Source organism: Heterodontus francisci, chromosome 10, assembly GCF_036365525.1.
Source record: "Heterodontus francisci isolate sHetFra1 chromosome 10, sHetFra1.hap1, whole genome shotgun sequence".
NCBI classification, from domain to species: Eukaryota; Metazoa; Chordata; class Chondrichthyes; order Heterodontiformes; family Heterodontidae; genus Heterodontus; species Heterodontus francisci.
In genome coordinates, this window is record NC_090380.1 from 108,681,606 (window position 1) to 108,825,784 (window position 144,179).

Genomic DNA, 144,179 nt, shown 5'->3' on the forward strand with positions numbered 1-144,179 from the left:
TGACTTTATGATTGAAGGTAGGTCATTGATGAAGCAGCTGAAGATGGTTGGGCCTAGGACACTACCCTGAGGAACTCCTGCAGTGATGTCCTGGAGCTCAGATGATTGACCTCCAACAACCACAACCATCTTCCTTTGCACTAGTTTTGACTCCAACCAGTGGAGAGTTTTCCCCAATTCTCATTGACTTCAGTTTTGCTAGGGCTCCTTGATGCCATACTTGGTCAAATGCTGCCTTGATGTCCAGGGCAGTCACTCTCACCTCACCTCTTGAGTTCAGCTCTTTTGTCCATGTTTGAACCAAGGCTGCAATGAGATCAGGAGCTGAGTGGCCTTGGCAGAACCCAAACTAAGCTTCACTGAGCAGGTTATTGCTAAGCAAGTGCCACTTGATGGCACTGTTGATGACACCTTCCATTACCTTACTGATGATTGAGAGTAGGCTGATGGGGCAGTAATTGGCCAGGTTGAACGTCCTGCTTTGTGGGTACAGGACATACCTGGGCAATTTTCCACATTGCAGGGTAGATGCCAGTGTTGTAGCTGTACTGGAACAGCTTTGCTAGGGGCGCGGCAAGTTCTAGAGCACAGGTCTTCAGTACTATTGCCGGAATATTGTCAAGGCCCATAGTCTTTGCAATATCCAATGCCTTCAGTCATTTCTTGATATCACGCAGAGTGAATCGAATTGGCTGAAGTCTGGCATCTGTGATGCTGGGGACTTCAGGAGGAGGCCGAGATGGATCATCAACTTGGCACTTAATTCTGCAGATTGTTGCAAATGCTTCAGCCTTATCTTTCGCACTGATGTGCTGGGCTCCCCCATCACTGAGGATGGGGATATTTGTGGAGCCACCTCCTCCAGTTAGTTGTTTAATTGTCCACTACCATTCACGGCTGGATGTGACAGGTTCAAATCTAACTAATAAGACCACGATATCCTACAAATATTAGATTTAAAATTCATCGACTTGAAAAAGATAAACAAATGACCTGTTCCAGAGAGTTAACTCCCAATAAAATGGGTCAAGTGCTCAAGTGCCGTGGGGCACTAATCTGCTTGCCACATTTTGATAAGACTCAGTACAATAGTTAGTGGTTAATATTGTACAGATCACTAGTACTATAAGTACATGTAAGTCTTCAGGAACAGTAAAAAGCCATTAGGCCTAACATACCTCTCCCACCTTGATAGGCCACCTGGCTTGTCCATCATCTCAACATTTCCTTCAATTAGAAGAGTTAGTAACCAGAGGACTTAGTTTTAAGATAATTGGCAAAAAGACCAGAGGTGAGTTGAGGTGATTTTTTTTTAAATGCAGCATCTGGAATGCACTGCCTGAAAGGGTGGTGAAGCAGACTCCATAGTAACTTTAGGAAGGGCATTGGATCAATAGTTAAAGGGTAGATGGATGAAGACCCAGTTAGCCTGATATATCTTAGATCATAAGAACTAGGAGCAGGAGTAGGCCGTCCGGCCCCTCGAGCCTGCTCCGCCATTCAATAAGATCATGGCTGATCTTTTCGTGGACTCAGATCCACTTACCCGTGCTCCCACCGTATCCCTCAATTCCTTTATTGTTCAAAAAGCTACCTTAGCTTTAAAGATGTTTACTGAAGAAGCGTCAACTACTTCAGTGGGCAAGGAATTCCATAAACAACCCTCTGGGTGAAGAAGTTCCTTCTTAATTCAGTCCTAAATCTGTTCCCTCTAATCTTGAGGCTATGCCCTCTTGTTCTAGCTTCACCTGCCAGTGGAAACATCCTCTCTACTTGTATCTTATCTATTCCCTTCATGATTTTATATGTTTCTATAAGATCCCCCCTCATTCTTCTGAACTCCAATGAATATAATCCCAATCTACTCAGTCTCTCCTCATAAGCCAACTCCCTCAACTCCGGAATCAACCTCGTGAACCTCCTCTGCACCCTCTCCAGTGCCAGTAGATCCTTTCTCAAGTAAGGAGACCAAAACTGCACACACTACTCCAGGTGCGGCCTCACCAGTACCTTATAGAGCTGCAACATAACCTCTCTGCTTTTAAACTCAATCCCTTTAGCAATGAAGGACAAAATTCCATTTGCCTTCCTAATTACTTGCTGTACCTGCAGACCAACCTTCTGCGATTCATGCACAAGGACACCTAGGTCCCTCTGCATAGCAGCATGCTGCAACTTTTTACCATTCAAGTAATAATCCTTTTTACTGTTACTCCTACCGAAATGAATGACTTCACATTTATTAACATTGTATTCCATCTGCCAGACCTTTGCCCACTCACTCAATGTATCTATGCTCCTCTGCAAAGTTTCACAGTCATCTGCACACTTTGCTCTGCCACTCATCTTAGTGTCATCTGCAAACTTGGACACCCTACACGTGGTCCCCAACTCCAAATCATCTATATAAATTGTAAATAATTGCGGTCCCAACACCGATCCCTGAGGCACAACACTAGTGACTGATTGCCAACTAGAATAGCACTCATTTATCCCCACTCTCTGCTTCCTGTTAGTCAACCAATCCTCTATCCCCCATGCTAATACTTTACCCCTGACGCCATGCATCCTTATCTTATGCAGCAGCCTCTTGTGCGGCACCTTGTCGAAGGCCTTTTGGAAATCTAGGTACACCACATCCACTGGGTCCCCATTGTCCACCTTGCTCATAATGTCATCATAGAATTCCAAAAGATTTGTCAAGCATGACCTGCCCTTCATGAACCCATGCTGCGTCTGCCCAATGGGACAATTTCTTTCGAGATGCCCTGCTATTTCTTCCTTGATAATAGACTCAAGCATCTTCCCCACTACAGAGGTTAAGCTGACCGGTCTATAATTCCCCATCTTTTGTCTACCTCCCTTTTTAAACAGTGGCGTCACATCTGCTGTTTTCCAATCAACTGGGACTACCCCAGAGTCCAGCGAATTTTGGAAAATTACCGCCAGTGCACCTGCTATTTCTCCCGCCATCTCTTTTAGTACCCTGGGATGCATTCCATCAGGGCCAGGAGACTTATCAATCCTTAGCTCCATTAGCTTGCCCAACACTACCTCTTCCGTAATAATGACTGTTCCCAGGTCCTCACCTACGTTCGTCTCTTTGTCAATTACTGGCATGTTATTAATGTCCTCCACTGAGAAGACCGATACAAAATACCTATTCAATGCCTCGGCCATTTCATCATATCCCATAACTAAATTCCCCTTCTCATCCTCTAAAGGATGAACGTTTACTTTAGCCACTCTTTTTCGTTTTATATATTTATAGAAACTTTTGCTATCTGTCTTTATATTCTATGCTAGTTTTTTCTCATGTTCCATCTTACTTTTCTTTATAGCTCTTTTTGTAGCTTTCTGTTGACCTTTAAAGTTTTCCCAATCTTCTAGTTTCATGCTGCTTTTGGCCACTTTGTATGCCTTCTTTTTCAATTTGATAGCCTCCCTTATTTCCTTAGACACCCATGGCAGATTACCCCTTTTCTTCCAGTCCTTCCTTTTCACTGGAATATACTTTTGCTGAACACTTTGAAAAATTGCTTTGAAAGTCCTCCACTGCTCGTCAACTGTCCCACCGTAAAATCTTTGTTTCCAGTCTACTTTAGCCAAGTCCTCCCTCATTCTATTGTAGTCCCCCTTGTTCAAGCACAGGACCCTAGTATTGGATTTTATCTTCACACTCTCCATCTGTATTCTAAATTCAACCATACTGTGATCACTCCTTCCAAGAGGATCCCTAACCATGAGGTCATTAATTATTCCTGTCTCATTACACAGTACTAGATCTAGGATAGCTTGCTCCCTCGTCGGTTCCATTGCATACTGTTCAAGAAAACTATCACGGATACACTCAACGAATTCCTCCTCAAGGCTACCCTGACTGAGCTGGTTCGACCAATCTACATGTAGATTAAAATCCCCTATGATAATTGCCGTACCATTTTTACAGGCATTAGTTATTTCTTTGTTTATTGCCCGCCCCAATGTGATGTTATTATTTGGTGGCCGATAGACTACGCCTATCAATGACTTTTTCTTCTTAGAGTTTCTAATTTCCACCCAAATAGATTCAACCTCATTCTCCATAGAACCTATATCATCTCTCAGCACCGCCCTGATGTCGTCCTTGAATATCAGAGCTACACCACCTCCCTTGTTGGGAAATTGCTCGAGTATATTATTAAGGATAGAGTGACTATACACAATTTTTAAAAAAAAAACTGATTAGAGATCAGAAATTTGTAAAGGGTAGGTTTATGCCTGATGAATCTGATTGAATTTCTTGAATAAGTGACGAATGAATTTGGCAGGGAAATGTCTATGGATGATATTTATATGAACTTCCAGAAGGCATTTGATAAAATCCCTCAAAACAGACAGTTAGCTAATGTTGAATTGAAGGCAAATTATTAACCTGTTTAGGAAATTGGCTGAGTGGAAGGAGACAGGGAGTATGGCTAACGGGCAGGTAATCAAATTGACAGGATATGACTTGTGCTGTCTCACTTGGATCAGTGTTGGGGCCTCAACTATTCACCGTATTTATTAACGACTTAGATGATGGGACAGAAAGCCACATATCCAGATTTGACAATGGTGCATGATAGGCAGTAAGCAATGTGCATGGAGATGTATAATTATAGAGATATTGATATTAAGTGAATGCACAAAACTAGCAAATTGAATTCAATGCAGGTAGATGTGATGGCATCCACTTTGGACTTAAAATTGATGGAACAAGGTACTTCTAAATGGTGACAAGCTAGAAACAGTGCAGGTCCCAAGAGACTTGGGAGACTTACAGCTGCAGCATGACTTGCCAATTTTTATACTCTATGCCCTGACCGATGAAGGCAAGCATGCCGTATGCCTTCTTGACTACCGTATCCACCTGCGTTGCCACTTTCAGTGACCTGTGGACCTGTACGCCCAGATCTCTCTGCCTGTCAATACTCCTAAGGGTTCTGCCATTTACAGTATACTTCCCACCCGCATTAGATCTTCCAAAATGCATTACCTCACATTTGTCCGGATTAAACTCCATCTGCCATTTCTTCGCCCAAGTCTCCAACCAATCTATATCCTGCTGTATCCTCTGACAATCCACATCACTATCCACAACTCCACCAACCTTTGTGTCTTTCGCAAACTTACTAATCACACCAGCCACGTTTTTCTCCAAATCATTTATATATACTACAAAGAGCAAAGGTCCCAGCACTGATCCCTGCGGAACACCACTGGTCACAGCCCTCCATTCAGAAAAGCACCCTTCCACTGCTACCCTCTGTCTTCTATGACAGAGCCAGTTCTGTATCCATCTTGCCAGCTCACCTCTGATCCATTGTGACTGCACCTTTTGTACCAGTCTGCCATGAGGGACCTTGTCAAAGGCTTTACTGAAGCCCAGATAGATAACATCCACTGCCCTTCCTTCACCAATCATCTTTGTCACTTCCTCAAAAAACTCAATCAAATTAGAGAGACACGACCTCCCCTTCACAAAACCATGCTGCTTCTCGCTAATAAGTTTGTTTGTTTCCAAATGGGAGTAAATCCTGTCCCGAAGAATCCTCTCTAATAATTTCCCTACCACTGATGTAAGGCTCACCAGCCTATAATTTCCTGGATTATCCTTGCTACCCTTCTTAAACAAAGGAACAACATTGGCTATTCTCCAGTCCTCTGGGACCTCACCTGTAGCCAATGAGGATGCAAAGATTTCTGTCAAGGCCCCAGCAATTTCTTCCCTTGCCTCCCTCAGTATTCTGGGGTAAATCCCATCAGGCCCTGGGGACTTACCTACCTTAATGCTTTGCAAGACACCCAACATATCCTCCTTTTTGATAATGAGATGACTGAGACTATCTAGGCTCCCTAGGCTCATCATCCACCAAGTCCTCTCTTTGGTGAATTTTGATGCAAAGTACTCATTTAGTACCTCGCCCATTTCCTCTGGTTCCACATATAGATTCCCTTCTCTGTCCTTGAGCGGGCAAACCCTTTCCCTAGTTACCCTTTGGCTCTTTATATATGTATAAAAAGCCTTGGGATTATCCTTAATCCTGTTTGCCAATGACTTTCCATGACTCTTTTAGCCCTCCTGACTCCTTGCTTAAGTTCCTTTCTACTGTCTTTATATTCCTCAAGGGATTCGTCTGTTCCTAGCCTTCCAGCCCTTACGAATGCTTCCTTTTTCTTTTTGACTGGGCTCACAATATCCCACGTTATCCAAGGTTCCCGAAACTTGCCAAACTTATCCTTCTTCCTCACAGGAACATGCTGGTCCTGGATTCTAATCAACTGACATTTGAAAGACTCCCACATGTCAGATGTTGATTTACCCTCAAACAGCCGCCCCAATCTAAATTCTTCAGTTCCTGCCTAATATTGTTATAATTAGCCTTCCCCCAATTTAGCACCTTCACCCGAGGACTACTCTTATCCTTATCCACAAGTACCTTAAAACTTACGGAATTATGGTCACTGTTCCCGAAATGCTCCCCTTCTGAAACTTCGACCACCTGGCTGGGCTCATTCCCCAATACCAGGTCCAGTATGGCCCCATCCCTAGTTGGACTATCTACATATTGTTTCAAAAATCCCTCCTGGATGCTCCTTACAAATTCTGGCCCATCTAAGCCCCCAGCAATAAGTGAGTCCCAGCCAATATCAGGGAAGTTAAAATCACCCACCACTACAACCCCGTTACCTTTACATCTTTCCAAAATCTGTCTACATATCTGCTCCTCTACCTGCTGCTGGCTGTTGGGAGGCCTGTAGTAAACCCCCAACATTGTGACTGCACCCTTCCTATTCCTGAGCTCCACCCATACTGCCTCGATGCACGACCCCTCCAAGGTGTCCTCCCGCAGTACAGCTGTGATATTCTCCTTAACAAGTAATCCAACACCCCCACTCCTTTTACATCCTCCTCTATCCCGCCTGAAGCTTCTAAATCCTGGAACATTTAGCTGTCAATCCTGTCCTTCCCTCAACCAAGTCTCTGTAATAGCAACAACATCATAGTTCCAAGTACTAATCCAAGCTCTACGTTCATCTGCCTTACCTGTTATACTTCTCGCATTGAAACAAATGCACTTCAGACCATCAGTCCCACTGTGCTCCGCAACATTTCTTTGCCTACTCTTCCTCTTAGTCTTACTGGCCTTATTTACTTGTTCCCCCTCAGTTATTTCACTTGCTGTCCTATTGCTCTGGTTCCCACCCCCCTGCCACACTAGTTTAAACCCTCCCGAGTGACGCTAGCAAACCTCGCAGTCAGGATATTTGTGCCCCTCCAGTTTAGATGCAACCCGTCCTTCTTGTACAGGTCCCATTTGTCCCTGAAGAGATCCTAATGGTCCAGATATCTGAAACCCTCCCTTCGACACCAGCTGTTCAGCCACGTGTTTAGCTGCACTATCTTCCTATTTCTAGCCTCACTGACACGTGGCACAGGGAGTAATCCCGAGATTACAACCCTAGAGGTCCTGTCTTTTAACTTTCTACCTAACTCCCTAAACTCCCCCTGCAGGACCTCGTCACTCTTCCTGCCTATGTCATTGGTACCGATGTGTACCACAACGTCTGGCTGTTCACCCTCCCCCTTCAGAATGCCCCCTGTCCGTTCAGAGACATCCTTGACCCTGGCACCAGGGAGGCAACATACCATCCTGTAGTCTCCTTCACATCCACAGAAGCACCTATCTGTGCCCCTGACTATAGAGTGCCCTATAACTATTGCTCCTCTGTGCTTTGTCCCTCCCTGCTGAACAACAGTGCCAGCCATGATGCCACTGCTCTGGCTGCTGCTGTTTTCCCCTGATAGGCCATCCCCCCCAACAGTATCCAAAAGGGTAATCTTGTTAGAGAGGGGGAATAGCCACAGGGGATTCTGCACTGACTGCCCGCCCCTTCTAGCGGTCACCCATCTATCTTCCTGCACCTTGGGTGTAACCACTTCTCTAAAAGTCCTGTCTATGACGCTCTCTGCCACCTGCATGCTCCTAAGTGCATCCAGTTGCCGCTCCAACCGATCCATGCGGTCTGTGAAGAGCTGCAACTGGGTACACTTCCTGCAGATGTAGTCGTCCGGAACGCTGGGAGCATCACGGACCTCCCACATCTCACAGGTGAAGCACTTCACCTGTGAGATGTGGGAGTTCTAACTGACATTTCTAGCACTAATTAATAAATTAATTTAAGATAAATAAATACTTCTTAAATCCTTACTAAATTGTGATAACTATATGGTCCCCAGTGGTAGATTCCTACTATAAATATTAAATGCTAAGTAAATACTGTAATCTCCTCCCTCTGGTTTAGTTACTCTACTTATTAATTAGTTAATTAGGGTTTTAATCAATTTTTTTCAATGTTTAATTTTCAAATTCAGTAAAAAAAAATTCCCTACCAGCCAATCAGGTCATCGCTTTCCTGTGAAGTCACTTTCAGTTTTTTTTTAAACCAGAGGTAAGTTTTTTATACTTACCGGTCCGGAACTCTGCCCTCCGAGTCTTCTCCCAGTCAGCTGTGCTCTTTGCAAGTTCTTGGCTCCCCTCACTGAGGACAGGTAGGAAATGAAAGGAGCTCCTCACCGAACTTCCTAACTTACCGTAAAAACTTCCACTGTAGCACTCCAGTGCAAACAAAGTCAGCACTGTAAGATGGCTCACTTTTATACCGACTCACTCTTGCCCCCTGAAAACTGGTTTAAACCAATTCTCTAATTAACAAAGTGCAGCTGCAAGCAGAGCCTGAGTGAACCCTGTTTAAAGCTGGTCTAAAACTCACCTTCCCCAACCCCAACAGCAACAGTTAACTTGATCTGCAAAATAAAAGACAGATTAGATTTAAGATAAAATTAACCCTTAATTATCCTCAATGACCAAACTTCCACTGTAGCACTCTACTGCAACCCAAGTCAGCACTCCAGTGCAAACTGGAGTTTGCCTCAAACTGTTCCACTTTATCTTTTCTTCGCTTTGCTGTTCCTATCTGCATGTGTATATCGCGCGTGCATGCTAGCAGGGGCGTGTCGTATATCCCCCAGGTTGAACCGTATTAGAGAATAGGAGAGCGATAGTGACAGGAGATTCAATGGTTAGAGGAACAGACAGGAGATTCTGTGGTCGCGAACGAGACTCTCGGATGGTATGTTGCCTCCCGGGTGCCAGGGTCAGGGATGTCTCGGATCGAGTCCACAGGATTCTTAAGGGGGAGGGGGAGCAGCCAGAGGTCGTGGTACATATCGGTACCAATGACATAGCTAGGAAAAGGGATGAGGACCTGAAAAGCGAATATAGGGAGTTAGGTTGGAAGCTGAAAGGCAGGACGAGCAGAGTAGTAATCTCAGGATTGTTACCGGTGCCACGTGCTAGTGAGGCTAGAAACAGGGAGCGAGTGCAGCTGAACACGTGGCTACAGAACTGGTGCAGGAGGGAGGGATTCAGATATGTGGATCATTGGGATACCTTCTGGGGAAGGTGGGACCTGTATAAGAAGGACGGGTTGCATCTGAACTGGAGGGGCACCAATATCCTGGGCGGGAGGTTTGCTAGAGCTCTTCGGGAGGGTTTAAACAAGTTTGGCAGGGGGATGGGAACCGGAGCCACGGATAAGTGGATGGGGTAGCTGTTGAACAGGCAGATACCGAGTGCAGAGAGTCTGTGAGGAAGGTTAGACAGTTGACAGGGCAAACTTGCAGCCAGTATGATGGGTTGATGTGTGTCTATTTTAACGCAAGAAGTGTCAGGAATAAGGGTGATGAACTTAGAGCATGGATCAGTACTTGGAGCTACGATGTTGTGGCCATTACGGAGACGTGGATATCACAGGGGCAGGAATGAATGTTGGATGTTCCGGGGTTTAGATGTTTCAAAAGGAATAGGGAGGGAGGTAAAAGAGGTGGGGGAGTGGCATTGTTAATCAGGGATAGTATCACAGCTGCAGAAAGGGAGGTCGTCGAGGAGGGTTTGTCGACTGAATCTTACGTCGGTAGTGGGCAAATTATTGGAGAGGATTCTGAGAGACAGGATATATGATTATTTGGAAAAGCATGGTTTGATTAGAGACAGTCAGCATGGCTTTGTGAGGGGCAGGTCATGCCTCACAAGCCTTATTGAATTCTTTGAAGATGTGACAAAACACATTGATGAAGGAAGAGCAGTGGATGTGGTGTACATGGATTTTAGCAAGGCGTTTGATAAGGTTCCCCATTGTAAGCTCATTCAGAAAGTAAGGAGGCATGGGATTCAGGGAAAGTTGGCTGTCTGGATACAAAATTGGCTGGCCCATCGAAGTCAGAGGGTGGTAGTAGATGGAAAGTATTCAGCCTGGAGCTCGGTGACCAGTGGTGTTCCGCAGGGATCTGTTCTGGGACCTCTGCTCTTTGTGATTTTTATAAATGACTTGGATGAGGAAGTGGAAGGCTGGGTTAGCAAGTTTGCTGATGACACAAAGGTTGCTGGAGTTGTGGATAGTGTGGAAGGCTGTTGTAGGTTGCAACGGGACATTGACAGGATGCAGAGCTGGGCTGAGAAGTGGCAGATGGAGTTCAACCTGGAAAAGTGTGAAGTGATTCATTTTGGAAGGTCGAATTTGAATGCGGAATACAGGCTTAAAGACAGGATTCTTGGTAGTGTGGAGGAACAGAGGGATCTTGGGGTCCATGTCCATAGATCGCTCAAAGTTGCCACCCAAGTTGATAGGGTTGTTAAGAAGGCGTAAGGAGTGTTGGCTTTCATTAACAGGGGGATTGAGTTTAAGAGCCGCGAGGTTATGCTGCAGCTCTATAAAGCCCTGGTTCGACCACACTTGGAAAATTGTGTTCAGTTCTGGTCGCCTCATTATAGGAAGGATGTGGAAGCTTTAGAGAGGGTGCAGAGGAGATTTACCAGGATGCTGCCTGGCCTGGAGGGCATGTCCTACGAAGAAAGATTGAGGGAGCTAGGGCTTTTCTCATTGGAGCGAAGAAGGATGAGAGGTGACTTGATAGAGGGGTACAAGATGATGAGAGGCATAGATAGAGTGGATGGTCAGAGACTTTTTCCTAGGGTGGAAAGGGCTATCACCAGGGGGCATAATTTTAAGGTGATTGGAGGAAGGTTTAGGGGAGATGTCAGAGGTAGGTTCTTTACACAGAGAGTGGTGGGTGCGTGGAATGCGCTGCCAGCGGTGGTCGTAGAAGCAGATACATTCGGGGCATTTAAGCGACTCTTGGATAGGTACATGGATGATAGTAGAATGAAGGGTAGGTAGTTAGTTTGATCTTAGAGTAGGTTTAAGGTTCGGCACAACATCGTGGGCCAAAGGGCCTGTACTGTGCTGTACTGTTCTATGTTCTATGTTCTATGTTCTATAAGTTTAATAAATTTCACTTTTCTTCTTTAAACCAAAGAAAGCCTGTTTGTGCTCATTTCTTTGCCTTATAATTGGAAAGCTGTGAACAAGAATTCACAAAGGGGGTGCTCAAAACACAGTGTGTTTAAAATTAAACCCTGTTACAATAAGACCAGGTGAAGATAGTAACAGAACCCTAGACACCTTTCCAACCTGAGATACTTTTTACCAACACCTGTGTACTGAGAAAGTTAACCAAAATCTTGCAGACATCTTTCTTTATCTTGTGGTGCTGAAAGTTGGGTATATTTTATAAATTGTGACTGTATTATTAGTGTTCTGTAAGCATGCACCACCAGTGTGGCACTCAACTATCAATTTAAGAATCACCTTGGCCTAACTGTAGACCAGATCACTTTTCCATACAATATATATAGATTCAATGTAATGGTTCGTCTGTCTCCCACTGTATAGAATTTCAACGGATAAAACTCCCACTGATAATGGATCAGATCCCTTTCCATTCACTCTTTTTTTCAGAAGTCAAATAGACCAAATCCGTTCGGATTCATTCCAATTGTATAGAATTATAATACAATAAATCCTTCCCATTCACTCCCATTGTATAGAATTCCAATGGACCAAATCCCTTCCCGTTCACCCCCATTCTGTAGAATTCCAATGGTTTAAACCTCTTCCTATTTATTCCCATTGTAAAGAAAGAAAGGACTTGTGTTTATGTAACAACTTTCACGACTGCAGATTTCCCAAAATACATCAAAGCAAATTAAATATTTTTGATGTGCAGTCACTGTTGCAATATAGAAAAAAAGCACAATTTTGCACCAAGCTGTTAGAATCAGCCATAAAATAAATGACCAGATATTCAGTTTTAGACATGTTCTCCTGAAATTAATGGGACTGGAGAAATTAATGGGCTTAAAAGTCAACAATTCCCCTGGATCTGACGGTCTGCATCCTCGGGTTCTAAAAGAGATGGCTCCAGAGATAGTGGATGCATTGGTTGCAATCTTCCAAAATTCCCTAGGATCTACAATGCTCCCCATGGATTGGAAGGTGGCAAATGTAACCCTGCTGTTCAAGAAAGGAGGGAGTGGGAAAACAGGGAACTATAGGTCAGTTAGCCTGACATCAATAGTAGTAAGGGAAATGCTTGAATCTATTATTAGGGACAAGGTAATAGGGCACTTGGAAAATCTTAATAGGATTTGGCAGAGTCAATATGGATTCATGAAAGGGAATGGTGTTTGACAAATTTGGTGAGTTTTTCAGGGTTGTAACTAGCAGGGTAGCTCAGGGGGAATCAGTGGATGTAGTGTTCTTGGATTTTCAAATGCATTTGATACAGTGCTATACAAGAGATTGGTACTCAAAATTAGGACACATGGGATTGGGGGTAATATATTAACATTGATTTAGTTAATGGGCAGAAAACAGAGGGGGGGAATTTTATGTTCTCCCCTGCAGTAGGTTTGGAGGTGGGGAGAGCATGTAATCAGGTGGGTTGGTGGCAGATCCCACCCTGCCACCAATTGAGGCCCTGCGGGCCCTTAAGTGGGCAATTAATGTCCAGTTAAGGGCCTCATCTCGCCGCTACCACAATTAGCTGAGCAGGCCTATCGCTGCATGGGAAGCATGGCAAGAAAAACCTGTGGGTTGCTTGCCAGCACTGGGAGTGGGGGTGGGGTCCCTCGTTAAAAGGCACTTAATGCCTGAACAAAGGACCCGGCATCAGGAATGGGGGCCCACTGAGAGCCACTCCTTACCCTTGCTGCTGACTCCCTTGTACTCCCCTCCCCCCGCTACCCCCACCCCAAGAGACCCCTCCTGCCCTGACCTACCTATGGCCTGGGTCCAGCATTGCTCCTGGGCCTCAAGTGGGTGCTCCACCAGCAGCAGCCCCCATCTCCCCTGATTGGCTGGCAGCTCTCAGAGGGTGGGACTTTCGTCGCCGGGCTCCTTGATCCTTGCGGAAGGCCCACCGCTGTCCAGTTAAGTGCCTAATTGGCACTTGATTCAGCGGGACTTCCACAGAAGGGGCGATGTTCTTGGTGGCACTTTTGCCAGAGATCGAGACCCCTGTTACCCGGATAAAATCCCAGCCAGAGAACAGGAATAAACAGGTCATTTTCAGGTTGGCAGGCTGTAACTAGCCTCAGCTATTTACAATCTATAGCAAAGAAAGACTTGCAGTTATATAGAATCTTTCATGACCACAAGACATCCCAAAGCACTTCACAGCCAATAAAGTACTTTTGAAGTGTAGTTACTGTTGTAATGCAGGAAACGTGGTAGCCAATTTTCACATAGCAAGCTTCCATAAACAACAATATGATATTGACCAGATGATCAGTTTAATTGATGTTGGTTCAGGGATAAATACTGGCCACGTCACCAGGGAGAGCTCCCCTGCTCTTCTTCAAATATAGTGCCATAGGATCTTTCACATTCACCTGAGAGGGCAGACGGGCCCTTGGTTTAACGTCTCATCCAAAAAACACCCCCCCAACCGTATAGCACTGGAGTTGCAGCCTTACTATTTGTAAGTCCTGGAGTGGCACTTGAACCTATTAATTTCCGACTGAGGAAGAAGAGTACTACAAACTGAGTCACAGTTGGCACTTAGATAAGACAACTGAGTGCATCCAAGGAGGACGTAAACAGCCTGCAAAAGGATTCAGATAAGTTAAATGACTGGGCAGGAATTTGGCAGATGGAATATAATGTGGCAAAGTGTAAAGTTATTCACTTTGGGAAGAAAAACAGAATTTTTTTAAATGGTGAGACATTGGGAAATGTTGATATTCAGAATGATCTGGGTGTCTTTGTACAAGAATGACAGAAAGTTAACATGCAGATACAGCAAACAATTAAGAAGGAAAATGGTATGTTTGTCTTTATTACAAAGAGATTGGAGTATAAGAGAAAAGACGACTGCAATTATACAGGGTCTTAGTGAGACCACATCTGGAGTACTGTGTATAGTTCTAATCTCTTTATCTAAGGAAGGATATACTTGCCTTGGAGGGAATGCAACAAAGGTTCACGAGACTGATTCCTGGGATGCCAGGATTGTCCTATGAAGGCAGATTGAGTAGACTAGGCCTAAATTCCCTAGAATTTAGAAGAATGAGAGATGATCTAATTGAAACATAAAATTCTGAAGGGACTTGACAGAATTGATACTGGGAGGACGTTTCCCCTGGCTGGGGTGTCTAGAAGTAGGGGTCACAGTCTCAGAATAAAGTGTTGGCATTTACAATTGAGAGGAGGAAAACTTTCTCCACTCAAAGTGTTGTAGCTCTTTGAAATTCTCTATCCCAGAGAGCTGTGGATGCTCAGTCACTGAGTATATTCAAGACAGCGATCATTAGATTTTTGGGCACTGAGGGAATTAAGGGATTTGGAGACAGTGCAGGAAGGTGGAGTTGAGGTAGAAGCCATTTTCCTATTGAATAGAAGAGCAGGCTTGAAGGGCCGAATAGCCTACTCCAGCTCCTATCTCTTGTAAACCTCTTCCTATTCACTCCCACTGTATAAAATTCTAATGGACAAATCCCTTCCCTTTGGACAGAATTTCAATGGACTAAATCTGTCTGAAATGTTGCTGTACGAGTGTGGTAGAGATATGGGAAAGGAAGGGGCCTGACACCTTACTCACCAATCCTCCTGAAACAATGTTTGTGATTCATCATTACTGTGTTCACTGGCATTTGGTCAGTTTTCTGATCCATGTGTAACATTTCAATACAAAACGCTAGATTTCAATCTTTAAATCTAGTTAGTCAAAGGCAGATTTCTCCTAGACACAGCAACACCAACTGGAAATCCAAGCGGTTTTGTGTAATACACATCGTTTCTGGTGTCTGCATTTTGTTTTTGTTGTGATTAAAAATTGAGTCACTGAGATTACAGATAAGTCTACAGGAGTACGAATATTTACCAATTGGCTGCCTCTGAAGAGAAGTCTAGATCCAAGTGTAATGTTTCTTGTCAAGCTGTAAATATTTTTCAGAATTTGACTGTACATTTCTCATGATGTTGTATAGATCCACACAAATCATGAGTTCAGATTCAATTACTGATGAGCACTGAATTAAAAAAATTATTCATTCTCTGGATGTGAGTGTCGCTGGCAAGGCCATCAATTATTGCCCATCTCTAATTGCCCTTGAGAAGATGGTGGTGAGCCGCCTTCTTGAACCGCTGCAGTCCATGTGGTGTAGGTACACCAACAGTGCTGTTGGGAAGAGAGTTCCAGGCCTTTAATCCAGCAACAGTGAAGGAATGACGATACAGTTTCAAGTCAGGATGGTATGTGACTTGGAGGGGAACTTGCAGGTGGCAGTGCTGCCATGCGTCTGCTGCCCTTGTCCTTCTAGGTTATGGAGGTCACGGATATGGGAGGAAGTGTTGACAAGTTGCTGCAGTGCATCTTTGTGATTGGTGTGCATTGCTGCCACTATGCACCAGTGGTAGAGAGAGTGTATTTTTAAGGTGGTGGAAAGGCTGCTAATCAAACAGACTGCTTTGCCCTGGATGACATTGAATTTACCGAGTACAAGTGGAGAGTATTCCATTGCACTTCTGACTTGTGCCTTGTAGTTTGTGGAGAGACTTTATGTATCAGGAGTTGGTTGATGTTAGTCAGTCAGGTCTCCCAATGGATTAAAGGGGGGAAATATTGGCTCTTGAATGCAAAATGTTGAGCCCTTGGAACAAATATTTATAAATGTGTCGCGATAACAGGCTCGGCTGACTTCTTCTCCTTCTCTCTAGCTCAGGGGTACTGGAAATAGTTTTAGAACCTAATTTGTAGCCTCAGCTTTGTAGAGCCAACTCAGTACAAAGAACATACGGCCCAACGAACCTGCTCTTCCATTTAATATGATCATGGCTGATTTAGGACTTCAACTCCATTTTCACGCCCACTCCCCATAATCCCTTGATTCCCTGAGAGACCAAAAATCTGTCTATCCGAGCCTTAAATATATTCAACGATGGAGCATCCACAACCCTCAGGGGTAGAGAATTCCAAAGATTTACTACCCTTTGAGTGAAGAAATTTCTCTTCATCTCAGTCCTAAATGATCAACCCCTTATCCTGAGACTGTGCCCACCCCACTATGTTTTGGATTCCCCAGCCAGCGAAATAACCTCTCAGTGTCTACCCTGTCAAGCCCCTTAAGAATCTTGCATGTTTCAATGAGATTGCCTCCATCAATGATAGCTACTTATATTGGTGGAGGCCACAGAAGGAATGTTCAGACAATAGTCCCTGTCAGGCTTTGTTTAGCCCGCGAATCCTTCGACAATGTCATCCAACTTTCTGCCACCCAGATTGAGCCAGAGCCTGCATGGAACAGTGACGAGGGAAGGTGTAGTTACATGACAAGAGAGACATATAGCACAGAGAAAGGCCATTCTACCCATGGTGCCTCTGAAAGAGCTACCAATTTCCCCCATTCCTCCTGCTGCTCCCCGTAGCCCTATAACTTTTTCCTTTTTAAATATTAAATTCCCTTTTGAAAGTTGCTATTGAATCTGCTTCCACCATCCTTTCAGGAAATGGATTCCATAAAATAATAACTCATTGTGTAAGAAAAAATTCTTCTCTTTTCCCTGGTGTTTTTGGCAACTATTTTAAATCTGTGTCCTCTGGTTGCAGATCTTCTTACCAAAATCTCATCAAAATCCCTTATAATTTTGAACACCTCTATTAAATCTCTCTCTTAACCTTCTCTGCTCTAAGCAGAACAATCCCAGCTTCTCTAATATCTCCAGATAACTAAATCCCCTTATCCCTTGAACCATTTTATTAAATATCCTTTGCACCCTCTCCAAGGTCTAAAGTGTGGTGTCTAGAATTGGATACAATACTCTAGCTGAGGTCTAACCAGTGATTCATAAAGGTTTAGCATAACTTGTTTTATACTGTTTATTTACAAAAGAAATTTAACAGGATTTCCCCAGTTGGAAAATCTAGAGTACAATGCTGATTATAGTGCCAGCTCTTGTCTCCGAGCCAGAAGGTTATGGGTTGATTGTAGGCCTTTGACTATGGCCATGCTTCAGTGCAGCACTGAGGGAGTGCTGTATTGTGGGCATGTGTGTCTCTCAGATGAAATGTCAAATTGAGGGCCTATCTTCCTGTTTAGCAGAATGCAAAAGATCCCAGGGCTCTATCCAAAAAAGAACAGGAAGCTCTCCCGGTGTCTTGGCTAAACTTGCTTTCTCAATCAATACGGCTAAGAATGGATGGTCTAATCATTCAATATTTGTGGGATCCTGCTGTGCGCAGATTGCCAGATCCAATAGTACTCCATTAGTTGTACAGTATTTTGGGATCTTCCAAGGATCTGTTGAGGCATTGTATAAGTGCAAGTTCTTTCCTTTACAAAGTTACATTTTATTTTCTGTCGAGAACATTTTATTGAGATGTTTATGCAACAGCAGAGCGCCTGTGTTCTTTAATGGGTACAAGTTGTGTTTTCAGCCTTGATAATGTTAGTGAGTTATGTTGCTGGAATATCATGCAAGCTGCGCACAAATAGCTTTAGTGTTCAATTCAAAAGGACAGAGGGGGAATTTATAACAGTGACTCCAAATTTATTTCAGTGCTTAATTGTAGGGAAGATTTTTGGTTCTAGCCATGTATTTTAATAACAAGCATGAAAAAATGTATTTCACTTTTTAATAAGAGAATGTCATGGAGTTTGTGGGGGGAATGTTGAGGTTATTCAGCAGGAACTGACAAGTATTGTAAAGTCTGATAGAGTAAGCTTCAGTTGCACGAAGAAAAGTGACAGCGAATCAATAGCCACAAGGAACAATTTTGGGCAGATTGAACAAACAGCATCAAGTATCATTGACCCATTTAGGATGGATAATTTCCCTTTCAGGTTGTATCGCAGCACATCAATAGGAAGAGGCACCTTTCAGCATATTACTAAGCCATAGAGATGTCTGGTTGACCTCAGTTGCGATGGGTGGGGGAGGTGCATGTGAAGGGGGCATTGAGAGGCAGAAGCAATATGGATACTGCAAACATCTCCAACGCTGTAAAGATTGGGCATGGGAAAAAATAGTCAGGATTCCCACTCTTGTTTGCTTATCTCCCTGCTGGAATACTTGCATCCGCGGACATTTGGGTGAAGAGGCTTAGTCTCATTTGTGATACATACTGTACTTGAACAGCCCTTCGACATCAAATGCCTGGGCTCACACACAAAGAAGGGCTTTGGTGGAGATGCACCCCAGGGCAAGTCAGTCTCTTCAGGATATGTATCATAGAATCATAGAATGGTTACATCACAGAAGGATGCCATTGGGCCGTTCATGTCTGTGCAGACTCTTTGCAAGAACAATTCAGCTTGTCCTAACCCCTCCCTTGCCCCGCAGCTCTGTAAATTTATTCTCTTCAGGTGCTTATCCAATTCCCTTCTGAAAACTATGATTGAATCTGCCTCCACCAAACTCTCAGACGGTGAATTCCAGATCCTAACCACTTGCTGCGTAAAAAAGTTTTTATGCATGTTACTGTTAGTCCTTATGCCAACCACTTTTAGTTGTTCTCCTCTGGTTCTCAACCCTTCAACCAATGAGAACATTTCTCTCTATCTACTCTGTCTATACCCCTCATGATTTTGACCACCTCTATCAAATCTCCTCTCAACTTTCTCTTCTCTAAGGAGAACAACCCCAGCTTTTCCAATCTATCCAAGTAACTGAGGTCCCTCATCCCTGGAACCATTCACATAAATCTTTTCTGCGCCCTCCCTAAAGCATTCACATCCTTCCTAAAGTGCAGTGTCGGAATTGGACACAATACTCTAGTTGAAGCTCAACCAGTGTTTTAGAAATATTCACGCTAACTTCTTTGCTTTTGTACTCTATACCTCTATTTCTGAAGCCCAAGATTCCGTAAGCCTTTTTAACCACATTTTCAACCTCCCTGGCCATCTTCAGTTATTTGTGCACATATACTCCGAGGTATCTCTGATCCTGCACCCCCTTTAGAATTATTATTATTATTGGCTACCCCTCGGAGGCAAGGTTGACTGTCTTTCGTGAGTTCAAAGATGGCTGATGAGGCCAATTCGGGATCCACAGACTTTATGGCACATGGGGCATTTGTTGTCAAGTGGGATGTCTGGTCGTGTATTATTAGTTCAGGTCATGACTTGTTCACTTTGCCACTCTCGCTTTTCCTCTTCATTTTGTCGGCTTTTGGTCTCAAAATGCCGGGATCCTTCCCACAGATTCTGTCTCCATCTGTTTCATTCCAGGGCGATGGTCTCCCAAGAGTTGATGTCAATGTTGCATTTCTTCATGTTGGTTTTCAGCACATCCTTGAAGCACTTCTTTTGTCCTTCTCTGGTGTGTCTGCCCTGACTGAGCTGGGAGAAAAAGACCTGCTTTGGGAGCCTGATATCTGTCATCCGAACTATATGACCAACCCAACGAAGCTGATGGTGGATAATCATAACCTCGATGCTTGTGGTGCCTGCTTGTGAGAGGACAGTAATGTTGGTGCACCTGTCCTCACACTTGATATGTAGGATCTTCCACAGGCAGCGTTGATGAAATGACTCCAGTGCTTTGAGGTGCCTCCTGTACGTTGTCCATGTTTCAGCCCCCTGCTGTAAGGTAGGGATCACGACTGCATTGTAGACTCTGAGCTTGGCTTCAGTTTTGATGTTGCAATCTTCAAACACTCACATCCTCAGATGGCAAAGGCTGCACCAACAGATTTCAGGTGACGTTGGATTTCTTCGTCAATGTCAGCCTTCTGTGAAAGATAACTTCCAAGGTACTGGAAGTGTTCCACATTTTCCAGGCACTGAACAACCCTTTATTTTACATTGCCTCTCCTCATTCTTCCTACCAAAATATATCACTTCACACTTCTCTGCATTTAATTTCATCTGTCACATGTCCGCCCATTCCACCAATCTGTCCATGTTCTATTGAAGTCTATCATTATCTTCCTCACGTTCACAACACTTCCAGGTATTGTGTCATCTGCAAATTTTGATAATGTGCCCTGTGCACCCAAGTCTAGGTCATTAATATATATCAAGAAAAGCAGTGGTCCGAATACTGAGCCCCTGGGGAATCCCTCTATAAACCTTCCTCCAGTCTGGAACACAACAGCTCACCACTACTCTCCATTTCCTGTCACTCAGCCAAACTTAGTATCCATGCTGCTGCTGTCCCTTTTATTCCATGGGCTAAATTTGTCAACAAGCCTATTATGTGGCACTTTATCAAACGCATTTTGGAAGTCCATGCACACCACATAAACTGCATTACCCTCATCAACCCTCTCCGTCACCTCATCAAAAAACTCAGTAGTGGAGGGGGAAAGAAAAAGGGAGGTGAGAACTGGCAAAAAAGGCACAAATAAGCATGAATGAATTGTTCTCATTATCTTCAACTGTGCCTTCGAACTCTCTTTTCCCTTCTCCCCTTACTCAGTGTACTTTGGGACATCTTTCTTTATCGAATGAATGGAGAGACAAAAGTAGCTGGGATTGCTCTCCTTGGAGCAGAGAAGGTTACGGGAAGATTTAGTAGAGGTGTGCAATATTATAAAGATAGAGTAAATAAAGAGAAGCTGTTTCTACTGGCAAAAGGCTTGGTAACCAGAGGGCATGGATTTAAGTTAATTGGCAAAAGAACCAGAGGGCAGATGAGGAGAATTCTTTTTATGCAGCGAGTTGTTATGATTTGGAATGCACTGCTTGATAAAGGAGGTGAAAGCAGATGCAACAGTATCTTTCAAAAGGGAATTGGATATATACTTGAGATGGAAGCATTGCAGAGCTATGAGGAAACAGCAAGGGAGGAGACAATTGAATAGGTCTACCTAAGTGCTGGCACAGGCTTGATGCAGCAAATGGCCTCCTACTATGCTGTAGGATTCTATGATCCTAAGGAGTGCTACAGAAAGGCAAGTTGTTGTTATAGTTTCCTCTGTGACCAGTACTGTTAATGGTGGCCATATTGATTGATTATGTACATTTCAAAACCGATATTACTTCAAAAATGAGTCATTTACTTGCCTGCATTGTGTGACTCCTCAATTCCTTCTCTTCCTAAAAACACATCTAAGTGGTCGGAAAGTTCCTTCCACTCCTCCAGTGTCACTTCTCCGGAACAGAGATAAAAATTCCCTGTGACGGGCACAATGCAGCAGGAGTGGGAGAAGGTCGGAGGAAGTTCCCGGCCAATGTCTTATTAACTCACTTACACTTCTGTAACCCTCTCTGGTGACTTACTTGGGTTAAAAAGCTCCCAGCCAGTTTCTTTTCTGACTCCTAATTTTATCATTGTTAACAGAGTCCCCTGGAATCAAACCCCTTTCTCAGACCAATTTTACCAGTTTGTTTCATAATCTTGAAAATTTTGTTTAAATCACCTCTATCTCGCTCTCCTCTTTCCAAAGGAACCAAGCTTATCATCCTCAACTTTTTCCTCACAGCTTAAATCCTCAGGAATCATCATAGATGTCATCGCTGTATCCTTGGGAGAGCAAAAATCTCACACCTCACTGAGGAGGCCTGAAATGGGTGGAAGTGTTTTGAGTCTGAATTGATTGAAAATGACTTTGACTCTACATTTAAACTTCAATGTAGAAAGATGGAAACGAATGCTGGATGAGGTGGATATGGTACTTACTACTGTGCTCAAAGATGTGGAAAGCACCTTTAACATTGCTGGAAGGCTCAATTTGCTCCATATAGGGAGGGGACATTGGTACGAAATCCCACCATGGCAGATGGTGAAATTTGAAATCGATTAATAAATCTGGAATTAAAAAGCTAGTCCAATGATGACCATGAAACCATTGTCAATTGTTTCAAAGCCCACCTCGTTCACTAATGCCCTTTAGGGAAGGAAATCTGCCATCCTTACCTGGTCTGGCCTACATGTGACTCCAGATCCACAGCAATGTGGTTGACTCTTAACTACGTTTTGAAATGGCCTAGCAAGCCTCTCAGCTCAAAGGGTAAGTCGGGATGGGCAACAAACGTTGGCTTTGCCAGTAACATCCACATCCCATGAAAATTTTTTTTCAGCATGATTAGTGCTGGATGCGTGCAGCAACCATTATAATGAGCAGGCAGCACAAAGTTGGTGTGTTGACTCCATTACACTGAACAGGCGCGGGTAATCGTGCATCGTGATTCCGTGCCTGTTTATGGGGGGAGGGAGAGGGCGGTGGTGTCGCCAAGTTAACCCCAAGACCTTTAACACTGCTGTTAGCCACAAACTACACCTTTAACAATGTTCACAACCAGGAGCTGTGCCTTTAACATTGCTCTAAGATAAATATTGTGCCTTTAATACTGTGTCCTTAAAGACTATATCCTGAGGACAAACTAATTACCTCACTGGGACCAAGCATCTCTTTCATTCATGTCAAGCAGCATCATAATTCACTCAAGCCGGTGATGCTGGTAAATTATGGGATTTTCAGACTCAGGAGAGCATTGCTAGAACTTTCCCTCAATGGAAAGGTATCCCCTTCTTTTTCAATATTGAAATATGGATGTCTTCAGTCTTGGCAATGTCCTTAACAAAGAATTATCAATCATTAATATCTCTTTAGAGTTTCAAATTGTTGGCAGAGAATGGAAGAGAGATTAAATAATGTAATAGATGAATGTGACACAAGCGTTTCCTAGCTATGAGGTATTAAAATTTTACAAATATATTTTGATAAATATCTTTAAGGTCTCAATTCAGTCATATCTCATTGTTAATAATTGCGTTAATTTTTCCTTGGGGAGTACTTAGTTTCTGTTTCTATTATTTCTAGTTTCTTTATGAAGCATTTATTTTTTTAAAGTCTAATCGTCCTCTGGTATCATAGCAAAACGGCCATTCTTCACCTCTACATATAGACACTGAGGGCCCAATTTTAAATCCCACCTGGCAGAAACTGGGCAGGGGTGTGGGGGGTAAGGTTAAATTAAGGGCAGGGATTTACTCCCCCCGCCCCACCCCAATCCTGCTGATGTTGGTCCCCTCAATTCCCCCAGACCCAGATCTTTAAATGCAATTTTTTTTTATTCGTTCATGGGATGTGGGTGTCACTGGCATTTATTGCCCATCCCTATTTTCCCTCGGAAAAGTGATGGTGAGCCGTCTTCTTGAAGTACTGCAGTCCATGTAGGGTAGGTACACCGACAGTGCTGTTCGGAAGGGAGTTCCAGGATTTTGACCAAGTGACAATGAAGGAATGGCAATATAGTTCCAAGTCAGGATGGTGTGTGGCTTGGAGGGGAACATGCAGGTGGTGGTGTTCCCATGCACTTGCTGCCCTGGTCCTTCTAACTGGTAGAGGTCGTGGGTTTGGAAGGTCCTGTCTAAGGAGCCTTGGTGCATTGCTGCAGTGCATCTTGTAGATGGTACACACTGCTGCCACTGTACGTCGGTGGTGGAGGTAGTGAATGTTTGTGGATGGGGTGCCAATCAAGCGGGCTGCTTTGTTCTGGATGATGTCGAGCTTCTTGAGTGTTGTTAGGGCTGCACCGATCCATGGCTATTCTAGTTCAGTTTCTGGTCAATGGTAGCCCCCAGGATGTTAATCATGGGGGATTCAGTGATGGTAATGCCATTGAACGTCAAGGGGAGATGGTTAGATTTTCTCTTGTTTGAGATGGTCATTGCCTGGCACTTGTGTGGTGTGAATGGTACTTACCACTAATCAGCCCAAGCCTGGATATTGTCCAGATCTTGCTGCATTTCTACACGAACTGCTTCAGTATCTGCGGAGTCGTGAATGGCGCTGAACATTGTGCAATCATCAGCGAACATCCCCACTTCTAACCTTATGATTGAAGGAAGATCATTGATGAAGCAGCTGAAGCGCCTAGGACACTACCTGAGGAACTCCTGCAGTGATGTCCTGGAGCTGAGATGATTGACCTCCAACAACCACAATCATCTTCCTTTGTGCTAGGTACGACTTCAACCAGCGGAGAATATTCCCCCTGATTCCCATTGACTCCAGTTTTGCTAGGGCTCCTTGACGCCATACTCGGTCAAATGATGTCAAGGGCAGTCTCTCTCACCTCGCCTTTTGAGTTCAGCTCTTTTGTCCATGCTTGAAGCAAGGTTGTAATGAGGTCAGGAGCTGAGTGGCCCTGGCGGAACCCAAGCTGAGCGTCACTGAGCAGGTTATTGCGAAGCAAATGCCATTTGATAGCACTGTCGATGACAACTTCCATCATTTTACTGATGATTGAGAGTAGACTGATGGGGCAATAATTGGCCGGGTTGGATTTGTCCTGCTTTTTGTGTACAGGACAAATTCCCGAAACACCGATTGAAATCCTGGAATCCTGTGTAATTAAAAGCAGAATTTGGACTGTTCGGTCACTAAAGCAGTCAGAGTTCTAACATCGCAGTGTTTGTTATAAAATAAGAAGTCACTGTATTGCAGTCTGCCCAGTAGAAGGCACTACAGCCCAGGAGTCACTGCCACTGTAATCCATGTGGACAATCTGAGGCTGTGCTGCCAGGATCCCCTGTATCTCCTCCCTTTATGGACTCAGGAATATTAAAACAAATATTCATTGAACCCTCTAATGGCTGGAGAAAACATTGAGTTATATTGCAGGGACTCAGTCATTCCTTTCTACCCCTCCTCCCCTTCATCAATCATATCCGGAAATAATTAGATTTTGACCTATTAGAGACTGCAGTGCAGGTCTCCAGATAGCACAGCCACGTGGACTGCGGTTGTACTGTTAAGTCTGACAGTTGTAGTATTTTATAATGAACACTCACAGTGAAATGTCTCCTGACAGACCTGGTAAGGAAACAAGTTTGTAACTGCTGGAATCAATTCCATTCTAAGCTATATAGCACCCTCAGCACACTCAGTGGTGTCATTGTTTTATACGAGTGAGTTTCGTATACTGGTTCAGCATAGGCACATTTACATTGAACAACACTCCGCTGCTGAGTGACAAAGGGTGGCAGTTGCCAAGATTTACAATCTTATAGCACTGAAGAAGACCATTCGGCCCATCATGCCTGTATCAGAATCAGTGAGCAACTGGAAGAGGGACTGGCATCCACGGAGCTTCAATGACTCTGAAAGAAATTGCTTTCATTTATATAGCACCTTTCACAGTCTCAGACATCCCAAAGTATCTTACAGACAATTAAATACTCTCTTGTCGTGCAGTCACTGTTGTAATGTAGGAACGTAGTAGCCAATTTGTGCACAGCAAGCTCCCACAAACAGCAATGTGATAACGACCAGGTAATGCGTTTTAAGGTGTTGATTGAGGGATAAGTATTAGTCAGGCACTCATATCCTGGAGAGGGTAGACCGGGCCTTGGTTTAACCTCCAACAGTGCAGCATTCCCTCAGTACTGCACTGGAGTGTCGGGCTAGATTTTGTGCTCAAGTCCCTGGAGTGGGACCATGAGCACATGACTTTCTGACCCAAGGGTGCTACCAACTGAGCCAGAGTTGACATTATTTACAAGAGAAAGGTAGAGTATAAGAGCTCACTCATGCCCATCTATAACTCAGTACATCTCATCTCATCCCAACCTTATGTCAAGACCAATGCAGTGAGGGATGTGGAAACTTCCACAGGACATGCGTGATGCCAATATCATCACCCTCTATAAGAACAAGAGTGACCGCGGTGACTGCAACAACTACCGTGGAATCTCCCTGCTCAGCATAGTGGGGAAAGTCTGCGCTCGAGTCATTTTAAACAGACTTCAGAAGCTGGCTGAGCGTTTCTACCCTGAGGCATAGTGCGGCTTTCGAGCAGAGAGATCCACCATTGACATGTTGTTCTCCCTTCGCCAACTACAGCAGAAATGCCGCGAACAACAGATGCCCCTCTACGTTGCTTTCATTGATCTCACCAAAGCCTTTGACCTCGCCAACAGATGTGGTCTCTTCAGACTACTAGCAAAGATCAGAAGTCCACCAAAGCTACTAAGTATCATCACCTCATTCCATGACAATATGAAAGGCACAATTCAGCATAGTAGTGCCTCATCAGACCCCTTTCCTATCCTGAGTGGCGTGAAACAGGGCTGTGTTCTTGCACCAACACTGTTTGGGATCTTCTTCTCACTGCTGCTCTCACATGCATTCAAGTCTTCAGAAGAAGGAATTTTCCTCCACACAAGATCAGATGGCAGGTTGTTCAACTTTGCCCGTCTTAGAGCGAAGACCAAAGTACGGAAAGTCCTCATCAGGGAACTACTTTTTGCTGACGATGCTGCATTAACGTCCCACACAGAAGAGTGTCTGCAGAGACTCATCGACAGGATTGCAGCTGCCTGCAACGAATTTGGCCTAACCATCAGCCCAAGAAAACGAACATCATGGGACAGGACATCAGAAATGCTCCATCCATCAATATCGGCGACCATGCTCTGGAAGTTGTTCAAGAGTTCACCTACCTAGGCTCAACTATCACCAGTAACCTGTCTCTTGATGCAGAAATCAACAAGCGGATGGGAAAGTCGTCCGCTGCTATGTTCAGACAGGCCAAGAGGGTGTGGGAAAATGGCTCACTGACACGGAACACAAAAGTCCGAGTGTATCAAGCCTGTGTCCTCAGTACCTTACTCTACGGCAGTGAGGCCTGGACAACGTATGTCAGCCAAGAGCGATGTCTCAATTCATTCCATCTTCGCTGCCTCCGGAGAATCCTTGGCATCAGGTGGCAGGACTGTATCTCCAACGCAGAAGTCCTCAAGGCGGCCAACATCCCCAGCATATGCACCCTACTGAGCCAGCGACGCTTGAGATGGCTTGGCCATGTGAGCCGCATGGAAGATGGCAGGATCCCCAAGGACACATTGTACTGCGAGAGCGTCACTGGTATCAGACCCACCGGCCGTCCATATCTCCGTTTTAAAGATGTCTGCATACGCGACATGAAGTCCTGTGACATTGACCACAAGTCATGGGAGTCAGTTGCCAGACAGCCATAAAGGTGGGGCTAAAGAGTGGCGAGTCGAAGAGACTTAGCAGTTGGCAGGAAAAAAGACAGAAGCGCAAGGAGAGAGCCAACTGTGTAACAGCCCCGACAACCAATTTTATCTGCAGCTCCTGTGGAAGAGTCGATCACTCTAGAATTGGCCTTTATAGCCACTCCAGGTGCTGCTCCACAAACCATTGACCACCTCTATGCGCTTACCCATTGTCTCTCGAGACAAGGAGGCCAAAGAAGAAGAAGAAGAAGGAGTCCTGGTTCCACCTCCTCTCATATCGGGAGGGACGGGGGTGAGGTACATATTTGGAGTGAACAGGAGGTCATACCCAGGTCTGGACTTACCAGAAGCCGTCAGCTAAGGCCAGGACCTGGTACATCACAGCCCCGACCTATTTCTGGAAGCTTCCACAGCACTCTTACTGGAATTGACTGGAAGCCCCATTGGGCTATTTGGGGTTCATGGTCTCTTCCAGCTCTAAGATTTTCTATGTTTAGGTAAACATGAGTCTTCAGCACAGGAGGGGAGAAAATTTGACAGGGGTGTTGGCGAAGTAAAATCTCATTAAAAAAGCACCCAAAGAAAGACTCAACTGTATGAAACCAAAAGCTGAATCGCACTGAACCAAGACATAACCAGAAGCAGACTGAAAGAGCTTGGGTTAGTAAAGTGAAATTTGAAAGTTTAAATCATCTCCTATTAAACAAAGCTGGATGTCTGGATGAAGGAGGGAGGAAGCTGGAACATTATGCAGCACTAAAAGGACAGAGTGCTGGCTGCATACCAGCGAATTCCTTCAGAGACTCACTAGAGCTCTACATCTGCTGTCTGCAGCTGTAAGCAAAACAGATGCTTGTCTTGTCAACTAACATTAGATCTAGGGATTTCTGTTCATTTATGTCTACCTGCACTGCAGACTTGTTTGTTCATTCCATGTTTTGAATATGATATATGTTGCAGTCCCGGAGCGATCCATTCCTTGTTTCTGTGTCGATGTATCCCACGTTTAGAAATTGATATATTGTCTTGATCCGTTCGATGTTTTGTATCTTATATACGTTGCAGTCCTTTTTTTTTTAGTTTAGAGATACAGCACTGAAACAGGCCCTTCAGCCCACCGAGTCTGTGCCGACCATCAACCACCCATTTATACTAATCCTACACTAATTCCATATTCCTACCATATTCCCCACCTGTCCCTGTATTTCCCTACCACCTACCTATACTAGGGACAATTTATAATGGCCAATTTCCTTGCATTAAAACTTGTACAGGTCCCACCTTTGCCAGAAACAGTCCCGGTGATCCAGGAAACTTTAGCCATCCCTCCTGCACCATCTCCTCAGCCACATATTGATCTGGTCTATCCTCCTATTCCTATACTCACTAGCACTTGCCACTGGGAGCAATCCAGAGATTACAACCTTTGAGGTCCTGCTTTTTAATCTGCTACCTAGCTCACTAAGTTCTTGTTGCAGGACCTCATCCCTCTTTCTACCTATGTCGTTGGTACCAATGTGTACCACGACCTCTGACTCTTCACCCTCTCCCTTCAGAATGTCCTGCAGTCGCTCCGAGACATCCTTGACCCTAGCACCAGGGAGGCAACATACCATCCTGGAGTCACGTATGCGGCCACAGTAACACCTACCTGTGCCCCTTACGATATAATCCCCAATTATTATAGCTCTCCCACTCCTTTTCCTCCCCTCCTGTGAAGCTGAGCCACCCGTGGTGCCACAGACATGGCTCTTGCTACATTCCCCTGAGAAACTATCTCCCCCAACATTATCCGAAGTGGAAAATCTGTTAGAAAGTGAGATGGACTCAGGGGACTCCTGCACTAGTTCTTCTACTCTGCCTGGTGGTCACCCATTCCCTTTCTGCCTGAGCAGTCTTTACCTGCGATGTGACCACCTCCCTGTACGTGCTATCCATGATGATCTTAGCCTCGCGGATGCTCCACAGTGTCGCCAGCCGCCGCTCCAGATCCGAAATGCTGGAGACACGTCCTGCACACGTGTTCGCCCTGGACACTGGAAGTGTTCCTGACTTCCCACATTGCACAGGAGGAGCACTCCATGCTGCCAAGCTGCCCTGCCATGACTTACCCTCAATTTAATTTATTCCCTTAAATTACCTTAAATTTACACGAGGGACCTTGATTCCCTAAAACAAAACACTACCTACTATATTAAAAAAAAACTGTAGACCTTTCCCTTTACTTTATTTACTTACCCAGCTATTTCGAGTTATTCCCTTTTGTGACCAGTCAGCCATGTGGGACCTTATCAAAAGCCTTGCTAAAACCCATATGGACGACATCAAATGCGCTACCCTCAATGACCCACCTTGTTACCTCCTAAAAAAATTCAGACATGATCTTCCCATAACAAGTCCGTGCTGACTGCCTTTGATTAATCCATTCATCTCTAAATGAAGATTTATCTTGTCCCTCAGAATTCTTTTCAATAATATTCCCACCACCGAGGTTAGGCTAAGTGACCTGTAATTATGCGCTCTATCCCTTTCTCCCTTTTTAAACAATGGTACAATGTTATCTGCCCTCCAGTCCTCTGGCACCACATTGAAAGGGTTGTGAAATTTTGGAATTCTCAACCCCAGAGAGATGTGGATGCTCAGCTGTTGAGCGTATTCAGGCCAGAGATTGACAGATTTTTGGATACTAAGGGAATTAAGGGATATGGGGATAATGCGAGAAGGTGGAATTGAGGTAGAAGATCAGCCATGATCTTCTTGAATGGTGGAACAGGCTCGAAGGACCAAATGAACTACTCCAGATCCTATTTCTTATGTCATGTGTCACTTCAGAAATTGCGCACATAATCGGAAGCTGATATTTCAGTGCAATACCGAGAACATGCTGCACTTTTGGATGAGAGTTGAACTGTTAAACCAAGGTTAAAGAGATCTGCCCTCTGAAGTGGGCGTAAAAGAACTCGTGGCACTATTCAACGATCAGAAGAATTCTCCCAGTGTTCTGGCCAATGTTTATCCCCCAACAAACACAATCAAAAACAGATTACCTGTTCATTAATTTCATTGCAGCTACAGATGGAAGGCGATTGCATGGGGAGGTGCCGTGGGAAGGGGCCTAGGTGTCAGGGTAATGGAGGAGTGGACCAGGGTGTTGCGGAAGGGAACGATCCCTTTGCAATGCTAACAGGGGACTTGGTGGAAATGGCGGAGGATGATCCTTTGGATGTGGAGGCTGGTGGGGTGGAAAGTGAGGACAATAGCGGGAGACTGTGTGTTGAGCCGGAAGAGATAAGTGAGGTTTTGAATGAGTACTTCTCTTCGGTATTTACGAATGAGAAGGGGTGTATTACTGAAGAGGACGGTGTGAAACAGACTGGTAAGCTCGAGGAAGTGCTCGTTAGGAGGGAAGATGTGTTGGGGTTTTTGAATAACTTGAAGATAGACAAGTCTCCCGGGCCTGACGGGGTATATCCAAGGATGTTATGGGAAGCAAGGGATGAAATTGCAGAGCCGCTGGCAATGATCTTTTCATCTTCTCTGTTGACGGGGGTGGTACCAGGTGATTGGAGGGTGGCAAATGTTGTGCCCCTGTTCAAGAAAGGGAATAGGAACAACCCTGGGAATTACAGGCCAGTTAGTCTTACTTCGGTGGTAGACAAGTTGATGGAAAAGGTGCTGAGGGATAGGATTTCTGAGCATCTGGAAAGACACTGCTTGATTCGGGACAGTCAGCACGGTTTTGTGAGGGGTAGGTCTTGCCTCACAAGCCTGATTGAATTCTTTGAGCAGGTGACCAAGCAAGTGGATGAGGGTAAACCAGTGGATGTGGTGTACATGGATTTTAGTAAGGCATTTGATAAGGTCCCCCATGGTAGACTTATGGAGAAAGTCAGGAGGCATGGGATAGTGGGGAATGTGGCCAGTTGGATTAAGAATTGGCTAACTGATAGAAGGCAGAGAGTGGTCTTAGATGGTAAATACTCAGCCTGGAGCCCAGTTACCAGTGGCGTGCCACAGGGATCAGTTCTGGGTCCTCTCCTGTTTGTGATTTTTATTAACGACTTGGATGAGGAAGTCGAAGGGTGGGTCAGTAAATTTGCAGATGATACAAATGTTGGTGGAGTTGTGGATACCGAGGAGGGCTATTGTCGTCTGCAAAGGGACTTGGATAGGTTGCAGTGCTGGGCTGAAAAGTGGCAGATGGAGTTTAACCCTGAAAAGTGTGAGGTCGTCCATTTTGGAAGGACAAACACGAATGCAAAATACTGGGTTAACGGTAGGGTTCTTGGGCATGTGGAGGAGCAGAGAGACCTTGGGGTCTATGTGCATAGATCGTTGAAAGTTGCAACTCAAGTGGATAGGGCTGTGAAGAAGGCATATGGGGTGTTAGCGTTCATTAGCAGAGGGATTGAATTTAAGAGCCGTGAGGTGATGATGCAGCTGTACAGGACCTTGGTAAGGCCTCATTTGGAGTACTGTGTGCAGTTCTGGTCGCCTCATTTTAGGAAGGATGTGGAAGCCTTGGAGAGGGTGCAGAGGAGATTTACCAGGATGTTGCCTGGAATGGAGAATAAGTCTTACGAGGAAAGGCTGAACATTCTAGGCCTCTTCTCATTAGAACGGAGAAGGATGAGGGGTGACATGATAGAGGTTTATAAGATGATCAGGGGAATAGATAGGGTAGACAGTCAGAAACTTTTTCCCCGGGTGGAGCAAAGCGTTACAAGGGGTCATAAATTTAAGGTGAAGGGTGGGAGATATAAGGGGGATGTCAGGGGAAGGTTCTTTACCCAGAGAGTGGTCGGGGCATGGAATGCCTTGCCTGGGGAAGTTGTTGAGTCAGAAACTTTAGGGACTTTCAAACGGCTTTTAGATAGGTATATGGATAAAGGAGAATGATGGGGTATAGATTAAATTGTCCTTGACAGAGGACAAAGGATCGGCACAACATCGTGGGCCGAAGGGCCTGTTCTGTGCTGTATTTTTCTATTTTTTTCTAAGGGAAACCCTGTCGCGGTTCTGGGAGGGAGGGGAAGGGGTGAGGACAGAAATGTGGGAAATAGGTTGGACATGGTTGAGGACCCTGTCGACCACAGTGGGGAGGAATCCTCAGTAGAGGAAAAACGAAGACATATCAGAAGCACTGTAGTGGAAAGTTGCATCATCAGAGCAGATGCATCGGAGATGAAGAAATTGAGAGAATGGAATGGAGTCCTTACAGGAAGCAGGGAGATCAACCCTGGTTCAACTAAGAGTGCTGGAGAGCATGCCAGGAGCAGCACCAGGCACACTTAAAAATGAGGTGCCAACCTGGTGAAGCTACAACACAGGACGAAAAGCATGTTAAACAGCAGAAACAGCATCCAGTGGTCGGAGAAAAGCAATTCCACAACCAACGGATCAGATCAAAGCTTTGCAGTCCTGCCATATCGAGTTGTGAATGGTGGTGGACAATTAAGAACTAATGTGAGGAGGAGGATCCACAAACATCTCCATCCTCGATGATGGGGGAACCCAGCACATTAGTGCAAAAGACAAGGCTGAGGCATTTGCAACGATCTTCAGCCTGAAGTGCTGAGTGGATGATTCATCTCGGTCTCCTCCTGAAGTCCCCAGCATCACAGATGCCAGACTTCAGCCAATTCGATTCACTCCACAAGATATCAAGAAACGGCTGAAGGCACTGGATACAGCAAAGGCTATGGGCCCTGACAACATCCCGGCAGTAACACTGAAGACTTGTGCTCCAGAACTTGCTGCGCCCCTAGCCAAGCTGTTCCAGTACAGCTACAACACTAGCACTTACCTGGCAATGTGGAAAATTGTCCAGGTATGTCCGACTCCTGCTCCTATTTCCTGAGCTCTTATATATAGAAATGCTTCTTGTGTGAATGTGAATTCTAATGGTCTCTGACACAACTGACCTCTACTTAGAGGCCTCAGAATTAAATTGTGTTTTTTTTAAAAAGCAATCTATGTGCGTGCTCCTTTGAACTGTTCCATCAATCAGACCCTTGAGGAATAGATTCTGTCCAGTTAAAAAATTAAAAACAATTATTTTTGAATATTGCCGATGACGAAAGTGGCTGTTTGGAGTGGGACATCATAGCAGTTAGTACAAGTGGAATACTGCCCAGTGAAGTGATCTTAACCACTATAATGTACTGCGTGTGTGAGGATGTGATGTTTCTCCTTGTGTGTTTTTCTCAGTAAGTATATTTGTCTTTGCATGTATTGCTCTCTGCGTTTGGATGTGCAGCACACTTGCCTCTGAGTCATGAAGGTCATGAGTTCAAGTCCTGTTGCAGAGTCAAGAGCACAAAATCCAGGTGGACACATCGGCTGAATTTTATCCGCCCAGCAAGAGTGGGATTGGAGGAGTGGGGGAGAAATCAGGAGAGGGCGCGCTCGCTGGGAAACCCAATGCCGTGACATCGGTTCCGGATTTTGTCAGCAGCAGGAAAGCTCCAAGCTGGCATTGCCCCTACGACGTGGCGGGACTGCAATTTGAAATGCGGAATAGCTAGTTAGAATCTATTTTTATTGAATTGAAGCTGATTTTATGGGGGGTTTTAATATAGTCGTCAGCGTATGGGGATCACGTGCCTTCAGATTCCAGGCCGTTTAAAGGTTGTGTTACTGAGGCAAGATGTCTGTGCCACTGCAGGCAGGCAGCCATGGTGAACAGTGATGCAGGAAGAGGGGTTTTGGTGTCCATTGTTGCTGGGTGCTGCTGGGCTCTCTGCAAGGGTGGCCGCAAAGGGGCATTATTGCGTCTTCAGAGGGGAGTGGCAAGGGGAAGGTCCCAAGGCAAGATCATCTTTCCAAGGACAGCTCACGCGAGAGGCTGAGACCAGCTGGTATGGGTTTCATACACTCCGTCTTTGTGGACCACCATGCTGCGCAAGAGCAGCTCAGAGGGAGGGAGGTAATAGTAAATTATTAGTGGGGGGTCAGTGTGAGGGAGAAAGTAATAAAGTCTAAATCAGAATGTTCAAGAATGTGAATGCACAGAGTGTGGATAATAAGTGGTGAGGTACAGGCACAGATTGACACATGGAAATATGATGTGTCTATAACAGAGACCTGGCTTAAAGAAGGGCAGGAGTGGGTGTTAAAATATTCTTGGATACAAGGTGCTCAGGAAAGATAGGAAAGGAAGAAATGGGGGAGGAGTGGTGGTATTGATTAAAGAGCATTACAGTGCTGGTGAGAGAGCAAATCCCAGGGGCGTCACGGACAGAATCTATTTGGCTAGAGCTAAGGAGCAAAAAAGGTGCAATCATGTTGCACGGTGTTGTCTACAGGCCACCAACTATTGGGAAGGATGCAGAGGAAAGAATTTTCAGGGAAATTACAGAGAGGTGCAAGATTTATAGAGTAGTTATAATGGGGGACTTTAATTATCCAAACATAGACTGGTATAGTAGTAATATAAAGGGCAGTGAGGAGCAAGAGTTCCTAGAGTGTTGGTTCAGGAATATTTTCTACAGCAGTATGTTTCCAGTCCAATGAGAAGGCGGGCACTGCTGGACCTGATTCTTGGGAATGAGATGGGCCAGGTGGATCAAATATCAATAGGAGAACATTTAAGTGACAGTGGTCATCGGTTTAGGTTGGTTATGGAAAAGGACAAAGAACAATCTAGAGTAAGAGTAATTAACTGGGGGAAAGCTAACTTCAATGGGTAAGAACATATCTGAACCGAATAAATTGAAATCAAAGGTTGGCAGGAAAAACAGTCGATGAAAAATGGGCTACCTTCAAAGAAGAGATAGCTCGCTTGTATGTTCCTTCGAAGTGGAAAGCTAGGGTAAACAAATCCAGAGCTCCATGGATGACAAAAAAGATAAAGATTAAGATGAAAAAGAAAAAGTGTGCTTATGACAGATGTCACATGGATAATACAATGGAGATGCAGGCTGAAAATAGAATGGTCAGCGGGAAGTGAAAAAGCAAATAAGACAAGAAAAGACGGAGTATGAAAAGAGACTGGCAGTTAACATAAAAGGGAATTACAAAGTATTCTATAGGCATATAAATAGTAAAAAGGTGGTAAAAGGAGGAGTGGGGCTGATAAAGGACCCAAAAGGGGATTTACACATGGAGGCGTGGAGAATAGCTGAGGTGCTAAATCCAAGGAACAAGATGCTACCCAGGCCACAGTGAAAGAGGAGGTAATTAATACACTAGTAGGATTTAAAATTGATAAGGAGGAGCTATTAGATAGGCTGTCAATACTTAAAATTGATAAAGCACCAGGACCAGATGAGATGCATCCAAGGATACTGAGGGGTGAGAGTGAAAGTTGCGGAAGTACAGACCATAATGTTTCAGTCTTCCTTAGACCCAGGGGTGGTGCCAGAGGTCTGGAGAATTCCAAATGTTACACCCTTGTTCAAAAAAGAATCTATAAAGATAAGCTGAGCAATTACAAGCCAGTCAGTTTAACTTTGGTGCTGGGGAAACTTCTACAAATAATAATTCAGGACAAAATTGATTGGCAATGGACAAATGCAGTTTTTTTTATTTTCGTTCATGTGGACATCACTGGGTAGGCCAGCATTTATTACCCATCCCTAATTGCCCTTGAACCGAGTGGCTTGCTAGGCCATTTCAGAGAACAGTTAAGAGTCAACCACATTGCTGTGGGTCTGGAGTCACATGTAGGCCAGACCAGGTAAGGATGGCAGGTTTCCTTCCCCAAAGGACATTAGTGAGCTAGATGGTATTTTTACAACAATTAGACTAGTTTTTCAATTCCAGAATTTATTAATTGAATTAATAGCTTTGCAATTCTAGATTTTATTAATTGAAATTTCGCCATCTGTCATGGTGGGGTTTGAACTCATGTCACCAGAGCACTTGCCTGGGCCTCTGGCTTACAAGTCCAGTGATATTACCACTACACCACAGCCTTCCCTGGTGGTTAATTAAGGAAAGCCAGCACTGATTTGTCAAGGGAAACACGTGTTTAACGAACTTGCTGGAGTTTTTTGAAGAGGTAACAGAGAGGGTTGATGTGGTATACATGGATTTCCAGAAGGCATTTGATACAGTGCTGCACATCAGAGTTGTGAGCATATAGTTCATGGAATAAAAGGGGCATTAGCAACATGGATACAAAATTGGATGTGTGACAGGAAGCAGACAGTAGTGATTAATGGATGTTTTTTGGGCTGGATGAAGGTTTGTAGTGGAGTTCCCCAGGGGGCAGTGTTGGGATCCTTGCTTTTTATTTATTTGGAGATACAGCACTGAAACAGGCCCTTCAGCCTACCAAGTCTGTGCCAATCAACAACCACCCATTTATACTAATCCTACATTAACCCCATATTCCTACCACATCCTCCCTACCCTGGGGGCAATTTACAATGGCCAATTTACCTATCAACCTGCAAGTCTTTGGCTGTGGGAGGAAACCGTAGCACCTGGCAAAGACCCACACAGTCACAAGGAGAACTTGCAAACGCCACACAGGTAGTACCCAGAACTGAACCCGGGTCGCTGGAGCTGTGAGGCTGCAGTGCTAACCACTGCGCCACTGTGCTGCCCTAATATTTCCTCATATATTTTAATGACCTAGACCTTGGTGTACAGGGCACAATTTCAAAATCTGTGGATGATACAAAACTTGGAAGCATTGTGAACTGTGAGGAGGATAGTGTAGAACTTCAAAAGGACAAAGACAAGTTAGTGAATTGGGCAGACAAGTGGCAAATGAAGTTCAATGCAGAGAAATGTGAAGTGATTCATTTAGTAGGAAGAACATGGAGAGACAAGATAAAATAAAGGGTACAATTCTAAAGGGGTTCAGGAGGAGAGGGACCTGGGTGTATATGTGCTTAAGTCATTGAAGGTGGCAGGACAGATTGAGAGCGCAGTTAATAAAGCATACAGTATCCTGTGCTTTATTAATAGGGGCATAGAGTACAAGAGCAAGGAAGTTATGTTGAACTTGTATAAGACACTAGTTCGGCCTCAGCTGGAGTACTGAGTCCAGTTCTGGGCGCTACACTTTAGGAAAGAGGTGAGGGCATTGGAGAGAGTACAGAAGAGAGTCACGAGAATGGTTCCAAGGATGAGGAACTTCATTTATGGAGATAGATTGGAGAAGTTGGGACTATTTCCCTTAGAGAAGAGAAGGCTGAGAGGTGATTTGATTGAGGTGTTCAGAATCATGAGAGGTCTGGACAGAGTAAATAGGGAGAAACTGTTCCCACTTGTGAAAGGATCGAGAATGAGAGGGCACAGATTTAAAGTAATTGACAAAAGAAACAAAAGCGACATGAGGAAAAGCTTTTTCATGCAGCAAGTTGTTAGGATCTGGAATGCACTGCCTGAAAGTGTGGTGCAGACAGGTTCAATCAAAGCATTCAAAAGGGAATTAGAGTGTTATATGAAAAGGAGGAATGTGCAGGATTACGGGGCGAAGGCGGGGGAATGGCATTCAGAGAGCTGATGCAGACACGATGGTCCGAATAGCCGCCTTCTGTGCAGTAACAATTCTGTGATTCTGTGATTCGTGCCTGTGCTGTCTCTTTGGAAGAGATATACAATCAGCTCCACTCCCCCCCCTCCCCCCATCCCCGCTTTCTGCCCAATACTTTGTAAATTTCACCATTTCAAGTTTATATCCAGTTATTTTTTGAAAGTTACTATTCAATGTCCTTCTACCGTCCTTTAAGGCAGTGCATTCCAGATCATAACAACATACTGTGTGAAAAAAATTCTCTGCATTTTCATCTTGCATTTTTGCCAGTTATCTTAAATTTGCATTGTCTAGTTACTGACTCTCCTGTCAATGGAAACACGGTTGATGCAGTGCATCCTGTAGATTGTGTGTACTACAGTCACAGTACACTGGCAACATAAGGGGTGGATATTGAGTCCAGAGCTGCACCAATAACAATAACAACTTGTATTTATTTATATAGTGTCTTTAATATAGCAAAACAGTTCAAAGCACTTCACAGGATCATTATCAACAAAATTTGTCACCAAGCCACATATTAAGGCTGATGACCAAAAGCTTGGTTAAAGAGGGAGGTTTTAAAGAGCGTCTTAGAGGAGGAAAGAGAAGTAGTGAGGTAGAGAGGTTTAAGAAGGGAATTCCAGAGCTTAGGGACTTGGCAACTGAAGGCATGGCCACCAAAGATTCAGTGATTCAAATCAGGGATGCTTAAGAGGCCAGAATTGGAAGAAGGCAGATATCTTGGTTGGAGGTGATTACGGATTTTTTTTTTCATTCATGGGATGTGGGCGTCGCTGGCCAGGCCAGCATTTATTGCCCATCCCGAATTGCCCGTTAGAAGGTGGTGGTGGGCTGCCTTCTTGAACCGCTGCAGTCCATGTGGGGTAGGTACACCCACAGTGCTGTTAGGAATGGAGTTTCAGGATTTTGACCCAGCGACAGTGAAGGAACGGCGATATAGTTCCAAGTCAGGATGGTGTGTGGCTTGGAGGGGAACATGCAAGTGGTGGTGTTCCCATGTATTTGCTGCCCTTGTCCGTCTAGTTGGTAGAGGTCACGGATTTGGAAGGTGCTGTCTAAGGAGCCTTGGTGCGTTGCTGCAGTGTATCTTGTAGATGGTAGACACTGCTGCCACTGTGTGTCGGTGGTGGAGGGAGTGAATGTTGGTAGATGGGGTGCCAATCAAGCGGGCTGCTTTGTCCTGGATGGTGTCGAGCTTCTTCAGTGTTGTTGGAGCTGCACCCATCCAGGCAAGTGGAGAGTCTTCCATCACACTCCTAACTTGTGCCTTGTAGATGGTGAACAGGCTTTGGGGAGTCAGGAGGTGAGTTACTCACCACAGGATTCCTTGCCTCTGACCTGCTCTTATAGCCACGGTATTTATATGGCTACTCCAGTTCAGTTTCTGGTCAATGGTAGCCCCTAGGATGTTGATAGTGGGGGATTCAGCAATGGTAATGCCATTGAATGTCAAGGGGAGATGATTAGATTCTCTCTTGTTGGAGATGGTCATTGCCTGGCACTTGTGTGGTGCGAATGTTACTTGCCACTTATCAGCCCAAGCCTGGATATTGTCCAGGTCTTGCTGCATTTCTACACGGACTGCTTCAGTACCTGAGGAGTCAGATATAGGGACAGGTGAGGTTGTGGAGGGATTTGAAAACAAGGATGCAAATTTTAAAATAGACGTGTTGCTTAACTGGGAGCCAATGTAGGCCAGTGAGTTCAGGGATGATGGTGCAGTACCAATCAAGAGATCTGTCCTGGATGGAGTTGAGCTTCTTGAATGTTGTTGCTTCTACATCCATTCATAAGTGGATAATATTCCATCAGACTCCTAACTTAGGTGGAGTTAGGAGTTGAGACACTCATCACACTGTACCCAGCCTCTGCCCAGCTCTGGTTGGTACAGTTCAGCTTCTGGTTGATGGAGATTTCCAAGATATGGATGCTGGGGACTCAATGATGTCGATGCCATTGAAGGTCAGGAAGGAATGACTGGGCTCACTCTGGTTTCAGATGGTTAAGACCTGACACTCAATTAGCCATTATGTTACGTTCCACTTCACCAAATCCTGCTGTAGGTTGCAATGGACTGCTTCATTATCAAAGTTGTGTAAATTGAGCTGAACACTGGAATGATCAGCACAGCCCCATCTGATGACAGAGTGAAAGTCATTTTGACAAAGTGTCTGGGGATGGTTGGGCTAAGAACACTTCCTTGATAAAGTAATGCCCAATAGCTTTGATTACTGGCCTCTAACAACCATAACCATCTTTCTTTGCATCAAGTATAACTCCTGCCATTGGAGAGTTTCCTCTGTCTTCAGTTTGGCGTGTTAGATATTGTTATTTATTTATGAATAGATGTTCTATCTATTCCTCATAACCAATAAGGCTCTTCAAATATACAGGTCAGCACTCATGGATTTATTAAATATATAGTACTCACCATAGCAATTAGCACATATTTAATTGGCATTGTGCTTACAATCACACTGGGAGATGGTGATTGCGGAATCATACACAGAACATAGGAATATAAGAACAGGAGTGGACCACTCAGCCCATCGAGCCTGTTCTGCCGTTCAATGAGATCATGGATAGCCTGTATCCTAAATCCATTTACCCACCTTGGCTCCTTATCCCTTAATACCTTTGACTAGTAAAAATCTACTGATCTCAAGATTTAAAATTATTAATTGAACTAGCATCTACTGCTTTTTGTAGAAAGTTGCAGACTTCTACCACCCTTTGCACGAAGACGTGTTTGCTAACTTCCCTTCTGAATGGCCTGATTTTAAAGTTGTTCCTTATCCTGGACACACCCAGCAGAGGAAAAGGTTTTTTTCTATTTACTCTATCAGTGTTTTTCAAATACTAAAAATCTCAAACAAATCAAACCTTTTATGTTCCATGTATGCATTACTATTCTGTGCTCAGTATCCTGGTTGATCAAACTTCTGAATTCAAATTTGCTATGTTTATAGCCTTTTTTGAGCTCAAGATCCTTCCCAAAAGTGCCCCTATAAGGCATGCACACCACAAACTGATCATACCTTATCCGCATGCAATTCTACATTGCTAAGCTACAGTACGTGATCAATTATAATTTACAATGATTCCCTTTCTATGGGCGAAGGTGATTTACTCCTCCAATCACTCTGTTTTGACCATCTTAACTTGGCTACAGTAAGCACATTCTCCCTATCTCTCTTTCTCCAGGTCACAAAACCATTTTTTTGTGAAGTTCTAAAGACACTGGAGCCAAGCACGATTGTTTTCAATCATTCAGAGACTGATAAGCCGAAATGCCAGGAAGGATCTGTCCTTTTCTGTGGAATCATTAAAACAGCGATTTAGAGTGGAATTCTGCTATACTGTGTTTTGACAAGAGTACTGGAGTCAACACTCTAATATTTAACCCTTTTTAACCTTAGACCACCTGAAATACGAGTACTGTTTTATGCCACACTTGCTCAGATGTGCCTTGATGTCAAGGGCAGCTACTGTCACCTCTCCTCCTAGGCATTCAGGTCTAAGGACCATGGCTTGATCAAGGCTGGGGTGATGTCTGGAGCCGTGGTTCTGGCAGTGTCGGTGAGCAAATTATTGCAGGATAGGCGCTCTTTGAGGGCACTACTGACAACTCCTTCTAGCACTGTATTGATGATGGTAAGGAGGCTGATGGGGCAGAATTAGCCAGGTTAGACTTATACAGTTTGTTGTAGATGGGACACACCTGAGAAATATTCGAAATAACAGAGGGAAAAGAAATCAGCTAAGAGGACACAGATTGAAGGTAATTGGCAAAAGAGCCAGAGGCGAGATGAGAAAAATTTTCAAAAGGGAGTGGGATAAATACTTGAAAAAGAAAAAAATTGCAGGGCTATGGGGAAAGAGCAGGGGAATGGGCCTAATTGAATAGCTCTTTCAAAGAGCTGTCACAGGCATGATGGGCTGAATGACCTCCTTCTATGCTATATTCTAATTAAGAAGGAACAATAACAATAAAAACATTATATTTATGTCGTGCCTTTAATGTTATAAAATGTCCCAAGCTGCTTCACAGGAGGTTTATAAAGCAAAATTAAACACTGAGCCACATAAGGCGATATTAGAGCAGTTGGGTCAAAGAAGTGGACTTTAAGGGGTATCTCAAAGAAGGAAACGACAACTCTCGACATTCCTCCCACCTTCCCCGGATCATGACCCCACCACCAAACATCAAGTCATTGTTTTCAGGACTAACACTGACCTCATCTCCTCTGGAAATCTTCTCTCCATGGCCTCTAAACTCATAGGGACCCAGCCCCATATAGCCCCCTTCTACCTCCTTCCTAAGATCCACAAACAGAAGTGCCCTGGTAGACCTATTGAGCTGGATTCATGGGCACTATTGACATAGGGTTGGAGGCAGGTGGGGTGGGGCACGGAAAATTGCGACGGGTGGAGGGAAGGGTTAGTGGAAGGCCTGTCACCTCCTGTTGCCAAGTAATCTTACCGGGGGGGGGGGGGAAGGGGGGTGGAGGGCAGGAACGGCTGAAGACAGCCTTCCAACCCGAGACCAATTGAGGCCCTTAAGTGGCCTATTAACGGCCAATTAAGGGCCTCTTCCCTCCAGGATCTTACCAGTGGCATGGGGTCCTCCACCATGCAGAGAGGGTGCCTTGTAACATGAGGTGTATTCTCTGCGGGCTTTGCGGGGGTCCCTCCTCCTTGGGCAATCTTTGGCCCACGGAGGACCCCTGCCAGCATCCACTTTACCCCCGGGACCTTCTCCCCCTGGACTGCATGACCATCCTCCGCACCCCTGGCTGGGGCCTTCCAAACTTGCCCGGCGACTCCGCCTCACTTATCAGAGGTCTAGGGTCTCAGCGCTAGGCCTATGTCCAGGGCCTCTGCATTATCGACAGTGGCCACTGCTCCTGGTGGCTCTGCTGATACTGCTGAGCTGCCAGCCCTGTGATTGGCCAGCAGCTCTTGCAGATGGGATCCCCATCTTTAAAGGCTCGGGGATTCCAAAACAGGACCCCCTGTAGACAAAACAAAGGAGGATTGCTCTGGGGTCGAGGGGAGCAGTGGGGGGGGGGGGGGGGGTGGGGAGTGGGGGGCATGAAAAGGCAGAGTCTCTGTTGCATTTGTTTGGATGATGGTACCAATTCTAATTTCCCTATCGCCAGACAACTTTCACTCCCTTCCATGATTTGTCACTGCTGTCACCATGATTTATGGGTCTCCCAAAGTGTGATTAAAAATAAAATGACCAACATTAAACCAAGCTCGTAGTTTCAATTACCTGCAGTGAGTGGAAAAGCCCAGGAGGCAGCAATGTATCCTCTACCTTTTTTTCAGAATCCCTGAGATCAGATAGATCAGTCATATTGGCAGCCAGAAAACTCCAACCTGATGTGAATGTTTCCAGCCCCTCTCCTAAGACTTGAGCACATATTCTAGGCTGCTGACTCAATGCAGCACTGAGTTTCTGCTGCATTGTCAGAGGTGCTGTTTTTCAGATGAGATATGACATTGTGCTCCATTTGCCTGTCTGGGTGAACTTTAAAAAAATCAATCATGATGCTTTTCCTTGAAGAGTTGGGTGTCCGGGTCAACATTCCTCCCTCAACCACCCAACACTTACAAAAGTTATACTAAGTGCTCATGCAACTCACCTGCTGCTTGGGATCTTGTCCACAGTTAGCTGCTGCATTTGCAACAGTATCTGCACTTCAAAGCTTACTCATTTCTTGTATTGTCCTGAGGACATGATCGGGTGCTATGGAAAGGATATTTCTTCCTTATCCAAAATATAGAAACACTAAACTGGTAGAAAGAGGAAAGGAGAGCATGAGAGAGCACGAGTGAACAGTGAAAGAGTGACATTGCCCAGGGGGAAAAGGTGGTGTAGTGGTAATGTCACTGGACTAGTAATCCAGTCATGGCACTTGAACCTCATCTGAACCTGCTCAATAATGACCCTTGTGCTCAGGTGGCATTAGTTGTAGTATCTCTTAGCCCCATGGCAGGCTTACACGCCGGTGTCATCAGCCATCTCTTCAAGGGATAAGTCTTATCTGCTTAGAGCCATCCAGGGATTTCCGACAGCTCCGGGAAGAACTGCGGCACCTGCGATTGCTGGGGGATGAAGGTGTCATGGCAGCTTCCAGGATAGCGTGCACATACCTGCATAAAGAGGTCACATACCAACTGAAAGTTTGTGGAGTGGAATCCTTTCCTCTTGAGAATCACCCTGGCTGGTCAGTCGATGCCTTGATGGCCACATGGGTGCAATCAATGATCCCCTGCACCCGAAGGAAACCAGTGAAGGAGGCAAATTCCACTGCCCTTTGGGCATGAGTACCACTATCCACCTGGAATTCAATCTAATCCCCTGCCCTCTCGAACAGAGCGTTCATTACCTCCGTGATGCAATGATACATAAGAACACAAGATCTCTGCTTAAAAAAGAAAAAAAATTGCCGGACTGTGGAGAAAGAGCAGAGGAGTGGAACTAATTAGAGTCATAGTCATAGAGTCATTCTGGCACAGAAGGAGGCTATTTGGCCCATCAAGTTCATGCTAGCTCTCTGTACAGCAATCCAATCAGTCCCATTCTGCCGCTGAATCCCTGTAGCCCTGCAAGCTAATTTTCCTCAAGTGCCCATCCAATTTCCTTTTGAAATCATTGATTGTTTCCACTTCCACCAGCTTCATAGGCAGAGAGTTCTAGCTCATTACCACTCGTTGTGTAAAAAAAAGTTCCTTACATTCCCCCCTGCAGCTCTTGCCCAAAACCTCAAATCTGTTATTACACTTGCAGAGAGCTGGCACAGGGGTGGCGGGTCGAATGGCCTCCTTCTGTACCACAAAGTAACAATCAAACCTGAAACCTGCTGAACTGTATGGCTCAGTTACAAAGTGCTGTTATCAACCGGATCAGCAAGGGGATTATGTTATAATCTGAAAAATACTTCTTTAGTTCATTTTAATTGCGGGTGAATGTGAACATGGTGCAGCCACAAGGCCTGAGCTGATTCTTTAAAGGTGTTTAAAGGGTGGCACAGTGGCGCAGTGGTTAGCACCGCAGCCTCACAGCTCTAGGGACCTGGGTTCAATTCTGGGTACTGCCTGTGTGGAGTTTGCAAGTTCTCCCTGTGTCTGCGTGGGTTTCCTCCGGGTGCTCCGGTTTTCTCCCACATGCCAAAGACTTGCAGGTTGATAGGTAAATTGGCCATTATAAATTGCCACTAGTATAGGTAGGTGGTAGGGAAATATAGGGACAGGTGGGGATGTGGTAGGCATATGGGATTAGTGTATGGGTGGTTGATGGTCGGCACAGACTCGAAGGGCCTGTTTCAGTGCTGTATCTCTAAAAAAAATTTTAAAAATTGTGTTTTCGTTTATCTGTGTGTGACCAGGATTAAGGCTCTCCCTTGAATGTTATCATTTTTTACCAGGGGCATCTTGGTCACTGGTTTATCAATCATTTAAAGTTCGACAGGAACTGAATCCCTTTCTCTGACTTTTATGAGGGGTTCAGCTTTTCGATGTTAAAGTAATGGCTTTTCAGTTCTCCACAGCCTGTATTTTTATTTTGGGAGACTGATGCTGTGTCTGTGGCTTGAAGATCAATGGATGATTTATCTTGTGTGCATGGCTGATGGGTTATTTCAAACAATTATGTGATGAAGCATGTGACATATGCATGCACGCATGGCTAGAAATTTCTCTGTGATGCCATGCCCTGCCTGTGCAAGAAATTATATGCACAAGATGAACTGAAATCTCACTGATATTTTCTTCGCCTTTTGAAAGAAAGACTTGCATTTCTATAGCACCTTTCGTGACCTCTGGACGTCCCAAAAGACTCTACAGCCAATTAAGTAATTTTGAAATATGTTCGCTGTTGTAAGGTAGGAAATGTGGCAGCCGGTTTACACAGCAAGCTTCCACATACAGTAATGTGATAATGGCCAGACAATCTGTTTTTAGTGATGTTGATTGAGGGATTATATATTGGCCAGAATACCAAAGAGAACTCCCCAGCTCTTCATTGAAATAGTACCATAGGATCGTTTATGTCCACTTAAAGGGCAGACGAGGCCTCAGATTTTAACATTTCACCTGAAAGTCGGCACCTCCGACAGTACAGCACTCCCTGAGTACTGCCTTAGAGCCTCTGGAGTGTGGCCTGAACCCATGACTTTCTGATACAGAGAGTGCACTGAGCCAAAGCTGCTACCTAACAGGCATACAGTATCGGCACAAACCTATTCTAAAGCTGCCGTTAAATCGGCAATCTCAGTCATAAGTGGAGAATGGGTCACACTGGAAAGTGGGACTATAGTGCTGAATCTGAGAGGCACTGCTGGAGTAGAGAGGGATTTAATTTGTGTCTGAGTTGGCTCTGCCTGCCCAGGTTGAAGGAACACTATATTAAACACAATAGAAAAGCAAAATATTGTAGATTCTGGAAATCTGAAAGAAATAAAGAAAATGCTGGAAGTACTCAGCAGCTGTGGCAGCATCTGTAGAGAGATAAACCGAGTTATTGTTTCAGGTCAGTGACCTTTCATCAGACCTGGAAAATGTTATAGATGCAACACATTTGAAGCAAGTACAGAGGCAGGGAAAGGGGAAAGAACAAAAGGGAAGGTCTGTGATAGGGTGGAAGACAGGAGAGATTAAATGACAAAAGTGATGATGGTGCAAGGCAAAAGGAGGTGGTAATGGGACAAGTAAAGAAACAAAACGTGGGTCCAGAGGAAGTATAAATTGTAATATTACTTGTTTCTTTGCTATGTGAACTATTGTGAGATTCACAGGACTGCAAGTAAAATCCAAAGAAAATGTGGGTTTTTATTATAATTTAAACTAGAACAGATATATACACAGCTACTGTAGGAGTACATCTACACACGTCTCACTCTGTTAGGTTACACCCACAACTCCCTGGTCATGTGTGACATGACATCACTTTCTCCGATGACCTTCACTTACAGCCTCTTAAAGTGGCCACACAACATAAATGGCAGTAGCAGACTCATTATGGACAGCTGCTGACCAAAGGAAATGGGTACACTGGTTGCGATCTGAAATTTGCTGAACTCGATGTTGAGTCTGGAAGGCTGTGAAGTGCCGAATTGAAAGATGAGATGCTGTTCCTCGAGCTTATGTTAAGCATAATGAAGGAATTCGAGCTACCTGAAATGAGATGTGGTCCCTCAATACCTTCACATTGATGACCACAGGACTTTGCTTAAAAAGAAACAGAAACAGCAATTAGAAATTGTGGAGGAATGCTTGTTGACTGATTTCATAGAACCATAGAAAGATTACAGCACAGCGCTGGCTGAAAAAACTAGCCACCCAATGTAGTCCAACTTTCCATCACCTGGTCCGTAGCCTTGCAGGTTACAGCACTTCAGATGCAGGTCCACGTACCTTTCAAATGAATTGAGGATTTCTGCCTCCAGTACCAATCTGGGCAGTGAATTCTAGACACCCACCACCATGTGGGTGAATAAGTTTTTCCTCATGTCTCCTCTAATCCTTCTACCAATAGAAAAGGAATGCCCCAAAGGACACAGGGGAGATTATCAAAAAAATCCACCCCCAGTCAGGGGAAAAGGGAAACAACAATGGCCTGAAGTGAGGTCAGAGTGGATCCACCCACTGCAGACTCCCAGGATCAGAACTCAAGTCCAGAGCTAATTAAATCCAACAATCTCCTTGCAGACCCCAACAAGAACAAGAACAAAGGCACCCTAGACAATTATGGAAATCTGCAGGCACGAAGCTCCCCCAAAAACCACATGTTTATTGCGATGTCCATTTCCAGCTTATTACCAGCTGATACTGGTAGTTCTGCCCAGTTCCCAAAGTAAGCACTGAAAGGGATTAGCATGCTTAATGATCGCTTAGTGTTCCCTTGAATCTGAAGTCACTTTGTACATGATGTCTCAGCCCTCATTATTGCAGCACAGCCTCTGTTCCTCAAACATGGACCATGCTTTCAGAATATTAATTCTGTAGCGGGTATCCTCATGATCATCAGATTATCTGCAGCCTCTTAGCTTTGTGTAGACTGCCACTGCTTGTGTTTATGATGAGGGCATCAAGAGATCTACAGCTTCAAGGAAATGGTGTTCTGTAGGAGTTTAAACATCAATCTGGAGTTCAGTATCTCAGTTTGTAAACAATTATTGCTGTTTTGTAATGATGTAGTAAAGTAGATGAATACTTAAAGAGGAAAACAAGTGCTGATGTATGGAGAGAGAGCAGGCTTATGGGACAAATTGGATAGTTCTTACCAAAAACCAGCACAGTGTCATGCTCGGCCCCCACCTGCCAAGAACGAGGCACATTAATTTTGTCATGAACATTGATTTAAACTGTTACTGGAGTGGAGAAATGACTTGTTAAACAGATCAGCCATGGCTGGAAAAACATTTGCATATTAACAGACAGTGTTTGGAAGGACAAAGCAGCCATTCCCTGACACATTCAACCCACATGGACTGTTCGTCATCGGATGTTGAAGGTCGGGGAGCTTGCATTCCAGGTTGACTGCTAAGATGGCCGAATACACAAACAGACATGGTCAAACCAGCTAGTCATATGACTAACCTACTGGGCAACCTGAGTATTTGGAATCCGTGCAAACAATTTGGGCAGAAAGTCTGTTTGCTCCTGGACTGACAAGATCTCTCTCCTGTCTGCTTCCATCTCTTTCTCACAAGCCTCTGAATCCACTGAAGACACATGAACCCCAAGAGAGAAAAGTGTCCTACAGTGAACAGGGTTTAAGAAGAATACTGGGCTCCAACAAAAAGCAAGATCTACCTACAATCAAGGACTCTACAATGAGCTCGAAGAACCATAATAGCAACTCTTCAGATATTTCCACTTTATTTTTCTTCTGCTCTTTTCTGTACCTATTTGCATGTGTGTATCGTGTGTGCATGCTCGCATGGGCGCGTCGTGTATCTGTAGGCATTAACTGAAATAGAGTTTAAGTTTAATAAAATTTCAACTTTTCTTCTTTAAACCTAAGAAAACCTGTTTATGCTGATTTCTTTGCCTTATAATTGGAAAACGGTGAACAAGGATTCACCAAAGTGGGAGCTAAATAACACAGTGTGTTTAAAAATAAAACCCTGTTCCAATAAGACCAGGTGAAGGCTGAAAGGGAACCCTAGACCTCTTTCTCACCTGGTCATAACAGAAATTTGGGTGCGACCATCCCAGATTTTACCCACAGATAAGTGAGAGAAATTGGAAGGTTTTCTTGTGGTTGGGCGTGCTTGACTACTAACATGTTTGCAACTGAAGCTAGTCGCTCTCCAAGCCAAGGTGAAGTAACTTGGGATAAGTTAAAAGCACTGCCTATGGAGGAGTCGAGGAAAATGGCTGAGCAGTGTGGGATCACTGTACATGGCAAGGCTAGGAACTCGGACCTCCTAAGGCTAGTGGCTAACCATTTTTCCCTTGAATCTGAAGAAGCAGAAACAGAGTTAGAAGCAGACTCCGACAGGGTATTGTTAGCAACGATACAATTGGAACAGAGAAAACTTGAATTTGAGAAGAGAGAGAAAGAATATTCCAGAAAGAATGCGAAGAGAGAGAGTTGAAGTGACTTGAGTTAACTAGGGGCCGACAGAGTAACCCCAATAAAAGCATGGCCACGATGGAGGAGTATCATTCGGGCTGGGGAGTAAATTGTTAAAACTAGCTCAACTAATTCCAAAATTCAATGAGGAGGATGTAGAAGAATTTTTGTGTCCTTTGAGAAATTGGCAAGGCAGCTAAAATGGCTAGCTGAGAACTAGCCTCTTTACTACAAAGAAAGCTAACTGGAAAAGCCCATGAGGTTTATTCCCTGTTGCCAAATGAGAGTTCATCAAATTATAAATTGACCAAAAATGCTATCCTCGGAGCATATGAATTAGTACCCGAAGCCTATTGCCAAAAGTTTAGAACCCTCAAGGAGTAAGCTAATCAAAATTATCTGGAGTTGAAAGAAGTAAACAGCTCAGCTATGAGAATCTCAGGGAAGTAATTCTGTTAGAAGAATCTAAACACTCTCTCCCACTTTCCATAAAGACCCATGCTGATGAGCAATGGGTCTAGAGAGCCCGGCAAGCGGCCGTCCTAGCCAATGAGTTTGCCTTAATTTATATGTTGGTTTCCCAGGGGAGAACCTTTCCTAGACACCCCTGCAAATCCAAAAGGGACAAAGGGCGGGAAGGTGATAGGAGGCAAAGCAGTCTTGGGAGAGAAAGGAAAGCAGGAGACACAGGGGCCACTCCTCTAGCCAAAAAGGAAGGTGCTGTGAACAAGAGTGAGACCCGGAGACCTGTGTGCTTCTATTGTAATAAAGCAGGGCATTTAAGAGCTGACTGCTGGAAACTAAAGGGAAACCTGTAGGGTTATTCAGGGCACATCTGCTCAGTGACGAAGACAACCTGATGGAAAACACAGCAGAACAAGCTGCGGCTTTAACTGGAGTAAGAGTGAGACTCAGGAAGTCTACCGCTGCAAGTACAAGAAAATTTAATAGGGTTCCTGAAGGTTATCAGGGTTTTATGTCTGAAGAGAGAGTAACCTCATACCCCTCGGGTGGGGCAAGCACACCCATAGCGAATCTCAGGGACACAGGGGCCACTAGATTCCTTTAACTGGGAAAGGGCCTGACCTTTCCCCCAGAGAGTGCAGTGAACACTAAAATAGTGGTGAATGGTATTGGAGGGCAGTGTATGCCTGTACCTGTACACCGGGTGCACCTGGAGTTTCGGGACCGGTGACCCTAGGGATTGTCCCTAGTTTGCCTGTGGGCGGGGTTGACCTGCTCCTAGGTAATGATCTGGCAGGGGTGAAGGTGGTAGCACCCCCCCCACCCCACCCCCCCATCCCCCAACAGTGAAAGAAAGACCGCAGGAGGTCAGAGAGACAGGGCAGTGGCAGGAGATGGTCCCCTGCAGTTTCCCTGAATATGTAGTGGATCAGGCCATGATCAAACCAGCTCCCCCAGAGGAGACTGCATTGGCACTGCAGGCAGATGACCACGAGGTCTGCTTGTCTGAGATTTTCTTTGGAATGTTTGGAGACCCAGGGAATGACTTAAATGGATTTTCCATAGCTGAGATTCAGCGAGCCGACCCAGTATTGCGAGAGTTAGCACAGGCTGCCCAATCTGAAAGTGAAGCAGCGGGAGTCCCTGATTGCTACTATTTAAAGAATGAGGTACTGATGAGGAAATGGAGTTCTCCTCACAGACCTGAGGGAAAGGAATGGACAGTTTACCAGTTAGTGGTGCTGCAGAGGTACCAGAGAGAAATATTAAGAAGGGCCCACGAGACTACAGTGGCTGTACAGTGCTACATGCCAGTATATGAAAGATCAAAGCCCACATAAGACAGCAGTTTGACTGGCCAAAACTCCACAAAGATGCGGTGGAGTACTGCAGGAGTTGCCACATCAGGCAGGTTGAGGGGAAGCCCCAACCTACAGTGAAACCTGCACCCTAAGTCTTGTATTGGTGCTATGAGGACCCTCCAGTAAAGGGCTGGTGAACTATAAGGGACCCCTGCCGTGAAGGGGAAAAAGTGACCAAGAGGGCAGGTTAAAGGAAGTTTGGGAGGAATCTTGGATGAAAATCCCTACTGTCTGGTTAGCCAACACTGAAAAATGGGAAAAGTTAGAACCCACATTCTCCTATTTAAATGCAGGCACTAGAAGCACCCCACCAGAGTTGCTAACAGCATTTACAGGAACCTGCAGAGACAAAGAAAGAGCTATAGGGGCAGAGAAACTGTGAGGGTGATGCCGCAACTAGTCGAAGTGCCACAGGGGAGTGCAATAGACAAAGCGGAGATTAGCAAAGAACCTTCCCCCACAGTCAAAGAAAAAAAGGAACCACCCATCCCCTGAAGTAAAAAGCCTTTGTATGACTCAGCAAAGCACTGAAAGAGAGTTCGGAATAGACCCACCCACTACTGACTTTTTTTACATTAAAATTTACCTCAGCAGGAACAAAGACTCTCGGCAGCCATGGAAATGGGCAAACGGAAGAGAAATTTCCCCCCAAAAATGAACCACATGTTTATTGGGATGCCAAAAATGGGGCAATTAAAGCAGCACTGACACCAAAAGAAGACAGACTGTAATAAGTTTTAGGATTTATGAATGAATGGGAATGAATGAGAGAACTGCATGCTTTTTTCTGCATCTTACATTTTTTCTCAACCCTTTGAATTTATTGCACTTTTCTCAAATCGCATTTCATTCCGCTGGGTGTGGAGATGTCATGCTCTGCCCCCACCTGCCAAAAATGAGACATATTAATTTTGTCATGAACATTGATTTTATACTGTTACTGGAGTGAAGAAAGGACTTGTTAAACAGATCAGCTGTGGCTGGAAAATATATTTGCATATTGACAGACAGTGTTTGGAAGGACAAAGCAGCCAATACACAAACAGACATGGTCAAACCAGCTAGTCATATGACTAACCAGCTGGGCAACCTGAGTATTTTAAATTTGTGCAAACAATTTGGGCAGAAAGTCTGTTTGCTCCTGGACTGAGAAGATCTCTCCTGTCTGCTCCCATCTCTTTCTCACAAGCCTCTGAATCCACTGAACACACATGAACCCCAAGAGAGAAAAGTTTCCTACAGCGAACAATGTTTACGAAGAATACTGGGCCCCACAAAAAGCACGATCAACCTACAATCAAGGACTCTATAGTGAACTCGAAGAACCGTAATAACAACTCTTCAGATATTGACTCAAATCTGTCCACTTTATTTTTCTTCTGCTCTTTTCTGTCTCTATTTGCATGTGTGTATCGTGTGTGCATGCTAGCGTGAGCACGTCGTGTATCTGTTGGCATTAACCGAATTAGAGTTTAAGTTTAATAAAATTTCAACTTTTCTTTTTTAAACCTAAGAAAGCCTGTTTATGCTGATTTCTTTGCCTTATAGTTGAAAAGCGGTGAACAAGGATTCACCAAAGTGGGAGCTAAATAACAAAGTGTGTTTAAAAATAAAACCCTGTTCCAATAAGACCAGGTGAAGGCTGAAAGGGAACCCTAGACCTTTTTCTCACCTGTTCATAACAACAGGCATAATGGTTTGAATGGCCTCCTTCTGTGCTGTATGATTCTGTGATTCTCTGACAGTACAGCACTTCCCCCGTACTGAAGTACCAGTCTAGATTGCATACTCAGGTTATGGACAGGACTTGAACTCACTCAGAACCCATTGAGTCGCAGCAGATCCACTGTGTAGCCTGACGATCACAATCAGTCCTCTAGTGCCTAACCCCAAGTAACCACTCCTCATCTACACACCCAGTGAGCATCCGTAGACTATATGACCATGAGGGGCATCACAGCTGAGCTCGTTGAAATCCTCACACATTTAAACAGGTTCACTTTTCAGCACTGTTGGAGGATGGCGATCAGAAGCAGACACCACTGCTGATCCTTTGTAGCCCAGTTACATTGAGGTCAACTAACTCAGCACTGTCTAAAGATAGTGTTATAGAGCCATAGAGACACATAAGGAGGCCATTTTGCCCATCGATTCCATGCAACTCACTGTAGAGCAATCCAGTCATTCCCATTTCCCTGTTCTGTTTCCACAGCCCTGCAAGTTTATTTCCCTCAAGTGCTCATCCAATAACCTTTTGAAATTATTCATCATCTTTGCTTCCACCACCCTCGTGGGCAGCAAGTTCCAGGTCATTACCACTCGCTGTGTAAAAAAGTTCTTCCTCACATACCCCCTGCATCTCTTGCCAAAAACCTTAAATCTGTGTCCTCTAGTCCTTGCACTATCAGCTAATGGGAACAGCTTTTCTTTCTCTACTTTCTATAAACCTGTCTGAATCTTGTACCCTTTTATCAAATCTCCCTTCAATCTCCTTTATTCCAAGGAGAACATTCCAGCTTCTCCAACCTAACCTTGTAACTAAAATCCCCCATTCCTGGAACCATTCTGGTAAATCTCCTCTGCACCCTCTCAAGGACCCTCACATCCTTCCCAAAGTGTGGTGACCAGAACTGAATGCAATACTTTCGCTGTGGCCTAGACCTTTATAAATGTCCAGCATGGCTTCTCTGCCTTTGGACTCAATATATCTATTTATGAAGCCCGAGATTCCATATGCTTTTCTAACTACTCTCTTAGTATGTCCTGCCACCTTCAAATATCTATTCACATGAATTCCCAGGGCCCTCTGTCCCTGTACACTCTTTAGAACTGTGCCATTGAGTCTGTATCGCCTCTCCCTATCCCTCTTGCCAAAATGCATCACCTCATACTTATCTGTATTAGAGTACAATCATAGAATCATAGAATGGGTACAGCACAGAAGGAGGCCATGCGGCCCATTGTGTCTGTGCCGGCTCTCTGCAAGAGCAACTGACCTAGTCCCAGCCCCCACTTTTTCCTGTAGCCCTGCAAAATTTTTCTCCAGATAATTATCTAATTCTCTTTTGAAAGCCTTGATTAAATCTGCCTCCAATTATTCTTTCAGGCATTGCATTCCAGATCCGAACCAATTGCTGCATAAAAATGTTTTTCCTCATGTCACTGTTGCTTCTGTCGCCAATCACCTTAAATCAGTGTCCTCTGGGTCTGGATCCTTCCACCAATGGAAACAGTTTCTCTTCATCTACTCTGTCCAGATCCCTCATGATTTTGAACACCTCTATCAAATCACCTCTTAATTTTCTCTTCTCCAAGGAGAACTGCCCCAGCTTCTCCAACCCATCCACACAACTGTAATTCTACATCCCTCAAACCATTCTCTCAAATTTTTTCTCTCTAATGCCTAACATCCTTCTGAAAGTGTGGGGTCCAGAACTGGACACAATACCCCAGTTGAGCCTGAACCAGTCTTTTATGCAGTTTTATCATAACCTTTGTGCTTTTATACACTATGCCCCTATTTATAAAGCTCAGGATTCCATATGCTTTATTAACCGCTTTCTCAATCTACCCTGCCACCTTCAATTATTTGTGTACATATACCCCAGGCCCCTCTGCTCCTGCGCACTTCTCTGCATTAAATTGCATCTGCCACTTGCCCACCGATCCCACCAGCCTATATTTGTCCTCTTATCACTTTCTTCCTCAGAGTTCATAATAATTCCAAGTTATTTCATCTGCAATTTTTGAAATACTGTACACCCAAGTCTAGGTGATTAATATATATCCTAACCCCTGGGGAACCTCACTATATACCTTCCTCCTGTCCGAAAAACAACCGTTCACCACTGCTCTCTGTTTCCTGTCACTCAGCCAATTTCGTATCCATGCTGCGACAGTCCCTTTTATTCCATGGGCTCTAACTTTCCTCTGTTATGTGGCACTTTATGACTTTTGGAAGTCCATATATACCACATGACCCTCATCAACCCTCTCTGTTTTTATTATTATTTTTAATGGAATGTGGGTGTCACTGGCAAGACCAGCATTTCTTGCTCATCCCCAATTGTCCTTGAACTGAGCGGCTTGCTGGGCCATTTCAGAGGGCAGTTAAGAGTCAACCACATTGCTGTGGGTCTGGAATCACATGTAGGCCAGACCAGGTAAGGATGGCAGATTTCCTTGCCTCAAGGCATGAGTGAACCAGATGAGTTTTTACGACAATTGATAGTTTCATGGCACCATTACTGAGACTAGTTTTTAATGAATTAATTGAATTTATTAACGAATGGAATTGAAATTCTACCAGCTGCTGTATTGGGATTTGAACCCGTGACCCCAGGGCATTAGACTGGGCCTCTGGAATACTAGTTCAGTGATATTACCACTACGCCACCATCTCCCTCATCAAAAAAAAAACTCAAGCAAGTTAGTTAAATACAATTTGCCATGAACAAATCCTTAATTAATCCACATTTGTCCAAGTGACTATGAATTTTATCCCAAATTATAATTTTGAACGATGGCATCTTTTACATCCACTTGAGGGGGCAGACAGGGCAACAGCTTAGTATTTCATTCACAAGACAGCACTTCTGACAGTGACGTATTTTCTCAGTGCTGCACTAGAATTGTCAGCTGAAATGTTATGCTCAAGCCTCCAGAATGGGACTATGATCCCACCATCCTCTGTGGCAGAGGCAAGAGTCCTACCCACTGCACGACAGCTAACTATTAGATGAAGTTGGTGTCTGATTTTGCCCTAAATTAATCTCACGTTACATCCTTTCAGTTAGTCAGGTGAGAAGAATTTTATTATGTCAAGGTCTTGGCTGCATTCAGAGACAAAGGGAGCCCATCACTCCCTTTTCCTTCATTTTGCATTCAGCTGTTGAATGAGCTTGAACTGTGTGTAGGAATTGCTGAGTTCTTATTTTTTAAATTATTTCTCTGGATGTGGCATTGCTGGTAATGCTATAATTTATTATCTATCCTCAGTTTCCCTAAGAAGATGGTTGATAGGTCATCTTTTTGAACTGCTGCAGTTTGAATGATGAAGGTACTCCCACATTGTTATTATTTATAAGGGGTTTTGGCCCAGCGACGACAAAGGAAGGGTGATAAATGACCAAGTCGAGATGGTCTGTGACTTGGAGGAGAACTTAAAGGTGATGGTGTTCCTGTGCATTTGCTGCTCGTCTTTCTCGATGCTGGAGGTTACGGGTTTGGGAGGTGCTATTGAACATTTAGTGTCTTCAAAGAAAAGCTGTACAGATTTCCAGTGTTTGAGCTAACAGCTCACTTCAGTTGGCAGCACATTTGCTTCTGGGTCAATGGTTGTGTTTTTGAGTCCTACACTGAGACTTGAATATATAACCTAAGCTGTCACTCCAGTGCTGCTTCATTAAATGAGAGTTAAGCTAAGCGCATTCCAGCAGGTTACCAACTGACTGGAGTCGACAAGGCTGTGTGGGCCTGAGCTCTGTCCTAGATGTTGATCGGACAATTGTCTTTTCTCCCTGCCAATTGAAAGGGTCCAATATGAAATGCATTGTCGGTGGGTGGAGTGGGGATGCAGCATCTGAAGTCAGTTACTGTGTCTGTCAATTCATGTGACTGTGAAAGATCTTGTGGCACCATTTGAAGGAAATTCTCCAAGTGCCCTAGCCAGTATTCATTTCTCAATGAATTACACCCCTAAAAATTAAACACTAACTTGCCTCATTGCTACTTGTGGGAACATTGCAGATGCAGAATGCCTATTTACCTATTTAGCAACAGTACGGGCACTCCAACAGTAATTAATTGTCTCTGAAGAACCTCGAGATGTGTAAATGTGACGGGCTGCTGTGTAGATGCAGGTCTGTGTTGTTAGAGAAAGCAATAAGTTCAAACCACAGCACAAGAGATGGATAGTTGAGGCTTTGAGTGATGACAGGGACTTAGAGAATATGAATGGTTAGAAGCTTTCTACACCATTCGCTGGAATGAATCTGATAGATTAATCCACTATTCTTATTTTATAGATTAATATCCCCTTCTTTGGCTTAGTGTAATTCTTTTGTCTGATGGCTCATCTGTGAAGTGTCTTGTGTTGTTTTTCTATGTTAAACTGCTATATAAATGCAAGTTGTTGTTGACATCCAAATATGTAGCCCAGTGACCAGTGTAAGGAGGAGTCTCGATATTCAAAGGGTAAATTAAACCAAATGGCTGAAGATAAGTAAATGACATTCAATGTGAAAAAAATGTACAGGAAACATTGATACATTGATGGGCTTCTACTGAATAAGTTGTAAAAACAAAATGACCGAGAAGTAATTATTGAGCAAACCCTGCAGATTTTCATATTCCTGATCGTACTCCACACTTGAACATGTACCTCGGGTAAAAGAGACTTACTTCAGAAACTCTACCATTTTGTCCTACACAATTTTACACACATCTTTTCAATGTTCTACCCTCCTCTGTTGTGGTGAGTGTCTCATACTGGGGCACAGTTCCACAGATACCAGCAAACCTTCTATACGTTCCTCAAGTTTCCTACGCATGTGGGAACATAGAGAATAAATTCATAGAATAATAAATGGCCATGATTTTAATTCCACTGCTTGGCAGAACCAGGGCAGGAAAGGATTGGGTGGGAGTGGGGCACGGTTAAATTGAAGGCAGCCACTTATCGTCTCTGATCCCGCTGCTTTCCTGCCACGTCCTGATGTGAACCTGCTCTTTTCAGCAGACAAGCAGGACACCTGTAACAAGACTGTGGGGTGCTTCCTTAAATGTACAAATCGAGTCTGATGATGTCATTGGGACAGGACTGCAATTTTAGTTGACCTTGGGTGTCACCGACAGCTTCACCAGCAGGTCTGGCCAGAAGAGGCCCAACAAGGTAAGTAACTATTTTTAATTTTTGGTTTTCTTGTGAGCCAGGAGTGCTCCTCCAGGCCTCAGGAGTAAGGCTTGGGCCTCCCAATTGTCCCGGGTTCCCTCTGATAGCATCCAGAGACCCCCCCCCGCCCCTCCCCACTCCCCATTCCCCATCACTTACCTGCCGCGGCCTCCTGCTACTGAACTCCTGCTCCCGCTCTTGCCTCTGAGCAATTGATGGGTCTGGCCAGTTTTGGATGGGTCAGCGAGAACATTAATAAGGTCCAGTCACTAGGATCTGTCCCCTGTAGTCCTGCAAGTTCAGTGCAAGCCAGTGCTAGGGCCTGAGTCCTTCATGGCAAGTAAATCTCAGGATCATGACCAAGCTTGCACTTAACAACGGAGCCATCAGAAATGTCTTGAAGTTTTCAGGAGAATTGATTTTCCTGGGACTGACAGGAAGCAGCTCAGCTCCTCTTGTGCTCAGAGTGTTGATAGGCCCTGTCACCTCTTACATCAATGTGCTTGTTCCTAAATTAGCTGCCTGCTTGTCACTGCTAATATTTGTCTTGTAACATGAAGCCGATTTTCTCAGTTCACTGTGTGGCAATGTATCTAGATGATTGATGTTGATTCTCTTTTGTTCTGAAATATAGTGAAGTCCAACCTTTCTCCCTCCCCAGCAAGGGCGAGCACCAGGATCTAGTGAAAGCACAGGATAAGTAAACCTACTCTTCAGTTGTTGATAGTTGCATGCTATGAAAGAATCGGCTGTGTAATGAACTGAGAAGATTCACCTCATTTGTATGAACTGTAACTCAATGGGTAGCATGCTCCTTGTTGATTGAGAAAGTTGTGGGCTCATGTCCCAGTCCAGCGACTTATATGCCAAAAATATAGGCTGCTGCTCCAATGCTATTCTGAGGGAATGCTCCACTGCTAGAGGTTTCAGATGAAACGTTAAACTGAGGCCCAGTTTGTCCTCACAGGTGGGTGTAAAAGTTCCCACAACATTATTCAAAGAAGAGCAGGAAAGTTCTCCCGGGTGTCCTGGCCAATTTTGATCCCTCAATCAACATCACAAAAACAGAATACCTGGTCATTGTGACATTTCTGTTTGTGGGAGCTTGCCGACATCAGTTTTGAAATTTTCAATTGCCCTCCAGCCTCAACAACTCTTTGGGAGAGAGTTCCAGATTTTCCCTGCCCCTTGTGTGAAGAAGTGCTCCCTGAACAGCCTAGTTCTAATTTTAAGGTTATGCCTCATTGTTCTGGACTCTGTAGGTGACCACCATCCAACCCATGAACTGTATGTAACCTGGTGTGTGGTGAAAGTAGTGTGCATTTCTAAAAGTGGTAAACAAATGCACAGCAGGGACGTAGGATATGTGATGAGACAGCAATGGGGTGTAACTGAACTGCTGAAGGGGAAGTGGATGTACTAACACCTGCCAGGTCTGATGAAGACATGTCTAACTTACCGCTAAATTTGTAACAGACTCGCCATGTGGGCTGGTTGCTTGGAGACTGGGGGTCAGCGGAGTGAGGTAATGCCTTGTTATCAGACAATGTCAAAAGTGGTGAAAGGTTGACCGGCTGTGGCTGACGTAGCGCACCCGTGACGTTAGCAACAGCTGACCAACCAATCACTGTACATCGGGTAGTCAGGTCCGGCCCATCCCGAGCTGATCACGCAAGTAGCATGCACGAAACAGGGTATAAGAAAGTGTGCTCCGAAGTGCTGGCTAGCTAGCTCAGTCTGATCAACTACTTGGAGAATCGGAAGGGGAGCGCTGATCATCTGCTCCGTTCCGACTCTCGGATGAACCTAAGTAACCTAGCTTATAGGGATGCGTGAGTATGATCTATGTTGAAGATAAGATTTTGAAACGCTGAATAAACATGCTATGTGTGAACAATAATTTGGTAGTCTCCAGTTGTTGATACCCAAAGTAAACCTCCGGACCAGTAGTGGGGATAAGCTACAACTCTCCCTTCAGAGGAAACAACCTTTCCTCCACACAACTCCTTTAATTACCATAACACCTCAATTAAATCATCCCTTAATCTTCTGTACACGAGTGAATTCAAGCCTTGTCTATGCAACCTGTCATCTTAATTCAACCCTTTTAGCCCTAGTCCACTGATGCCCTAATTTCAAATTCCTTGCCCTCATCCAACCCTATTTCAATAATCTCCCCGAACTTTACACCCTGCCTGCACCACCAACTGTGCCTTTGGTTTACTGCTTGCACCCCTATTACTCAACTCCACTATTGATGGTAGAACTTCTACTTATGTCACTGCTGCATTGTGGAATTCTCTTCATTACATGCCTTGCTACCTCTGTCTACACCTTCAAAAGCTTCTTTGAAACCTATCTGTTAAATTGATCACATTCCCTAACTCCTTTCCTAATCACTTCTCAGTATTTCATACACAAAGAACAAAGAACAAAGAACAAAGAAAATTACAGCACAGGAACAGGCCCTTCGGCCCTCCAAGCCTACGCCGATCCAAATCCTCTATCTAAACCTGTCGCCTATTTTCTAAGGGTCTGTATCTCTTTACTTCCTGCCCATTCATGTATCTGTCCAGATACATCTTAAAAGACGCTATCGTGCCCGCGTCTACCACCTCCGCTGGCAATGCGTTCCATGCACCCACCACCCTCTGCGTAAAGAACTTTCCACGCATATCCCCCCTAAACTTTTCCCCTTTCACTTTGAACTCGTGTCCCCTTGTAATTGAATCCCCCACTCTGGGAAAAAGCTTCTTGCTATCCACCCTGTCTATGCCTCTCATGATTTTGTACACCTCAATCAGGTCCCCCCTCAACCTCCGTCTTTCTAATGAAAATAATCCTAATCTACTCAACCTCTCTTCATAGCTAGTGCCCTCCATACCAGGCAACATCCTGGTGAACCTCCTCTGCACCCTCTCCAAAGCATCCACATCCTTTTGGTAATGTGGCGACCAGAACTGCATGCAGTATTCCAAATGTGGCCGAACCAAAGTCCTATACAACTGCAACATGACCTGCCCACTCTTGTACTCAATACCCCGTCTGATGAAGGAAAGCATGCCGTATGCCTTCTTGACCACTCTATTGACGTGCGTTGCCACCTTCAGGGAACAATGGACCTGAACACCCAAATCTCTCTGTACATCAATTTTCCCCAGGACTTTTCCATTTACTGTATAGTTCAAACACCAAGGGTGCTATTTATGTGTAACATTTTTAACTGGGGTAGCAAACTGGGACCTGGCTTTAAATCCATCCCTGACTGACACGTTGCAAGTGCCCTCTGCTTCCTGGTTGTAAGAATGCAACGTGAATTTGGACAATTTCACTCCAGTTTCTCGTAGGCTTGGGCCCAAAGCATAAATTATTCACAAAACAAGAAAACAGTCCCCAGTGGTGCAGGAGGACATGAAAAGAGGAACAAAGAACTATCATGACCTTAGGATGTGCCAATGTGCTTTACAGTCAATGAAGTACTTTTGAAGTGTAATCACTGTTGTCATCTGGGGAAATGCAGTAGCCAATTTTAGAGACAGAAAAATACCACAAACAACAATCAAATAATTGAGCAGATCATCTGGGTGGGGGGAGAGGGGGGGGTTGTTTCAGATGTTGGTTGAGGGACAGAACACCAGGAAAGCTCCGCTGCTCTTTTTCAAATAATGCCATAGGATCTTTTGCCTGAGAGGGCAGACAGGGCCTCAGCCTAGTATCACAGTCAAAAGACTGGCAGTCCCTCAGTACTGGACTGCCGGCTTAGATTATGCATTCAAGTTTTTGGAGTTGGGCTTGAACCTATGACCCGCTAATGCAAATGTGAGAGTGGGAGCCACTGAGCTCTACCACTACCTCAGGCAAAGACAGGAATAGAAAACAAGTCTTTGTGGGAGGATTCAGAATGTGTCGTCAAAGAGATGGACTACAGAGAATTACAGAATTTTACAGCTCAGAAACAGCTCAACAAATCTATGCTGGTGTTTTACTCTTGAGGAAAGAAGTTCTTCTTGGATTCCCTATTGGATTTATTAGTGAATATCTTATATTGATGGGTCCTAGTTTTGGACATCTCCACAAGTGGAAACATCTGCTCTAAGTCTACCTTAACGAACATGTTGAATCTTGGATCTTGAAAAGGCTTTGATCAGGGCTTGGTCAAAGAAAGTGAAGAAAGGTAGGTGCAGGAAGGGAATTCCAGAGAGTAAGGTGAGATGGTTAAGGATGTTGGTGTGGGGGGAGGGGAAGTGAACAGAAGGCTAGATAAGAGTGGAGACACTAGGCTGGAGAAGCTGGCAGAGTATGGGCGAGGCAGGACTGTGGGTGGGTTTGTACATAAGAACAAAGAATTTAAATTCACACTACAGTTGCTCAGAGAATTAAGGATGTGTTCTTGCCCAGCAGGGCTGTTTCCTATTGCCTCACTGACACAATGCCTTACAGCAGAGTGCTTCCGAGACTTGCTGTGGCAGAAGCAAGACAGATTACCTATTCATTACTCCTAGCCACAGTCTTTTCATTCAGATCATTATATGGTGCTGATTAAATCGACATTTCTTCAAAATGTCTTACAATATATATCACTTTACAATTGATGTTGATGACAGTCTACTGAGATGTTGTGCCTCCCACTGCTCAAAATTGAGACATCCCCTGTGATTATATTTCCACACATAGAAAGATGGAAAGATAGAAAGAAAAAAGAAAGAACGTGCTTGTTTATAGCGCTATTCACAACCTCAGGGTAACTCAATGTGCTTTACAGCAAATGAAGTCATTTTGAAGTGTAGTAACTGTTGTAATGTAGAGGACACGTTACAGCCAAATTGTGCACAGCAAGCTCCCACAAGCAGAAATGTGATAAAACCAGGTAATTGCTTTTTAGTGACATTGGTTGAGGGATAAATATTGACCAGAACACTGGGGGAAACTCTCCTACTCTGAAATAGTAAAATGGGATATTTTATGCCCACCTGCAAGGGCAGACAGGGCCTGTAAGGTAAAGAAAGGCATGTGGACCAGATGTTCCTGGCTTCAGTCTGGCCTGTGTTGGTTGATCCCAGATACAGGCAGGAATAGGGGAGCTCAAATGGGTGTCAGTATTACAGGGCTAGGGGAGAGAGAAAAACAAAATCGGCATGGCTCATGCTCCTGATTGCAGCCCAGTGAACCTTGCTGGAAAGTGCACATGTGATCAGGATCAAACACCTGTCACTGCGGCCACCTGGGGTTAAGCCACCTGTGATAGGAGCCAGAGGATGGGGATCTGCCCGTCAGCAAAAGTGGCAATATCTTCAAGAAGGTTTGTTTCCCAACTTCCACTCTCCATAAACATGAGCTTCGGGGAGGCGGTGGTGTAGTGGTAATGTCACTGGACTAGTAATCCAGAGGCCCAGGCTAATGTCCTGGGGACATGACTTCAAATCCTATCGTGGCAGTTCGTGGAATTTAGATTCTATTATTTCATAAACTCAATTAATTAATAAAAAGAAAATCTGGAATTGAAAGCTAGTCTCAGTAATGTTGGCATGAAACTATCACCGATTGTTGTAGGTTTCCTTCAGGGAAGGAAATCTGCTGTCCTTCCTTGGTCTGGCCTACATGTGACTCCAGACCCATTAGCAATGTGGTTGACTCTTAAACTGCCCTCTGAAATGGCCCAGCAAGCCACTCAGTTGTCAAGGGCAATTAGGGATGGCCAACAAATGCTGGCCTTGCCAGTGACACACACTTCCCATGAAAGAATTAAAAAAATCTCATCCAAATCACTGCTGCCTATGTCCTAACTCGCTCCAAGACTCATTCACCTATCACCCTGTGCTTGCTGAACTAGATTGACTGCTGCTCCAGCAACGCCCCAAATTTAAACTTCTCATCCTTGTTTTCAAAACCTTCCCCACTCCTCCCTATCTCTGTAATTTCCTCCAGCACCACAACCTTCTGAGATATCTGACCCCTTGTGCATTCCTGATTTTAATTGCTCCACCATTGGTGACCGTGCCTTTAGTCATCTAGGCCCTGGAATTCTCTCCCTAAACCTCTCCTCCTCTCTACCTCTTTCCTCTTTTGGGATGCTTGTTAAAACGTACACTTAGACCAAGCTTTCGGTCACCTGTCCTCATATAAACTTGTTTGGCTCAGTGTCAAATTTTGTTTGATTATGCTCATGTGAAGCACTTTGGGACATTTTACTACATTAAAGCAGCTTTATAAATGCAAATTGTTGCTACTGTTGTTGTGAAAATCAAGGGGAAAATAAGGAGAAGCCTACAGGGAGAATCTGTCAAATAACATTTGATTGAAAATGTGAACTGATGATGTCTCAACGGACTGGATTTTCCAGTGGGCATTGGCATCCTGATGTTGGTCCCATATGGGGGTCCCAAGCTGCCCACATTGTCACTGCACCCACCAACGTAGGAGGTGGCTTCCTAATTGGCTGTCTCCACGTTCGCCGCCCTAATAAGGACTGTGGGCAGGCTCCTGAGGCTGCAGGCCCAATCAGCAGTCCTAGTGGGAGAGGAGGGTGCTGCTGAGAAGGCAGTGGAACACAATGGTGTCTCAACATGAAGGCACCCTTGTCTGCCTGCATAGAAGTTATAATATTTTTTATTCTTTCAAGGAATGTGGGCATCGCTGGCAAGGCCAGCATTTGCTGCCCATCTCTAATTGCCCTGGTCAACTGAGTGGCTTGCTAGGCCATCTCAGAGAGCAGTTAAGAGTCAACCACATTGCTGTGGGTCTGGAGTCCTATGTAGGCCAGACCAGGTAAGAACGGCAGATTTCCTTCCCTGAAGGACGTGAGTGAACCAGATGGGGTTTTACAACAATTGATGATAGTTTCATGGCACCTTTACTGAGACTAATGTTCAATTCCAGATTTTTAAAAATTAATTGAATTGATTAATTAATTGAATTTAAATTCCACCAGCTGCCATGGTCGGTTTTGAACCTATGTCCCCAGGAATTAGCCTGGTCCTATAATAAAAGCAAAATACTGCAGATGCTGGAAATCTGAAATAAAAAGGAGAAATGCTGGAAGTACTCAGCAGGTCTGGCAGCATCTGTGGAGAGAGAAGTAGAGTTAACATTTCAGGTCAGTGACCCTTCATCAGAACTGGCAAAAGTTAGAAATGCAACAGGTTTGAAGCAAATAAAGCCGGGGTGGGGCAAGAGATAACAAAAGGCAAGGTGTTGATAGGACAGGGTCACAGAGAATAACTGACCAGAAGGTCATGGAGCAAAGGCAACCAATATGTTAATGGTGCGGTGGAAGACAAAGCATTAGTACAGAGAGGGTGTTAATTGACGGAAAAATGAACAGCCCTGGCCCAAAACACAAACATGAATAAAAGTGGGTAGGCACGTGGTAAAAAAATGGATGATGAAACAAACTAAAATAAAATATACAAATAAAAAATAATAGAAAAGAAAAAATAACTAAAAATAAAAGGGGAGCCCGTCATGCTCTGAAATTATTGAACTTATTGTTCAGTCCGGCAGGCTGTAGCATGCCTAATCAGTAAATGAGACGCTGTTCCTTGAGCTTGCGTTGATGTTCACTGGAACACTGCAGCAGGCCCAGGACAGAGATGTGAGCATGTGAGCAGTGGGGTGTGTTGAAATGGCCAGCAACCGGAGGCTCGGAGTCATGCTTTCGGACTGAACGGAGGTGTTCCGCAAAGCGGTCACCCAGTCTGCGTTTGGTCTCCCCAATGCAGAGGAGATCTCATTGTGAGCAGCGAATACAGTATACTACATTGAAAGAAGTACAAGTAAATCGCTGCTTCACCTGAAAAGAGTGCTTGAGGCCTTGGATAGTGAGGAGAGAGGAGGTAAAAGGGCAGGTATTACACCTCCTGTGATTGCATGGGAAGGTGCCGTGGGAAGGGCACAAGGTGTTAGGGGTAATGGAGGAGTAGACCAGGGTGCAGCAGAGAGAATGATCCCTTCGGAATGCTGACAGGGGAGGGGAGGTGAAGATGCATTTGGTAGTGGCATCACGCTGGACATGGCCTGGTCCTCTGGATTACTAGTCTAGTGACTTTACCACTTTGTCCCCATCTCCCCTTAAGGTAAAGAGGCTTGAAGCTGGTAGGGCCATCGGGTTGGATAGGAAATTCCTCCACAGGATTATTGATGGATGGGTATGCAGCCTTAAATGCCATTAGAACCCAACCCACTCAATTTTGGCGGGGTGGGGGGGGGGGGTTTAAAATACGGTGTCAGTGGGCGAGAGGTCAATGTGACCTAATCTTGACATCTCCCCTACACCATTCTCTCTGGGCGAGGATGAGGTTTTTCAGAAGCAAGGCCGTACTGTCCATGTTCTCATTTGAAGAATGTTCACTTGGATCTGGGACTGGAGCTGCTTCTGGAACCTTATGCTGGCTGAATTCACCATTGAAGTAGGGAGAAAAGATGGGAAGGACTGAAAAGAAACAGATTTTTGCAAGTCAATAGATCCTTAAATATTAGTTTTTCCCGCTGTGAAGAATTGGAAGGGTGACAGAGCTGTTGATCAATTGCTCAATCACTCTAATGGAACTGTAATAGGATAGAGGCACTCACCCTGTCACAAGCTCATCAATCTGGAGCCCTGTGTGAAGTTAGGGGAGGGGGGAGGCAACAGACTCCGCTGGGCTCATTACCAGAGGCATATTTCAAAGAGTTACTGGAGCTTGAAGATAGCTCCCGCACTAATTCGATAAACACTACCCCAGCAGCCATACTAATTTACTGTATTAGCAAAGTTCTACCTGAAACATGTCAGTACTTGGAAGCATGAGTCGAAAGGTGATAATCTGACAAAGATGAAATAGCGGCACATTTTACTTCAAAGCTCGCATCGACAAGCAGACGGCTCGACGCAAAGGACCTGTCAAGAAACATTAAATAGCAGCCACGGTGGATGTAACAAGACAGATGAGCATGTTTCAGACAAAGAGGGATTACCACATGTTTGAATTCTGCAAGGAGTGGAAAACAACAATTATGCAGGAGATTTTTTATGTTGCCCCCACTCAGTTGAGTTTGATGTAAGGCTGGCAGGAATGTGCCAATGTATATGTGCCCAGCACGATCCAGCAATTACAGAGTATGAGCAATGTGAGATGTGGTTATGAACAGCATTTGTCAAAGGAACATAGGAACTGCTAGATGATAAAAGACCTTGATTCAGCTAATTCACCATCTACCATCCTGATAGTCGGGCAATACAACAATAATGGAATTGTTGACTAATGACACCAATTAATCTGTAAATATGACTGAAATTACTTAAATGATGATGTAACTGATCAATTTTCAGCTGCAAACCATGACTGCAGTTATACATGCTATGCAAAGGCATGATATATTAAGGTGAATTGGCCACTGTCGAATTTGGGTATCTTGATCTTTGTGGGAACACAAGGGTTAAGAGAGTGAAAAATAGTAAGGACAACCTGGGCCATTCACTTGTGCAAGCAAACACTTAACAGAAATCAATATGGAGTGTCCTGTGTGCTGCATTCTTAAGACAGAATATAGGCAATAAAATAACCAAAAGCCTGTAAGTATAAGAAATCAGGTATGGAATCTGTTCTTAACACAAACATTTCAATGGTACAAATACTTGTGATTATCAAAACGCTGGCAGAATGAACCTCATTAAGGGAATCTTGTAACCTTTTTTGGTTGCATGGTCATCATTATGGTCAGGGGAGCGAGGAACCTTGAAACAGTGTTAAGGAAGACACCTGGGTGATTGAGAGAGGGATAGCCATTCACAGCATGGTTGGCAACAGAGGCCATCTACTCTATCCTTATCACTGGCATCTGCTAGGGACTCTGTCCATGAAAGGTAACATCACTCACAGAGCTGACCATGCAAGGAGTAACCAATCCCTGATTGCCACAGATTCTGAACACAAGTACAGAGGGGTGTAAAAAAGGCATGCTTTGTTTTTCACTGTACAGCTGCACCTTTGGCCAACATGTCAGAAGTTACATCTTTTCCCCTGGGCATTTGATCAGTGTTCCAGTTGTGAACAGAGACTAGTGGGGACCAGCTGGGCTGGGTAAGAGCAAAGCTAGTGAGTATAGTTCAGGGAATATGTAACCCTTTAGTCTCCTGGTTGAGTTAAAGCGGAAAGCTGGAGGGGAAGTGTCAGTTTTCTGTAGTTGAGTTAAGAGATTGAGGAGCAAGGTTGGGGACTGTGTGGAAGATTCAGCTCTGTGGATATCATCCAGCTGTGTAAATCTTTGATCTCATAGTTTAAAGTAAGAAAGGCCAGTTGTCCACTGGATTGGGAAGATTCAGCTTCTGTGGGATATTTATAAAATGAGGACACAACTGAATTGAAAGAGGTCAGTTTGTGAGTTTTATTTTCCATTGATAGGTCCTGTACAGTGTTATTCTCCTCTACATCAGCTGTCAGTGTGCTAGTCATATCCTTGTGATTTTGAAGCATAGTTCAATAAAGTTAGTTTGAGAATTTTCTAATCCTATACCTTTGATAGTATCCTTATTTATTCTATTCAAGTCTGAATCCTCGTAACAGCTCACGTGTTACAAATCTCTATCAATTAGTCTACAACACAACCAGACATGAGGTGAGGAAAACCCCAGGAAATGGAAAGCATTGTGAACCATAGGTCCACAATCATCTGTTCCTCCCGAGCATGCTGCACTAACCACACGTCATGTCTCAAATTATTCATATTCAGTAATGGGTTTTAATGGCTGGGTTTCAGTTGTGACTCCTAATTCTTACCATAGCTCCATGTCATCTTCTCCTCTAAGATTATTTCAGACTTTAAGGTGCTATGTGAAAACAGGCTTTTAAAGTCAGGATGTGGGTATTTATTGCCCACCCCTAGCAGTACTGAGAAAGTGGTAGTGGGTCTTCCTGTCTAGCAATGATTGCTTGTCAGAGCACTTCAAGAGTCAACAACATAATGTGGACTGGAGTCACATGTAGACCAGGATGGGTAGGAACTGCAAATTGCCTTCTCTGAAGGAACTTGGTGAACTGAATGATAGAAGAATCTTTCATAGCCATTTGTCCCAGTACCAACCCACAAATGACTAGATTTATTGAATTCAATTTTATAATTTGCCATGGTAGAATTTGAGGTCATCACCCAGTGCCAAAACCAGTACACTACATCTCCTAATGTTAGATGACCAGTTATTACAGAGTGAGCTGGATGAATTGATTAGGTGTGATCAGGAATGGCAGACAGATTTTTAATGTGAAGAAATATAAGATCGCAGTTTTAATGCTCTGTGATCTCAATTAGGGTGGCAGCTGGGGAGTGGTGGTGGTGCTATAATTGGCATCAGTGCTCCTGAGGTTGGCAGGAGGGAGAGAATCAGTTAAGGTTCTCATGGCTAATCACTAGTGACTACTGCTGGACATCACACAGGATGGGACTGTGATGTCCATTGACATACAAAACATGAAAAATGGGCAATTTGTGGACAGGCGGGGGAGCCACTTAGGAATGCAGGCAGGTACATGACTGGAAAAGATTATGGGCTGGATTTTACCAGCACTTTGGGGATGGATTAGGAGATGGGAGGTCCCATAAAATGGCACGGGAAGGCGGGAGTGGCATGCCCATTGTCTTCCCACCACCTTGCCACCTTGCTAGTGGCGGGAAAGGTGGCAGATAGCCCTCCCACCCAGAGCCCAATTAAGCCACTTAAGTGGCCAATTAAGGGCCTCTTCCCACCTGCACTGCCATTTTACAAGTGGTGGGGGTGCCCTCTGCTGCATGGGGAGACTGCGTGGTAAAACCTGGTGGCTTGCTGGCAGGCTCCGAGGGAGGGCCCTCCTTTTTGGGCACTCCGGGCTATGGAGGTGCCCTGCTCTTTTAGCGATGGCCGCCTTCATGGCAATGGCACTGCCTGCCCTCACCAGCCGACCCTCGCCCCTGCCCCTCATTGGGGCCTGCTTGACTGGCCCCTGTGCCGTTTGTGAGGGCGCATGTCCATCGCTGTGTCTTCTTCCTACAGGTGCAGACCCAGCAGTGGCCACTGCACCCAGTGGTGCTGCTGAGGGTGCTGAGCAGCAGGCCCTCTGATTGGCTGCCACAAACATGATGCGGCCCGAGGGTCCCGGCAATAAATTCATCCTAAATAACAAATCTGGCTGATCCATGAAATGAATATCCTTCAATCGTCCACACTCTAAAATATTAATCCAAATCCAATTCTCCCATAATGCTTGTCACACTGCTTGCCTACCTCTGCAGTCTGTTCCACCTGCTCACTATTGTCTGTGCAAGGCAGTTAAACCTAAATGCCATGTACACCTTTTTCTTTCCAAACCTGGTCCCTTGCCCTGTCTCCTGGCCCAAGGGTTTTTGACAATATAGAATATTTTTAGAATCATTGAATCTTACAGCAGAGAAGAAAGCTATTCGTCCCATTGTGACTTTGCCAAGTCTTTGTATGTACCACATTTCTGCTCTTTCACATAGCTCTGCATTTTACCCCCTTCAATTATGTATCCAATTTCCTTTTGAAAGTTACTGTTGAATCTGCTTCCTTTACCCTCTCATGCATTGTGTTCCAGATCATAACTCACTGCATGAAAAACATTCTCATCTCACTTCTAGTTTTCCCCTTGTCTTTTTTTTTTACAGCCTCGGTATCATTCTGGACTTTGTGTCTTGGGTCTTCACCTATCGTTTTGCTTATAAGGTATGATTCTATGATTCTATATTAGGATAAAAGGAGTAGTAGCAGCAAGGATACAAAATTGGTGAGGGATAGAAAACAGAAGGCACAAAATTCAAATCAGTAGCGCTGCGGAAGCCAATCACCTTCCTGGGGTTCTGCACTGCACTGCTAGTTGCCTCTGTCATATTGAAAAGAGTGCTCATGTGGCTGTCAGACTGATGGCTCACTTTCCAAATTTGGACCACGCATGTCCATTCAACAAATTTGCACACCAGTCACAAAAGGTCAAGTGTCTAGATGAAAGAGAGGTCCTGCACTGGTTTTATTTAAAGAGCCAAGCACCCAACTGGCAGGTAAGGTAATTTTGAAGAACTTCTGCCATTGCAAAGTCTCTGGAAATAGTCTGGAGTGTTTTTGGAGGTGTTGTAGTGAGTTCCTGGGTTTGACAAAGAGTGTTGCTGTAACCTCACATGGAGGGCAGAGGAGCAAGTGATCTGTTCACACAAAGGCAGTAACAATATGGGGGTTGCAGTAGCAGTGCTTCTGGGTCCGCAGCACAACAGAGAGATGGAGTAGAGGTTGCATAGAGGGTAAGCTCTGCGAGAAGACTGTGGAAAGGGAGGGGTATCGGTGGGTAAATTTCCCAATCATTTTTAACTGCATCACTCTAGTTTCTGCTGTGTGGACAGGGTTAAAATTGCCCTTTGGAATCAAGTAGAAATCTAATCAGGAGGCATTCTCTGGCCAGCTTCAATACAACTTTATAGAAAATTGCCACATATAGTCAAAGATAAGCAAAGCAGATGAGACTGCAGTATAATCAGTAAACCTGTCTGATATCCAAAAGTCCGAAGGGAACAAAGTGGAACAGATTTATTTAGTGGCAGGTAGTTTAGGGTTAAAAGAGAAAGTTCCTTGTTTGTTAACCATTCTTTCCACGATCTGATCAATTTCTTATCAGCCCTCCCTTTTTTTTGCTGAAACTATTTCTCAAATGACTGTGAGTGCACTTCCAGATCAGACCTTCTTTAAAAGTCCCAACATAAGGTGGCTGGATGCTCAGGATCACTCCAGAATACTGTCATTTATTCAGTCAATTTAGTACAGGAGTGTGGGGGGAGGGGTGGAGTGATTGGTTTATCGACTGAAGACATTAGCTCAGAGGAGCTGAGATAAAAGAGGAAAGACAAAGTGAGAGCCAGTCCCAAGCTAAAGCTATCAACAGTAGCCTAAAAGCCTACAATATGTCGATCGGTCATCAGAACTAATAAAGGCCTAGTTACTTGGTCCGTCGCACAGTGATTGCTCAAAAGGGGCTTGTGTGATCCTCAGCAGCACCATTACTCTCCTTCCTTTCTCATTTAATGTCCTGTGAGAGCCCTCTCTCTATCTCTCTTACCTCTGACACTCAGCAGCACAGTCACCTTAACCCCTTTGCTCTCTATCACCACTCTGGAGAGAAAGCTTTATTTCTCCGTTAAAGCATTGGTTCTTTGAGGCCGCAGTGTTACGGAAATGAAGGAACTCACTTCAAATCAGATTCTATTGACCTATTGGCCTTAGATCATTACTCCCTCCAGAGAGCTTCAGTAATGCAATATGCAAAGAGCTTTGACAGCCCTTTATCCACTTCTGTTGCTTCATATTTGATTGACAAATATTGGCATTTATATTGCATGTCAAAGCAAAATATTTCACTCAATGAATTACTTTTAAAATTCAGCAATTCATTACATAACCAGATGCTAAGCTGTTGTTGGTGGTGCTTGTTAATGGAGGAATGTTGGCCAGGGCACTAGGAGAAGTCTCTATTCTACTTTGAGTGTTGGCACTGAATCTTTAATGTATATCAAAATAGGCAGAAAGGTCCTCAATTTAACTTTACTGCATCTGTTAGTTTCTGCTCAGTGATAACAGCCTCACCTCTCTGCCAGCACTTTACGAAGTTCAAGCCCAATTCTGGACTTGTGCGGATGTGCTTGTTTGTGACTTCAATGCAACACTGTGGGAGTGCTGCATTGCTAGAGGTACAGTCTTTTAGATGAGATGTCAAACCAAGTGCCCAATTTGCCCACTCAGATGGACTTAAAAGATCCCATTACCCTATTTATAGAAGAGCACGGCAGGCGTTTGAACAACATTTATTCCTGAACTACCAGAGAAATTAACTGGTCATTCATCTCATTGCTATTTGTGGGACCTTGCTACGTGCAAATTGAAAGCAGTGATTACACTTCAAAAAGTAATTCAACAACAATAAAATGCTTTGGGATATCCTATGGATGTGAAAGGTGTGATATAACCAATAATTTAGCACTCCTTCACTCCATACTGGAATATCAGCTCAAATTCATGGCGTGAGGCTCAAACCCACAATGTTCTGGTTCAGACATGACTGTGTTATCAATTAAGCCAAGCTGCCCACAAGTCTCCAACATTTCCTATTTCCTTTATATACTCTAAAGCATCTCCCAGCAGACTGATTCTTACCAAAATGTTTAAGGAGCTCACGGATAGAAGTGTGCATCCTAAAAGTTTATCTATTTGTTATGAATGCTGGGTCTTGTCACATGATTACGTCTTAAAGATTGTGATTTTTAAAAGTTCAAGATGGAGACCGGAAGGTCAGCTGACCTCACCTCCACTCTGCAAAAGATTACCAGGACAACAGGGAATACAGATGAAAGACTGACTTCTGAAGAAACAGATACCATACAGCACTAAAACCTGAAGGACAATGGGTTTCACCCTCTCAGACTTTTGGGTTGTTAAACAAGGAGCCAGCCGTTGAGAACATGCAAATTGAACCAGGCACCTGGGAACAGTAGAAAGGCTGAATAACTTGTGGAAGTCAGACTACCGGATACCATACAGCACTAAAACCTGAAGGACAATGGGTTTCACCCTCTCAGACTTTTGGGTTGTTAAACAAGGAGCCAGCCGTTGAGAACATGCAAATTGAACCAGGCACCTGGGAACAGTAGAAAGGCTGAATAACTTGTGGAAGTCAGACTACCGGTCTGCATTTTGGAGCAAAACAATAAATCATTGAATTCTAAGTCCAGATAAATTTAGCAGACTTTCTGGAGGAAAACAGGCTGTAAGGAATGAACCATCATGTTGTGGCTGTAAGAAGGGAGCCCATTAGCAGTGGCAGCTGGAGAGAGAGAGAAAGAGAGAGGGAGGGAGAGAAAACGCCTTCTCTTTGAAGACATACAGCAAAAGGCTGTGGAGGTTTGAACCTGTTTTGAGAGGCGAAGCTTGCGGAGGAGTGAAAAGCCCACAGGATCACTGGAAATCACGGATGTCCAGGTCAGATGTGCTCGGAAAAGGGAGTGAAGAAAATAGTGATTTTTTTTTAAAATATATATTTTTTGGGAGATACAACCCTTTGCAACTGGGAGGAGTTTGGGACGTTTAATTACAAAGGATTTCGTCATCAAAAAGGACTGTGTATTGTATAAATGAGGAGTGAGATTTTTAAGTGTTGAATAAGTAAAGAAAATACCTTTGTTTGTAATTTGGGGGTATCCACTATTTACAAAGTGCTATTTAGTTAATTGAGAATTTTCTTCAGTTTAGTTGTTGTAATAAAAGACTTAAAACATGAAATATTGTTGTGTAAATTGGTCTGGGGTTCATATTTACTTATTTAGAGATACAGCACTGAAACAGGCCCTTCGGCCCACCGAGTCTGTGCCGACCATCAACCACCCATTTATACTAATCCTACACTAATTCCATATTCCTACCACATCCCAACCTGTCTCTATATTTCCCTACCACCTACCTATACTAGGGGCAATTTATAATAGACAATTTACCTATCAACCTGCAAGTCTTTGGCATGTGAGAGGAAACCGGAGCACCCGGAGGAAACCCACGCAGACACAGGGAGAACTTGCAAACTCCACACAGGCAGTACCCAGAATTGAACCCGGGTCGCTGGAGCTGTGAGGCTGCGGTGCTTACCATTGCGCCACTGTGCCGCCCACTATCTCATATTTTTCACCTCACTGAGGTTGTAACACTATTTCTCAAATTATGATGGCTTTAATGAGTGAAGCTGAACAGATAGTGCAAATTTCCTTCAACTTTTGAAATTGGGGCCAATTAGGTATGTGGAGGCTCCCCAAACATGCACATGTCTTACTCCAATATCAACTGAATTGTGTCAGCCCAGCTCACTGAAGGTTGGGGCTTAAATCCAACTCCAGGGACTTGAGCACATAATCCAGGCTGAGACTTTCAGGGACTGAGGGAGTGCTACATCACCAGACATTAAACCAAGGCCTCGTCTGCCTTCCCAGGTGGAATGTACAACATCTGGTTGTACTATTTGAAGGAGCCCAGGGAGTTCTCCAGATGTCCTGGCAACACTTTATTCCCTCAACCAACACCACCAAAAAGGGTTGAATGGCCAGTCATCTCATTGCTATGCTGATTTACTTACAGAACAACAGTGACTACACTTCAAAGGTAATTCATTGGCTGTGAAAAGCCTTGAGAGGTTTCCTGAAGATGTGAAAGGTTATATCTAAATACTAGTTCTTTTATTTCTGTGATAAAGTTGTGCACCTCAAATGCGCTCTCTGTTAATCTTACTGACCCCAACAAAATTCCATGATTGTCTGATATATATTGTGCGTTATTTCAACATCCCACATTGGGTGGGAGGAGGCTCACATTGAACATAAATACTGTCATGGAATTTTTCAGCTGAATGGCCTCTTTCTATTCTGTAAATACTACATAAGACGATGCAAGAACAATAAAGAAAATGAGAGTTGATGATATTAAACAATGGAGCTTTGTCCTGTACTGAAGTTGCGCTGACTGGTACGATTGTTTGTACTGTTGCAGTTGACGGACAGTCATATAGTCATGACAATTCTGCACTGGTAAAAGAGCAATGCTGGAAATCTGAAATAAGAACAGAAAATGCTGGGAATATTCAGCAGGTCAGGTAGCATCTATGGAGAAAATAGACAGATTTCAGGTGTGAACCCTTCATTGTAACTGATCTGGCTTTACCCAAAGAGACATTCTCAGACAGATCACTCATTCGACAGCTTTTGATTGACTGGTTGAGAAGGAACCTTTTCATGCCTAATTACAGAATCATATAACACAGTAGGAGGCTATTTGGCCCATTGTGCTTGTGCTGGCTCCCTGAAAGAGCTTTTAATTAGTCACACACCCCTGTTCTTTCCCAACAGCCCTGCAAATGTTTCCTTTTTTAAGTATAAATTTTTTGAAAAATTTATCCAATTTTCGATTTCGAATGTCACTATTGAATCTGCTTCCCTTCAGGCATTCAAGAATATGCTAACTCACTGAGGGAAAAAATTCTCCTGATCTCCCCCCAGCTATTTTGTCAATTATTTAAAATCTGTGTGCTCTAGTTACTGACCCTTGTAATTTTGGACATCTCTATCAAATCTCCCCTTAACTTTCTCAGCGCTAAGAACAATCCTAGCTTCCCTAGTCCCTCCATATAACTGAAACTATTGTGTTAATAATGGATGTTCCAGTGCACTTTTATTGTGGGTAAGGGAACACTGAGATTATTAAAAAGCAAAAGCTGAGTGCTTTAATCTGATTGAAGTCTCTGTTCTCACAGCAGAAAGCATTTCTATAGAAACTTTTCAAAGGGCTTTACAATGAATTGCTTTGAAGTGCAGCAACTTTTGTTGTGTAAAGGAAGAACTTGTATTTATATAGCGGCAAAATCATGCTTCTCAGGGTAGCTTCAAAACACTTCCTATGCAATTAATTACTTTGATGTGCAGCATCGGTAAATGCTATTTTGCACACAGCAAAACCACACAAACAGCAACGAGATGAATTACCAAGTGATCCTTTTGTAGTATTGTTTGAAGTTAAGCTGCTGTCCTTGAAGCAGTAGCCTGGGATCTATTTGAAGAGGCAGCTAAATATCTCATGCAAATGACAGCACCACCAACAATGTATGATCCTCTCAAGTACCTCATGAAAGTATCAGCCTGGATTATGTGCTCAATTTTTGCAAAGGGGCTGTTGTATTATCTGGGGCTTCAGCTTAATGCAAACACAGTCGAAAGGTTGACATAGTGATTGAACACAGAGCTTTATTGGGAGACTTCTTCTTGCTTCTGCTCACATGTGCTACTGACTGAGCAATATGGCTGCATCATGTGCTGTGACATCAATTCCTGTGATGATATTTGCATAAACATACATTCAAATTATTGTACTTATTATATCAGACAAATTATCTTAACATACTAATTAATGTACTATCACAACATCCCCCTTCCCTTAAGTGAAAGAAAATCTGTATAGCTCAATGCTAATAATATTTACATAGATAGGTATCCCTTGTGGAATAGAAAAATTATGATAAACACTATTTACATGGAACATTCAACTGTAATACGAATACCTGGAATATTACTCCTTAAGGTGTTGTCAACATTTGGAAATGTACTGGTCGTCGGCTGACTCAACTGGCTCTTGTAACAACTACATGAGGGTGTGGTTTCGGGTTGTCTGTTCTTTCATCCCCAAGATCGAGTCGGATTGACTGTCCTCAGTTGTTGGTGTGCTTGGTGCATTGCTTGTTGCCTCTTTGTGAGAAAAACAAACATGCATGCGTGTAGGCGAAGCTGGCAGAGGCCCCCCCTGAGGTGAGACCAATTCCTTCTGAATTTTGCATCATTGGTGTTGTCACTTCATAAGATCATGGTTCTTTGTATACCCTTGACACTTCTGATGGAATCCACGTCTGTTCTTGTGGGTGTAGGACCCTCACCTTCTGTCCAATGTAAAGTGGTGGTAATTCAGTACCTGCATGTACATCATGCATGCCTTTTATCCTATCTTGTCTCTGATGCAACTGCTCTGTGGTTGTGGATGATTTAGTGAGGTGATAGTTTGGTACAGTAGTTCTCACTGGTCCACCGAAAAGAATATCTGCTGGTGATGGCAATCCGGAGTCTAACAGAGTTGCGTGCAGATGTGGCCATGCAATCTGGGTGTCTTGTTTAGTTTCCATGCACTTTTTGATCAGTGATTTACTGTCATGAGCATATGTTCAGCCATTCCATTAGAACAAGGATACTGGAGTGATGAGATTATATGCTTGATAGCTCATTTTTCACACATACCCTGAAATGGTTTCCCACTGTATTGTGGACCATTTGTCCGATACCATTTCCATTGGGGCACTGATGATACTGAAGATGGCACTAATAGTGCTGGCCACTGCCATACTCTCTGTGTCCTGATGTTTTTGAACAACTGGGAATTTGGAGTAATAGTTGGTCACTAGTAGGTAGTCTTCCTTGCCCGTGGTGAATAGGTCTGTTGCTAGCTTGGTCCATAGCAAGGACGGGATGTCATGTGGTTGGAGCGGCTCTTTGTGGTGACTAGCTTGATGCACCTGACACGCATCACAAGCCCTCACTACCTGGTCGATGTCCTTGTTAATGCCAGGCCAGAACACTGACTTGCAAGCAAGTCATCTCGTCTTTCCTGTTCCTGTGTGGCCCTGGTGGAGCTGACCAAGTATGTCAGACCGAAGTGACGCTGGAATTAGGACTTGACGTCCTTTGAAGAGCACTCCATTTGAAATACCCATCTCATCCTGATATGGCCAATATGTTCTCAGATCCGTGGGGATCTCCTAGATGGTTTCAGGCCACCCATCTACAACAATCTGCCACAGGGTTCTGAACACGGGGTCTTGAGAAGTCTCTGTCCGGAACTCCTGTTGCTTGTGATGATCAAAGCACAACAGGTCAATGTTATAGACATCCTCTAGGCTTGTACACATTAACCTGGAAGTCTAGTGCGTATGTCTCCTGCCTTTCCAGGGTTAGGTAGTCTGCTTAGAATGTTCGATAGGACCATCTGACAACTGGGTTTGTATCTGACATCACAGTTATATCCTTGAATTTAACGAGTAATCTCTGGGGTTGAGGCAGTGCATTAGTAAGTGGTTTTCCCCAGATCATTTCCAAGGGTTTGTGGTCTCAAACATGAAATCCTTCCCAAATAAGTATGTGTGGAACCTCGTGATCCCAAAGAAAAGTGCTAGGGTTTCCTGTTTGATGTTGGAGTCATTTGCTTGTGCAGGCAATAGGCTTTTTGATCCAAACGCAACAGGTCCTGAAGAAGATATCCACCAAAATCTTTCTGTGATGCATCCAGCATTGTTGTTTTTCCATGGATCATAATACTGAAGACATGACTCGGCTGATAGCACTTGTTTCAATGTATTGAATGCATATTGATGCCATAGGAACGGTACGTCTTTCTTTAGAAATTCTCTTAATGGAGATGCTTTGTCCGAGAAACTTGGAATGTGCACTGCTAGGAAATTGAACAAACTCAGGTATCTTTGTAGGTTATCCTTGTCTTGTGGTGTTGTCATTGATTGGCTGTCTTCAACCTTCCCAGGATCTGAGTGGATACTGGTGCTGGAGTAAATGGAACTGAAAAAATTAACGTGATCTGCCTTAATGGAGCACTTCACGCCTGGCAGTCTCCATGAGCAAGTAGGTTTTTGTCATGCTCTTCCTTTGTGCGTCCTACCACGGTGATGTCGTCTGTGATGTACACAGAACCTGGGACTCGTTCTGTTATTCAGTCCATGCGTTGCTGAAAAATGTCTTGGCTGACCAATAGCCTGAGAGGTAGATGGAGCAAACAGTACCTGCTGAAAGGGGTTCTGAATGCCATCGGCTCTTGTGACTCTTTTGACAGATGTATGGACCAATATCCATTCTTGGCATCTAGCTTAGAGAATTGTTTTGCTTCTGCAACTGTTGGGTTGAACTCTTCCAGTGTTGTGTGGACATCGCTTCAAGGTTTTGTTTAGCCTCCTTGAGTCCAAACATAACCGAATGGAATCGTCCTTTTTGACTGTGGTGGCCATTGAAATGCATCAGTCCATGTGGTGCTGCACTCAGCGGATGATGCTTTGTCTCTCCATGCTGTCTAGTTCGATTCTCAGCTTCTCCCGAATGTGCATGCTGCACTTCTGTGGCAGGTTGATAGATGGCATCACTGTGGAAGTTGCCAACCATGTCAAAATGGTCCCAGATACAACATCTGGAGGTTTTGAATTGATTCTATAGGTGTGTACACACTTTGATTGCTGTGGCATTTTGACTGGGTCAGCCGATGGATGGTGACCATGTTGAGTTTGTTGCACATTGGCAATCCTGCTGCTGCGGGTCCTGACACATCCACTACATAAAATGTCTGCCTAGACCAGGTTGAATCCTTGTATCTGCATTTCAGGTTTAGGGAACCAAGGCAGCTTATTGGTGATCCATTGTAAGCCGTGACCACCGACATCCATGCCTCGTGTACATATCCTGAAGAGTGTGGAAAGGTAGAGTGTTGGCACTTGCGCCTGTGTCAACCTTCACCCGCAGTCGATGGCTCCCAGCTTTATTTTGGCAAATGATCTGCAGTGTTGCGAAAGCTTCTGTTTTGGTTATGTGATCATGTGAAGCAGCTGCTCATCAGTACTATCTTCCCATTGATCCACCTCATCTGGTTTGGTTGGTGGTCCACCCATTTCATGGATGGGTCGGTGCTTGTGCTTATCTTGCCTGCCTTCGCCTCTGGCTGGAGTGCTTCTGTGGTTGAATTGCTGCCTGCTATGGCTTCTTCCTATTTTCCTGCTGCTGGTCCTTCTGCAGAGCTTGGCCCAGTGGCCTCTAAGCCCACAGGACTTGCACGTGCCAGGCATCTATGAGGTTTGTGGGAGAGCCTACAGTTACTGCGTATCTTGTTTTGCTTGGAAGCCTTGGATATTGTACCAACAGATGTTTCAGAACCTAAAGATTGCAAACACTGTTCTCCAGCCACAATGTCCTCATATCAGCATCCGTCCTATTACGCACTCTTTATGCCGTGTCCTTTCGGTTTTTCCAGTAGATCTTTTTGGAACGTCTTGTAAGATTATTAGGTTACTAAAAAGTTACTAACTGGAATACTAATTGTTAAAATCCAGCTATTATAAACTAATAACTAACTTATTATCATAAACTAACATTTAGCCTCATTAGAACCCTTCTTTATAGTATGGTTAAAATGGAAAAACTTAGGAAATAGGGCACAGTATAGACAAGATTTCAAGGAAGAGGGATTCTGGGAGATTATGCCAAATTTTAAAATGCTTACTTGCAGTAAAAAGGATGAAACCTTGAGAGCAGACAGCAGAAAACAGCTTCTGTGTAGATTTGTCTCACAATGAGATAGGAACCTTGGAATGTAAAAACAGTGAGATAAAGTGGTCAACACAAAGGGGTAGTACTTATGTTAATCCAAAACGTTAGCAACCATCAAAGAATGATCCTTGGTTGGTTAAGAAAGGCATCCTTTAATACAAGACCAATCACTGATTGGGAGAGGGGAGGGTGAACTGGAAAGCTGCCAGGATAAAAGAAGGCTTGTCTTTGACAATGTACGCAGAGAATTTTCAAACAAGAGAGAGAGACCGACTAAAAACTTGAAGACCAAATGCTGCAAGAGAAAGAGTTGTGCGCTTTGCCATCCAGTCTCTAATACGGGTAATATCTGTGTTAGTCTGTTAATCACTGCCTGAGTTTGTTACTCTGGTTTATCTGAAAACTTAAACTTGTTTTTACCTTTATCTCAATAAAGGTGATTCACAACAAGCTTTGTGCTGCCAAATCTGTTCCCACCTTAGAAGGGGGTATAAACCACCCCTATCTTATCAAAACTTACAGCCTCTATGGGAGTGGAGACAATGACAACTTCATAATGCATTCCAAGAGTTCCGCATTCATAAAGTTCTTTTGCATTCTCCCTACCTCTGTGGACAAAATCATCTATGCAATCATTAGTTTTCTGACTATATTGCATGAACTCCCAGCAGTGTATTCTAAAATTTACTTTCACTTTGAGCTGGGCTTCTAATGTTAACCATAACTTTGCGGGACCCTACTTGCCAGAATCCAACAAACCAGAGGTATTTATTGTATGTAGCCCTTCATTTCCTACCACAATCTTAATTGTTATGGCTTGCTTTTCAGCATCCACTGTGGCTCCTCCACTGTAGTTTTACAATTCACCAGGACACTGGTCCCAGCGCAGTTCAGGTGAAGGCCGTCCCAATAGTACAGCTCCCACTTTCCCCTGTAATGGTGCCAGTGTCCCATCAATGGAATCCTATTTCTCCCACTCCAAACTTTTGAGCCACACATTCAACTCACTGATCTTATTTCCCCTATTCCACTTTGCTGGTGGCTCAGGTAATAATCCAGAGATTATTAGCTTTATGGTCCTTTTTAATTTAACCTCTAGCTACTCATACTCCCTCAGCAGAACCTCTTTCTTAGTCCTACTGATGTCATTGGTACCTACATGGACCATGACAACTGGATCCTTCCTCTCCCACACCAGGTTCCTCTCCAGCCATTAGAAGATGGCCTTAACCCTTGCTCTGGGCAGGCATCACAGCCTTCGGGACTTGCACTCTCAGCTGTAGAGAACACTATCTAGCCACCTAACTATCTGGTCTCCTACTACATCTACATTCCTTTTTACTCCCCCCACTTGAATGGCCCCCTGCACCACAGTGCTGTGGTCAGTTTGCTCATCCTCCTTGCATTCCCTGCTCTTGCACACACAAGTTGCAAGAACCTCAAATCTGTTGGATTGGTGCAAGGGCTGAGGCTCCTCCATTGCTAACTTCTGGTTCCCCATACCAGCCTCACCCGTAGTCACACCCTCCTGTACCTGAGAACGGACCAAATCTGAAGCACCGAGCCTCAGGGGTGTGACTGCCTCCTGGAACAAAGTATCCAGGTAACGTTCCCCTCCCTGATGCATTGCATGAATCTTGGACTCCAGCTCATCAACTCTGAGCCAAAGTTTCTAGAGCTGTAGATACTTACTGCAGATATTGTTGCAGCGGATCATACTGGTGCCCAGCAGCTCTCACATGCTACAGCTACAACATATCACCTGCCCTGCCATCTTTATTGTGTTTTATTTAACTAATTAGATTTCAAGTTTAGAAATATTACAGAATGATAAGTTGTACTTATATTCAGTAGTTTAGCTAGTAAAGCGACAAATTTAATGCAATACTTATATCTCCCCAGTCCCAGTTTAAACTACTGCCCCAGTTTATAAAGGGAAAACAACCTTAAAACTCACCAACCAATCACGTAACTGCTCCCTAATTAATGCCTCTGGGCTTCAGCTCTCAGGTCTCACTGTCTCTGGCTCCCTCTCTTGGATCACTCCTTGTTCGATAAAAGACCAGAACAGCACCTCCTCCCTCCCTGCACCAAAATTTCACACTTAACAAATTTCCAAGTTAAGCACTCTGTGTTGCAGGATGCAGTTGAGCTGATCTTCATGCTACTTACTAAGTGCATTAGCAAACTCTCCTGTATTTATATTAACTGGAATCCCAGAGACCCGAGTCAGGCCCTGCTGACTAGGGAATCAGTTCTAACCAACTACCTAATTAATTAACTGTGCAGCTGATACTAGCAGGCAGCTTGTTTACCACTGACTTTTAGTTTAATGGTAAAGTTAAGTTACATGTTAAGTGCAAACTTAGAACAATAGAAACCATAGAAAAGTTATGGCACAGAAAGACGGCAGTCAGCCACCATGTCTGCGCCAGCTAAAAAGCTAGCCGCCCATCCTAATCCCACCTTCCAGCACCTGGTCCATAGACTTGCAGGTTACAGCACTTCAAGTGCAGATCCAGGTACCTTTTAATTGAGTTGAGGGTTTCTGCCTCCATCACCAATCCAGGCAATGAATTCCAGAATAAAAGCAAAATACTGCGGATGCTGGAAATCTGAAATAAAAACAGAAAGTGCTGGGGAAAAACTCAGCAGCTCTGACAGTATCTATGGAGAGAGAAGCAGAGTTAACATTTCAGGTCAGTGACCCTTCTTCAGAACTGGCAGATATAAGTAAAAGATTTTAAGCAAGTAAAGCGGGGGTGGGACAAGAGATAACGAAAGAGAAGGTATTGACAGGACAAGGTCACAGAATAGTTGACCAGAAGATCATGGAGCAAAGGCAAACAATATGTTAATGGTACTGATTATTTAATGAATTCCAGACACCCACCACGCTCTGGGTGAAAAAGCTTTTCCTCATGTCCCCTCTAATCCTTCTACCAATCACCTTAAATCTGTGCCCCCTGGTAATTGACCTCTCCACTAGGGGATCAGGTCGTTCCTGTCTACTCCATCTAGGCCCCTTATAATTTTGTGCACTTCAATTAAGTCAACCCTCAGCCTCCTCTGTTCGAAGGAAAACAACCCTAGCCTATCCAATCTTTCTTCATAGCTGCAATATGCAAGCCCTGACAACATTCTTGTAAATTTCCTCTCTCTCTCTCCAGAGCAATTACGTCCTTCCTGCAGTGTGGTGACCAGAACTGTCTGCAATGCTCCAGTTGTGGCCTAAACAGCATTTTATACAGTTCCAGCATTACATCCCTGTTTTTATATTCTATGCCTCGGCCAATAGGGCGGCACAGTGGCGCAGTGGTTAGCACTGCAGCCTCACAGCTCCAGCGACCCATGTTCAATTCTGGGTACTGCCTGTGTGGAGTTTGCAAGTTCTCCCTGTGTCTGCGTGGGTTTCCTCCGGGTGCTCCGGTTTCCTCCCACATGCCAAAGACTTGCAGGTTATTAGGTAAATTGGCCATTAGCAATTGCCCCTAGTGTAGGTAGGTGGTAGGGAAATATAGGGACAGGTGGGGATGTGGTAGGAATATGGAATTAGTGTCGGATTAGTATAAATGGGTGGTTGATGGTCGGCACAGACTCGGTGGGCCGAAGGGCCTGTTTCAGTGCTGTATCTCTAAAACTAAAACAAAACAAAGGAAAGCATTCCATATGCATTTCTTCACCACTTTTTCTACCTGTCCTGCACCTTCAGGGACCTGTAGACGTGCACTGTGGACAGGCACTTCCTCTACCCCTCTCAATATCCTCCCATTTATTGTGCATTCCCTTGCTTTGTTTGCCCTCCCCAAATGCATTACCTCACACTTAACTAGATTTTAGAAAGAAATTAACCCTTGAAATTCCCACACTTACCAAATTCCCGAGTTCAGCACTCTGTCTCGCAGGACTCAGTCAAGCTGAACTATGTGCTACTTACCATCACACTATTTTGAAGACGAGCAGGAGTGGTATCCCTGGTTCTTGACCAGTATTTATCCCTCAATCGGCATCACAAAAAACAGACTTTCTGATCATTATTGTGTGGGACGACCTGAAGATGATCACCTCAAGAGGTGTAAGTGAAGGTCACTGGAGGGAAGTGATGTCACGTCACACTTGACCAGGGTGTTGTGGGTGTAGCCTGACAGAGTGAGATATGTGCGATGTGTCTCTAGTTAAGTTATAATAAAAACCCACAAGTTGTTTGGATCTTACTTGTAGCCCTGTGAGTCTTATAATAGTTCACACATCAAAGGAACAACTAATATTATATGGTGGCAACACTTGAGTAATATGTTTTCTGAAGATCACTAAATAGTACATTGTGGCAGCGTTTGATTTTTTCTGAAGAGCACACCAAGAGAGAACAAAGAACAACATAATTCCTACCTGGGGTAGCTCAAGATTCAGGTAGAGAGCACAGACAGGACCCTGGGAGGGGTTGAAACTCTATGTGTACAGTGGCCAATTTGTCAGGAGATCGGAGCTTTTAACTAAGCTGGCAGTGGGTCGAAAAATTTGAAAAGAAGTAGTTCAGCAATAACTGCTTTAGCTTTCCTGGTATTTTTGCTTAGTGGGTAGGGCCTAAGCCAAAAAGAGCAGGAAGAGCTCAACAGCACCACTGGAGGTCCAGCACAAAGTAATGTTGTCCCCTTGTTTAAGAAGGGTAGCAGGGAAAATCCAGGTAATTATAGACCAGTGAGCCTGACGTCAGTGGTAGGGAAGCTGCTGGAGAAGATACTGAGGGATAGGATCTATTCCCATTTGGAAGAAAATGGGCTTATCAGTGATAGGCAACATGGCTTTGTGCAGGGAAGGTCATGTCTTACCAACTTAATAGAATTCTTTGAGGAAGTGACAAAGTTGATTGATGAGGGAAGGGCTGTTGATGTCATATACATGGACTTCAGTAAGGCGTTTGATAAGGTTCCCCATGGTAGGCTGATGGAGAAAGTGAAGTCGCATGGGGTCCAGGGTGTACTAGCTAGATGGATAAAGAACTGGCTGGGCAACAGGAGACAGAGAGTAGCAGTGGAAGGGAGTTTCTCAAAATGGAGACGTGTGACCAGTGGTGTTCCACAGGGATCCGTGCTGGGACCACTGTTGTTTGTGATATACATAAATGATTTGGAGGAAAGTATAGGTGGTCTGATTAGCAAGTTTGCAGACGACACTAAGATTGATGGAGTAGCAGATAGTGAAGGGGACTGTCAGAGAATACAGCAGAATATCGATAGATTGGAGAGTTGGGCAGAGAAATGGCAGATGGAGTTCAATCAGGGCAAATGCGAGGTGATGCATTTTGGAAGATCCAATTCAAGAGTGAACTATACAGTAAATGGAAAAGTCCTGGGGAAAATTGATGTACAGAGAGATTTGGGTGTTCAGGTCCATTGTTCCCTGAAGGTGGCAACGCAGGTCAATAGAGTGGTCAAGAAGGCATACGGCATGCTTTCCTTCATCGGACGGGGTATTGAGTACAAGGGTTGGCAGGTCATGTTACAGTTGTATAAGACTTTGGTTCGGCCACATTTGGAATACTGCGTGCAGTTCTGGTCGCCACATTACCAAAAGGATGTGGATGCTTTGGAGAGGGTGCAGAGGAGGTTCACCAGGATGTTGCCTGGTATGGAGGGCACTAGCTATGAAGAGAGGTTGAGTAGATTAGGATTATTTTCATTAGAAAGGCGAAGGTTGATGGGGGACCTGATTGAGGTGTACAAAATCATGAGAGGTATAGACAGGGTGGATAGCAAGAAGCTTTTTCCCAGAGTGGGGGATTCAATTACTAGGGGTCACGAGTTCAAAGTGAGAGGGGAAAAGTTTAGGGGGGATATGCGTGGAAAGTTCTTTACGCAGAGGGTGGTGGGTGCCTGGAATGCGTTGCCAGCAGAGGATACATCTTTTAAGATGTATCCAGACAGATACATGAATGGGCAGGAAGCAAAGAGATACAGACCCTTAGAAAATAGGCGACATGTTTAGGTAGAGGATCTGGATTGGCGCAGGCTTGGAGGGCCGAAGGGCCTGTTCCTGTGCTGTAATTTTCTTTGTTCTTTGTTCTTTGTTCTAAAAGGCTGGCTGTGGCAGCTGCTGGTACTGCAAGCTGCAGCCCTCTAAATCAATGCTCTCAGTTTAAAAACGAACCTGGATGAGTTTTTAAACAATGAACAAATTGTATAAATAAAGAACTGCTCTTGGTTTAAAAAAAGCAAGTTGTGTAAACAAAAAGCGGCTGATGTCCTCTCACTCTTAAAAGGCCTGTAAAAATGAACCTTTCTCTCAAAGAAAGCTTTTAAAATGTCTTATATCTGTAAAACATGCATTAACATTCAGAAAATGGCTTTTAGATTATTACAGCCACAGGGTGTGATGTGGGTGGTTCTACCATTCAACGTCCCACCTGACTGCAGCAAATGTATTTGTATTAGAATTTAGCCCTTTGGTGTTTTATTTCTCAAATAAACAGACAGCGACAGGTTTTCTTGTAGGCTTTAAAAACAGAACGTCAATTGTTTATTGATCAATATACCTTATACCAAAATTGTTGCAAACGCATCCACTCACGCATTTGCTCTCGCCTGCACGCATACACACATACATAAGAAGAGACAGATAGAAAAGGGAAAAAGGAAGGTGGTTTTCAGTCGGAGGAAAGATTATGATAAACGTTGAATTCTCTGGAAAATCAAGCTCTAAATGGATGCAGGCCTGAAATGATTGTAGATTTCTCTCTTGATTGAAGGTTCTGTTGAAGACATTGGGTTACTTCTAGCTCTCACTGCTGTAGACTGTAGATGTTGGATTTTTTCAGCAGGGCACTGTGCTTCCTGGCTTGGCTGGAACTCAAGCTGTTACAAGGAGCTTCACCTTCTCAGTCAGTCTCTCTCTCTGTCTCTCTCCCTCTGGCTATCATTTTTTAGATAAAACTGTTACCTCTCACTTCCTGAGAGGAGACATTCTTCTCTCGTCCCATGGTGATTGCACAATGGCCCAGGACATGGCTACTTCACACCTTCTTTGTTTCAGAAGCCAACATTCAATTCTGGAATGTTTTAGGATAGGTGCAAGATGGGTTCCATTAACATCTTTTGGCTTTGAAGATTTGTCCTTTGGTTTTGCCAGACTGTTTGAATACACAAAAGGCCAATCCCCTTTTCTTTGGTGGCCATTTTGGACCATTGTTCATTTTTAAAAATAAGATTCATTTTTTAAAGATAAAGTCCATTTTTCATAACTCTCCAGAGTTAGTCCATCATTGTTGTATCATCGCACATCCGGTGTGCATGACGCAAGTATTCAATCATGGATTTGAAGGCGTTGGACATAGTGTCTGAATTTAAGTTGTTTGACAATGGATGAAACTGCTTTCCTGGATCAATAAGTGAGTGAATCAGAGAAGCAGGCTATCAAAATCAAGATTGCACTGGGCAACAAGGGCCTGCAATCGATCAACACATCAATATTGTCAACTGAGGGTCATCAGGACCCTAGCAAGCTATGGACATTCCTGGAGGAGCAACTCAAAGTGAAGGTCAATTTCCCAGTACATAAGCTTGAGCTTATGATCTACTGGCAAAGGCAAGATGAGTCCATTCACCAGTTTGTTGCAAGGTGCCGAGACAAAGCTCAAGAATGCGACTTTGCAGATATTGAATTGTCAGAATGGGTTATGGAGCTAGTAATCGTGTCTACCCCAATAGAGGCCTTTCAAAAAGTCCTGCTAGAACATAAGAAAGGGCACATCATAGATACACTACTCAATGATGGAAGGAAATTTGAAGCTATCGTGGCTGGGCACCAACAATTACAAGTGTTGGGGGTGGCTACGACAATTGATATGGTAACCAAGGCTCAGAAGTCAGTTAGGCCTTGTGGCAAATGTGGCCTGACTAACCCAATTTGCAGTTGTCCAGTATACCAGGACACGAGCAAAGCTTATGGCATGTGAGGACATTGAGCAAAGCAGTTAGAAGGCCGAGCTCAGTTTTTGCAGACAGGAATGGTGGCAGATCACATGCAGAGAGAACATCTGCAAGACAGGATGGCAAACACAACAAAAGGTATACTGACACACAACAAAAGCCAAAGCAGGTATATGAAGTCAGCAAAGAGACAGATGGCCAGGAGAGCACAGATGAAGAATGCACTTGTGTGAATAACGAGCAAGCATTTCGCATCGTTACTTTGGATCAACATGTCAATGCTATTACGTAATCTGAGGTATTCGTCATGATTAGATTAGAGATACAGCACTGAAACAGGCCCTTCGGCCCACCGAGTCTGTGCCGAACATCAACCACCCATTTATACTAATCCTACACTAATCCCATATTCCTACCAAACATCCCCACCTGTCCCTATATTTCCCTACCACCTACCTATACTAGTGACAATTTATAATGGCCAATTTACCTATCAACCTGCCAGTCTTTTGGCTTGTGGGAGGAAACCGGAGCACCCGGAGAAAACCCACGCAGACACAGGGAGAACTTGCAAACTCCACACAGGCAGTACCCGGAATCGAACCCGGGTCCCTGGAGCTGTGAGGCTGCGGTGCTAACCACTGCGCCACTGTGCATGATCGGGATTATATGTCCGCAGAAGAGTAGCAAGCATAAGCTCAGAGTAAAGCTCGACACCAGAGCAAGTGCAAATATTCTGCCCATCAGTATACTGAAGGACATGTGCTTAAAGAAATGGGAATATATGGTACGACCCACCACAGCTAAGCTGACTGCCTACAATGGTTCGCTAATCAAGTGCGTTGGAATGATAACCTTACAGTACAGCTATAAACAAACCTAGTAGCTCCGAATGGCATCTACAAATGTTTTATATTGTAGACACAGTCGGACCAGGTTTCACAGGACTTCCAATATGCCAAGATTTACAAATTGTCATAATACATGAGGTCAGTGCCGCACTGGAAGGTACGGAAGGTTGCAACACAGAGTGCATTCAGTCAGTTAGAGGGCTGAAACTTCTTAACCCAGACAAGTTTGATACAATCGGTGATTTCAAGGGTGATGCCATATTGTATGTGAGGCAGGATGCAGTTCCTACTATCGACGTGCCAAAGAAGTGCAGCGTGCACATTGAAGAGAAGCTTAAAATGGAGCTGGATGTGAGGAGCGCAGCGGAGTCAACTGCCGAGTGTTCCAGCATTCCTACTGGTGCAGCTCCGTTACCTACATGCTGAAGAAAGATGGCAATCTCAGGATTTACATAGACCCAGGATGACTGGATTTTGCCCTCAAGAGATGCCCGTATAAAATCCCAGCCTTGGAGGAGTTGAATCCTAAGTTTACTGGTGCTAAGATTTTTCAAACCTAGACATGAAGCATGGCTACTGGTCTGTTGACTTAGCCAAGAAGTTCCAGCTACGCACAATTTTTAGAACACCATTCGGGAGATATTGTTTCATCGGTTACTGCTTGGTCTGTGAGTCAGCCAGGACATTTTCCAACAATACATGGACAGGATAATGGAAAATGTCCCGGGCTGTATCAGTATAGCTGATGATATTGCGACGATAGGATGCACCAAGGCAGAGCATGACCGAAACTTGCATTTGCTAATGCTGGCTACTCGTCGTGTGCACCTTGTGTTTAACAGCAAGAAGTGCTAGGTCAATATTGGGCACATCAACTTCTTTGGGTCGTTAAATTCCACCACAGGAATACACCCAGACCCAGATAAGATTGAAGATGTCAGAGCCATGCCAACTCCTCAGAACCGGGAAGGTCAACAACGGTGTCGAGGGATGTTTAACGTTTTGGTCCTGTACATCCCCAATTTCGCAGAGCAAGCAGTGCTGCTTAGGGAACTGCTGCATAATGACACCCCCTACCTGTGGCAGGAAGACCACTAGCAGGTGTTTGAGTTAGCTCTGTCAAGTCAAGACAGCGTACTACAGTATTATGACCCAACCAAAGAGACCATGCTCAAAGTCGACGCATCCCAGAATGGATGAGGTGTCTGCATCAAGTAGGAAGGGAAGCCAATCACCTTCGCATTAAAGAGTTTGTCACAAACCCAATCCAATTACTCTAACATCAAGCATGAAACCTTAGCTCTGGCTTTTGGTATCGGTAGGTTTCACACCTACTTGTTCAGAAAACATTTTACCGTGGAGACTGGCCACAAGCCACTTGAAACCAGATGGCGCAAACTGCTTACGAGTTCTTCTCCATGGTTGCAGAGACTTTTGGTGAAGGTCTAGGGCTACGATTGTGATGTCCAATATAAACCAGGCAGCAAAATGGTCACATCGGACAACCTGAGCAGGTTGCCTAACCAGAATAAAGCTGCAGATGGCTCGCTAGATTTGCATGTCCATGGTGTGGATACTGAGATTGAAGATGTCCTGAAAATCGACCTCATGGGCTTTGGACCCACAAATGTGAGCAACTAAGAGATAAAACGGCACCTGACCCTACCCTGCCGTTGCTGTGGAAAGTGCCATGTAGACCCCCACCTGCCAAGAATGGGGCATATTAATTTAGTTACATGAACATTAATTTTAAACTGTTGCTGCAGTAGAAAAATGACTTGTTAAAGAGATCACCAGACCTATGGCTGGAGGACATTTGCATACTAAGAGACGGTGCTTGTGCAGACAAAGAACTACTCTCTAGTCCAATTAACCCAAATGGATCTTGATCACCAGGCATTGAAGGTATAAGGAAGCACATTCCAGGGTCTGCTGAGTTGATAGAATCCTCAAATGCAGAAGTGGTTAAGCCAGCTGGTCACATGACTAGGTGGCTGGTCCAGGTTTTTTAAACTAGCCACAGGACAGTTTGAATTCAGATGGCAGCTTGCAATTGAAGCTGGACCAAGAAAGCCTCCCTCCTTGCTGTCTCTCTCACTTTCTCCCAAGCCACCGGACCCACGGAAGACATGTAAACCTCAAGAGAGAAAAGACTCTGACATCAAAACAAGTTGAAGTGTGAACTGGGCCCCAATGAACAGCAAGACTTACCGGCAACCAAAGACTCCACATTGAACTCAAAGGACTGTAATTATAACCCAGCTAGTGCCTCAAACTTTTCCCCTTTATTCTTTTCTACTTTTTCTATCTCTATCTGCATGTGTGTTTATCGCGTATGCATGCTAACGTGGTTGCGTCGCATATTCATAGTCGTTAACTGGATTAGAGTTTAAGATTAAAAAACTTCCCCCTTTCTTGTTTAAATCTAAAGAAACCTGTCTGATTTCTTTGCCTGACAGTTGGAACAGTGAACAAGGATTCACTAAGGGGGAGCTAAAAACACGATGTTTCTAAAATTAAACCCTGTTATGGTTAAACCAGGCAAAGGCTGAGAGGGAACCCCTAGACCCCTTCTCACCTGGTCATAACAAAGGTGATTGTGGAAGCATGGCTCGACACCATACAGAAAGTAACCAAAGGTCTACACTGTTTCTGGCCATATTGAGACTAGTTCGGTATAAGAGGTGATTTTCAAAGGGAAACATGTCCTGATACTCATCGATCTGCATTCTGATATTCTAACCCAACTGCATCAAAGGCATTTAGGAATAAAATGTATCAGAAGCTTTGCTGGAGGGACGGTATACTCGTCAGGAATCAACAGTGATATTGAGATGGTGGTGAAATGCTGTGAGGCATGTCATAATTTCAGCCAAATCAACAGAAAGAACCCTTCATCCCACATGAAACTCCTTCACATCCATGGGCGAAGATTGGCACAGATTTTTTCACATTCAAGGTGATGACTTCCCATTTGTTACGGATTACTTCACCCAAGTTTCTGATCATCAAGCGGCTACAAGATACGTCAAATACAGTAGTTGCTGATATGGTCAGTGCTTTGTTCAGCCTATTTGGCCTGCCAGAGGAAATTATCACTGATAATGGGCCAAAATATGCAGAAAGACCATTCCAAGACGTGTGCCAGGTGGGGGGTCATCAAAATGAGCTCAGCTCTGGGAAGAGGTTTACAATAACAAGATTGGGACAAATAAGTTTCAAGAAAACCCAATATGCCAAATGAGGAATTTTTAATTAATTGTTGGAATACTTACATTTAACTTTTAATGGGAAAACCCCTGTAGTTAACTTTTTAAAAAACTGGCAGCCAAGATGGCCACCACAATTTGCATCTGAAACACCTTTTCATATTCAAATGATCCACCTGGAACCAGAGGTTTGAGCAGCATGGACCCAGGACAACGGCTTGCTCTAAGTGACTGAATTACCTAAATTTGCTTCATTAGCATGACAGTCAAGGTTATCCTAACACCTTGACTTTGAAAGATCAAACCCCTTCCAAATGTAAACTGGTATCCAGGAGCCTGTAGAGCCAATTCCAAACCTTGAATTTCATTAGAAGGTTCCAGAAAACCTGAGGCAGCCATGTGACCATCTATCCATCTCAGGGGAAGCTTTTTTTCCCCTTGGACAATGAGATAAGCAGTAACCGAGACTGCAGTAGAAAACCATCTGCTACTGTAAACCCTCCAAGCCTACAGACTGCTACAGCCAGAGAGCAGGGGAAGAGAGCCACCTACCAGTATGAGCAAATCAGGCCGGCCATAAAGTGCACTTTGACCTGCCAAGGACTTCAACGATACAACTTCAGCCGGAAAACCACCGAATCATCCAAACCCACCAGTGGGAGTCATTTAAAGAGGAAATAGTAAGAGTTCAGAGCCAACATGTACCCATTAAGGTGAAGGGTAGGACCAACAAGTCCAGGGAACCCTGGATGTCAAGGGATATAGAGGATTGGATCATGAAAAAAAAGGAGGCTTATGGCAGATTCAGAGTGCTGAAAACAGCAGAGGCATTAGAGGAGTATCGAAAGTGTAGGGGGGTACTTAAAAAAGTAATTAGGAGAGCGAAGAGGAGACATGGAAAAACACTGGCGGGCAAGATAAAGGAAAATCCTAAGGCGTTTTATAAGTATATTAAGGGTAAGCGGATAACCAGGGAAAGCGTAGGGCCCATTAGGGACCAAAGTGGCAATCTGTGTGTGGAGCTGGAAGACATAGGTGAGGTTTTAAATGATTACTTTGCATCTGTGTTCACTATGGAGAAGGACGATGTAGGTGTAGAGATCAAGGAGGCGGCTTGTGATATACTTGAAAGCAATTAGCATTGAACGGGAGGAAGTATTAGCTGTTGTAGCGGGCTTAAAAGTGGATAAACCCCGAGGCCCAGATGAGATGTATCCCAGGCTGTTATGTGAGGCAAGGCAAGTGTGATTCCCCCCCAATCCTCACTTGGCCGTAACATAAACAAATCTCCTCTACGTTTTAGAGAGTGTTAAACTTACTTACTGTAAATAGTTTTTTGTTTTAATCATGTTTTAATCAACTGAATCAGAACATTTTGTAGATTGTAGATATGCTTTTACCTTTGGATAAAGGGGGATGTTGTGGGATGACCTTAAGAGCACCATCTTAAGAAGCTGTAAGTGGAGGCCACCGCAGGAAGTGATGTCGCGTCACACATGACCAGGGTGTAGCCCGACAGAGTGAGATGTGTATTTGTGTGGCTCCTGCATTAACTATATATGTTCTAATTAAGTTATAATAAACACCCATATAGTCTTTGGATATTACTTGTAGTCCTGTGAGTCTTATAATAGTTCACGTAGGTGAGGTGAGAGTGACTGCCCTTGACATCAAGGCAGCATTTGACTGAGTGTGGCGTCAAGGAGCCCGAGCAAAACTGGAGTCAATGGGAATCAGGGGGAAAACTCTCCACTGGTTGTAGTCATACCTAGCACAAAGGAAGATGGTTGTGGTTGTTGGAGGTCAATTATCTCAGTTCCAGGACATTACTGCAGGTGTTCCTCAGGGTAGTGTCCTAGGCCCAACCATCTTCAGCTGTTTCATCAATGACCTTCCCTCCATCATAAGGTCAGAAGTCAGTATGTTTACTGATGATTGCACAATGTTCAGCACCATTTGCGACTCCTCAGATACTGAAGCAGCCCGTGTCCAGATGCAGCAAGACCTGGACAACATTCAAGCTTGGGCTGATAAGTGGCAAGTTACATTCACACCAGGAAATGACCATCTCCCCTTGATGTTCAATGGCATTTCCAATGCTGAATACTCCACTATCAACATGCTGGTGTTTACCATTGACCAGAAACTGAATTGGACCAGCCACATAAACACTGTGGCTACAAGAGCAGGTCAGAGGCTGAGAATTCTGCAGCGAGCCACTCACCTCCTGTCTCCCCAGTGACTGTACAGCAGTGTGTACCATTTACAAGATGCACTGCAGTAACTCACCGAGGCTCCTTTGAGAGAACCTTCCAAACCCGCAAACTCTACTGCCCAGAAGGATAAGGGCAGCAGATGCATGAAAACACCACCACCTATTTCCCCTTCAAGCCACACACCATCTTGACTTGGAACTATATCGCCGTTCCTTTTTGTTTAGAGATACTGCACTGAAACAGGCCCTTCGGCCCACCGAGTCTGTGCCGACCATCAACCACACATTTATACTAATCCTATACTAATTCTATTTTCCTACCACATCCCCACCAGTCCCTATATTTTCCCTACCACCGACCTATCCTAGGTGTAATTTATAATGGCCAATTTACCTATCAACCTGCAAGTCTTTGGCATGTGGGAGGAAACCGGAGCACCCGGAGGAAACCAATGCAGACACAGGGAGAACTTGCAAACTCCACACAGGCAGTACCCGGAATTGAACCTGGGTCGCTGGAGCTGTGAGGCTGCGGTGCTAACCACTGCGCCACTGTGCCGCCCCATTGTCACTGGGTCAAAATCCTGGAACTCCCTCCCTAACAGCACTGTGGGTGTACCTACACCCCAAGGACTGCAGCAATTCAAGAAGGCAGCTCACCACTACCTTCTCAAAGGCAACTAGGGATGGGCAATAAATGCTGGCCTAGCCAGCGACACCCACATCTCTTGAATGAATAAAAAAAAATACGAAAGGACTATGTTATATTACAATGATCACAATGCTGTTTGTGGGAGCTTACTGTGCACAAAAAGGCTGTTGTGTTTCCTACATTACAACAGTGACTATATTTGAATGTACTGCATTGTCTGTAAAGCACTTTGAGATGTCCTGAGAAGATGAAAGGTGCTATAGAAATGAAATCTTTTTTTTCGTTTTTCTTCTGTGACATTGATTGCAGACTGCTGCAAGACACTTTCTCCCACAACATTGGTTGATAATCCCCTTTACATCCCAAACTGAAGCTTGTTTCATTGCCTAACTTGTTTTATTTGGCCAGGAGCTCCTTGTTTTGATGAGAACATTCTGAAACATACAATCAGGCAGTGGGGTCAACAAAATCAAAATACTGGTGATGCTGAAAATCTGAAATAAAAACAGAAAGTGCTGGAAATACTCAATAGGTCAGACAAAATCTGTGGAGACAGAAACAGAGTTACCGTGTCAGGTCTGTGACCTTTCATCAGAACTGGGAAAAGTTAGATGTAACAGTTCTTAAGCAAATGCAGAGGCAGGGAAAGAGGAGAGGAGGGTAAGAAAGAACGAAAGGGAAGGTCTGTAATAGGGTGGAAGGCAAAAGAGATTAAATGATAAAAGCCAAAAGGAGACAGAAATAGTACAAGTAAAGAAACAAAAGATGGGTCTCGAGGAACAGTGAATGGCAACACCAGAACCATTACTAGTGTCTGCTGCCGGAAAAAAAAATGGGAGAAATGGTTAAGTGGCAGAGGTCTAGCTGCCCAAAATCACTCATTGAAAACATAAATTTTAACCAAGCATCATTTTACACACTTGATTTATTCCCAGAGGTATCTCCTACACCTTTCCTTCCCGATTGTCCTCCCACTTTCACTCTTGCCTCTCACAGTTAAACACTATAATCTGCAACAAACCTCTGTGAGCTCTGATAAACACAGGCTGTAGGTAGTGGGAAGGCTACAGGTCTGATTATCATTGTTCTGGTTTCTGTATTGTGAGTTGGTAATTGCTTGTGTGACTGCAGAAAATGAGAGTGCAGCTGACTTCTGAGCTACTTCTCTATCTGTTTTTAAACTTCTCTCTCTCTCTCTCTCACATGGTCTGTCTGACTCATTCTTGGTCTCTAGTATTGATATCGCTCTGTGTATAATTTTTAACAAGCACATTTGTACACACTGCACTCCTCCAATTCTGGCCTCTTGAGAGTCCCCAATCTTAACCGCTCCACTATTGGTGACTGCACCTTTAACTGTAGGTCCGAAGCTCTGCAATTCCCTTCCTCAACCTCTCTACTGTTAATCTGTTAATTGTGTATCAATTGTTTAATTGTATGCAGTTGGAGGGTGTTAATTGGGGTCTTACTTGAGCACTTATAAGCAGACACCTACTGAGACTGGTGGAGAGTTTTGAGTGTGGAGGTCCATGTTTGTAATCCTTTTATTCTGTTACAATAAATGTAAAACTGAGTAAATACAAGCTCCAGCATTATCCTTCCACAACAAGATTTCTGGAATTTAACATGGTAACAGAGGATGGTTGCCTAAAGCTGAAGGTTGGAAACTAATAATTTTTTTACATAGAAAACTAAAATCTCACAAGCTATTGTAGAAAACATGGCAGAAAGCAAATGTAAATTGGGCGGCACAGTGGCGCAGTGGTTAGCACCGCAGCCTCACAGCTCCAGGGACCCGGGTTCGATTCCGGGTACTGCCTGTGTGGAGTTTGCAAGTTCTCCCTGTGTCTGCGTGGGTTTTCTCCGGGTGCTCCGGTTTCCTCCCACAAGCCAAAAGACTTGCAGGTTGATAGGTAAATTGGCCATTATAAATTGTCACTAGTATAGGTAGGTGGTAGGGAAATATAGGGACAGGTGGGGATGTTTGGTAGGAATATGGGATTAGTGTAGGATTAGTATAAATGGGTGGTTGATGTTCGGCACAGACTCGGTGGGCCGAAGGGCCTGTTTCAGTGCTGTATCTCTAATCTAAAAAAAATTGTCAGGGTATGATTACCCTCCAATGTTCTGAGTCTGAACCATATGACCAATGGAAGAATGAAGTGGATATGTGGATACGGGTTACGTCCCTACCAAAGAGGAAATAAGGTATGGCCTTGGCATTGTCACTTCCTACCAAAAATAACATCAGAAGTAAAGTATTTTGTGAACTGGATGCTTGTCATTTGGATACTGATGAAGGTTTGGATCTTCTATTAGAATTCTTGGATGAAATTTACAAGAAAGATGATCTATTGAATGCATGTTAGGCATGGTCAGACTTTGATAAATTTCAGAAAACAGTTGGTTACACAATGGAGGAATATATCATGGACTTTAACAGAATGTATAGAAGATTGAGGAAATTCTATTTGGAGATTCCTGGTTCAGTGCTATCATTTAAATTTCTAGATTATGCTAGGGTGTTGCATTTGGACTGGCTCCTGGTTCTAACTGGTTCTTAGAAAAAGACTCCCTGTTAGATCAGATGTCTGCTTCCTTAAAAACAATCCTGGGGAGACAGTCATTTCCTACAGCCCTAGTAGAACAAACAGGGTATTCTGCGGTGACAAAGAATGGAGGACTTGATGTTTACTGGATTTTGAAATGGCCCAGGTACTGGATGCATGCATAAGTACAATGTAAGATTTAAAGACAGGAGGAATGAGGATGAAAGCACATTTATCAAGTCTGATTATTCCAGTCAAAGACAGAATTGGAACAGCAATCAGAGGTGAATGAATCCTAGGAACAGTTACTAGGTGCTTCAGGTGTGACTCAAAGTATCATTATGCAATGAACTGCCCAAAACAAAGGGGTAGAGTCCTCAAAATAACGCATGACAGAGAATTCTCAGGCAGAAGAGGAAGATACTGATTGAATCTAAACAAATTGCACTAGATACAAAGAGTTTTAGACCTTGTGCTGAATGTGTTAGTTGTGGATTCATTCAACTATGCTGTATTAGATAGTGCTTGCATATCAACAGTATGCAGAACTGACTGGTTACAATATTATCTTGATTCACTGAATAGTAAGGATTGATGTGAGGTTAAGGAGTATAAAAGTACTACCAGCTTTAGGTTTGGCGATGACAACACATTGAATTCACTGAAGAGAGTCGTAAATCCATGAAAAATAGCTGGCATAAGCCACTTTATTAGTACTAATGTAGTCTCTAGTGAGATACCTTTACTGTTGAGTAAACCTTCAATGAAAAAGGCACAACTGAAACTTGATATGGAGCATGATAAGGCAATTGTTTTTAGAAAGTCAGTGAATTTGCAGTTTATCCAGTCAGGGTATTATTGTATACCTGTAACAAAACCTGATGTTTCTAGTCAGAGTGTTAGAGAAGTATTAATGGAATCAGGTGATAAGAATCAGTGAGATGAAAAATAAATTGTCTTAAAGTTACACAGACAATTTGCTCACCCTTTTTGTCAAAGATTAAAAAAACCTGCTAAAGGATGCAGGTTTGATTGATGATTATATGAGGATGATAGAGATTAGTGAAATCTGTAAAAAGTGTCAGAGGACGCCATCATGTCCTATTGTAAGCTTTCCATTGGCACGTGACTTTAACAAGGTAGTTGCCATGGATTTAAAGGTATGGACAAAGACAAGAATATTTTCATTCTACATTTTACAGACCAAGCAACTAGATTAGTCTTTTTTCAACAATACATAGCAAGGACGAAAGGGTGATTATAGATAAAATCATGGAGAAATGGATAGGGAATTGACTTGGGGCACCAGCTAAGTTTTTGACTGATTGATAATGGAGGGGAATTTGCCAATGATGAGTTCAGAGACATGTGTGAAAAAATGAACATTATGGTTATAAATAGCACAGCTAGAAGTCCGTTCAGCAAATGGCTCCGTGAAAGGAATCATACAGTGATTGATGAAATGCTGCATAAAATTTTAGTTGACAAGTCAAACTGCAAGTTGACAATTGCCCTGGCATGGCAGTTCATGCAAAGAATTCGCTTCAGATGGTTGGAGGATTATAGTCCCGATCAATTGATCTATGGGCGGAATCCCAAATTTCCTTCTGTACTCTGCGACAGTCTTCCTGCTCTAGAAGGTACTACACTTAGCTCCATTTTTTCTTCACATTTGAATGATTTACATGCAGGGAGATGGGCTTTCGTCAAGGCTGAAGGCTCTGGAAAAAATTCGGAGAGCTTTGAGGCATCGTATAAGGAAATCTGTGGCGGAATTTAATTCAGGAGATTTGGTGTATTATAAAAGAGAGGGTCATAGGCAATGGAAGTGCCCTGGTAAGGTAATAGGTCGTGATGGTAAGATAGTAGTTATCAAGCATGGAAATCAAACTGTTAAAATTCATTCCGCACGATTAGTTAGGATTGATTACAAAATATCAGAATGAGGTAGATCAAGGGTTGGATAGTAATGTGAGGATCATGACGCTCAAAGAGCTATTGCATCCAAAGGACAATTGCCCTGAGTAGGTACTCGGGTGACATATATTCCAGAGGGGTCCAATAGATGGAGGGATGCCGCAATTGTGGAACGCGCAGGAAAATCTACAGGCAGATATAAATATTGGTTAAATGTTCAAGATGATGGCCAAGAAGCAAGGTCCATGGACTGGCAGAATGGGTGAGAGTGCAGAGTGAGAAAGCACAGTGCAAGTTCTAATAGTGGGTCTGGAAGTGACTCTTGCATCAGGAAATGATCACATAATGGAGAAAGAGCCTCCGATAGTGCACGAAGGAGATCTTATAGCAGTAGTCCCGAAATACATCACCGTGCTAATAGACGACGTAGTTTAAACAGATTTCACAATGAAATGAAGGCTAGAGAACAGTTTTGGAATAGAAATAAAAGCAGAAGTCCTCATGACGGTGAAGTTTTAAGCCAATAAACTTGAGGATAAACTAAAGAAGCAAAACATAAGGAGTTGGAGAGTTTGCTGTTTATTCTGAGATACCAGACAGGGAACAGCCAGCCTTGGTGGATTTGTACTGAAAAAGTCCTTACCTAAAGTCAGGCTAGTTGCGAGGGATTTTGAACAACGACTGGATGGTACTGATGTTAGAGTGGACTCTCCCACTGCTGGAAAAGTAATTTTAAAAATCTTTTTAGCTCTTTTGGCTACATATTCATGGGAGTGTAGATCCATTGACCTAAAAGCTGCATTTTTAAAATTCATTCATGGGATGTGGGCATCGCTGGCTAAGCCAGCATTTATTGCCCATCCCTAAGTGCCCTTGAGAAGGTGCTGGTGAGCTGCCTTATTGAACCGCTGTGAGACACCCACAGTGCTGTTAGGGAGGGAGTTCCAGGATTTTGACCTAGCGACAGTGAAGGAATGGTGATATAGTTCCAAGTCAGGATGGTGTGTGGCTTGGAGAGAAACATGCAGATGGTGGTGTTCCCAACCATTTGCTGCCCTTGTCCTTCTAGGTGGTAGAGGTTGTGGGTTTGGAAGGTGCTGTCTAAGGAGCTTTGGTGCATTGCTGCAGTGCATCTTGTAAATGGTACATACTGCTGCGACTGTGCGTCGGTGGTGGAGGGAGTGAATGTTTGTAGATGGGGTGCCAATCAAGTGGGCTGCTTTGTTCTGGATGGTGTTGAGCTTCTTGAGTGTTGGAGCTGCACCCATCCAGGCAAGTGGAGAGTATTCCATCACACTCCTGACTTGTGCCTTGTAGATGATGGACAGGCTTTAGGGAGTCAGGAGGTGAGTTACTCGCCACAGGATTCCTAGCCTCTGACCTGTTCTTGTAGCCACGGTATTTATATGGCTACTCCAGTTCAGTTTCTGGTCAATGGTAGCCCCTAGGGTGTTGATAGTGGGAGATTCAGCATTGGTAATGCCATTGAATGTCAAGGGGAGATGGTTAGATTCTCTCTTGTTGGAGATGGTCATTGCCTGGCACTTAAGTGGAAAGTAACATTTGTGCCACACATCAGCCCAAGCCTGGATATTGTCCAGGTCTTGCTGCATTTCTACACGGACTGCTTCAGTATTTGAGGAGTCGCGAATGGTGCTGAACATTGTGCAATCATTAGCGAAAATCCCCACTTCTGACCTTATGATTGAAGGAAGGTCATTGATGAAGCAGCTGAAGATGGTTGGGCCTAGGATACTACTCTGAGGAACTCCTGCAGTGATGTCCTGGAGCTGAGGTGATCACAACAACCACAACCATCTTCCTTTGTGCTAGGTATGACTCCAACAAGCAGAGTTTTCCCTCTGATTCCCATTGACTTCAGTTTTGCTAGGGCTCCTTGATGACATACTCAGTCAAATACAGCCTTGATGTCAAGGGCAGTCACTCTCACCTCACCTTTTGAGTTCATCTCTTTTGTCCATGTTTGAACCAAGGCTGTAATGAGGTCAGGAGCTGAGTGGCCTTGGCGGAACCCAAGCTGAGCATCACTGAGCAGGTTATTGCTAAGCAAGTGCTATTTGATAGCACTGTTGATGACACCGTGCATCACTTGACTGATGATTGAGAGTAGACTAAAGGGGCGGTAATTGGCCGGGTTGGACTTGTCCTGCTTTTTGTGTACAGGACATACCTGGGCAATTTTCCACAAGTCTGGGTAGATACCTGTGTTGTAGCTGTACTGGAACAGCTTGGCTAAGGGTGTGGCAAGTTCTGAAGCATGGGTCTTCAGTACTATTGCCAGAATATTGTCAGGGCCCATAGTCTTTGCAGTATCCAGTGCCTTCAGTTTTTTCTTGATATCACGCGGAGTGAATCGAATTGGCTGAAGTCTGGCATCTGTGATGCTGGGGACTTCAGGAGGAGGCCGAGATGGATCATCAACTTGGCACTTTTGGCTGAAGATTGTTGCAAGTGCTGCAGCCTTATCTTTCGCACTGATGTGCTGGGCTCCCCCATCATTGAGGATGGGGATATTTGTGGAGCCACCTCCTCCAGTTAGTTGTTTAATTGTCCACCACCATTCATGACTGGATGTGGCAGGACTGCAGAGCTTAGATCTGATCCATTGGTTATGGGATTGCTTAGCTCTGTCTGTCATGCTGCTTATGCAGTTTGGAACACAAATACTCCTGGCTTGTTGCTTCACCAGGTTGACAACTCATTTTGAGGTATGCCTGGTGCTGCTCCTGGCATGCCTTCCTGCACTCTTCATTGAACCAGGGTTGGCCTCCTGGCTTGATGGTAATGGTAGAGTGGGGGATATGCCAGTTCATGAGGTTACAGATTGTGGTTGAGTACAATTCTGCTGATGGTCCACAATGCCTCATGGATGCCCAGTTTTGCATTGCTGGATTTGTTCGAAATCTATCCCATTTAGCATGGTGGTACTGCCACACATGATGTACGGTATCCTCAATGTGAAGGCAGGACTTTGTCTCCACAAGGACTGTGCGGTGGTCACTCCTACCAATACTGTCATGGACAGATGCATCTGCGGCAGGCAGATAGGTGAGGATGAAGTCCAGTATGTTTTTCCCTCTTGTTCGTTCCCTCACCATAGCAGCTATGTCCTTTCGGACTCGGCCAGCTTGGTCAGTCTTGGTGCTACCAAGCCACTCTTGGTGATGGACATTGAAGTCTCCCACAGGGAGTACATTCTACACCCTTGCCACCCTCAGTGCTTCCTGCAACTGGTGTTCAACATGGAGTACTGAATCATCAGCTGAGGGAGGGCAGCAGGTGGTAATCAGCAGGAGGTTTCCTTGCCCATGTTTGACCTGATGCCATGAGACTTCATGGGGCCCAGAGTCGATGTTGAGAACTCCCAGGGCGACTCCCTCTCGACTGTATACCACTGTGCCACCACCTCTGTTGGGTCTGTCCTGCCAGTGAGACAGGACATACCTCGGGATTTTGATGGTGTGTCTGGGACTTTGTCTGTAAGGTATGATTCCGTGACTATGACTATGTCAGGCTGTTGCTTGACTAGTCTGTGCGACAGCCCTCCAAACTTTGGTACAAGGCCCCAGATGTTAATAAGGAGGACTTTGCAGGGTCAACAGGGCTGAGTTTGTCGTTGTCATTTCCAGTGCCTAGGTCGATGCCAGGTAGTCCGTCCAATTTCATTCTTTACTGACTTCGTAGCGGTTAGATTCAACTGAATGGCTTGCTCGGCCATTTCGGAGGGCATTGAAGAGTCAACCACATTGCTGTGGGTCTGGAGTCATATGTAGGCCAGACCAGGTAAGGACAGCAGATTTCTTTCCCTAAAGGACAATAGTGAACCTGATGGGTTTTTACAACAATCGATAATGTTTTCATGGCCATCATTAGACAAGTTCTGCAGGGTGATACTTTTTTAGAGAGAAGCATTTCTGAAACCATCTAAAGAGGCATCAACTAGGATAGACCTATTTCATTAGATCATGTCTGATCTGTATCTCAATTCCATTTACCCTTCTTGGTTCCATATCATTTAATACCCTTACCTAAAAAAACTATCAATCTCAGTTTTGAAATTTTCAATTGACAGCTTTTTTTGTAGAGAAAGTTCCCGATTTCCACTATATTTTGCGTGACGAAGTACTTCCTGACATCACCCCTGGACAGCCTTGGTCTAATTTTAAGTTTATTGGCCTGCGGACTTCCCCACCAAAGGACCAGATTAATTGAATTCAGTTGTGCACCTCATACCCATGCCAACAACATGTTGTGGTTGCAAGTCCAATGATATAACCACCAGGCTATCCTACCCTCCATAGCTATTCATTCCAATGCGGAATGACTGAAGAGTGCTAGCAAGATAGAACTAGTACAGATAACACAAGGGAACAGTATAGTGATACAACACATTGAAAATATTGTCCAAGCACATTATCACATCAATAAGAAAGAAAAACTTGCAAAATATAGTTTCTTCACATCCACAGAGTGTTTCACAGCCAATGAATTACTTTTGAAGTGTAATAGGTGGTGAATCCTTCATCTGAGGGAAGCTAACATCACAAACCAGTACTCAGATACATAACTTTAAATGACCTAACTTCAAAAGAGTGAGGGAGGATCTTAAATAAAGCAGCTGTGGCAGGGGTCATTGTCAAGAACATTTCTGTGGAGAACAACTGGGAAAATGTTACAGGCTCATAAGAACATAACATAAAGACGAGGAGTAGGAGCAGGCCATCTGGTCATAGAAACATAGAAAGTAGGAGCAGGAGTAGGCCATTTGGCCCTTCGGGCCTGCTCTGCCATTCAAAAAAGATCAAGGCTGATGGTCTAATTCAGTACCGTGATCCCCCTTTCTCCCCATATCCCTTGATCCCTTTGGCATTAAGAAATATATCTATCTCCTTCTTGAACATATTTAATGACTGCCTTCTGCGGTAGAGAATTGCACAGGTTCACCACCCTCTGAGTGAAGAAATTTCTCCTCATCTTGGTTCTAAATTGCATATCCTGTATCCTGAGACGGTAACCCTGGTTCTGGACTCCAGCAATTGGGAACATCCTCCCTGCATCTAGCCTGTCTAGTCCTGTTAGAATTTAAAGGTTTCTGAGATCCCCTCTCATTCATCTAAACTCTAGTGAATATATCTCCTCATACGTCAATCCTGCCATCCCAGGAATCAGCCTAGTAAATTTTCTTTGCACTCCCTCCATGGCAAGAAATCCTTCCTCAGATAAGGAGACAAAAACTGCACACAATACTCCAGATGTGTTCTCACCAAGGCCCTGTATAACTGCAGCAAGACATCCTTGCTCCTGTACTCAAATCCTCTTGCAGTGAAGGCCAACATACCATCTGCCTTCCTAACTGCTGACTGCACCTGAGTGCTTACTTTCAAGCGACTGGTGTACAAGGACACCCAGTTCTCGTTGCACCTCTCCCTTTCCCAATCTATCACTTTTCAGATAATAATCTGCTTTTCTGTTTTTACAACCAAAGTGGATAACCTCATATTTATCCATGTTATACTGCATCTGCCATGCATTTGCCCTCTCACCCAACTTGTCCAAATCACATTGGAGCCTCTTTGTATCCTCCTCGCAGCTCACATTCCCCCCCAGCTTTGTGTCGTCTGCAAACTTGGAAATGTTACATTTAGTTCCCTCACCCAAGTCATTAATATATATTGTGAATAGCTGGGGCCCAAGCACTGATCCCTACGGTACCCCACTAGTCACTGCCTGCAACCCGGAAAAAGACCCGTTTATTCCTACTCTCTGTTTCCTGTCTGTCAACCAATTCTCAATCCATGCCAGTATATTACGCCCAATCCCATGTGCTTTAATTTTGCACACTAACCTCTTATGTGGGACCTTATCAAAAGACTTCTGAAAATCCGAATACACCACATCCACTGGTTCTCCCTTATCTATTCTACTAGTTACGTCCTCAAAAAATTCCAGTAGATTTGTTAAGCATGATTTCCCTTTCGTAAACCCATGCTGACTTTGTCCAATCCCGTTTATGCTTTCCAGGTGTTCTGCTATCACATCCTTTATAATAGACTCCAGCATTTTCCCCACTACTGATGTAATTCCCTGTTTTTTCTCTCCCTCCTTTTTTAAATAGTGGTTACATTTGCCACCCTCCAATCTGTAGGAACCGCTCCAGAGTCTATAGAATTTTGGAAGATGACCACCAATGCATTCACTATTTCCAGGACCACTTCCTTTAGTACTCTGGGATGTAGATTATCAGGCCCTGGGGATTTGTCAGCCTTTAACCCCATGAATTTCTTAAGCACTTTTTTTTAACTAATACTGATTTCCTTCTGTTCCTCCCTTGAGCCTGCTCCGTTACTCATTAAGACCATAGCTGATCTTCTACCTGAATGACACTCCCACCCTTTCCCCATATCCAAACCCTTAGTATCCAAAAATCTAGAGCTCAGCCTTGAATATACTCAACGACTGAGGATCCACAGCTCTCTGGGGTAGGGAATTCCAAAGATTCACAATCCTGAGTGAAGAAACTTCTTCACAGCTCAATGCTATATGGCCAACCCCTTATCCTGTATGACCCTTAGTTCAAGACTCTACAGCCAGAGGTAACAGTCTCCCAAGCATCTATCCTGTCAAGCTCACTCAGAACTTTATACACATTACTGAGTATGCATGATAAAGGTATCACAAGGACATTCTAAAGAAAGGTGACCCACACACTACAAAGCCTATAGAGAGAAAGTGAAGGGACTTTGGGTACCAGTTATTGCATTATTGATCCTATGCTTCCCGAGCTTAGATGAAAACAAGAAGTTACTGGAAATCAGCCAGTACCTATGCACTCATTCCTCTGCTAGAAACCTCAACTGCAGGTCAGGAGGAAGGGGGGAGAGTCTGAAAATAAACACTGCGTTCACATTTTAGGTTGATCATGTTTCCTCAGAACAGTTAACCTTTCATGAAGAATATTCCTGAGTTGTTTGAGCAGTAGATCCAAATCCAAGGCTGTTGCATATAATGATGCCACTATTCCCAGCCGGAATGGAGATGTAGTTTGTAAAGTCTCTTATTAGATGGACTCTGTAGATTGTTTGCCGTGGTGCTCTGTTTAAATAGACTTTATTCACTAATATGAACTGCTGCTGTGAGCCTTGGGGTAAATCCTACCCTGCCTCCAACTCATTGGCTGTCGCAGGGGAACTCATTCATTGACACAATGGTGTTAATCGACACTCTAGTTAAGTACTGCAAGCAACAATGTTTCACAAGGCATAACGCAAAGAAAGACCTTATGCTTTAGAAATACTATTCATTAATAATAGGGCAATAATAGTTGGAGATTTCAACTACCCTAATATCAACTGGGATGCTAACAGTGTGAAGGGCACAGAGGGGACAAAATTCTTGAACTACGTTCAAGGGAACTTTTTTAGCCAGCACGTAACAAGTCCAACGAGAGGGGGTGCAATTCTAGTTTTAGTCTTAGGAAATGAAGATGGGCAAGTGAATGAAGTAGCAGTGGTGACTAATTTGGAGATAGTGACCATAATACAGTTCGATTTATCATTATTATGGAAAAGGACAAGGATAGACAGGAGTAAAAGTTCTAAATTGGGGGAAGGCAAATTTTACGAAGCTGAGAGGTGATCTGGCGAAAGTGGACTGGTTACAGCTACTTGAAGGAAAATCAGTGGGAGGCATTCAAAAGTGAGATTCTATGGGCACAATGTAGACATTTTCCCATAAAAGAAAAGGGTGGTATGGCCAAATTCAGAGCCCCCTGGTTATCTAGCAGCATACAGGATAAAATAAAGCAGAAAAAAAAAGTTTATGACAATCACAAAAAGCTTAATACTTTAGAAAACCTAAAGGAGTATAGGAAGTGCAGGGGTGAAGTTAAAAAAAGGAAATTCGGAAAGCAAAGGGAGGACATGAAAAAATATTGGCAGTAAAATCAAGGAAAACCCAAAGATGTTTTATCAGTACATTAAGAGCAAAAGGATAACTAAGGAAAAGGTAGGGCCTATCAGAGGTAACGAGGTAACAAGGTAACTTATGCATGTATGCAGAAGATGTGGGCAGGGTTCTTAATGAGTAGTTTGTCTGTCTTCAGAAAGGAGATGGATGAGGCAGACATTGTTAAAGAGGAGGAGTGTGAAATTAAATATGATAAGTATAATGAGAGGGGAAGTACTAGAGGGTCTGACATCCTTGAAAGTGGATAAATTACCAGAGCTTGATGGATTGTACCCAGGCTGTTAAAGGAAGCCAGGGAGGAAATAGCAGATGGCCTGAGGATCATCTTCAAATCCTCACCAGCTACAGGTGAGGTACCAGACGATTGGAGGTCTGCAGACGTTGCACCATTGTTTAAAAAGGGTGTGAGGGATAGACCAAATCTGGATAGACCAAGTCTGACCTCAGTGGTGGGCAAATTATTAGAATCAATTCTGAGAGATAGGATAAAAGGTCACTTAGAAAGGCACGGATTAATCAGGGATAGTCAGCATAGATTTGTTAAGGGAAGGTCATGTCTTACTAACTTCATTGAATTTTTTGAGGAAGTTACAAGGAGGATTGATGAGGGTAATGCAGTGGATGTTGTCTACTTGGATTATAGTAAGGCATTTGACAAGGTCTGACATGGCAGACTATCAGAAAAGTAAAAGCCCATGGGATACAAGGGAATGTGGCATGTTGGATCCAGAATTGGCTCAAGGACAGGAAACAAAGGATAATGGTTGATGGATGTTTTTGTGAATGGAAGGTGGTTTCCAGTAACGTTCCACAAGGCTCAGTGTTGGGTCCCTTGCTGTTTGTGGTATATATTAATGATCTGAACTTAAATGTGGGAGGCATGATTAGGAAATTTGCGGATGACACAAAAATTGGCCGTGTAGTTGATAATGAAGAGGATATAGACTCCAGAATGATATCAATGGTTTGGTTGAGTGGGTGGCAAAGTGGCAATCCAGAGAAGTGTGAGGTAATGCATTTGGGGAGGGCAAACAAAGCCACGGAATATGCAATAAACAGGAAGATATTGAGAGGGGTAGAAGTGAGAGACCTTGGAGTGCATGTCCACAGGTCCCTGAAGGTGACAGGATAGGTAGCTAAAGTGGTGAAGAAGGCTTATGGTATGCTGTCCTTTATTGGCTGAGGTATAGAATACAAAAGCAGGGATGTAATGCTGGAACTGGATAAAATGCTGGTTAGGCCACAGCTAGAGTACTGCATACAGTTCTGGTAACCACATTACAGGAAGGACATAATTGCTCTGGAGAGAGTACAGAGGAGATTTACAAGAATGTTACCAGGGCTTGAATATTGCAGCTATGAGGAAAGATTGGATAGGCGAGGGTTGTTTTCCTTAGAACAGAGGAGGCTGAGGGGTGACAATTGAAGTGTACAAAATTATGAGGGGCCGAGATAGAGTAGACTGGAAGGACCTGTTTCCCTTAACGGAGAGGTCAATTACCAGGGTGCACAGATGTAAGGTGATTGGTAGAATAATTAGAGGGGACATGAGGAAAAACATTTTCACCCAGAGGGTGGTGGGTGTCTGGAGTTCACTGCCTTGATCGGTGGTGGAGGCAGAAACCCTCAACTCATTTATACGAACATACGAATTAGATGCAGGAGTAGGCCACTCGGCCCTTCGAGCCTGCTCTGCCATTCAGTAAGTTCATGGCTGAACTAATTACTCCACATTTCCACCTACCCCCGATAACCTTCCTGGTTATAAGGTACCTGGACCTGTGCTTGAAGTGCTGTAACCTGCAAGGCTACAGACCAGCTGCTGGAACATGGGATTAGATTGGGCAGCTAGATTTTTCAGGCAGCGCAGACATGATGGGCTGAATGGCCTCTTTCTGTGCTGTAACTTTTCTATAGTTGAATGGTTCTACTAACAATATCCAACAGTGCATAATTTGTGCATGATCAACAGGAGATAGGTTCAGCTAAACACAAGTTGATAACAATCAATTAATCCACTGTAGTTTTTTTATTCATTTTTTTTTTCTTTTTTCTTTGGCCTCCTTATCTCGAGAGACAATGGCCACCTGGAGGTGGTCAGTGGTGTGTGGAGCAACGCCTGGAGTGGCTATAAAGGCCAATTCTAGAGTGACAGGCTCTTCCACAGGCGCTACAGAAAAATTTGATTGTCGGGGCTGTTACACAGTTGGCTCTTCCCTTGCGCCCCTGTCTTTTTTTCCTGCTAACTGCTAAGTCTCTTCGACTCGCCACACTTTAGCCCCGCCTTTATGGCTGCCCGCTAGCTCTGGCGAACGCTGGCAACTGACTCCCACGACTTGCGATCAAGATCACAGGATTTCATGTCGCGTTGCAGACGTCTTTAAAGCGGAGACATGGACGGCCGATGGGTCTGATACCAGTGGCGAGCTCGCTGTACAATGTCTTTGGGGATCCTGCCATCTTCCATGCGGCTCACATGGCCAAGCCATCTCAAGCGCCGCTGACTCAGTAGTGTGTATAAGCTGGGGATGTTGGCCGCCTCAAGGACTTCTGTGTTGGAGATACGGTCCTGCCACCTGATGCCAAGTATTCTCCGGAGGCAGCGAAGATGGAATGAATTGAGACGTCGCTCTTGGCTGACATACGTTGTCCAGGCCTCGCTGCCATAGAGCAAGGTACTGAGGACACAGGCTTGATACACTGTCGTAACACGAGCACAAATGACTAAACCTGAAGAAAAACACACTTTATTGCTTTGAACTTGTCTGTTGAATTGGAGCAAATGGGAAATCCGTGCTATTGCTGCAAATCAGTGCACACCTGGGAACTGGGTACACACATCACTCCCGATCCATTTGATTGTCAGTGTTTGCAGATGCACGTCAGCAAAGGAAAAGCATGAATAAGCAAAGGGAACTAAAGGAGTTGAGAATATAACAGGAAAATATCTTGTACCATATACTTTATCTTTTATGTGAACAAATATTCACTCCAAACTTTTTTTGGCTGTAAAATGCTTTGGAATGTCCTGAGGCTATGATAGGCTCCAAATAAACGCAAGTTCTTTCTTTCTTAAAGTGCGGCAGAAAATAAGGAGGAGGTCAGCAACTTTCTCAACAACTTGCACACCTCCGTCAGATGCCTCAGTGTTCGAGGTACCACTTCAGATCCTCCTGAATCACCCCAAACTTTATTAAGCGTCATCAATTCCCTGGTGTGCATGTCAACCACTGAAATGGTCCCAAAGCCTTAGCATTCTCCTACAAACTCACCAACAAGCTTCAAACCGATGTACTCCCACAGATCCACTGAGCTAGCTAAATCCCCTCATTGAACACGTCGGACCCACTGAGCTGTCTCACTCTCCTAGTCTACTCCCTCAGACCTCCGACGAGAGGAGTGAGACAGCTCAGTGGGTCTGAGGCAGTTGACAAGGAGAGTGAAACACCTACCGTGCTGTCTCTCTCTCACTGAGTCAACTCCCTCAGACCCACTGAGCTGTCTTTTTAAAAATTAATTCATGGGATGTGGATGTCACTGGCCAGGCCAGCATTTATTGCCCATCCCTAATTGCCCTTGAGAAGGTGGTGGTGAGCTGCCTTCTTGAACCACTGCAGTCCATGTGGGGTAGATACACCAACAGTGTTAGGGAGGGAGTTCCAGGATTTTGACCCAGTGACAGTGAAGGAACAGCGATATAGTTCCAAGTCAGGATGGTGTGTGACTTCGAGGGGAACTTGCAGGTGGTGTTCCAATGCATTTGCTGCCCTTGTTCTTCTAGGTGATAGAGGTTGCAAGTTTGGAAGGTGCTGTCTAAGGAGCCCTGGTGCGTTGGTGTTCTCACTCCTCTAGTCTGCTCCCTCAGACCCTCTGAGCTGTCTCACTCCCTGAGTCTGCTCCCTCAGACCCTCTGAGCTGAGTCAGTGTTCATAGTATAATTAGAATTAGGTTAGCTATGGAAAAGGACCAGGAGCAATCCAGAGTAAAAATACTTAATTGGAGGACAGCCAATCTCAGTGTGTTGAGAACAGATCTGTCCCAGGTAAATTTGAATCAAAGATTGACGAGCAAAAATGTAACGGAACAATAGGCTACCTTTAAAGGGGAGATGGTTCGGGTACAGTTAAAGTACATTCCCACGAGAGGAAAGGTAGAACAAACAAAGCCAGAGCTTCCTGGATAACAAAAGAGATAGATTAAGATGAAGCAGAAAAATGGTGTGTGTGACAGACGTCAAGTTGACAGGTTGGTAATACAAGCGAGAACCAGGCTGAATATAGAAAGGGCAATTTTATCCTGTCCCCCGCGGTGGGTTTAGAGGCAGAGAGAGCATAAAATCAGGTAGGATGGTGACCGGGGTTTCTTGCCACCTTCCCGCCTCCACCAAAATTTAGTCTGGGGCAGGCAGGCCTGTGAACAGCCTTCCTGCCCTGCTGCCAATTGAGGCCATTAACTGGGCAATTAATCCCCAATTAAGGGCCTCATCTGGCCACTGCTGCAATTAGCCACCATGCAGGCTGCTTTCTGGCTCTGGGGTTGGGGGTTGGGGTCCTTCATTGAAAGGCATTTAATACCTGAGCGAGCGACCTGGCATCGGGAAGGGGGGGCTGCTGAGAGCCCTCCCTTGCCCTTGCTAGCAATCTCCCTACACCTGGTTCCCCCATGACTCCCAACCTGCGAGTTTCCTCCCAAGCTGACCTTGCCATGGCCTGGCTCCAGTGCCATTCCTGGGTCTCCAGTAGGTGCTCCTCTGGCAGCAGTCACTGTCTCTGTGGTGGTGCTACTCAGTGGATGAGCTGCTGGCCTCCGATTGGCTGACAGTTCCCAGAGGGCGGGACTCCAGTGCTAGGTTCCTTGATCCCGTGGAAGACCTGCCGCTGTCCATTTAAGTGCCTGACTGGCACTAGATTTGGCGAGCCTTCTGGAGAAGAGGTGACCTGGGGTTCTCAGCAATGGTTTTTCCGGACAAGACCCTCGTCGCCAGCATAAAATCCCAGCCAGAAAGTTCAGAAGGGATGTGTAAAAGGAATTAAGAGAGGTAAAGAGACAGTATGAGAAGAACATGGCAGCTAACATAAAAGGGAATCCAAAAGTCTTCTATAGGCAGATAATGGTAAAAGAATAGTAAGAGGAGGGATAGGGCAATTAGGACCAAAAGGGGGATCTATATCTTGAGGTAGGGGGCATGGCTGAGGTACTAAATATACTTTGCATTGGTCTTTACCACAGAAGAAAATGCTGCCAAAGTCATAGTGAAAGAGGAGGTAGTTGAAACATTGGCTAGGCTAAAAATTAATGAAGAGGAGGTATTAGAAAGGCTGGCTGTACTTAAAGTGAATAAGTCACCAAGACCAGATGGTATGCACCCAAGGATACTGAGGGAAGGGTGAAATAACAGAGGGACTGGCATAAACTTCCAATCCTCCTTAGTTACGGGTCTTTCTTGCTGAGTTTTGTTTTTAGTTGAATGTATTTTTGCTGAACATTTTGAATTGTTTCTTTAAAGGTTTACCACCATACCTTTTAGTTTATTGTCACACTAGGCCCCCACCTGCTAAGAATGAAGCACATTAATTTTGTCATGAATATTGATTTTAAACTGTTACTGGAGCATAAGACTTGTTGGACAGATCAGCCGTGGCTGGAAAAGACATTTGCATATGAATAGACGGTATTTGGAAGGACAAAGCGACCATTCCGTGACATTCAACCCACAATGGACTTTTGATCACCAGACGTTGAAAGTGGGGGAGCTCACATTCCAGGTTGACCGCTAATATGGCCAAATACACAAATGGACATGGTCAAACCAGCTAGTCACATGACTAACCTGCTGGGCAACCTGAGTTTTAGAATTTGTACAGTTTGGGTAAAGTGTCTGTTTGCTCCTGGACTGAGAAGATCTCGCTCCTGTCTGCTCCCATCTCTTTCTCACAAGCCTCTGAATTCACTGAAGACACATGAACCCCAAGAGAGAAAAGTCTCCTACAGCGAACAAGGTTTAAGAAGAATACTGGGCTTCAACGAAAAGCAAGATCTACCTACAATCAAAGACCCTACAGTGAGCTCCAAGAACCGTAACAACAACTCTTCAGATATTGCCTCAAACCTTTCCACTTTATTTTTCTTCTGCTCTTTTCTGTCTCTATTTTCATGTGTGTATCGCACATGTAATCTAGCATGGGCAACCGGCAAGTATCCGTAGGATAACTCTCACCGCATTAGAGTTTAAGTTTAAGTTTAATAAATTTCCCAGCAGTATTTTTTGATTATTGCTGTTCCTATTTTCCACCCATACTGATTCTACTTCATGATCTTCTGAGGCCAGACTCCTTCTCACTAACATACTTATGCCATCCTTTATTATCAGGGCTACCCCTCCTCTTTTGTCATTCTGTCTATCTTTCCGAAATATTGTGTACTCTGGAATATTCATTTCCCAACCTTGATCACCATGTGACCATGTCTCTGCAATGGTAATTACGTCTAAATCATTTCCCGCTATTTACCCCACGGAGAAAGGAACCCCCCGCCCACCCCAAAATTCACAGGGAGGCAGTCTCGTTTCACTGGATAAGCACCTGAAGAAAAATAATTTTCAGGGTTATGAGGAAAGGGAGGGGGAGTGGGACTAGCTGAGTTGTTCTTGCGGAGAGCTGGCATCGACACAATGGGCTGGATGACCTCCTTTTGTGTTCCAACCATTTTATGATTCTGTGGGCTAGATTTTCTCGGCCCGTGAAGTCAAGGTTGGAGGCGTGGGGACCAGGAGAAAAGGAGGAGTTGTGTTGGGATGGCCCCCTGAGGGACTGTCCCAGGGTGGCCCATGAACAGGGACGGCTGCCCGCTCCATGGAAGCGGGAAGCCAATTCGTCCAATTCAGGCCCCACATAGGGTCCATTTTGCGCCATAATTTTCCTGCCATCGGAGTGATCCGCACCATTTTCAGACACTGCCAGCTCAATGGAGGCAGCCTCCCAGTGGCAGGCCTGGGGGACCATTGGAGCCAGATGTTCCGTGCCCCAGTGACGGGGCTATGGGGCTGAAGGGCTGCAACCTCATCCATGACTAGTCCTGTGGCAGGGTTTCTCCTCCACCCTTAGGTCCTTGTCAGCTTTAGGCCTTTTTATTTAATCAATTCTATGCAGGCAACCGAGGCCGTCTCCATGTTGAGGCACCCTTGAGCTCGCTTCCCTGCATGGCAGTGCCCACTTCTCCCAGTGGCACTGCCGGCCTGACATTGCTGCTGGTCGTCTGGTCCTGCAGCCGCGGGAGCCAGCCTGCTACCCTTATTAGGATGGTGAGCGTGGAAGTGGCCAATTAGGAGGCCCCCTCCTGGAAAGTTGCACTGGAGGGTGCACTGACGACATGGGTGGGTTCACGACCCCATATTGGTCCGCCCGGTGGGGTCCTGATGCCCACCAGAAAATCTAGTCCGATGATTCTATGAACTGCCTCACTCCTCTAGTCTAATTCCTCAGACCCACTGAGCTGTCTCTTTCTCCCAATCTTCTACCTCTGACCCATTTAACTGTCTCACTCCCCTGGTCTCCTTCTGCAGATCCACTGATCTATCTCAATCACCTAGTCTAATCTCTCAGCCCCACTGAGCTGCCTCAATATCCCTGAGGCAAATTAAGCTGCCTTAACATCCGGTATCTTTGACCCTCCAGAGTAGACCCCTGTATGTTGCCCACCCCTTGCTATGCCTTGTCAAACTTCTGATGTGTCAAAAAGTGCCTTTTTGCACAACTTTAAACCACTGGTGCTCCATCTTACATAACGCTCAGCCACATTCTCACCTTGGTGAGATGTCTTTGACCTTGTCAAGCTGCCTTCATGGCCCACTTCTTACCCCAGGGGGACGTTGCTGGTTTTCAGAGGAGCTGCCAGTCAGGACAGGAACAGGACTTCTTGGATTGCAAAATGGGACTATGATAAAGATCGAGCAACACCCTGGGCTACCTGTGAGCATTGCCATGGATAATCATATGGTGCATTATGACTAGGTGATCCCAGTTCCCCTGCCCACTGCAGCCATGGGAGAGGAAATAAAAACCCACAGGGCTGAATTTTATAATCCTGACCCGCCCATGCGGGCTGTACGTGGTGGAGTCACCGTGATCCTAAACATGGCGGCTCATTCAAATAGCTGGGGCAGGCCACCCCCCGCCTGCCGATCCGTGGTGGCGGCAGGCTGTCCATCCCCGGCAATGGTGCCAGCAGCCTGTGCCCAGGTGCTAACGCCATTTTTAAATGGCTTTGAGCCCTACCGTTACATTTAAATATTTAAAGATACAGTGAATGAAAAAATTAAATACATTTATTTTGCCCCCCTCCCACCCCCCCCCCAATAACCATAAAATTAATAACTTGCCCTCTCTCCACAAAACATTTACCTTGTCCACCTAAACCTCCCCCCCCCACCCCCACCAAAGTGCATAAACTTTAACCCTTCCCACCATCCCCTACACCAATGATGTTACTTTGCCCCCCTCCTGCACTGAGAAATTTACCTCCTCCCCCACCCCCCCCTCCCCACAAGTGTTCTGCCTCTTTTGCCCGGACAGGGATCCAAAGGCATGGGACTGCCAGCCAACAGCAGGAAGATCACAGCGGCACAGAAGGTGGTGGCATGAGTATGATTAATGCATCATTTAAATTTATTTAAATACGCAAATGCGAGTCCCGTCGCTGAGCAACAGGGGGCCAACACGAGGTCTTGCCATCACCGGCACTATTGGGATGGGTCCTCCTGGCATCGTGGTGCGTGGCCATGAAACCTGACGTCGGGGTGGGGGTGGGGCTGTAAAATCCAGCCCACAGGAAAAGCAGGGCCAATAAGAGAAAAATGCTCTGGGAAATTCCTCTGCAACTCTCAAGCTATCAAAATCTGCCCAGGAGATCACACGGCTCAGTATGGACCAAGTGTTATCTATAAAGACACTTACCTTCTATATGATGTGATCTCTGCCTCAGCCAAGAACCAGTCCAGGTCTTGAAGGTAATATGGAGAGTCAGCACCCACCAGCAATAATTCCAGAGGCTCAATTATTTCCAGGAGAAGAAGAATTACCTAACATCCAGCCCATTCCTACCTTTGCCTAGTTTACATTTGTTTCCTGGTCCTCCCCAATCTGCTTTGACCAAAGTTTTGGTCATCTGTCCTAATATCAGGAAACATAGAATAGTGATTAATGGATATTTTTCGGGCTGGAGGAAGATTTGTAGTGGAGTTCCCCAGGGATCAGTGTTGGGACCCTTGCTTTTCCTGATATGTATTAATGACCCAGACCTTGGTGTTCAGGGCACAATTTCAAAGTTTACAGATGATACGAAACTTGGAAGCATTGTGAACTGTGAGGAGGATAGTGTAGAACTCCAAAAGGACATAGACAAGTTGGTGGAATGGACAGACAGGTGGCAGATGAAATTCAATGCAGAGAAATATGATGTGATTCATTTTGGTAGGAAGAGCATGGAGAGACAATATAGAATAAAGGGTACAATTCTAAAGGGGGTGCAGGAGCAGAGGGACCTGGGTGTATATGTGCATAAGTCATTGAAGGTGGCAGGACAGGTTGAGAGAGCGGTTAATAAAGCATACAGTATCCTGGGCTTTATTAATAGGGGCATTGAGTACAAGAGCAAGGAGGTTATGTTGAACTTGTATAAGACACTAGTTCGGCCTCAGCTGGAGTATTGCATCCAGTTCTGGGCGATGCACTTTAGGAACAGGTGAGGGCATTGGAGAGAGTACCGAAAAGATTCACGAGAAAGGCTCCAGGGATGAAGAACTTGAGTTATGAAGATAGATTGGAGAAGTGAGGACTGTTTTCCTTGGAGAAGCAAAGGCTGAGAGGAGATTTGATAGAGGTATTCAAAATCATGAGGGGTCTGGACAGAGTAGATAGAGAAAAACTGTTCCCACTCATGAAATGATCGAGAACGAGAGGGCACAGATTTAAAGCATTTGCTAAGAGGTAAAAGTGACATGAGGAAGAACGTTTTCACAGAGTGGTTAAGGTCTGGAATGCACTGCCTGAGTGTGGTGGAGGCAGGTTCAATTGAAGCATTCAAAAGGGAATTACACAGTTATATGAAAAGAAAATGTACAGTAAGAAGGCAGGGGAACGGAACGGAGTGAATTGCTCTTTCAGAGAGTCGATGTGGACACGATGGGCCAAATGGCCTCCTTCTGCATTGTAACAATTCTGTGATTCTCCTTATCCAGCTTGATGTCAGTGTCTGATACCCTCTAATGCCTTGGGACATTTTACTATGTTAAAGGTGCTATACAAATGCAAGTTGTTGCTGTTGCTAATAGTGTTTCAATAGACACACTATCCAGCTCTTTAATTTATAGATATCTATCAGGTCGTCTCGAAGTCTATGCTGCACTAAACTTAAATAGATCTAGGTCCTTAAGCCCTCTGAGCTCCTTTAAGTAGGAAACTGCCTGTCAAATTATTTTAAGATTATAACTGAATTATAACTGGATTGCAATAATTAATTTGCAGTGGATTGTAACTGCAGACAGGATTGCCCTGGAGTCTCCAGGGGTTAACGATTCATCTCATTGATGATGCTGGCAGTAACCCAAGGGCATTTTTCTAAATTTCTTTGAACAATTTTGTTTATTAGTTTTGCAACTATCGGAGATGGGTAACAAAGGCTGTATAGTTGAGCAGGGCAGTTGGAGATGGAAAGTCATGTAATGTCAAACCAGAGTTGATGACGCTTGACCTGTGCTGTTGTTCAGTGGAACTGTCTGTTCTTATAGTCCAATCTACTGCACTGATGTATCCACAGACAGGAACAGTCCAAGACGATTCAGCCAAGGATAAGCCAAACCATGAATGGATCAAAGTGCTTTATTTGATAATTTATTTGCTTCTCGTCCCTGCTGGATGGCACAATATGATGGGGCCAAACACTCAAAGAAGTTATAGCCACAATAGAGGCCATTCAGATCATTATGTGGAGCTAACTCTTCAACTGGAGCTGTCTACTTGAATCCCATTTCCCTGTTGACTTTTTATATATCTTTCCAAGCACTTATCCAATTTTGTTTTAAATAGGGTGCCTCATCATCCACTTATAGTAAAGCATGCTGGGGAGTGGGGCAACAAATTGGACCTCATCAAGCCTGTTTTTTTGAGTGGAGAAACAAGTACTAGGGGAAAAATTCTAAGTTGCTATCTTTCCCGCCCAATCTCCCTGAAAGTGTGCGGCCAGCAAACTGAAGCTAGTGGCTGCCAAGAGTCCAGGACATCTGTTGGAAACAAGCATTGGGCAACTTGAGTGTGCAGACCAAGGTCCTAACCCTCTTTTAGGACCCCACTTGAAACCCATCGTCAACTGGTTGGAGCATGAGCTGTGCACACTCTGCTCCAGCTCTCTGGGTTGACAGAGGTCTCTTGGAATGAGAGGCATAAAGACTGCTTCAGGCCCCCTCCCTAGAAATTCATCATAGCTGAGTGCCTATGCTTTTTGATTCATCCAGTGTCAGCAATGATTCACTCGGTAGCGCTCTCTCGTCTAAATCAGAAGGAAGTGGGCTCATGTCCCACTCCAGGTACGTGAACACACAATCTAGGCTGACACTTCAGTGCAGTACTGAGGGAATGCTGCACTGTCTGAGGTGCCGTCTTAGGTAAGAGTAAAAGATCCTCTGGCACTACTCTGAAGAAGAACAAGGGAGTTCTCCCTCAACCAACAAAGTTATTTGGTCATTGCCTCATTGCTCTTTGTGGGAACCTGCTGTGCACAAATTGGTTGCCCCATTTCTTACATTACAACTGTGACTACACTTCAAAAGTACTTCATTGACTGTAAAGGACTTTGCAACATCCTGAAGTTGTGAAAGGTTCTATATAAATGAAGCCTTTTCTTTCTGATTGCTAACAAAAAAGTAACTTTGTTTTATACTTTCCTTTTATGTGGAGCCAGGAAGACCACAAGGAAAGACTAAAATAGGCATAAATCTGGCAGCAGGCAGACAGCCTGTCTCCGAGGCAACAGGGAAGGAGTCAGTAGCCTGGCAAATGCACAAGTGGTGAGAGCAACAAATGAAAGAGAAGAAAATGACAGAGCCACAGGGCAAATAAGTACAATTTGCATTAAAGGGGAAGTTAGATGTGCCCCTGGGGGAGAAAGGACTTGAAGGTTATATTGATGGGGTTAGATGAAGTAGGATGGGAGGAGACTGGTGTGGAGAATAAATACCAGCATGGACTAGTTGTGCTGAATGGCTTGTCTCTGCTGTACATTCCATGTAAAACTATGAAAAACCTATTGGTCATGGTATTGGACTATGAGCCTAGAAGTCAAGAGTTGGAATTGTAAATTGAATCCAGTAAATCTGGTAATTTATGGATTAGCAATGGATAACAACCTCGAATGCTAACAGATTGCTGTTAAAAATCTGACTGGTTCACTAATTGTCCTTCTGGATAAGAGAACCTGCCACCAAACTACATAAACGAGACAGCAAAGAAACAGACCATTCAGCCCAACTGGTCTATACCAGTGTTTCTGCTCCACATAAGCCTTCTCCCCACTCTGAATATCCTTCTATGTCTTTCTTCCACATGTACATATCTAGCTTTCTCTTTAGCACAGTGATAATATTCACCTCCACTATTCCACGTGGCAGCGAGTTCCACATTCTCATCACTCTCTGAGCAATGAAGGTTCTTCTAAATTTCCTGTTGGATATATTGATGACTATCTTATATTCATGGACCCTAGTTCTGGTCTCCCCCACAAGTGGAAATGCTTTGTCTACGTCTGCCCTATCAAACCCCTTCATAATTTTAAAGACCTATCAAGTCACCCCTCAGCCTTCTCTTTTCTAGAGAAAAGAGACCCAGCCTGTTCTGGCCTACATATGACTCCAGTATCACACTACATGGTTGACTCTTAAAGCTCCCAGGGAAATCGAGGATTGGCAATAAAATATGCCTTGCTAATGCCACTATGTCCCAAAGAAAAAGAAGAATTTAAAAATACTTTGACACTCAGCATACTGGTTGATAGGTAGTCCTCTCTCTCAGCTTGCAAAGGCCCTGGGTGTTGGAACCCCTCTAACCATTCTTCATGTATCATCCCAGTTGGTGACCATTGGCAGGCTATTCTAACATGGAGGGCATCACAATCATGAGTGATTCCATCATTACTTTGCTGTTCCTACCAGGAGTCACTGATTTTAACTCTTGCCCAAGATCTCTGAGGCCAATGGCAGCAGCACAACCACTGCCCGACCAAGATCAGCTAATTCTTTGTTGGGGCTGGGGGTGGGGAAATGGGCGTGAGGGGAAGGGGTGTTGGTAGATGCAACCTACCTGGTCAGAATAGCTCAATGGCAACATGTAATAACTAAGCAAGAGAGAGGAGCTCTGGGCAAGAAAGTGTTAACAGCAAGTGGCTTACAAAGGTTGAGGAAGCCTTGAGTTGGTCCCATACAGCAGCAATGGTGACGAATGGAAGCAATCTATACCACTTGCGTTCTGCATGCTATTTTTTCATGTCGTACTGAATCACAGGCAGCAGTTATATACTTACCATGTAAGTGGATCATAATTCAAACATAACACTTTAAGTGGGCTACACATTCCCTCTCCTTCGTTATCCCTCACAAATCCCCTGAGTGCGAGAGTCCAAGTTGGATTTTCAACCCCTCCTTTTCCTTTGATAACAGGACAGAACGTCAAATAAAACTCATTAAAGCGCAGTTATTAATTTACAACTGATAAATTAAACATAGTGCAGTCCCCTCAAATATTGACAGCCATTTTGTATCTAATTATTTTGCTGTATTAAGTTGGAGTGTAGCTCAATCATAAATCTAAAAGAAATATAGTACTTTCTTAATACTGAAACCTGATGGGAAAAATTTCTGCAAATGGATTATTATATCGTATTCTGAGTACTGTTTGTATTGGAAACACCAGTAAGGGTTATTGTTGTGTGAGACCCTGAAAGCTATATATCAAAAAGCTATCATCTGTGGTGGAACTGACAATGAGAGGGATAAAGAGAAAGATCTATTACTAAAGCAAAATTATTGGATGCTGATTTCTTATGGTGGTTTATTGTCTTATTTTGGGATGAATTGTGATTCAAGCATGAGATGTCCTATGGCCTATTCCTGCTCCCATTTCTTATGGCTGGTATATTGGAATAATGGATCACTTTTGGATTGGCAGGTTGTTACTTAATGGGGTGCCACAAGGATCAGTGCCTAGGCCTCAGCAATTTACATTAATGACTTAGATGAAGGGGATTGGTACAATATATCCAAGTTAGTCAATGACACAGAGCTAGTTTGGAAAGTAAGGTATGAGGAGGACGCAAAGTGTTTGCAATGGGTCATAGACAGTAACTGGGCAAGAAGGTGACAGATGGAGTATAGATTAGATTAGATTTTTTTAGATTAGAGATACAGCACTGAAACAGGCCCTTCGGCCCACCGAGTCTGTGCCGAACATCAACCACCCATTTATACTAATCCCATGTTCCTACCAAACATCCCCACCTGTCCCTATATTTCCCTACCACCTACCTATACTAGTGACAATTTATAATGGCCAATTTACCTATCAACCTGCAAGTCTTTTGGCTTGTGGGAGGAAACCGGAGCACCCGGAGAAAACCCACGCAGCACTCCCAGTCTGTCATAAACAGTTAACAATGTAAAACTTCTGGGATTCAAGGACTGAGTATACAGAGTCAATGATCTTTCTCAGTCCTCTGCATTCCTCTATAACTTCGTCTAACTGTAGTATGGTACTGAAATCAGATGCATTTCTTCATTCCTAAAATTGCACTGCCCAATTTAAACCATTATCATTTAAGCAACTGCAGAATCCAGTACATTGTAAGAAAAAAAAAATAGATTTTATAACAATGCTATTATTAATAGCAAAGTATCTGTGTAATGGTAGCATAGTGATTATGTCCAGTTCTGGGCACCACACTTTAGGAAGAATGTGAAGCTAAGAAGAGAGTGCAGAAAAGATTTAAGAGAATGGTTTCTGGGATGAGGAACTTCAGTTATATAGATAGATAGATTGGAGAAGTTGGGACTGTTTTCCTTGGAGAAGAGAAAGTTGAGAGATTTGATTGAGGTATTCAATATCATGAGGGGTCTGGAGAGCATAGTCAGGGAGAAACTTTCCTTTTAGTGTAAGGATCGAGAACTAGAGGGCACAGATTTAAGGTAATTGGCAAAAGAAGCAATGGTGACATGAGGAGAAGCTTTTTCACGCAGCGAGTGGTTAGGATCTGGAATGCACTGCCTGAGAGTGGTGGAGGCAGGTTCAATCAAAACATTCAAGAGGGAACTGGCTTGTTATCGGAAAAGGAAGAATGTGCAGGGCTATGGGTAGAAGGTAGGGGAATGGCACTAGGTGAATTGTTTTTTCACAGTCAGCACAGACAATGGCCTGAATGGCCTCCTTCTGTGCTGTAACCATCAATGATTCGATGATTCTACGTTGCTGTACTAATGATCTGTGTGAAACAAGTTCAAGTCCCACCATGGCGGCTGGGGAATTTAAATTAAGTTAGTTAAATAAATCTGGGATCAAAGCCATAATCCGTAATGGTGACCATGAAACCACTGGCCTGTCGTAAAAACCTATTTCCACCACTAATGCCCTTTAGGGAAGGAAATCTGCTGTTCTGAACTGGTCTAGCTTATATTTGACTCCAGATCCACAAGAATGCAGTTGACTTGTAACTGCCCTCTGAAGTGGCTAAGCAAGCCACTTTGTTATCAAAAAGGCAGCTCACCACCATCTTCTCAAGAACAATTAGGAATGGACAATAAATGCTGGCCTTGCCAGTGATGCCCACATTCCATAAATGGATGAAAGAAAGTTATTGGAATGAAACAAAATTTCTGATGGGTTCAATCATTTGGAAATGCCAAGTACAATGTTTTACTCTTTTACTGATAATTTTCACATATCTATATATATCAGAGAGCTTCATGTTTATTTGTCAGTCACTTTAATGGCCTTTGATTTCATTGCCATGGATTTTCATTTTGAGACACTGATTCCGAGCCTGATTTCTCAGAACCAGAGGCTGGTTAAGTGACATCTGGTTGCAAGAATGAGGCTGAACATTATAAAAGTGAGATAAATATAAAGTGACAGTTCTTACTTATCCTGCGAGACATCAAGGCTACATCAGTGCTCTTTATGTTCAGGAGGGGGTAATAGCAAACTCCTTATGCACACACACACACAAACACACATGTGATTGTATCAACTGCAGCCATCAGATTAGCTATTTAAATAATGTATGCAGGGATGCAACTGTTATTCTCCATGTCTGACCCCTACGGGCTAAATGGTTGGGTTTAACCAAAATCTCATTTTCAACGAGTAGCGTGACTGGTTACTGTGGAGCCTTAGAGAAATGAGCACAATCAGAATTCAAATCTCCAAACAATAACTTGTACATATATAGGCCCTTTAATGCAATAAACATGCCAAGGTGCAGACGGGCAATTATCAGACACAATTTAATATTCAGTATGCAAAGAGAAATTAGAACAGGTGAACAAAATCTTGGTCAAAGAGGTAGGTTTTAAGGCCGTTGAAACTCTGTAGTCTATCTTGTTGTCTCATTGTAGGGTAGATTTTCCTGTTCAATACCTACCTAAATGCCTTGGCACAGCACATATCAGGAAAATCAGGTGGGTAAATGTACCCTTTAGTGTTTTGATATTAGTCAGAGAGTCATAGTTATACAGCACAGAAACAGGCCCTTTGGCCCATGTCTGTGCCCGCCATCAAGCACCTAACTCTTCTAATCCCATTTTCCAGCACTTGGCCCATAGCCTTGTATGCAGTGGTGTTTCAAGTGCTCATCGAAATACTTCTTAAATGTTGAGGGTTCCTGCCTCCACCACCTCTTCAGGCAGTGTGTTCCAGATTCCAACCACCCTCTGGGTGAAAGTTTTTTTCCTCAAATCCCCCTCTAAACCTCCTGCACCTTACCTTAAATCTATGCCGCCTGGTTATTGACCCCACCACTAAGGGAAAAGGTTTCTTCCTATCTAATCTATCAATGCTCCTCATCATTCGGAATACCTCAATCATATCTCCCCTCAACCTTCTCTGCTCTAAGGAAAACAACCCCAGCCTTTTCAGTCTCTCTTCATAGCTGAAACGCTCCAGCCCAAGCAACATCCTGGTGAATCTCCTCTGCACCCTCTCCAGTGCAATCACCTCCTTCCTATAGTGTGGTGCCCAGAACTGTACACAGTACTCCAGCTGTGCCTTAACTAGCGTTTTATACAGATCCAACATAACCTCCATGCTCTTATATTCTGTGCCTCGGCTAATAAAGGCAAATATCCCATATGCTTTCCTAAACACCTTATCTACCTGTGCTGCTGCCTTCAATGATCTATGGACAAGTACACCAAGATCCCTCTGACCCTCTGTACTTCCTAGGGTCCTACCATCCATTGTATATTCCCTTGCCTTGTTAGTCCTCCCAAAATGCATCACCTCACACTTCTCAGGATTAAATTCCATTTGCCACTGCTCCACCCATCTTACCAGTCCATCTATATCATCCTGTATTCTAAGGCTTTCGTCCTCACTATTTATGACACCACCAATTTTCGTGTCATCTGTAAACTTACTGATCATACCTCCTATATTCATGTCTAAATCATTAATGTACACTATAAACAGCAAGGGTCCCAGCACCGATCCCTGTGGTACACCACTGGTAACAGGCTTCCACTCGCAAAAACAACCCTCAACCATTACCCGCTGCCTCCTGCCACTAAGCCAATTTTGGATCCAATTTGCCAAATTGCCCTGGATCCCATAGGTTCTTACCTTCTTACCCAATCTCCCATGCAGGACCTTATTAAAAGCCTTACTGAAGTCCACATCAACTGCTTTACCCTCATCTGTACATTTCGTCACCGCCTCAAAAAATTCACTCAAGTTAGTCAGACACGCTCTCCCCCGACAAAGCCTTGCTGACTATCACTGATTAATCCCTGCCTCTCCAAGTGGAGATTAATCCTGTCCCTCAGAACTTTTTCCAATATTTTCCCTACCACTGATGTTGGACTCACTGGCCTGTAATTACCTGGTTTATCCCTGCTACCCTTCTTGAATAATGGTACCACATTCGCTATCCTCCAGTCCTGATACCTTTCCTGTGGCCAGAGAGGATTTGAAAATTTATGTCAGAGCCCCTGCTATCTCCTCCCTTGCCTCACATAACAGCCCGGGATACATCTCATCTGGGCCTGGTGATTTATCCACTTGCTGCTAAAACAGCTAATACTTCCTCCCTTTCAATGCTAATATGTTCAAGTACATCACAATCCCCCTCCGCTCCCTGATCTCTACACCTACATGGTCCTTCTCCATCATGATCACAGATGCTAAGTAATCATTTAAAACCTCACCTATGTCCTCGGGCTCCGCACACAGATTGCCACTTTGGTCCCTAATGGGCCCTACTCTTTCCCTGGTTATCCTCTTACCCTTTAATATACTTGTAAAACGCCTTAGGATTTTCCTTTATCTTGCCCACCAGTGTTTTTTTCATGTCCTCTCTTCGCTCTCTGAATTACTTTTTAAAGTACCCCCCTAAACTTTCTATACTCCTCTCGGGCCTCTGCTGTTTTCAGCGCTCTGAATCTTCGATAAGCCTCCTTTTTTTTCCTGATCCAATCCTCTATATCCCTTGACATCCAGGGTTCCCTGGACTTGTCCTACCCTTCACCTAAATGGGTACATGTTGGCTCTGAACTTTCACTATTTCCTCTTTGAATGACTTCCACTGGGCTGATGTAGAATTTCCTGCAAGTAGCTGCTCCCAATCCGCTTTGGCCAGATCCTGTTTTATCACCTTAAAATCGGCCTACCCCCAATTGAGTACCTTTATTTTCGGTCCATCTTTGCCCTTTTCCATAACTACCTTAAATCTTAGAATTATGGTCACTATCCCCGAAATGCTCCCCCACTGACACTTCTACCACTTGTTCAGCTTCATTCCCTACGATTAGGTCCAGTACTACCTCTTCTCTTGTCGGACCTTCTACATACTGACTCAAAGCTCTCCTGTATGCATTTTAAGAATTCTGCCACCTTTAAGCCTTTTGTGATAAGACTATACCAGTTGATATTAGGTAAGTTGAAATCCCTTACTATTATTACCCTATTATTTTTACACCTCTGAGATTTGCTGACATATCTGCTCCTCTATCTCTCCCTGACTGTTTGGAAGCCTGTAGCATACTCCCAGCCAAGTGATTGCCCCTTTTTTGTTTTTAACTTCTACCCATATGGCCTCATTTGAGGAACCTTCTAAGATATATAATCTCTCCTTTCTGCAGTAATTGACTCCTTGATCAAAAGTACAATGCCACCTCCTCTTTTACCCCTCCCCTGTCATGCCTGAAGATTCTATATCCTGGAATATTGAGCTGCCAGTCCTGCCCCTCCCTCAACCATGTCTCTGTGATAGCAATAATATCATATTCCCATGTGTTAATCAATGCCCTCAATTCATCTGCCTTACTCGTAAAACTCCTTGCATTAAAATAGATGCAATCCAGCATTGCATTTTTCAACTGTGCCTTAACAGGTCTATATTTGCTCTGCCTTCCAGACTGACTCATTTTCTTTTCTATATTTGACTGAGCATCACTCCCTACTGTAACTCCACTCTATATCCCATCCCCCTGTCAAATTATTTTAAACCCCACCCCCCCTACCCCGCAACAGCACTAGCAAATCTCCCAGCAAGGATGTTGGTCCCATTCCAGTTCAGGTGCAACCTGTCCAACTTGTGCAGGTCCCACCTTTGCCAGAAACAGACCCAGTGATCCAGGATCCCTCCTGCACCACCTCCTCAGCCACACATTCATCTGCTCGATCCTCCTGCTCCTATACTCCCTAGCACGTGGCACTGGGAGTAATCCAGAGATTACAACCTTTGAGGTCCTGCTTTTTAATCTGCTACCTAGCTCCCTAAATTCTTGTTGCAGGACCTCATCCCTCTTTTAGCCTATGTCATTGGTACCAATGTGTACCACAACCTCTCCCTTCAGAATGCCCTGCAGCCGCTATAATCCATCCTTGACCCTAGCACAAGGGAGGCAACATACCATCCTGGAGTTACGTTTGCGGCCACAGAAACGCCCATCTGTTCCCCTTGTGATTGAATCCCCTATCAGTATGGCTCTTCCACCCTTTTTCATCCCCTCCTTAGCAGCAGAGTCCTCCATGGTACCACGAACATGGCTGTTGCTGCTTTCCCCGGGAGGCCATCCCCCCCCCCACCCCCCCCACCCCCCAACAGTATCCAAAGCGGTATATCTGTTTGAGAGAGTGATGGCCACAGGGGACCCGCGCACTACCTCCCTACGCCTACTACTCCTCCTGGTGGTCACCCATCCTTTTTCTGCCTGTGCAGCCATTACCTGCGGTGTGACCACCTCGCTAAATGTGCTATCCACAACGTCGTCAGCATCACGGATGCTCCACAGTGAGTCCATCCGCAGCTCCAGCTGCACAATGCGATCAGTTAGTAGCTGCAGTTGGACACACTTCCTGCACACATGGTTGTCAGGGACACATAGCGCAGGAGGAGCATGCCATGGGGCTGAATTCTCCTGCCATGACTTAGCCTTAGATTAAGCTCCTCAGTTACTCCCTTTAATTTAGAGTACTAATTACGATAGAGACTTTACTCTCCTCCAAACAGCACCTACCACAATCAAAATTCCCAACCTTTTACTTTTACTTCGGCTACTGAAAGTAGTAAGAAAGGGTAGAAATACTCACCTTGCATTGTACATTTTGCACACTTGGGGCTGCTGTAGAACACACATGCTAGCAAAGGGAAAGTGAAAGTAAAACAGAATGAAGAAGACACCATTATGTTCAACAGCATGCTGCTCTGTCTCAAACTCTGCCTCATATCTTTTACTAAACTCTGTTTAGTAAATACAAATTATTAATTTTGTTTCTGTCACTCAAACGATCTTAATTACTCAAATAAAATAACAAAAGGAAGAAAATAAGTTGAGAACCAACTGGATTCAGAAATTATGTTTTGCCAGAACCACTACATATCACTCCAGTCCCGAGGACATCACAATGGCGATGAGGTAAAAAGAAAAAGGATGGTGAAAAACCAGAAACATTGCTTTCAGTTATGAAAATTTTGGAAGGTTTTTGTCTCCTTTTATGGACTGCATTTCTAGTAGGAGACTGCATTAGAGTGACACACAGGAAGCTTGTTCAGTGCATGCTCTCTCTAAAGTAACCATTGAAACCAAATAAAAATAATATTTGATCATTGCAGAGAAGTTTCCTCTGAAAAGGACATGATCTTGGATCCCTGATCACACATTATCACTGTGTTGCTGATTAATATGGTGTTGTCAAAACCCAACCTACCACCTTTTGATGTGCATTCAAAGCCATTGTCATTATGACATTTCAAAGGCACAATGGTAGGTTCTGAAATCATAGACAGCAGAAGGCAAAACGCCTTGCTTCTACATTATGGAGGTGAAGAATTAGAAGACATCTTTGAGACACTTATGCCTGAGCAAAATGACTACGACTCAGCAAAACAGCACTAACGATCTACTTCACAGCCAAGAAAAACACCATATTCAAACCCATTATCTCCTGGCACACTTAGGAAGAAGCAAAGGAGATAATTGGTCAACATTGCTCCCAATTGAGGCAACTAGCAACTAGATGTGACTTTGATGATGTTGAGCATATTGAATGGAAAATCAAAACACAAATAATCGAAGGCTGTTTCTCTAGTCAACTATGCTGAAAAACACTCGAGAAAGACAAAAAGCTATTAGAGATGCTGGAGTTCGCAAGATCACTATCTCTTTCAGAGTCCAGAGCTACTGAAGTTGAGGCTGTTACAGTAACTACCACACTCCAACTTCAACTCCTTTAAACATTATTCATGCTCAGTACCAGGAAACCATCTGCGAAGCAACAACAGCCAACTCACAAACAAAGCTGTAACTGGTCCAAAGAATATTTCCAGTGTGGTGTTGCTAACCCACAGTGGACAGAGTGTTCTGCTGCTGGTAAACAGTCTAAACCCAATGGGAAATCCAACCACTTTGCTTGTGTTTGTCGCTCATCAGCAAAATCAACTACTAAGACTACTACCAACAGAAGGGTGCCACATATATGTACCACAGCAAAAAAGCGAGAGGATGTAGCCGAAGTTCGAGGCGGACACTTTTGTCCTCTTTCTGAGACACAGCAAACAGCCACATGTGGCAGTGACCATTGGCTGCTCAGACTTGGATGCTCTCATTGGCTTAGGAGCATCAGTCAATGTCATGGGAGGCAAAACATTCAACATACATCAGGATTGCTCCATTCTTTGTGAACCAGGGAATATGAAAATTTTCCCTTACAACAGTGACAAACCGTTGAAATTTCTCAGGACTTCTGAAACACTAGTCTCATTCAAAGACACTAGAACAAATGCTCTATTCTATGTCATATTGAGAATGTGACACCATTATCAGTTTCCACACAGCAACAGATCTGCACATGAATGCAGTCACATATGTAATTCCTTCGCATAACAAAAACATTCTCAAACTGTATGCTGATTGCTTTAATGGTATCAGTAAACTGAAAGGTGTTACATGCAAGTTGCATGTAGACCCCAATGTGCCCCCAGTTGTGCATCAACAGCGACTGTAAAAGTTTCTATAGGTATGTGAAGAGAAAAAGATTGGTGAAGACAAATGTTGGTCCCTTACAGTCAGAAACAGGGGAATTTATTATGGGGAATAAAGAAATGGCTGACCAACTAAATGCATACTTTGGTTCTGTCTTCACAAAGGAGGACACAAATATCATACCAGAAACGTTGGAACACAGGGCTTCGTGAGAGAGAGGAACTGAAAGAAATCCGTATTAGTAGAGAAATGGTGTTGGGGAAATTGATGGGATTGAAGGCCGATAAATCCCCAGGGCCTGATGGTATGCATCCCAGAGTACTTAAGGAAGTGGCCCTAGAAATAATGGATACATTGGTGGTCATCTTCCAAGATTCTATAGACTCTGGAACAGTTCCTACAGATTGGAGGGTAGCTAATGTAACCCCACTATTTAAAAAGGGAAGTAGATAGAAAGCAGGGAATTATAGACCAGTCAACCTGACGTCGGTAGTGGGGAAAATTCTAGAGTCCATTAGCAAAGATTTTATAGCAGAGCACTTAGAGAACAGTGGTAGAATCGGGCAGAGTCAGCATGGATTTACGAAAGGGAAATCATACTTGACAAATCTATTAGAATTCTTCGAGGATGTAACGAGTAGAGTTGATGAGGGGGAGCCAGTGGATGTGGTTTATTTGGACTTTCAGAAGGCTTTTAACAAAGTCCCACATAAGAGATTAGCATGTAAAATGAAAGCGCATGGGATTGGGGGTAGTGTACTGCGATGGATAGAAAATTAGTTGGCGGACAGGAAACAAAGTAGGGGTAAATGGGTCTTTTTCCGAATGGCAGACAGTGACTAGTGGGGTATCGCAGGGATTGGTGCTAGGACCCCAGCTATTCACAATATACATTTATGATTTTAGATGAGGCAACTAAATGTAATATCTCCAAATTTGCAGATGACACAAAACTGGGTGGGAGGGTGAGTTGTGAGGAGGATGCAGAGAGACTTCAGGGTGATTTGGACAAGTTGAGTGAGTGGGCTAATGCATGGCAGATGTGGATAAATGTGAGGTTATCCACTTTGGTAGCAAAAACAAGAAGGCAGATTATTATCTGGCTATAAACTGAGGGGAAAATGCAGTGAGACTTGGGAGTTCTCGTACACCAGTCACTGAAGGTAAGCATGCAGATGCAACAGGCGGTAAAAAAGGCAAATGGTATATTGGCCTTCATAGCGAGAAGATTCGAGTACAGGAGCAGGGATGTCTTGCTGCAATTATACAGGGCCTTGGTGAGGCCACACCTGGAATATTGTGTGCAGTTTTGGTCTCCTTATTTGAGGAAGGATGTTCTTGCTATAGAGGGAGTGCAGCAAAGGTTTACCAGACTGATTTCTGGGATGGTGGGACTGACATATGAGGAGAGATTGAGTCGGTTAGGATTATATTCGCTGGAGTTCAGAAGAGTGAGGGGGGATCTCATAGAAACCTATAAAATTCTAACAGGACGTGACAGGGTAGATGCAGGAAGGATGTTCCCGGTGGTGGGGGAGTCCAGAACCAGGGGTCATAGTCTAAGGATACAGGGTAAACCTTTCAGTACTGAGATGAGGAGAAATTTCTTCACCCAGAGAGTGGTGAACCTGTGGAATTCGCTACCACAGAAAGCAGTTGAGGCCAAAACATTGAATGTTTTCAAGAAGGAGTTAGGTATAGCTCTTGGGTCTAAAGGGATCAAAGGGTATCGGGCGAAAGCCAGAACAGGCTACTGAGTTGGATGATCAGCCATGATCATAATGGATGGCGGAGCAGGCTCGAAGGGCCGAATGGCCTACTCCTGCTCCTATTTTCTATGTTTGTGTTTCTATTTTATGTCAGGAAACAGACAGAGAATGAATTTCAATGCCTACTTGACCTTGACATTATTGAGTTGGGGATGAACCTGCCTCTTGGGTGTCACCCATACAAGTCATCAAGAACCAGATTAGTCTCTGCGTTGATATGCGATCACCAAAACAAACCATACAATGAGAAAGACACTTGACACTGAGAATCGATGATATCATAGAGAAAATGAATGCTGCTAAATACTTCGCTAAACTTGACTTCAATGCAGGCTGCAATCAAATTGGGCTTGCAGACGTATCGAGATATCTTACAGTATCTCGACTCACATCGGACTTTTCTGATACAAGAGGCTCAACTTTGGAATCAGCTCAGCAGCTGAGGTATTTCAGCATTTGATTCAATCTGCACGACAAGGAATTGAAGCCACATGGAACGTCAGTGATGACATTCTCATCTATGGTCGAACTGAAAGGAAACTCGAGACACGCTTTCTTGCATGCCTGCAACGTCTTAGAGAATGTAACCTTACCCTGAACAAAGACAAGTGCTTGCTTACTGAAAGCAGAATTGAATTGTTGGGTCATGTGTTCAGTGGTGAAGGAGGATCACCTGATCCACAGAAAGTTGAAGCTCTTGCAGCTTTTAAAGGGCAGCAATGGAGTTGCAACTTTTGGTGTTACTCAGCAGCCGTGCAGTGAGGTTTTTCACTTTCATTGCATGGAAGGAGTGGGGAAACCATTTATCTGGGGTCGAGGTCCCCTTGAGGAGTTATTCCACCTGTCAGGGGGCTGATTGGCGAGGGGCCTGAGAGAGGGGTGGCCTGGGTGGCATTTCACCACCCATTGCAAGGGTGCCCCTGTTGTAGTGGCAGGGCCCAGGTGTCATGGTTAACGTGCAGGTTGATGGGGTTCCTTGGCTGGAGGCTGAAGGGGTCTGGTTGCTGGCTGAAGAGCATGACCTCTGGTCGCGGGCTTCCTGCTGGGCACAGTTTGATATGGGCCTTGGGTACCGGTGACCCTTTCAACATGCCGCCAGCACTTCGTTCAGCATCAGCCGATGCCTCGGCCATCGCCTCAAGGCACGCCTCTGGAAGCTACCTGCCAGCCGTTAATTGGCCAGCCGGCGCAAGATTGGTCTGCGAAGGAAGGTTAGAACTCGAGGGCCTTCATCAACTGCTTCTGGTTCCACTTCCACATCCTGGCCAGGTCACAAATAAAGTCCGGCCTACATTTCTCTGTTATCTACAAATGCCTGTCTATTCCGAAAACTCTGTGTCCATTCAGGGAAACTACTTGGAATGTTGGACGACTCAGGCTTTTATAAACACAGTGCCTGTCTCAGGTGAAAGGAGTGGTGCCCTCTTTTATTCAAGCACAGTGTTTAAGCAGTTAGGTGGGGCACAGATTGATAAATGCAGCTTGAAAGAAAATCTGTCCCCTTCCATAACTACCTGGATTGTGTGAAAATACGCCCAGACTAACACAGAAATGAAAAACTAACAGCTTCACAGAAATCTTAGAAAGACAGAAGATGAACATTTGTGAACACAGAGATTCAGTCTCACTGGGCTCAGGTGGAGTAGTTTGAGGAGCTATTAAACAACAGATCGAGGAAAACAGGGGGACGACAGTTCCAATCTAAAAATACAACACATTAGATTAGAAATGTTGCTGTGTTATTTTGTTTTTGAGATTGCTCTTGTTTTAACAGGATTACAGACTAGAATAAATTGCAACCCATTTGGAGCTGTTTGTTCTCCATTTATATTTTCCACTTTGAAATATAATTTCATACAACAGTCGATTCACCTCGCTTAATAAAGCCAGGAGCAAAATGGCAATCATATGATAAAAGAATCCAGATGCTGGAAATGTGGCCTAAAACAAGTAATTAGCAGAAATAAAAACAATCAGTGTGGTCACTCTGTACCATGTTATGACTGAGGTTGGAGGAATGCACTGTCTTTCTCTCGTTCCATTACTCCACTGGTCACAAGATTGGCCAATACTAATATAGATACAGTATATGTTTGACCAATATGGCCAAATATATACTGTATCTAAAATAAAAGCAAAATACTGCGGATGCTGGAAATCTGAAATAAAAACAAGAAATGCTGGAATCACTCAGCAGGTCTGGCAGCATCTGTGGAAAGAGAAGCAGAGTTAACGTTTCGGGTCAGTGACCCTTCTTCGGAACTGACAAATGTTAGAAAAGTCACAGATTATAAGCAAGTGAGGTGGGGTGGGACAAGAGATAACAAAGGAGAAGGTGCAGATTGGACCAGGCCACATAGCTGACCAAAAGGTCACGGAGCAAAGGCAAACAATATGTTAATGGTGTGTTGAAAGACAAAGCATTAGTACAGATTAGGTGTGAATACACTGAATATTGAACAGCAGCAAGTGCAAACCTGAAAAAAACAGTGGGTAAGCAAACTGAACAAACTAAGATGAAATGAAATAAATGCAAAAAAAAGATTGTAAAAAATGTAAAAAAGAATGTAAAAACAAGAAGAACAAATAACTAAAAATGAAAGTAAAATGGGGGGCTGTCATGCTCTGAAATTATTGAACTCAATGTTCAGTCCGGCAGGCTGTAGTGTGCCTAATCGGTAGATGAGATGCTGTTCCTCGAGCTTGCGTTGATGTTCACTGGAACACTGCAGCAATCCCAGGACAGAGATGTGAGCATGAGAGCGAGGGGGAGTGTTGAAATGGCAAGCAACCGGAAGCTCAGGGTCCTGCTTGCGGACTGAGCGGAGATGTTCCGCAAAGCGGTCACCCAGTCTGCGCTTGGTCTCCCCAATGTAGAGGAGACCACACTGTGAGCAGCGAGTACAGTATACTACATTGAAAGAAGTACAAGTAAATCGCTGCTTCACCTGAAAGGAGTGTTTGGGGCCTGGGAACTTTGCTTCCAATTTCCACCCTTCTCTCACCTTTACATGGCCCATCTCTGACACTTCCCTTCCCTTCCCTTCCTCGACTTCTCTGTCTCCATCTCTGGGGATAGGTTGTGTACCAACATCCATTATAAGCCCACCGACTCCCACAGCTACCTCGACTACACTTCTTCACACCCTACCTCCTGTAAGGACTCCATTCCATTCTCCCAGTTTCTCCATCTCCGACGCATCTGCTCTGATGATGCTACCTTCCATGATGGTGCTTCTGATATGACCTCCTTTTTCCTCAACCGAGGATTTCCCCCCCACTGTGGTTGACAGGACCCTCAACCGTGTCCGACCCATTCCCCACACCTCTACCCTCACCCCTTCCCCTCCCTCCCAGAACCGTGACAGGGTTCCCCTTGTCCTCACTTTTCATCCCACCAGCCTCCATATCCAAAGGATCATCCTCCACCATTTTCGCCACCTCCAGCGTGATGCCACTACCAGTCGCATCTTCCCCTCCCTTCCCCTGTCAGCATTCCGAAGGGATCGTTCCCTCCGCGACACCCTGGTCCACTCCTCCATTGCCCCCACCACCTCGTCCCCGTCCCAGGGCACCTTCCCCTGCAATCGCAGGAGGTGTAATACCTGCCCATTTACCTCCTCTCTTCTCACTATCCCAGGCCCAAAACACTCCTTTCAGGTGAAGCAGCGATTTACTTGTACTTCTTTCAATGTAGTATACTGTATTCGCTGCTCACAGTGTGGTCTCCTCTACATTGGGGAGACCAAGCGCAGACTGGGTGACCGCTTTGCGGAACATCTCTGCTCAGTCCGCAAGCAGGACCCTGAGCTTCCGGTTGCTTGCCATTTCAACACTTCCCCCCTGCTCTCATGCTCACATCTCTGTCCTGGGATTGCTGATGTGTTCCAGTGAACATCAACGCAAGCTCGAGGAACAGCATCTCATCTACCGATTAGGCACACTACAGCCTGCCGGACTGAACATTGAGTTCAATAATTTCAGAGCATGACAGCCCCCCATTTCACTTTTCATTTTTAGTTATTTTTTCTTCCTTGTTTTTACATTCTTTTTTACATTTTTTACAATCTTTTTTTTGCATTTATTTCATTTCATCTTAGTTTGTTCAGTTTGCCTACCCACTGTTTTTTTCAGGTTTGCACTTGCTGCTGTTCAATATTCAATGTATTTACACCTAATCTGTACTAATGCTTTGTCTTTCAACACACCATTAGCATATTGTTTGCCTTTGCTCCGTGACCTTTTGGTCAGCTATATGGCCTGGTCCAATCTACACCTTCTCCTTTGTTATCTCTTGCCCCACCCCCACCTCACTTGCTTATAACCTGTGACTTTTCTAATATTTGTCAGTTCCGAAGAAGGGTCACTGATCCGAAACGTTAACTCTGCTTCTCTTTCCACAGATGCTGCCAGACCTGCTGAGTGATTCCAGCATTTCTTGTTTTTATATACTGTATCTATATTAGTTTCAGAATAAAAATCTGCCAACCAGATTTCTTTAATAAACAACAAAATTGTTTATTTATTATAAAGCAAGACTTATTCAATAAGGATGCAAAGCTTATTCACACAGTTTGAAAAATGAAAGTATGAATATTTACCTTTCTAAAATAACCACACACACACATATACACACACACATATACACACACACATATACACACACACATATATACACACACACATATACACACACACACACACACACACACATACACACACACACATACACACACACAAAAACAGAAAATTAAAAAAATGGTTCTGCAGAGATCAACGTTAAAAAAAAAAAATACTTTGGCTAAGTTATAGTCAATTCTTGAAGAAGAAGGATAAGATATATGAATTAGATAGCCCTTTGGTCTGGCCTTTGGGTACACATATATGACTGTCACTGGGATCTCTCTGGAGACATCAAGGAGTAGTCCAGCAGGCTTTTCGGGAGAATTACTGCATGAGTGGTTTCAGATATCATGCTGGATTCTGAGTAGATTTTTTCAAAACAGGAGGAAAAGGATGAGTTGAGTGACTCCTCTCTTCGCAGGCTATACACCAACTGTACATTCAAACAGTACCAGTCCAAATCGGAAAACCAAAACTTCTGACAACCGTCAACCTAGACACGTGACTTATCTGTAAACAATTCCAATAGCCAGCAAGGCTTCTTATCTTTATTTAGAACTTCATTGTCTCTTCCAGTAAGTTTTTTTTTAATCCAAAGTTTCCTTCCAGTAACCTTTTGAAAAAAAAAACAAATCCTGGCATCTCCTCAGTCTTTCAAATGAACCAATTTTCACAATCTTTTAAACACAAGTCCACAAAAAAAAATTAAGAATGGAAGCACCTTCATGACAACCAGTCAGTTTGATCACTCAGCACTGCTCAGTGTGACCACTCTGTACCGGTCACTGTGGTCACTCAGTGTGGTCACTCTGTACAGGTCAGTGTTATCTCGCACCACAGGTCATTTTTGAACAATGAAGTAGAAGAGCAGTTCTAATCGAGGTACACAAATTTATGCGAGTGTCTTTATAATGTAAATCAGGAAACAGCAGTCCCACTGATCAGTGAGTTTAACTTGAGGGCATAAATGTAAGAGCATCATTAAATGAAGAATAAGTTAGAGTGCGGGAACAATTCTTTCATTAGAAATTGTGATGGAGCAGAATCCATAATAGCTTTTAAAACAAAAATGGATTAATGCTTGAAAATAAAAATAAAAATTACAAAGTTATAGGCATATAAGTTCATCCAGAGAGCGGGTCCGGCACAAGGGGCTGAGTGTGTCCCTCTGCACTGAGAAAAATCTTTGGGCAGTCTAATCATTCTGTTTTGGTCAGACGCATTGTAGATCACCGGTCAATGTTATAAGGGGCTTGTATTTTTATGCCATGCTTTTATTCAGCTATCTGCTTATAACAGATTTTTGCTGTATTTCAGTTTGTGTTTTAACTGTTCTGTCAGATTGCGAAATGTATTTGTTACAGATGTGAACTTGGACTTGGTGATTTCATGTGCAGAGTTTGACAAAGGGTGGTAAAAACATAGAGTGCGGAGGACATCGGGATGAAGGGAGGAGGATTCTGACCGTAGACATCATCGCTGGGGCACATATTGGACTTAAAAAAAAATAAAGACAGTGCAAGTGAATAAGGACCCAAACATACGTGAGAGAAACAGAATTAACGTTTCAGGTCAGTGACCCTTCTTCAGAACTGGCAGATATAAGAAATGTAAAAGATTTTAAGCAAGTAAAGCAGGGGTGGGGCAAGCGATGACAAAAGAGAAGGTGTTGATAGGACAAGGTCACAGAATAGCTGACCAGAAGGTCATGGAGCAAAGGCAAACAAAATGTTAATGATGTGTTGAAAGACAAAGCATTAGTACAGAATAGGGTGTTAATGGACTGAAAACTGAACAGCCACAAGTAGAAACATGAAAAAAAACAGTGGGTAAGCAAACTGAACAAACCAAGATGAAATAAAATAAAATAAACACAAAAAAAACAAATAAAAAAGGAAAAAGAAAAAAATAACTAAAAATAAAAGTAAAATGGGGGGCCTATCATGCTCTCCGGCAGGCTGTAGTGTGCCTAATTGGTAAATGAGGTGCTGTTGTTCGAGCTTGCGTTGATGTTCACTGGAACACTGCAGCAATCCCAGGACAGAGATGAGAGCAGTGGGGGGGTGTTGAAATGGCAAGCAACCGGAAGCTCGGGGTCATACTTTCGGACTGAGCAGAGGTGTTCTGCAATGCAATCACCCAATCTGCGTTTGGTCTCCCCAATGTAGAGGAGACCACATTGTGAGCAGTGAATACAGTATACTACATTGAAAGAAGTACAAGTAAATCGCTGCTTCACCTGAAAAGAATGTTTGGGGCCTTGGATAGCGAGGAGAGAGGAGGTAAAAGGGCACCTCCTGCGATTGCAGGGTAAGGTGCCATGGGAAGGGAGTAATGGAGTGGAATAATGGAGGAGTGGACCAGGGTGTCGCGGAGGGAACGACCCCTTCGGAATGCTGACAGGGGAAGGGAGGGGAAGATACCTTTGGTGGTGGCATCACGCTGGAGGAGGCGGAAATGGCGGAGGATGATCCTTTGGATATGGAGGCTGATGGGGTGGAAAGTGAGGACAAGGGGAACCCTGTCGTAGTTCTGAGAGGTAGGGGAAGGGGTGAGGGTAGAGGTGTGGGAAATGGGACGGACACGGTTGAGAGCACTGTCGACCACAGTGGGGGGGAATCCTCGGTTGAGGAAAAAGGAAGACAGATTAGAAGCACTGTAATGGAAGGTAGCATCATAGCAGATGCGTCGGAGACGGAGAAACTGGGAGAATGGAATGGAGTCCTTGCAGGAGGCAGGGTGTGAAGAAGCGTAGTCGAGGTAGCTGCGGGAGTCGGTGGGCTTATAATGAATATTCGTAGACAGCCTATCCCCAGAGATGGAGACAGAGAAGTCGAGGAAGGGAAGGGTAGAACATAGTTGCCACAGTTGGGAAGAGTGATCTGGTCAGTCACTGAAGATGTGAAAAGAACTTATTCGGCAGACTGACCACCCGAGGATGAACTCTTGCATATGGGGTTACCAACTGCCAGCACAGTGAGTATATTTGTAGTCTGGATAGAAGGTAAATAAAGTAGTTTGTGAGAACAAATACTTTATGTATATTTGTTATGTACCATTGATATGAAGAGTAAGGCAAGATTCCACAATATCTGGGGGAAGGTACCTGAGGTAAACTGGTTACCGGCTTACAGTGTAACTATACTGTACTGCTCAGTCTATTGAGCAAGTACTGGTCATTCTAATCTACCTGGTCTGGTCAGAATCATTGTAGATTACCAATCAGTGTAACTATACAATACTTGTCATTTTCATGTGTCAGCACTGGTCAGTCTAATCAATCTGTTCTGGTCAGTATTATTTTCAGAGTGCTGGCTAGTGTGAATGCTTGAGCTCAGAGTGCAGGTTTGGACTAAATGTCTTCCAAAAAAAAAGGCTTGCATCTTAAAGTCAGCTGATACTAAAAGTGCTGATGGCATAAGATTTGGAATGGGTCAGCAGCTGATTAATCAATTGTTTAAAGTGTTTGCCAGAGCAGAACAGCCCCACAAGGCATTATAAGACATAAACTGAGGAGTAAAACCAATGGTATAGTAACATTTAATACAAATTTGTTCTGACAACCAGAATAGCAGTCCCATAGAGGCATACCAGTGACCACTTGAAATTCTCATCCTTGTCTTCAAATCACTCCGTGGTCTCACCCCTCCCATTCTCTGTAACCTCCTCCAGCCCTGCAACCCTTTGAGATCTCTGACCTTTTCCAATTCTGAAGTCTTGCACATCCCCGATTTTAATCACTTCGCCACTGGCGGCCGTGTTTTCTGTAGCCTGGAGCCTAAGCTCTGGAATTCCCTCCCTAAACCCCTCTGTCTTTCACTCCTCCCGAAGATGCTCCTTAAACTTACCGCCTCCACCTGTTGGTCACCTGTTCCAATATTGCTTGATGTGGCTCGGTGTCAAATTTTATTTCATAATACTCCTGTGGTGTGGCTTGGATCTTTTCTGCAATGCTAAAGGTGATACATAAATGCAAGTTATTGTTATTAAACACTACAAGTAATGATTTATTTAATATTGATTCTTGGGATGTAGGCATCGCTGGCAAAATTAACATTTAATTCCCATCATCTTGAAGGACAATTAACTGTCAACCAGGTTGGTGTGGGAATAGAGATACAGGTAGACAAGACTGGATAAGGATGGCAAGTTTTCTTTAAAGGACATTGGTCAACCAGTTGGATTCTTATCCCTCAACCAACATCATTAAAACAAAATATCTGGTCATTTATCTCATCGCTATCTGTGGGATCTTGTTGTGCATGAATTGGCTGCTGCATTTCTCACATAGCAACAGTGACTACACTTCAAAAGTACTTCATTTGCTGTAAAGTGCTGCGATATTCTGACGTGCAAAAAAAACTATATAAATGCAAGTCTCCTTTTTTCTACTAATTTGAAAGACCCCATGGTATAAAGCGAAGGCAAGTGTGCAGTTCTCCTGGCGTCTAACGATCCTCCCTCAATTGCTGCCAAAAACCAAATTCACTGGCTACACGTCCCAATGCTGCTTGTGCGATCGTTCTGCGCACAATTGGCCGCTGCTGCATAGCAACAGTCACTGCACCGCAAACGGGTTAGTCATATGTAAGGTTCCTGATGATGTTTCTGAGTAATGTAATTAGATGTGATGTAACTGCAAGGCCAGGAATGTCCTTGCTGCTGTTCTGGCTACACTGCTGCAACTTGGCTGACAGTGTGGCGGAAACTCTGGCGGAGCAGAAGCAGCTCCTAGGAAATTCCCGGCCCAAGTCTTATTACATCGATCTTGTAACGTCCCATCGTATAGTTAGATCCCTTCTGCCCAGATCCAGGAACACTACAACATAGGAACAGAAGGAGGCCATTTAGCCCTCGAGCCTGTTCGTCCATTCATTGAGAGCATGGCTGATCTGCGATCTAACGCCATATTCTCGCCTTCACATCCTATCCCTTAATACCTTTGGGTAACTAAAATCTATCAATCTCAGTTTTAAAATTAACTATTGACCCAGCGTCAATTGCCATTTGTAGAAGAGAGTTTCAAACTTCTACCACCCTTTGTGTGCAGAAGTATTTTTGAATTTCATTCCTGAAAGGTTTGACTCTAATTATTAGACTCTGCCCCCTAGTCATAGCCTCCCCAATCAGCAGAAATAGTTTCTCTATTTCCCCTATCTGTTCCCCTTATGTTGAAAACTTTGATCAAAGCACTCCTTAACCTTCTAAATTCCAGGGAATACAACCATAGTTTGTTTAATCCCTCATAATTTAGCTTTTGCAATCCAAGTACCATTCCAAAATGTCAAAAATAATTTCAAATATGTGAAGAGATGGATTGTGTGGGTTTTGTAAAATTAAGCACCACCATGCAAAGAAACAAATACAAATAATTGATACAGGATCAGAATTAAATGTCAAAAGAAAAAAATTGCCATACAACGCATCCGTCATTGAGGTTTTGGACTGAATTTCGCTGGGTACATCATGATCCCAAAGGTGGCCTCAGTTCCGGTTGGAACACTGAAGTGGCCATGGGGGGACATCGGCAGGGTGACCTTCCTGGAGTCAGCCAATTAAGAAGCTGCCTCCGAGAGGCCCGTCCAGTTAGTGATGGCAGCCGGGTTCCAGTGCCAGGGGATCTGTTCAATGTGGCCTGTGCATAGGATTGTGGGCCACATTCGCAGTGTGAGAGGTCAGCAGCAGGACCATCAGCGGCACCATGGAAAAGAGCAGCTCTTGTTGCAGCAAGAGCTACATTAGCAGAGAAATGAGTCTCCATGAAGAGGCTGCAGTGCCCTGCCTTCTGTTTGGGGAGGCCGGAGCACTGCGATTTAATGCCGGCAACTTTAATAAAAGGCCTCATGTGGTTCGCGGCACAGACCTCCAGCTGTGAAGCTGCCTCCACCCCTGGACACAGCTGGGAGGCCCATGCGCCATCGGAAAAATTGCACTCCATTTCCACAGTAGGGACTAATTGCCCTATTAAATGCCCTAATTGGCTACTGCTGCTGGATCTTGCCTCCAGGTTAAGTGCACAGAGGCAGGAAAATGTTACAAAGCTGACCTGACGCAAGTCGACTGCATTTCCTCACCTCGCCGCCCATGCCCCCTCCCCTCCCCCGCCAGCCCACCCTTAAAGCCATCTTCACAAGGCTGGGAAAATTCAGCCCTTTGCATCAGGATGTGAAGTGACTGATTTGTGCCTATGTGTAACTCCTGGAGACTGAGCTGATAGCTTGTCAATAATGATTTAGACTCTACAACATCCACAGAGTAAAATAATAAAGTTCTATTGTTGTGGGAAGAGCCACTTTATATACAATTGATCGATCCCCATGGAGCTCAGTGGCAGCTATTATAACACACAGGGCAAGCGTTTCCCTGGTCCCAGAGAAGATTAATTCCAACAGATTCCTTATACCTACAGAGAATGGGTAATGGAGGCCGTATGTTTCTTCTGGGATGGCTTCTCACTTTCCTGACACTGAGGATATTGAGGAAAATGTTAAGAAAAGTATATGAGAAAAGATAAGAGCCAAGGGAGGAGAGAGGGAGAGAGATAAGGTTGTTTCTGGCTGGGCTAGTTATAGCATGCCGACTGATGTTCAACTAAATCTCTGTTCCTGCTATTTGATTGGCACCTATTATCAAAATAAATGGGTTGAAGAAGAAGGAGGGACCAAGAAAGAAAGAGACGGAAGAGAGAGGAACAAAAA